Source organism: Cetorhinus maximus, chromosome 18 (assembly GCF_964194155.1).
Source record: "Cetorhinus maximus chromosome 18, sCetMax3.hap1.1, whole genome shotgun sequence".
In the NCBI taxonomy this organism is placed as follows: Eukaryota; Metazoa; Chordata; class Chondrichthyes; order Lamniformes; family Cetorhinidae; genus Cetorhinus; species Cetorhinus maximus.
In genome coordinates, this window is record NC_135896.1 from 3,582,015 (window position 1) to 3,703,910 (window position 121,896).

At 44.5% G+C, this 121,896-nt stretch overlaps 1 protein-coding gene across 1 annotated transcript; it reads left to right on the forward strand.

Moving 5' to 3' along the window:
- The first annotated feature begins 5,977 nt into the window (after window positions 1-5,977).
- Window positions 5,978-120,097, forward strand: jag2b (jagged canonical Notch ligand 2b). The gene is made up of 24 exons (XM_078561985.1): window positions 5,978-6,033; window positions 39,060-39,314; window positions 42,102-42,162; window positions 67,077-67,207; window positions 68,581-68,700; window positions 69,987-70,100; window positions 72,912-73,025; window positions 74,386-74,499; window positions 75,459-75,505; window positions 77,092-77,268; window positions 86,598-86,748; window positions 89,806-89,970; window positions 90,445-90,558; window positions 91,909-92,022; window positions 92,696-92,809; window positions 93,952-94,068; window positions 94,698-94,725; window positions 96,607-96,692; window positions 100,999-101,112; window positions 106,656-106,771; window positions 111,986-112,234; window positions 114,014-114,145; window positions 114,953-115,109; window positions 116,365-120,097. Exons 2-24 carry the CDS (start codon window positions 39,098-39,100, stop codon window positions 116,817-116,819), a joined length of 3,207 nt encoding a protein of 1,068 aa, XP_078418111.1. The 5' UTR covers window positions 5,978-6,033; window positions 39,060-39,097; the 3' UTR covers window positions 116,820-120,097.
- Window positions 120,098-121,896: the final 1,799 nt, after the last annotated feature.

Below are 121,896 nucleotides of genomic sequence, written 5' to 3' on the forward strand. Positions count from 1 at the left end.
GACAGTGCAGCATCCCTCCGGTGTTGCACTGGAACGCTAGCATAAATTACATACTCCCATCCTGGAATGGAAATATAGTAGTAAGCATCCAGAATGATTGAGGTGATGGGAAGATTGGATTAAGAGGAGTTTTTCCTTATTCATTCGTTTGATGTGAATATCATTGATATAGCCAGCGCTTATTGTCCTTGAAGGCGACGGTGAGTTGCTGCCTTGAATACAACAGAGTGGCTTGCTAGGCCATTTCAGAGGCAGTTAAGAATCAGTCACGTTGCTGTGGGTCTGTGCTCACATCTAGGCCAGGACAGCAGATTCTGTTTCCTAAAGGACGACAGTCAACCAGTTATTACAATCTGGTAGCGTCATGATCACCATGACTGATACTGGCTTTTTTATTCTGATTTATTTAATTAAGTGAATTTAAAGCTCTGGCTGCCTTGGTGAACTCATGTCATCAAATCATTAGCTCATGACTGGATTACTAGTCCAGTGACAACCACAATGCCACTGTACCCCCACATTGTGATTCTGTAAATTGAGCATGATCTCACTGGGATAGACACAGAAGGTTGAGAGGTGATATGCTTGCTGCTGTTTTTAGAATTCTAAAATGACCATGACCAGTTGTTTCACCTTTTCCAGAACCAGAGGACACAGCCTCTACTCTAATTGCAGAAAAATCAAATCTGATCTCAATGTTTCAGTGAGTGGCAGATCTAATGGAGCAGTCTCCTAGGGAGGTGGTGAAAGCAGATATTATTGATTCATTTACATGTAAATTAGTTATAATTTTTCTTTAGAAAATAACACTTTGGGGTTTAGTGTGTAAATAATTTGAGACATGAGGCGGAATTTTCCGTGCCCGCCGGCATTGGCCGTGATCGATGGCGTGAGCGGACGGTGTGGTGCGATTGATTTTATAACAGTGGGAAACCAGTTTGCAATTGTGCGCTGAGCCCGCCGATGGATGGCTGCATATCCTGCCATCAGACACCAGGAACCTCATTGTAATACATCAGCATATCATTACCAGGCCAGCCGACTGGAATCGTTCCAAACACCCCACCCAACTCCCGGGCTGGATCTTCCGCTCACATGGATGGGAAAGCACACCGACATGTTTCACAACAGCACATAAGCGATGTGCACTTGGTGGCCTGCACTTTGAGAGGAACTCGGAGGTGAGTACACGGTAATGTTGTGCAGCGCTTACCAGGGCGCCTGTTGGACTTCAAGCTTGAGGGGTGGTGGGGGTTCGGTGTTAAGGGCAGCCCTGACGTTGAGGTGACATGAAAACATTGAGATCAGATTTGAATTTTCTGCAATTAGAGGGGGTGGGGCAGTGGCAAGGTCAGCTCTGCTGTTGAGGCAACTTGTGGGGGGTGGTCCAGGGCCTGCCATTGAATATAGTGCACAAGCATTTGGGGTTGGAGGGTAGGGTGGGCGAGGGAAGTGGCCACACATTAGGGAAACCTGTATAAAGTGACCATTCCTCTGCACCTCAGACAGTTCAGGCGAAGTGGCATTGATGTGGTTGGAGTTGGGCTTTCTAGCTGTTGGGCATCAAAGTGCCACCAAGTGCTCCAAAGCCTTTCACCCCCTCCACAGATTCCCCCCCCGCCCCAACCTCACCGCTCCGGCACAGACTGCAAGTCATGAGCATTTTAGTGGACAGCAGAACAGTTGGACGACTGCACACATTGTGTAATCTCCTTGCTAAAGCTGGCCTTGGGGCAGTCACTGCTGGAGGCACTCACAGACCCCTGCAATGTCAGTATCCCGGTTTGGATCAGTCTCCCCTATGGCTCAAGCTAACAGTGCAGCCTTTGCAGCGTGGGTTAGGAGATTGCCTGAGCTGAGAGCACAGCATGCAATCCAATGGGCAAATCTGCCGCTAATCGGCCAGGTGGACTGGGGTGGAGGTGGGTGGGGTTTCAGGCAGCCATGCTGCGCACTAATCTTTGGCCATCCAAGTGGTGGCCAGCACCCTCCGGGAATCGTTGAGGCACTCAATTTCTATGCCAGTGGCTCCTTTCAAGGCTCCACAGGTGACCTCTGTGGGATCTCACATGCCCCCACCCACAGAGGCATCCATGTGGCCATGGATGCCACCTTTGCGAGGGCACACAACTTTGTGTATTTCACCTGGAACCAGGGCAGCCAGGATGCAAGAGCGATCGGATTTACCCAGATCTCTGGTTTCTCACAGGTTCAGGGTGCAATCGACTGCTCTCACGTGGCATTCAGATCTCTGTCGCAACACGGTGAATTACAGCAACCACAAGAGGTTCCATTCACTGAATGTGCAGCTGGTGCGCGACCAAGAAAAACGCATCCTGCAGGTGTGCGCACAGTTTCCAAGGAGTGTACACGACTCCTACAGCCTCAGTTGGCCACAGATCCCTGAAGCCTTCCAGGGTCCACAGAAGCTGCAGGCTTGGCTCCTTGGGGGCAGGGGCTCTCCGCAGAGGCCGTGGCTGATGACGCCCGTGCGGCTGCCTCAGACTGCAGCAGAGAGAAGGTATAATGAGGCTCATGCCGCAGCTCGCAACTTGGTGGAGCAGACCATCGGCATGCTGAAGGTGAGGTTCCGGTGCCTGGACAGGTCCGGTAGAGCCCTGCAGTATGCAGAGGGTGTCGTACATCGTCATCATCTGCTGTGCCCTTTGCAGTGCCAGGTGTAATGGGGAGACGAGCTGGCTGAGGAGGAGATGGAAGAGCTGGAGTTCGCCTCTGATGAGGATGCTGATGGGGATGAGGGTGAGGAGGCCCTCGGAGGCGATGATGACAGGGGTGAGGCCCTTGCACTGGCTAGACAAGGCAGGCTCGCTCAGGGGGGCCCGCATAGCTGCCAGATTTGTGGAGGGTGATGACGACATGCAGTGAGGTGACCCCATAAATCCTCACATTGTATCTGAATGTTTGACTCCATGGCAGCGTGAATATCCTTTGTGAGAATGCTCCTGTCATGGAGCCGTGTGGAGGCCCTAAAATTTACTCAATTCCAGGAGGATGATGACGACATGCAGTGAGGACACTCCATAGGTCTTCACATAGACTCTGAGAATGTCTGACCCCTGTCTGGCCGAGGGCAGCTCGCTTATGCTCTGTGATCAGGGTCATATCATAGAGACGCAGCCATGAAACTTTAGAAACGTCTGATCCTTTATATGCCTTCAGCACCTGAGCCCTTCGGGAGCACAGCGTCAGCGGTCAAAGATGCTGAAGAGATGGGGGAAGCCCCACCCCACCGAGAGAATGAAGGAACTCTGTGACGCCTGCCTACTACATTCTGGCAGTAATGACCAGCACAGCCAAGGTGCAGGCATCAGTAATGTTTCCAGGGAGTGTGAGGCCGCACTATCACTTTGGTCCAGAGACTGCATGGAGAAGAGACCCTGGACTGAGACACCTGCCTTTACCTTATGTGGAAAGGTTTCACATCTAAGTGACAAGAACATTGCTCATAAGAACAAGGAGCTGTGGACAGGGAGACATTCTTGGGAGTTTATTGACAATAGTAAACAATATCTACAAGTGATTAACACCTGTGCCCAGGCTGTGCAACTAATTCTTCTTAACTTTCCTAGCCCTGCCGCTATGTCTTGGTGCTTCCCAACATCCACAGCGGAGGTGGAGACAGCCTGCTGACCGTGATGACCTTGGTGGGCATCCTCCAGAGGGCCAAAATTTGGAGGGCCCTGGCCTCCTTTCAGGGCCTGCTGTAAGGCAGTGCATCCTCCTCGGCCTGTGGAGCTGGAGCTGCTGAGGTCACAGGGAAAGACGGATGGGCCAGTCACTTCGGAGTCACCTGGATGGATGGCCCCGGAGTGTGCACCTGCTGATCCTCCTCCCTATGGGTGCCCGAGGGCCCCAGGTTGACTGCTTGAGGAGCAGGGGTAGCTGGAGTGAGATCGGGCTGCCCGGCACCCCTCTCGCGTACACACTATTGGAGGCCAACTATGGCATTGGCGATGGAATTAGCCCACGCAGGAGTGACGTCCTAGGTCAAGGTCACCATGGCAGCTGCCATCCTACCAGTGTTGACCTCGGTGCATTAGTGCCGGCATGCTATCATCTCATGTCTGAAGGCGGATGGACTCGCATCACGCCTTGCAATCTGAGGAGTGCAATGGACAGCCCTCCCCGATGTTCCCGAGCTTGCCTTTGCAGCTCCAACAACTGTGACATGACCGAGTCCAGAGGCTCGTCTTGTTACTCTGACTCAGCAAATTTCTGGCCTCCAACAGCCCTCAGCGTGTTGGACACCAGGGAAGTCCCTGCCGCCGCCTGCTGTGGACCAGATAGTGCAATGTGCTCACCAGATTGTGATCCCGAGGCTGTTCTAAAGCTAGGTCCTGCTGAGGTGTGAGAGTCTGCGCTGGTGGAGAGTGTGGGTTAATGCTGTGATGGGACTTCAAGGAGGGTGCCTTCACATTCCTCTTCCGGGGTTTTTTTTGTGGCTTGTTTGGAGGCCGTGGGTCATGGACACTCCTGACCATGTGCCTGTGGAAGTAAAGGGAGATGATTGGTGCAAGGCAGTGGCCTGTGAAACAGGACACATCACTCATAGCATGGTTGTCTGATGGATGTTGCACTGCTGGACCCTCACTTGGTAGAGCACCGCCGACCTCACCATCAGTACAGGACCAGTCCAGATCGTCGCTGGCCAGCTGGATGGCTCTGTTTTCAAAGTCGGTATGAACCTTAATCTCAAGCATTGCTCCACCAGTCTTATGACCTCTCCCTCGTGTTGTGTGCCAGCTTGTCCTACATTAATAGAGATGGAGAAAGTGTAAGCAGGACGCCTGACAGGCCAGATGATAAGTATGCCTGGCATGTGTGGGTGGTGAGTGGTCCCATGGATGGGATGAGGACAATGACAGTGTGTGTGAGAGAGTGAATGGTGATGTCCCTTGATCTGGCAGTGAGTGAGGGCCCTGTGGGTGTGTGATGAGTTTGCGAATGTGAGAGTTGAGAGTGATGAGAAGACTGACTTACCCTGGCAGAATGAAGGAGATCATTCATCATCTGACAGCACTGGGTGACTGTCCTCTTTTGAAGGGCGTTGGTGCTGACCACTGCTGCCACTGCCTCCCAAGCCTGGTTGGTGGCACAGCTGCCCATCCTGCAGCCAGAGCGTGGGTATAGGACATCCCTGCAGGGCTCCACTGCATCTAAAAGGCATTCCAGAGACTCATTGTTGAAGTGGGGGGCTGCAGTCTTTTTTCCTTTCAGGGCCATCCTGTTTTCCATGCAGTAGTCGTGGCCTGGAAGTACTGAGACGTGTGCTTGCGGCTGGACTTTAAATATGGTGCCCAGTGAGGCGATGGCTGGGGGATATGAATGAGAACCCGCCCGCCATCGAAATGGAGTGTTTCCCGGGAGTGCATAAATAATGTGGCGGGTTTGGGACGATAACGGCATAAAAACCTGCCATTGTGGCTAGCAGGTAAAATGTCTTTTTCCCCGCCCGCTACCGCACTTAGTGCAAACCTGGGACAATTCTGCCCACGATGTGTGGTGAGTGGAGCGGGCTCGGGAGGTACAGGTGACTTTGGACCTATAGTTCCCAAAGCTCTTCACCGCTGGGGGTCTTCCTCCCCTCGTTTCGGGGTCTGTTGTCAACTCATCATTTGACTAGATGGGGTGCAAGAAAAAAATGAAGACTTGTATTGATGTAATGCCTTCCACAACCTCCTGCTGTTTACGGCCTTTTAAGTCTCCTTTTGAAGCGTAGTTACTGTTGAAATGTTGTAACTGCCACAACCAATTTGTGCACGGTAAGCTCCCACAAGCAGAAGTGTGATGATGACCAGATCAGTTGTTTGTTTTACAATTAATGTTGATTTGGGGATAAATATTGGACAGGCCATCAGGTAGTGCCAGGAGATCTTGGGACTCCCTGTTTGGACTTGTTGTGAGGTTTCAGCCTCTAGCTAATTTGTAATGGAATATCCTTTTCTTCCTTTCCTTTCCAGAGGTCATACACATTAATCGTGGAAGCGTGGGATCAGGACAATGCAACAGCTGGTGAGTACCCTAACCTATTGCTTCTGAGGTATTTTGCTAACTTGCCTGGGCTCATACCAAATAAAAAGTCTATATATATTCAGTGCTATACTGGCAGTTTTTAGGGAGGTGTGTCGTGCTGCTATGCATTTGCCAGGGGTAAATTGGAACTGGCGAGGGCAGAGGAGAGTCTGAGGAGCCCAGACATGCTATTAATGGGTAAATTTCAATGCATGAAATTTTTTTGATGACTAATTACATACAGATTCTATATGTGCTCATGACAGTTCAGATTTCAAGTGTTTTTATAAAATAAATTAATTAATGTAATTCACCTCACCCACATACTTCACTTTTTTTCTTCATTTGAAACATCTGCCAGTTGTCGGGATTCCATTCATACCTGATACCTTGCTCAAGCCACAATTCTGTCTAATCTAGGAGTGCTGATGGGACAGTGTAAAGCGAGCTGTATCTAATCCTGTGCTGTACCTTCCCTGGGAGTGTTTGATGTTATTGATCATGATAGATGGGGAAGAGCATTCCAATAACCAACCTCTAAATTCTTCACCCCTAAGAATTGTCTAAAGAGGATGGAGGAATGGGGAGGATTTGAACACTTTAAAATGTCAGAAATATGGCATTGAGTTGGGGGGGCGAATGGGATTACTCGATCGCTGTTTGAAGCAGCCAGGGAAGATTTGATGGACTGAATGACCACCACCTGTGCTATGCTTTGATTGTGAACTTTGGACATTTTGAAAGGCTCCATAACCAAGCTGTGAATCCAAATTTTTTGTTTCAGTTCAGAACTCAGTTCTGCTCATTGAGAACTCATACATCTTGTGATCTTAAAGAGCTCTGATGTTAGTTGGTAGATGAATTGATGACTGCTTACACTATGTTCTTGGGTATAGTTTGCTCATTTAGCTTTCAGTCTAACCTTATACAACAGAATGATGTTACCATAGGTACAGACTGGCGCCTGCCATTCCCATCCCTAAACACCTGGACCCAATTGTTTCCACTGAGGGGGGAATGGATGGATGACTAGTTATTGTTTCCTGTGGCACTTCTCCAAAATGCTGAATGGGGTAGCCAGGTCTGCTGGAGTGCTGCAGGGACAGGATTACCCATGTGTTCTGGTAATCGAGAGGGTGGGAAAAGTATTTAAAACAGACTGCTCGAGTTCTCCTGGTGTCTGGCCAAAGTTTACCCTTTGGCCTCGGGTTGAGAGGAGAACGTATGAATTAGGAGCATCCCGAGTCTACTCCGCCATTCAATAAGATCATGGCTGATCTGATTGTGGCCTTGACTCCACTTTCCTTCCTAACCACTATACCCTTTGACTCCCTTGTCAGTCAAGAATCTACCTAACTTAGCCTTAAAAATATTCAATGACCCTTTCTCCACTGCTCTGTGGGGAAGAGTTCCACAGACTCAGGACCTCAGAAAAAATTCCTTCTCAGCTCCATCTTAAATGGGAGACCCCTTATTTTTAAACTTTCCCTTAGTTCTAGTCTGACCCACAAGGGGAAACATCCTCAGCACCTACCCTGCCAGGTTCCCTCAGGATCTCATATGTTTCAATAAGATCACCTCTCATTCTTCCAAACTCCAGTGGATACAGACCCAGCCTGTCCAACCTTACCTCATAGGATAATTCCCTCATCCTACGAATCAGTCCAGTGAACCTTCTAACCTTTTCAGTGCGTAACTAAACTGAGTAAGAAGCTAATATTGAACAACTAAGCTTTTTTCCAACTGAGTTACTTATAATAAGCTACATGTAACCTATCAAAGGACATCTTGGTAATTGCTGTTCTGGATGTAAGGGAGATACTGTCATTGAGGTTAAGAGATCATAGAATGTGATATCTGCCTAAGGTTAGTATGCTTAGAATAATAGAAGCATGTGAGCACATTACAAGGTTGTAATTTTTCAGATGCTTAAGATGACCCTTGACTTGCTGGTGAATAGAATCTTTCTTTTAGTCCCAGGCAGTCACTGCTGCATTTTGAAAGTATTTTAGGTAGTTTTCTAGTAAGGGGTCCTGAATGGGTAGTATTGAGATTAAGGCAGGGTGATCTTTTGCCATGGCTATTAATCATTTGGATATAGGACTTGTAGCTGTAGATTTGCCCTATCCGTCTCCCAGGAGCCTAACCTGCATGAATCCCAGCCTGCAACACCTCAATTTTAAAATTCTCATCTTTGTTTTCAAATCCCTCCATAGCTTGACCCCACCTTTATCGCTGTAAAGTCCTTAGGCCTTACACCTCTCAAATCTCTGCCCTCCTTCAATTTTGACTTCTTGAGTATCCCTGATGGCAATTTCTCCACCAATGCATTCAGCTCCCTAGGCCCTAAGTTGTGTAATTCCTTCCCTAAATCCTTCTACCTCCTTCTCCTTTAAGACATTCCTTAAAACTGAACTCTGACAAGCTTTTGGTCATCTGTCCTAATATCTTATGACTGTATCAAGTTGCTATATAAATGCAAGTTGTTAGGTTTAAAACTTGACCAGAAGAATTGGGTTCCAAGAGGATTGGATAGAACAGTAATTTTAGTTTAAACCCTACTTGCAGCGCTAAGTGTAATGGTGGGTGTGTTTTTTAAAAATGGAACAGGTTCCAAGTTTAAACGAAGTGTGAAAAGCACTCTGTAGTCCAATTATAGATGTTTGTCCTTTCAAACTTGGCTTGTGCCTCGAGTATTTTGAACTATGTAACACCGGTGTGAAGTACTGATTTAGTATTGTGGTGGGAGCCGTTTTGAGGGATGCTTTAAGATCCGATAGGAAGCAGATCACAACATTAAACAGGCTTTGATGTGATTTCCCCCACACCCCCACCCCCCCAATAAAAAAATCTGTGAAGGTGGCAGGACACTGATGGTATTTATATATTTAGAGGAAAAAAACATCCTGGCTTTAAAAATAGAGGCATAATTCTTCAAAACGTGTATAAATCATTGACCGGGCCTCAGCTGGAGTATTATGTCTAGTTCTTGGCGCCACATTATAGGAAGGATGTCAAGGCCTTGGAGAGGGCGTAAAGGAGAGATACCAGGGATGAGGGAGTTGAGTTATGTAGGGGAACTTGAGAAGCTGAGATTATTCTCTTCTGAACAGAGGGTTATGGGGAGATTTAATAGAGGTGTTCAAAGTTGTGAAGGGTTTTGTTAGGGTAGAAGTTATTTCCACTTGTGGGACTGTTCAATAGTCAGAGGGCACAGATTTAAGATAATTGGCAAAAGTGCCAGAGGAGAGTTGGGAAACTTTTTATTTAGCGAGCTATGATCTGGAATGTGCTGCCTGAAAGGGAGGTGGAAGCAGATTCAACAATAACTTTCGAAAGAGAATTGGATCAATACTTGATGAGGAAACATTTGCAGGGTTATAAGAAAAAGGTATTATTCAAGGCATGAGTTGGAAAGATTTTTGATTGACAAGGGAGTCTAGGGTTACGGGGCAGGATGAAAAGCAAAGGACACAGTCAGATCAGCCGTGATCTTAGTGAATAGTGGAACAGGCTCGAAGGGCCAAATGGCCTGCTCTTCCTATTTCTTATGTTCCTATGTTAAGTAAAGGAGTGGAATTAATTGGGTAGCTCTTTTCAATAAGTCATCACTAGCGCAATGGGCTGAATGGCAGCCTCCTGTATGGAGAGATTCTTTGACCCACTATTAAGTGTATTCATGCCATTACATTAGGCTTAGTGACAACATTATTACTCTTCCATCGCTACAAAACCCACCAAGGATGATGGGTTTAATGTTTCCCCTCTGTCCAAAGCCAGTCCCTTGTGATCACCATGAAACTGCTTTCTGCTAATTAGTCTTCTGTATGTTTTTGAATGCCTATGGGTGCTTATGACTAGTCTGAAAACGCCCGATCTTGTTTGATCTCCGAAGCTAAGCAGACTTGGGCCTGTTTTGTACTTGGATGGGAGATCGCCTGGGAGTACCGGGTACAGTAGGCTTTATGACCTAGACTCTGGTGTTCAGGGCATGATTTCAAAATTTGCAGATGATATGAAGATTGGAAATGTCAACTGTGTTGAGGATAGCCTTGAACTTCATTACATAGACATGTTGATGGATTGGGCAGACAAGTGGCAGATGAAGTTCAATGCAGAGAAGTGTGAAATGATTTATTCCTGCAGTCAGACTATAGTGAGACAGTATAAAACGAAGGGAGAAACTCTAAAGGAGGTGCAGGAACAGAGAGACCTCGGTGTATCTGTACATAAGTCATTGAAGATGGCAAGACATGTTGAGAGAGCAGTTAATAAAGCATATAGTATCTTGGGTTTTATTAATAGGGGCATTGAGTACAAGAGTAAGGAGGTCATGTTGAACTTGTATAAGACTCTAGTTAGGCCTCATCTGGAGTACTATGGTGCCACACTTGAAGGATGTGAAGGCATTGGAGAAAGTACAGAGGAGATTCACAAGAATGATTCCAGGGATAAAGAACAGTAGCTATGAGGATAGATTGGAGAGATTGGGTCTGTTTTCCTTGGAGAAAAGAAGGTAGAGAGGAGACTTGATAACGTATTCAAGATCCTGAGAGGTATGGACAGGGTAGATAGTGAGGAACTGTCCCCACTTGAGAGTATCAAGAATGAGAGGGCACAGATTCAAAGTAATAGGCAAAAGGAGTAAAAGTGATGTGAGGCAAAATTCTTTCACCCAGAAGATGATTGGAGTTTGGAACTAACTTACTGAGGGTGACAGAGGCAGGTTCGATCGAGGCATTCAAAAGAGAATTGGATTGCTATGTGAAAAGTAATATCAGCAAGTAATTAAGAAGGCAAATTGAATTTTGGCCTGTATTGCTAGATGTTTGGAGTTTAAAAATAGGGAAGTCTTGTTACAACTATACAAGGTGCTGGTGAGGCTGCATCTGAAATATGTGTCCTGTTTTGGTCCCTGTATTTCAGAGAGGATTATTTTTTTCTTATTCATTCACGGGATGTGGGCTTCACTGGCTAAGCCGGTCTTTGCTGCCCATCCCTAGTTGCCCTTGAGAAGGTGGTGGTGAGCTGCCTTCTTGAACCGCTGCAGTCCATGTGGTGTAGGTACACCCACAGTGCTGTTAGGGAGGGAGTTCCAGGATTTTGACCCAGTGACAGTGAAGGAACGGCGATATATTTCCAAGTCAGGATGATGAGTGGCTTGGAGGGGAACTTCCAGGTGGTGGTGTTCCCATCTATCTGCTGCCCTTGTCCTTCTAGATGGTAGTGGTTATGGGTTTGGAAGGTGCTGTCGAAGGAGCATTGGTGAATTCCTGCAGTGCATCTTGTAGATGGTATACACTGCTGCTATTCTGTGTCGGTGATGGAGGGAGTGAATGTTTGTGGATGTGGTGCCAATCAAGTGGGCTGCTTTGTCCTGGATGGTGTCAAGCTTCTTGAGTATTGTGGGAGCTGGGCTCATGCAGGCAAGTGTGGACTGACTTGTGTCTTGTAGATGGTGGACAGGCTTTGGGGAGTTATGGGTGAGTTACTCATTGCCCGATTCCTAGCCTCTGATCTGCTCTTGTAGCCACAGTACTTATATGGCTAGTCCAGATCAGTTTCTGGTCAATGGTAACCCCCAGGATGTTGATAGTGGGGGATTCAGTGATGCTAATGCCATTGAACATCAAGGGGCGATAGTTGGATTCTCTCTTGTTGGAGATGGTCATTGCCAGGCACTTGTGTAGAGCAAATGTCACTTGTCAGCCCAAGCCTGGATGTTGTCCAGGTCTTGCTGCATTTGGACATAGACTGCTTCAGTATCTGAGGAGTGGTGAATGATGCTGAACATTGTGCAATCATCAGTGAACATCCACACCTCTGACCTTTATGATAGAAGGAAGGTCATTGATGAAGCAGCTGAAGATGGTTGGGCCTAGGACACTACTCTGAGGAACTCCTGCAGTGATGTCCTGGAGCTGAGATGACTGACCCCCAACAACCACAACCATCTTCCTTTGTGCTAGGTATGATTCCAACCACCGGAGAGTTTTCCCCTCCGATTCCCATTGACTCCAGTTTTGCTAAGGCTCTTTGATGCCACACTCTGTCAAATGCTGCCTTGATGTCAAGGGCAGTCACTATCACCTCACCTCAGGAGTTCAGCTCTTTTGTCCATGTTTGAACCAAATCTGTAATGAGGTCAGGAGCTGAGTGGCCCTGGTGGAACCCAAACTGGACATCAGTGAGCAGGTTATTGCTAAGCAAGTGCCGCTTGATAGCACTGTTGATAACCCCTTCCATCACTTTACTGATGATTGAGAGTTAACTGATGGGGCAGTAATTGGCCAGGTTGGGTTTGTCCTGCTTTTTGTGTACAGGGCATACCTGGGCAATTTTCCACATAGCCGGGTAGATGCCAGTGTTGTAGCTGTCCTGGAACAGCTTGGCTAGGGGTGTGGCACGTTCTGGAGCACAAGTTTTGAGCACTATTGCTGGAATATTGTCAGGGCCTGTAGCCTTTGTAGTATCCAGTGCCTTCAGCCCTTGATATCACGTGGAGTAAACCGAATTGACTGAAGACTGGCATCTGTGATGCTGGGGACCTCCAGAGGAGGCTGAGATAGATCATTCACTCAATGCTTCTGGCTGAAGATTGTTGCGAATGCTTCAGCCTTATCTTCTGCACTGCTATGCTGGGCTCCTCCATCATTGAGGATGGGGATATTTGTGGAGCCTCCTCCAGTGATTTGTTTAATTGTCCATCACCATTCATGAGTGGATGTGGCAGGACTGCAGAGCTTGGATCTGATCCATTGGTTGTGGGATTGCTTAGCTCTGTCTATCACTTGCTGCTTATGCTGTTTGGCATGCAAGTAGTCCTGTGTTATAGCTTCATCAGGTTGACACCTCGTTTCTAGGTATGCCTGGTTCTGCTTTTGGCATGCCCTCCTGCACTCCTCATGGAACCAAGGTTGACCCCTGGCTTGATGGTAATGGTAGAGTGGGGGATATGCTAGGCCATGAGGTTACAGATTGTGTTGGAGTACAATATATACTGGCATTGGAGGCAGTTCAAAAGAGATTCACTAGGCTGATTCCTGGGATGAAGGGGTTGACTTATCAAGAACAGCTAAACAGGTTAGGCCTTTATTCGTAGAGTTTAGAAGAATGAGGGGTGATCTTATTGAAATGTACAAGGCCTTGGTGAGACCACACCTGGAGTATTGTGTGCAGTTTTGGTCTCCCTACCTAAGAAAGGATAGACTTGCCGTAGAGAGAGCACAGTGAAGGTTCACTAGGCTGATACCGGGGGTGGCAGGATTGTCGTATGAGGGTTCGACTGGGCCTGTATTCATTAGAGTTTAGACGACTGAGAGGAGGATCGGATTGAAATGTATAAAATTCTAACAGGGCTAGACAGACTGGATGCAGGGAGGATGTTTCCGGTTGGGGAATCTAGAAACGGGTCACAGTCTCAGGATATGGGGCAGGCCATTTAGGACTGAGATGAGGAAACATTTCTTCACTCAGAGGATGGTCAATCTCTGGAATTTTCTACCACAGAAGGCTGTGGAGACTGGGTCACTGAGTATATTCAAGAAAGAAATTGATACATTTTTGGATATTAGGGGCATCAAGGGGATGGTGAGAAAGCGGGAATATGGTGTTGAGATAGAAGATCAGCTGTGATCATATTGAATGGCAGAGCAGGCTTGAAGGGCCGAATAGCCTACTCCTGCTCCTAGTTTCTTTATTTCTGAGGGGGTTTGACAGGGAAGGTGTTTCCACTAGTGGGGAATCTCAAACTAGGAGACATAGTTACAGAATAAGGGGACACTCATTTAAAACTGAGATGTGAAGAAATTTTTCCCGAGGGTAGTGATTGTCTGGAATTCTCTACCTCAGAGTTGTGGAGGCTCGATCACTGAAAGTGTTTAGAGGCAGTAGGTAGAATTTTGAAATATTAAGGAGTTGAGGGCTATGAGGAACTGGCACAAAAGAGGAGTTGAGGCCTGGGGCAGATCAGCCATGATCTTATTGAATGGCGGGGCAGGCTTGAAGAGCTGAATGGCCTACTCCTGTTGTTTCTTATGTTGTGAAAAGAAAGTATGTGCAAGGTTATCCGTATAAGTAGGGGAGCATTTTGGAGATAGTGACCATAGCTCAGTTAGATTTGGATAGTTATGGAAAAGGGCACTGATTAATCAGGGATAGTCAACATGGATTTGTTAGGTGGAGGTTGTGTTTGACAGATTTGATCTTTTTTTGAGGTGGTAACCAGGAGTGTTGATGAGGGTAATGCAATTAACGTGGTCAACCTGGTCTTTAGCAAGGCTTTTGATAAGGTCCCTCATGGCAGACTGGTCAAGAAAGTAAGAGCCCATGGGACCCAAGGCGAAGTGGCATGTTGGATCCAAAATTGGCTGAGAGGCAGGAAGCAGAGGGTGATGGTAGAGGGATGTTTCTGTGACTGGAAGTCTGTTTTCAGTGGGGTTCCACAGGGCTCGGTGCTGGGGCCCTTGCTGTCTGTGGTGTACATAAATGATCTGAACTTAAATGTAGGGGGTATGATCAAGAAGTTTGCAGATGACACGAAAATTGGTGGTGTGGCAAATAGTGAGGGGGATAGCCTAAACTGCAGGAGCATATCAATGGACTGGTCAGGTGGGCAGAGCAGTGGCAAATTCAACCTGGAAAAGTGAGAGGTAATGCAGTTGGGGAGGGCTAACAAGGCAAGGGATTCCACTATGTATCCTGGAAAGCACTGAAGATCAGAGGGACCTTGGTGTGCATATCCACAGACCTCTGAAGGTAACCGGGCAAGTAGATAAGGTGGTTAAGAAGGCATTTGGGATATTTGCCTTTATTAGCTGAGACATAGAATACAAGAGCAGGGAGGTTATGCTGGAACTGTATAAAATGCTGGTTAGGCTGCAACTGGAGTACTGTGTGCATTTCTGGTCACCACATTATAGGAAGGATGTGATTGCACTAGAGAGGGTGCAGAGGAGATTTACCGGGATGCTGTCTGGGCTGGAGGGCCTGAGCTATGAGGAAAGGTTGGATAGGCTGGGGTTGGTTTCCTTGGAGCAGCGAAGGTTGAAATGGAACCTGATAGAGGTGTATAAGATTGAGGGGTATAGATAGGGTGGATAGGAAGGCACTTTTTCCATTAGTAGTGGGGTCAATAAGAGAGGAGTTGAGGAGAAAGTTTTTCACCCAGAGGGTGGTAGGAGTCTGGAACTCACTCCCTGAAATCGTTGTGGAGTCAAACTCTCATAACATTTAAGAAGTATTTAGATGTTCACTCGCGTTGCCATAGCCTCCAGGGCTGTGGGCCAAGTGCTGGAAAATGGGATTAGTGTTGTCAGATCTTTGTTGACTGGCATGGACACTATGGGCTGAATGGCCTCCTTCTGTGCTGTAAAAGTCTGAGTTATGGGGATAAAACAGGGGAGTGGGACTAGGTAGAGAGCTAGTGCAGCCTTGATGGACCGAATGGCCGCCACCTGCACTGTAAAGATTCTGTCAAATGTGAATGCCACATTGTTGCAGTGATGTGTTGGGCAGTGCATGTGCAAGACATTTATGTTGCAGTGTCCTTGACATGGGCTGTGGCCCATGCTGAGAATGAGTGGAGAAAAGGAGGGGATGTTTCCGTTTCTAACATTAACCATCTTTGCGCAAGGAGTGAGTAGCAGTTGTACCACATGCAGAAATAAAGATCTTACATTCCCTGTCGCATCATCTCAACTTTATCCTTTGTAAATTCTTACGTCCACATTTATAAATCCCTATGTCCACATTTATATTGGAAGTTTCTCTGTCATAGTTTAATTGTATTCTGGCCATTAAAGGTGCCTTAATAGTAATAGAAGGGACAAGGGATGGAGTTAAATAATATGGTAAAAGTGTCTTGATTATACCTTTGTGCGTCGTCTCGTTTTCCTTCTAACCCTGCTGCACTTGATTTGACACTTGCTCTTGCCTCCTTCGGGGTGACTTTAACATTGGAGGATGCTGTGGTCCACACAATGTTTTTCCTTCCATTTGCTTTAATGGGAAAGAAAACCATGGGGTGCATGATGTTCGGCCAGTTCACTATCATCTATTGACTCAAAATTAGCTGCTTGTGTGCAACAGTATGAGTGTATGATTAGTTTTACATACCAATTGTGATTCATGCTTTTGAAGTTTAGCTATTTAGCTTTTAATCATCCCCTGATGTGTGTGTGCCAATTCCTCACTGAAATGGAGGAGGAAGATCTTGCCTCTAGGAATTTGACTAGAAGCATGTCATGTGGAGCTGTGTGCAAAACAGCCTGTCCACCATTCCAAGGGGCAATTGTCTACCCTAGCCCTGCCTGTCCTACCTGCCACCTCCTGAGTGGCCACTTGGTCGAGAAGTGAGTGTGAAGGGAATCTTTGTTTTGCTTCCTGCAAGCTAAAGACTGCGTGTTTGTTCACATGGAAAGTTGAATTGCATTACCCAACTTGAGATGACGTTGGCACTGACGTAAAATCCATCTTTAGATTGATTCAAACCTTTTGTTCCAGGCGATGAGGTGTTGTGGTTGAAAGAAGCTTTACGTGCTGAGAATGTTTGGAGATATGTGGGAGAAGTTGGATATCCTATTGACCCCTCTTTCCTGTGGACTTGCAGACAATGAGCAGTTGGATTGGTACAATCCCTTTTTAAACTTAACAGCAAGAGGAAGTTTCTTTTATTATAGTGTGGTGCTTGATGGTGAGGCAGGCTTAGCTAAAACCAGTATTGGTGGAATATAGGACAAGAGTGTGCTGAGAAAGTGAGGGACGTCTAGTGTGTAGGGACGTGTTGGATAACTAGACCTGTGTGCAATCCTGGATGACGTTGGAGTCAGATTCTAAATATCTAAATGGCAGGTGGTCTAAATGTTCAACTAATGAAGTAATCCTTGTAACGGATGACCAATCATTGAGCGAAACTGACTCACCTGAATGAATATCTGACTTTAGTCAGTGACGAAGCTGAATACGCCTTATTTGCTGTTCCTCCCTTTGGTTCATGTGCCATAGGCCTTCAATGGGCCTTCAATGGAACTCATTAAACTGATTCAGCAACATGTCTTTCTGAATGCTATTAGTCTTTCATTGTGTGTGTGTGTGTGTGTGTGTGTGTCATCTCTTTGCCCCCTCTTTTCGAAATGTTGCAACCATTGTATTAGAGAAGAACACAGTGGAATCCAAGGTGTTTATCTACACAACTGTGCAGCCCATGGCAAGTGCCCTGTTCTTCCTCTATCAGCTGCACTTGTGGGTAGAGACTGCAATACAACTTGTTTAGAAATAGATACTAGGGTACAACAGTGGAGTGATTTTGTCACTGGATTAATAATCCAGACAAAAGGAGTCCAAATCCCACCACAGCAGTTTGAGAGAATTTGAAATAAGTAGAAAAATCAGTGGAAAATAAAAGTTGGTGTTAATTGTGATGAAACTGGCAGATTGTAGTTTAAAAACCTGCAACCCTTGGCTCATCTGCGCCTATATGTGACTCCATCCCCACACCAGTGTGGTTGATTCTTAACTGTGGCCTAGTAAACCACTCAGTTGTATCAAAACCACTACCAATGGTTCAGGTGGAAGGCCCAGCCAGCAATGCCACCTCGGTGTCTAGGGAAGGGTAGTAAGTGCCAGGTTTCCTGGCAATGCCCACTTCCTGAGAATTTTTAATTGATTTGAGATCCTATAGCAGAGTGCGTTTACACTCTTTTGGTGTCTGCATTACACAGTGGAGTTCAACCTGACAGCCTGATGAGAGATGTACAGAAATCCCTGTCCCTGGACACAGGCATGAAGCTCATGGTGTAGTTAGTATCAGCTCTTCTGGTTAAGTATAACTTTAAAACCAGCTGACCCAGGAGTTTTATGAATATCTCACTGATTATGACCTTCAAACATAAATGTGTGACTTGCCTGGCTCCCTGGGTACAGAGACCCACCTTGAGGAAAAGCACAGAGGGGAGGTGGGTGCTGTTCGCAGTCATTGCTGTGGCCTCTGGCAGCTGGGGTGAGCAACTGTGACTAGCGTACTGCCCCCCAACAAATTCATTCCTTTATCCACAACTTGGGGAACTTTATAGTTGGTGTGCAGTGGTGCATTCCCTAAGGATAGCCTCATCCAAATCTATTTTTTATATTAAAAACACCACCTTTGTTCATAATGACAGGGATGGATGAGCTAATGAGGGGACAGAGATGATGGGTAACCTGATCAGTTTATATCTCTCCCCAACCCCAGAACAACGCACTCTCAGATTGAGATTTCAGACACTATACCATTCTCTGTACTCGTAGAAAGTAGGTGGACTACTCTGCTACTGGTTACATTCACCACCCTGACTAAATCCACTCCAGATTTGGTCATAATTTGACCACCTCATTGCCAGATGTGGCCTTTCTCTTTGATACCCAATGTTGTCACATGCAGGTGTAGGAATAAGCAGACAGTGGTTTGGAGGAAGTTTGTGGTTTGGCTCAGCCCCATCAGAGCCTGCTGGCTACGTATTTTGAGCCTATGACCAGCTTTAGTCCCATGAATCAGCCACTCTGGTAATCCTGTCTGTGGATGCTGCAATTAAGAGTTTGCCTTTTCACCTGGTTAATCTTTCACCATCGTGTCTTACATAGATTGACACCAGTTATGTTTTTAAACATTGATAAGTTTGAGTGAATAAGGTGGTAACATGACACAAGACCCTACTGGTCATGCGTGGAGAGTCTGCTTCCTGTTGTGACTGGTAGGGCTTTTATAAATTTAAACTCTCTCATTCTGATCCTGGTCCAAGACCAGTTAAAGTGATGGTCGATCCCTGAATCAAATAAAAGTGAGGATTCTGAATTGTATTTGGCACATTGAGTAGGGTTAACCTAGGACATTGTTCCAGAAAGGGGAATTTGCATTTCTGTAGCACCTTTCACAGTGTCACAAACAGCTTTACAGCCATTGAAGCGCTTCTGAAGTATAGCCACTTCTGTAATGTAAGAAACATGACAGGCAATTTGCACACAGCAAGTTCCCACAAATAACGAGGAAATGCCAGATAATCTGATACAGGAATAACAGTTTGCACTTGGGTTTTAAAGCATCCAAAGGTGCTTCAGAGGTGTGTCTTTGTACAAAACTTGACACATATTTAGGCGTTGGTGAGGGAAAAATATTAGCCAGGACAGCAGGGAGGATGCTGCTGCTCTTAGAATAGTGCTGTGAGATATTTTGCACCCACCTGCACAGATGGATGTCTAGTCCTAAAGAAAGCAGCTCTGATAGTCCAGCACTCCCTCAGTACTGCTTAGATTTGGACTTGAAGCCACAATCTCCTGACTGAGTGCTACTCACTGAGGCTGACACCTGGGTAAACAGATAAGCTACAACATTTTTGTTTTTTAAATTTAAAAAATGGGCTTGTGTGTGTTCAGTGAGGGACCTTGTAGGTGAGGAATTTTACTTCTGAGTATTTATTGTTTGAAGCTGGTGCTGCGATTTTAACTATGGTATAGATTGAAGCTCCTGCTGCACTGCTCCAACAATGCCTGAACTCCAGTCTTGGAAGAATGCTGCCCATTGCACCAGTGAAGTGCTCGCCTGAAGATAGGCTTATGTGCATGACAGAACTGAAACATCCTTCATGGTTTTCATTGTTTGTGGCTCCATTGTTTGGGATTTGTAAACAGACTTGCTTCCTGCATGTGCCAGGGCAGTGGGATACAAAGTTCAAATGGGACAAACTTTGTGGGTGTTCAGTGGAGTACTGTGCCTTACAGAGGCTATTCTAGATCTGGTTATGTGCAGTGTGACAGGATTAATTACGGACCTCATAGGAAAGGAACCCCTAGGGAGCAGTGATTGAGTTTGGACCTCATAGTAAAGGAACCCTTAGGGAATAGTGATTGAATTTCGTGTTCATTTTGCAAGAGAGAAGAGTGGGTCTAAGACTAGTGTTTTAAATTTAAATAAGGGCAATTATGAGGGTATGAAGACAGTGCTGGCTAAAGTGAACTGGACAGTTTGGTTAAGGGGTAGGTCAGTAAAGATGCAATGGAAGACATTTAAGGTGATATTTCATAACACTTGGCAAAGATGCATTGCAATGAGAAAGAAAGATTCCAGGAAAAGCTGCATCATTCATGGCTAAGGAAGCTAAAGATAGTATCAAATTGAAAGAAAAAGCGTAAAGCTCCACGGTGATTAGTGGTAGGTCAGAGGATTGGACAGAATATAAAAACCAGTGAAGAATGACAAAAAATTGGGAGAAGTTGGAGTATGAGAGAAAGCTAGTTAGAAATATAAGATAGTAAAAGTTTCTACAAGTATTTGAAAAGGAAAAGAGCAACTAGTGTGAGCTTTGGTCCTCTAAAAGAGTCTGGGGAATTAATATTTGGGGCGGGGGGGGGGGGGGGGGGAAGAAAATGGCAGATGCATTGACTAGATATTTTGCTTCTCTCTTCACTGTGGCAGACAAACAAATCCCAGAAATAATTATAAATCGAGAGGTGAAAGGGAGGGAGGAACTTTAAAACAATTGCAATCACCAGGAAAAGGGTATTGAAAAAATTATTAGAACTAAAAGCTGACAAGTCCCTGGGTCCTCATAGACTTCATCTTAGGGACTTAATAGAAGTGGCTGCTGAGATGGGTGCATTGTAATTTTCCAAAATTTCCTAGATTCTGGGATTTTCCATCAGACTGGAAAATAGTGAATGTAACTCTATTCAAGAAAGGAGGGAGAAAAAGCAGGAAACTAGTTAGCCTTACATCAGTCAAAGGGAAAATGCTAGAATCTAATATTAAGGAGGCTGCAACAGGGCATTTGGAAAGTCTTAATGCAATCAACAGATTCAACACAGTTTTGTGAAAGGGGAATTGTTTTTGACTAATTTATTAGATTTCTTTGAGGAAGGAAAGTGGATAAGGGGGAACCTGTAGATGTGTACTAGGGTTTTCAAAAGGCAGTTGTCAAAGTGCCAGATCAAAGGTTACTAGGCAAAATAAGAGTTTATGGTTTAGGGTTAACCTATTAGCATGGATAGAGGATTGGTTAACTAACAGGAAGTGGAGAGTAGGGATAAATGGGTCATTTTCAGGTTGGCAAGCTGTAGCCAGTGGAGTGCCACAGGGATCAGTGCTGGAGCCTCATCTATTTACAATCTGTATCAATGACTTGGATGAAAGGACCAATGTATGGTAGCTAAATTTGCTGATGAGACAAAAATAGGTAGGAGTAAATTGTGAAGAGGAATAAGGAGTCTGCAAAATTATATAGATAGGTTAAGTGAGTGGGCAAAAATTTGGCGGATGGACTATCTTGTGGGAAAATGTGGACTTGTTCATTTTGACAGGAAGAATAGAAAAGCAACATATTATCTAAATAGAGAGAGATTGAAGAACTTTGGTACAGAGGGATCTGGGTGTCCGACATGCATTGCAAAAAGTTAGTCTGCAGGTACAGCAAATGATTCAGATGCAATGGGATGTTTGTGTTTATTGTAAGGGGAATGAAATATAAAATTGAGATGTTTTTGTACAGCTGTATAGCGTGTCGGAGGGACTACACCTGGAGTACTGTGTACAGTTTTGGTCTCCGCATTTAAGAAAGGATATAATTGCACTATAGAAGAGCTGCAGAGAAGGGTCACTTGACTATTCCTGGGATGAAGGGGTTATCTTATGAGGAAAGGTTGGGCCTGTATCTGTTGTAGTTTAGAAGAATGAAGGGTGATCTTATTGAAAGAGATGAGGTCCTGAGGGAACTTGACAGGGTGGATGCTGAAAGGATGTCTTCCCTTATGGGAGAGACTAGAACTAGTGGGGACAGTTTAAAAAATAAAGGGTGCCTCATTTAAGATGGAGATGAGGAGAGATTTTTTTGAGGGTTGTTTGTCTGTGGAATTCTTTCTCCAAGAGCAGTGGAGGCAGTCTTTGAATATTTTTCAGGCTAAGTTAGATTCTAAGGGAGTCAAAGGGAATAGGGAGTAGGCAGGAAAGTAGTGAACACAATAGGATCAGCCATGATTTTATCAAGTGGTGCAGCAGGTTCAAGGAGCACAAAATGGCCTATTCCTCCTAATTTGTGTGTTCATATGACTGCAGCTGGCACCTTTGACAGTGCAGCACTCCCTCAGTACTGCACTGGGAGTGAATTGGCTCTGGAAAGGGACTTGAGTTTATCTTACATAATGTACTGTGAAGACAGGATGTAGGGAATGATGTAAATACTTAGTGCTTGTAATTTTCACCAGTTTGCATATATATAAAAGATGGAGTAACTTTTGAATAAACCTGTCTTTGGAACACTCCCAAGTGTAATTGTGATTTTCTTCCCCCCCTCTTCAGTTTAGATTTTAGCACTTAGAAGAACATAACGTGTTCTCTCTGAAAGGAAAGACAAATCGCACCCTTTTATTGCAGTTTGTCATGGATCTAGTTTTGACTGATTGTGGAATGCAGAGCTGAGCTCCTGGTGTGGTGCTGGGCTGCTGTGCATATCAGAAGGGCTCCTATGCACTTTTGTCCCTTTAGTGGAATTTTAATGCTGCAAGCAAAGACAGGTGGGGTTCCTTGCTCACCCCACATGTACTGATGCTGAGCGCAGGCTGAAAGGGGCTTGTGATGTCTTGTATGGCAGCTTCATTGCTCTTTCAAGTGATTATAGTGACAAAATTGTTTTTGTGTAACAGCAACTTGAATTTATATGGTGAGCAAGGAACAAGAATTCATTAAGACTTCTGCTCCTGATTACTACCCAATGTAGTTATCTGGTGAGGTCACCTTGTGATGCCCATCATAGTTTAAAACCCTTTGATGCAAGTGTCAATCTTTGCCTCGTAGGTAACACTCTTGCGCCTGAGTCAAAAGATTGAGGTTCAATCCCCACTCCAGAGACTTGAACCCATGATCCAGACTGACTGAGGCAGTTCTGCTGCCAAGTCCTGTTCACCCATCTCCCCTATACTCACTGACCTACAATGGCTTCCTGTTGAGCAATGCCTTGATTTTAAAATTCTCACCCTTTTTTTCAAATCCCTCCATGATCTTCCCCTTTTCTATCTCTGTAATCTCCTCGAGCCCCACAAACCCCGAAAATTGTTGTGCTTGCCTAATTCTGGCCTCTTGTGTATCCTCTAATTGCTTCACTATTGGCAGCCTTGCCTTCAGCTGCCAAAGCCCTAAGCTCTGGAATTTCTGCCCTAAAGTGTGCTCTTCTTGAAGACACTCCTTAAACCTACCTCTTGATTACCTGCCTAATATCTCTGTGGCTTGGTATTGATTTTTGTTTTATAACACTCCTGCGAAGCACTTTGGCATGTTGTATTTATATAGCTCCTTCAACGTAACAAAAGTTGTTGTGGTCAGTCATGCTTTTTTGGATAAGATGTCAAACTGGCCCTGCTGGCTGTCAGGTGGTCATAAAAGGCCCCACTAACCTTTCTAAGAGGAGTAGGGAACAACTTCCTGCTGTATTGGCTAGTATTTGTCCTTCAGTCATTAAAACAATATCTAGTCATTATCTCATTGATGTTTGTGGGACTTTGCTGTCTGTGCAGAACTGGCTGCTACATTTCCTACATTACAATAGTGACTACAGTTCAGGAGCACCCCAATGGTTGTCCAGTGCTTTGGGATGTCCTGAGGTTATGAAAGATGCCATAGAAATGTAAACTTGTTCTCCAAGGTTTGTACATTGCAGAATGGATGCTTGGGAAGGCCTATTAAGTGTGGTGGTGAGCTCGTGGAGAGAGCAAATTTATTTAGAATTAAAAGAATACTTTTGAAATTGTCATTTATTTTAGATTGAGCAGTTGCATTGCAGGGATGAGGTTCAGCTACATTCTCAAACCGGTGGAGAGTGGTTGGTTGGCTTCTGTCATGCTGTCACTGTTCGGAGGATGCAAATGACTTTTTCACCAAATAAAAAGCACTGGCTTTCATTCATTTTCATAATGAGTCATTGTCTGTTCGCAGTAATCCCCTACAGAGAAAGGGAAGCCAGGTGCAAAAAGGATTCGGATAACCTCCGCAGTGAAGTGTGACACGAGCATTGTCCAATAATTGCATAACATGCAAAGGCTGGCTTTGGGATCCATTAACTTCTTAAAACATTTATGCAGCAATGTTTTTTTGCCCTTTGCTTTGTGGGGGTTTTTGTGAGACTGCTGAAAACTGATAGTTTACCCCCCTCCCTTCCCCCACTGCCTGTGTCCTAACCAAGCCAAGGACTCTAGAATTTCTATTAATTAATTTGGACAAGTGAATGCAAGATATTAGCTATTGTCCAATTTGTGTCTTCGTTTAACATTGCTCAATTTGTTAAACTTGCTCCATCCTTCATGATGTAGGATTGATTGTTTGAACATTTAATGTAGTGAAACATTCCATGCAGCTTTATAAGCAAAGGAAACTAAGAGGTACGAACGTAAGGCACCACCACTTCCCAAACTTTTCCAAGTGACCCCATTTTAACACTTGAAAATTAACACGACACCAGATGCCAGTAGATGCAAAACAGCAATAAAGCAGCAGAGTAACATTCAGTATATAATCAAAGTTTGCGCATTATCGATAAACATAAAATGCATCATATAAATATGGAAATCTGCCTTTAAAGAACTTTAAAATATTCTTCCTTCCTTTCATGTTGGTTTCAGCCAAGCTCTTCATATTGACAAAAGTAAAATATGGTGGATGCTGGAAATATAAAATAAAAACAGAGTTGACATTTCAAGTCCATATGACTCTTCACTCGAAAATTTAACTCTGTTTCTCCCTCCACAGATGTTGCCACACCTGTTGAGTTCTATCACCATTTTCTGTTTTTGTTTAAGCTCTTCATGTTCCCTGTTAACAGAAGGCTCAGAGAAGCTCCTCTCCCCTTGCGCCCACACACACTATAATCAGCCCCTCTCCCTCACCACACACACATTCACCCTCTTCCCAACCCCTCCCACTACCCCCCTAACACACACACACACACCTCTTCCCAACCCTCTTCTCTACACAATCACAGAGCAGTCCTCTTGGCAACCCCCTCCGCACGTACTCACCCACTGAGCCACCCTTCTTCCCGAGTCACACTCACTTAGTAACCCCTCTAGCCTTTACACTCACCCCCCACCTAGCAGTCTAGGTGTCAGTACCTGTGGAAGCAGAGTTGCTATCCTAGGGTAAGGAACCTCTACAACAAACAGTTAAGTTTGAAGCCACTACTCACCTTCAGGGCTCAACCACATGACCTTCTGGTTTTTCCCGCACCCTGGACACAGCCAATCTCTGCTGGTGCAAAGTTGACGCACAAACATCCAGGGTCCACTCGGCGCTTGCTGATAATTGTTTTCTAAGACTAAACAGCACTTTGGGGATGCCACCCACCCCTTACTGTTTGGCGGCGCAGGTCCAGTGGGTCTGAGGCTGTCCCATTGTTGCCTCTGGACTGGGTCGTCTCCTCTCCACAGTTGCCATTGCTGCCTTGGAGGAGGGACAGCTCACTACCCCAGAAATGACCTGTGATGCTACCGGGGCTCGAGACCCACAGTTTGGGAACTTATGAGTTAAGGGTTTAGGAAGAGAAACTCAAGAGGTGGCTAATTCCACACCTGTTGGAAGATTTTCAGAGAGAGTTTGGAAGTTGCAAAGCATATCTTTAGAAAAGAGCACGATTGAAGGGTTCAGTGACAGAGTCACAGTATATTCAAGCACTGCTTGAACTGGGGATGGAAGCAAATTCAGTGGTCACTTTCACAATTAACTTGATAAATATTTGGCAGGCTAGAAATTTGTAGGGTTATGGAAAAGAACAGGGGAAATGGATCTAATTTGAATAGCTTTCAAAGAGACATGATGGACAGAATGGACCTGGGTTGTATTATTCTGATCACATCTGGTGATCCATTCTGTAGTAATGCTGAATAAATATCCCAAAATTTAAGAGTTGGAAATACTTTACTCTTTGAGGTCTCTGCTCAATGTCTGTGTTGCTTGGGCAGGTTGTACTGATTGTATGCAGTAAGCAATATCTTTTAAAGCCAGAGTGTTCAATTATTTTGCACAACACGCCTGCAGCAGGCAATGGAAATATGTGCCCAGTGCCTTTGCTGTTTCCTGAGCCTGGTTTCAGTCCTTTACGTTTTACATTACAGCAGTGACTGGAATTTGAAAGTCATTAATTGGCTATGAAATGCTTGAGATGCCTTGAGGGTGGTGAAAGGTGCTATATAAATGCAAGTTCTTTTTCTGGAGAGTGTTTTATAACTTTCCAGTGACCCTTCTCTTCTGAGGGTGCTGATTCCTGATATCACTATGCTCGCAACTTTCTAGTAGCTCATCCGGGAACAATCTTTTTGCCCCTAATTTTGGCCACGAAGTCCCTTGGTGACATTTAAAACTCTAATTGCGTACAAATCCCTCCACAGCCTTTCTCATCTACCCTATCTCTGTAGCTCCCTCCAGCCCTACAGCTGTCTGCATTGCTGCAACTCTAGTCTCTTGTGCATCATCCACGTCCTTTGCCCCATCTTTGGCAGCTGTACTTTCAGGTGTCCAGGCTCTGCAATTTCGCACACTCAATCTCTGACTTTTCCCTCTCTTTAAAATCAATCTACCTCTGTGACCAAGCACTTTGTCGTCATCATCAATCCTAATGTCTCCATCTTTGTCTTGGTGTCCATTTCTGGCTAATTACAATGCTGTGAAGCATCTTAGGACAAATGCTGTCACTCTGTCAGATCATGACAGAGATGAGATTCTTGATGAGGAAAATTGTATAGATTGAGGGTCATCTAGTAGTCTTTAATAATAAAATGCCCCCTCTGTGGAGGCCAGGCTCATTGAATATTTTTAAGGCTGAATTAGATGGATTCTTGACTGACAAGGGGGCGGTCAAAGGGTATGGTGGGTAGACAGAAAAGTAGAGTTGAGGCTACAATTAGATCAGCCATGATAAATGGTGAAACAGGCTCGAGGGGTTGAATGGCCTACTGCTAATTTGTATGTTCGTTCAATATCATCTTGGTGTACATGCCCAGGCCTGATCATGGGGTTTGAACCTATGAACTTCTGTCTCTGAGGATGAACGTGAGTCAAACTGAGCCACTGATTTTCCAGTTTTCCAAAATTGAGAGGAGGTTTTGTAGCGAACACGGTGGTGAAGTTTCTTCATCTTACTGACTCTCTTGCTGGAATTGTAACTGTCAAATTTAAAAATTTCTAATTTAAATTTCTCATCTTTGTGGTTAAACTCTGTCTCTCCAACCATCTGCCCTACAACCCTCTTGAGACCTCTGTGCTCTTCCAATGCTGGCTTCCCGATTCCCTTCACTTCAACATTGGTCGCTGTACTTTACAGTACTTAACAGTTGCCTAGGTTGTAAGGTCTGGAATTTTGATCCCAAACCCCTCCATCCCTCTCCTTTTAAGGGACTCCTCAAAACCTATCTCTTTTCACAGAATCACTGAATTGTTACGGTGTAGAAGGAGGCCATTCGGCCCATCGTGTTTGCACCAGCTCTCTGAGCATTTTAACTTGGTGCCAATCTCCTGTCTTTTTCCTGTAACCCTGCACATTGTTTCTATTTAAATAATCATCCAATGCCCCTCTTGAATGCCTTAATTGAACCTGCTTCCACAACACTTCCAGACCGTACATTCCAAATCCTAACAACTCGCTGTGTGAAATAGTTTTTTCTTATCTTGCATTTGCTTCTTTTGCAAAACACTTTAAAACTGTGCCCTCTGGTTCTCGATCCGTTTACGCGCAGGAACAGTTTCTCCCTACCTACTCTTCCCAGATGCCTCATATTTTGAAAGTCTCCTCTTGGCCTTCTCTCCAAGGAAAACAGTCCCAACTTCTCCAATCTTTCCTCATAACTGAAGTGTCTCATCCCTGGAACCATTCTCGTAAATCTCTTCCGCACTCTCTCCAATGCGCTCATATCCTTCCTATATTGTGGCACCCAGAACTGTGCACAATACTCTAGCTGAGGTCTAACCAGTGTCTCATATAAGTTTATCATAACTTCCCTGCTCTTGTACTCTATGCCCCTATTAATGAAGCCTAGAATACTGTATGATTTAGAAACAGCTCTCTCTACCTGTCCTGCCACCTTTAATGACTTTTGTACATATACACCCAGGTCTCTCTGCTCCTGCACACCCTTCAAAATAGTATCCTTTCTTTTATACTGTCTCCCCATGTTCTTTGTACCAAAGTGTATCACCTCACACTTCTCTGCATTGAACTTCATCTGCCACCTATCTGCCCACTCCACTAATGTGTCCATGTCCTTTTGAAGTTCTACACTGTCTTCCTCACAGTTTACAATTCTCCCAAGTTTTGTGTCGTCCGCAAACTTTGAAATTGTCCCCTGCACACCAAGGTCTAGATCATTTCTACATATCAGGAAAAGCAATGGTCCCAATACTGACCCCTGGGAACTCCAGTACAAACCGCCTTCCAGCCTGAAAAATATTCATTAACCACTACACTTACCTTCCTATCGCTCAGCCAGTTTTGTATCGATTTTGCTACTGTCCCTTTTATTCCATGACTTATAACTTTCCTCAAGTCTGTTGTGTGGCACTGTATCAAATGCCTTTTGGAAGTCCATATACACCACATCAACAGCCTTGCCCTCATCAACCATCTGTTACTTCAAAAAACTCAAGTTAGTTGGACACAATTTCCCTTTAACAAATCCATGTTAACTCTTCTGAATCAATCCACATTTTTCCATGTGACTATTAATTCTATCCCGAATATTTGTTTCTAGAAGTTTCCCCACCACCAAAGTTAAACTGACTGGTCTGTAATTGCAGGGCAGACCTTTACAACCTTTTTTGAACAAGGGCATAATGTTTGCAATTCTCCAACCCTCCAGCACCTCCCCTGAATCCAAGGAACATCGACAGATTATTGCCAGTGCCTCTGCAATTCCCACCCTCACTTCCTTCAATATTCTTGGATGCATCTCATCTGGTCCCGATGCCTTATCTACTTTAAGTACTGACAGCTTACCTAATACCACCTCCTTATCAATTTTAAACCCTTCTAATGAGTGAGTTTCCTCCTTTGTCACCATGGTTTGGGAAGCATCTGCCTTGTAGGTAAAGACAGATGCAAAGTATTCATTTAACACCTCATCCATGCCTTTTGCCTCTGTGTAAATCCCCTTTTTGGTCCCTAATCGGCCCTGCTCTCCTTTTACCACCTTTTTACTATTGATGTGCTTATAGAATACTTTGGGATTTCCTTTTATGTTAGCTGACAGTCTTTTTTCATAATCCCTCTTTGCTTCTCATATTTGCTTTTCCTCACCCTTTCTGAACCTTCTGTATTCAGCTTGGTTCTCAGTTGTATTTACTACCTGACACCTGTCATAAGCACACTTTTTCTTCTTTAACTTAATTTCTATCTCCTTTGTCATCCAGGGAGATCTGGATTTGTTTGTCCTAAACCTTCTCTTTTTAGGGAACATACCTTGTCTGTGCCCAAGCATTCTCCTCTTTGAAGGTAGCCCATTGTTCAACTACTGTTTTTTCTGCCAATCTTTGGTTCCAGTCTATCCGGCCCAGCTCCATTCTTGCCCCATTGAAGTCTGGTCCCTGCCAGTTGATTATGCTTACTCTGGATTGACCAATATCATTTTCCAACATCATCCTAAACCTTATGATACAATGATCACTGCCCCCTAAATGTTCCCCCACTGCCTACTTGGCCACCTCATTCCCAAGAACCAGGTCTAGCAGTGCCTCCTTTCTTGTTGGACTGGACACATACTGCTGTAGGAAATTCTCCTGAACACAATCTGGAGATGCTTGTCCCTCACTGCCCCTTACACTTCCACTATCCCAGTCTATATACAGGCAATTAAAGTCCCCTGTTATAACTACTCTGTGATGTTTACACCTCTCTGTAATTTCCTTGCAGATTTATTCCTCTATATCCTCCCCACTAGCTGGTGGCCTATATGTTACACTAAGCAATCTAATTGCACCCTTCTTATTCCTTAGCTCTAGCCAAATCGATTTTGTCCTTGAATCCTCTGACACATCCTCTTTCTCCAGTACTGCAATACTCTCCTTAACCAAAAATTCCATCCCTCCTTTTTTCCCTTTCCTTTGTAACCAGGAATATTTAACACCCAGATCTGTCTGTCCTTAAGCCAGGTCTCCATTATTGCCATGACATCATAATCCTACAAAGCAAGCTGTGCCTGTAACTCCCCAATTTTATTAACTATACTCAGTGCATTCATATACATAATGTCACCTGACCTAATAGTCAATTCTTGACGACTTCTATGAAGTGCCTTGGGATGTTTTTCTATGTTAAGACACCAGATCAATGCAAGTTGTGATAATTACTTGACAACTAATCTTTGACGCATCTCCTGAATCATGTAGCTCGGTTGATCACTGCTTCGCTGGCGTGCAGTGCTGTTGGCTTTGCGCGTGCCGCTCATTCTCCCAGATACGTGCTTCAGCTTGAAATTGTGTGTTCATGTGCACGCTAAGACAATGACAGGATTGGAGTATTCTGTGGTGCCTTCCAGGTAAAACTGCTTGCTGATACTTGAAGAATGTTTACCTGGAGGTGTGCGTGTGGATGCAGCATGCTAGCAGGGTAGGGAGCACGCTAAGTTAGAGGAGTGTTTTAAACACAATCCCTGAATGTTGATGGTCTTTGATTGAAGGCCATGGTTTTGGCAACCTGCTGTTAATCGGGAAGAAAAACGAGCATTTTTTCCTTTTTCAAAATTAATTTTGGATCCATGCCAGTAATAGTGGTTCAAAGAACTGTGCCCTCACTTCTGAGTCAGGAGGTTGAATTTATTCTCCATTCCAGACATCTGAGCAATTATTCTAGAGAGGGAGTGCTGCGCTGTCTGATTTAACTGTCTTGGTTGAGACATTTAAACCAAGGCCCCGTTTTCCCCCTCAGGTGGATGTAAAGATCCCATAGTGCCATTTAGGAGAATAGGGAAGTTCTCCCCAGTGTCCTGGTCAATATTTATCCCTCAACCAACAACACTAAAACAGATTAGATTATCTGATCATTGTCACATTGATGTTTGCACAATTGCCTGCCACATTTCCTATTTTACAACCGTGACTGCACCTCAAGTACATAATTGGCTGTAGAGAGCTTTAGGAAGTTCTGAGATTGTGTAAGGCGCTATAGAAAAAAAGTCTTTCTTTGTTGCACTCTGCACTGCTCTGTACTTCAGTGAGCTAGTTGTGTGTCAGGACGCCTATGGTCGATTCCTGAATTCTGGTCAGGGGATTGCCTTTTCATGTAACTCTTAAGTGTAGCAGTTAGTCCTACAGAGTAAGTAGATCTGAATTTTGATGCCTAGCTCGTGCGTAGTTATCTGATTATGTTGCCAGGGACTGGGAGTGCTGCAATTAGCTTCTGTGTCTCCAGGCTTGGGAGTGGCAATAATCAGCCATTGATCCTGTCTCTGGTGACTATCCAGGAACAGGTACTTGAAAGTGTGCGTCCTTGCGCAAGTCAACAGCAGGATCAGTGTATTATGTGGTTCCCTTAAGGCAAAGTAGCTCACTCACACTTAAGAATGTTTATCTGGAGGTGTACATGTGATCCAGCATATAGCAGGAGAGGGAGCCGTCAGAATTGGTTAGAGGAGTGTGTTAAGCACACTTCCCAATTGCTGATAGTCTTTGGTGTTTGAAGATCACGGTTTTGGTTACCTGCTGTTAATTGTGAAGAGAAACAGCCATTTATTTTCCTTTTTCAAAAGGAAATTTGGGCCCCTGCCAGTAACAAAGGGAATAGGAGGGAGTTCAAAGCCCAAGGAAGTGACAGTACGTGTACCGTACAAATAAAATTCAGCTAGGGTGGAGTTGACAAATCTGTTAATCATACTTGTCAGGGCAGGACCTTAATAGTTCTCTTGTGACTTAGCAAAACTGTTTTTCGTATTGAATAAATAGGGTGCTGAGTGGGATTAAACTCCGCATTTTCATTGAGGAATGTATCTGTGAGTGGGTCAATTCAGTAGTATGCCATGGGAGCCCTGAACTAATAGGGGTGAGTGATAACCCCATTTACACCGTGGAACTGCTCGAGAACCTCCCGTGATATGAATGAGACATTGAGTATCATCTTGAGGTGAATTTCATTGGTCCTTTCATTACAGAGCAAAGCTATTCGGCCCATCTGCCTGTGCCAAATCCTGGAAAGAGCTATCCAAGTAGTCCCAACTCCCCTGATCTCCTCTCTTTGCCCCCTAGAGCCGCCACCACCCCCCCCCCAATCCTCATAGTCCTGCAGTTTTTCTCTTGTCCAGTATCTGTTCAGTGCTCCTTTGCACCACTCTTTCAGGCAACACCTACCAAATTGTAATAACTTGCTTTGATTCATGAATTTGAAGGTGTGACCCGCTGAATAGAAAGGTAAAATGTTGGTTTAAAACCATCTTGCGATCTCCTATAAAAGAAAGACTTACTTTTCTGTAATGCCCTTCATATCCTCTGGCAGTCCAAAAACCCTTCACACTTAATGAGGTACTCCTGAAGCGTAGGCATTATTGTGATGTAAGGAACAGAATTGTAACATTTTACATTGGCTGCTCCTGGTTTCAGTACTCCACTGGTCCCTCATCCCCTGGCTCGTACCATAAGCACATCAAAGCATTGTTGTTCTGTAAGGGCTCACATGGCCCTAGATGAGTGTGTAAATGGTTGGAATAATTTGCAATTGATCTTGGGTGTTGCACTGACTATAGTGTTTAGAACTAGGCACAACAGATGTTTTCCAGATGCTTTAGGTGGAAGGATTGTGCTATTTGCAGTACAGCAAGAGCTCTGGCTGCCACTTGCTTGTTTGAAAGTGGAGGGCTTTTTGTTCTGATCTCTTTAAATTGAATAAAACGGGGCGATGATGTGCTTTACAAATCTTTCAGAAAATATTTTAGCCTCCATCCCCATTTGTAGCGGAAATCTTCTAATGTATCCTGGTTACAACTTTGGAGAGCCCCCACTGGTGAGAGAATGTGATTACCGCGTGACAAGTTTACATGGCCAGATTCCATTGTGAAGACAGGAATTTATAATAAATTACAGGAAGTACATCAGCATGAAGGGTTTTATCTTAAATATTTATAGTTTTAGAATGGCAATGTTTATTACTATTAAAACCACAGGATACTTTGTAAAAGGTAATTTCGGAAATTAATTCTTAAATGAATTTGGAGTGTGTTTAAAAATAAAACATGAAAGTGCTGAATATTAGATATATTGATGCAGTGAAATGAAGTAGGATGAGAGAAGGCTGATTTGGAGCACTAACGCTGGCAATAGGCCTGTTGGGCTGAATGGCAAATTCTTTTAGGTGATGCTTTATATTGGGCTCCATTGCCATGCTGTCATCTAAGTAACCAAATTACCATTGAATTCTGGACCAGCTAGTGCTATTAGAGAGGAGTGAGATAGTTATTGTCAAAGAAGTGGATTGATGGTTATAGTAATATTAATGATCTATTCACATAAAAACAGTCAAATTAGGAGCAGGAGTAGTCTCTTCAGCCCTTCACTCCTTACTAATAGCACTAGCTGGTCCAGAATTAAATGGTAGTTTGGTTATTTATGTGGCAGCATGGCTGATCTGATTGTAACCTCCACTCCACATTTCCAGCCTATCCCCAATAACCTTTCACCCCCTTATCAAGAATCTATCTAGCTCTGCCTTAAAAATATTCAAAGACTCTGCTTCCAATGCCTTTTGAGGAAGAGTTCCAAAGACTTGCAACCCTCAGGAAAAAAAAATCTCCTCATCTCTGTCTTAAATGAGCGACCCCTTTTTTTCAAACAGTGACCCCTAGTTCTAGATTCTCCTACAAGAGACATCCTCTGCTTCCACTCTGTCAAGACCCTTCAGGATCTTAAAGGTTTCAGTCAAGTCTCCTCTTATTCTTCCAAACTTCAATGGATATAGGTCTAACCAGACCAACCTTTCTCCTCAAAGACAACCCGCCCATTCCTGCTTTTAGTCTAGTAAACCTTCTTTGAACTGTTTCTAATGCATTTACATTAAAGCATTCTTAAATAAGGAGACCAGTGCTGTACAGAATACTCCAGATGTAGTCTCACCAGTGCCCTGTATAACTGAAGCATAGCCTTCTTACTTTTAGTTTCTCAATAAATGATAACATTCCTAATTACTCGCTGCATCTACATACTAGACTTTTGTGATTCAAGCACCAGGACATCCAGATCCCTCAATCTCAGAGCTCTGCAATCTCACTATTAAGATAATGTTTCTTTTTAATCTTCCTGTCAAAATGGACAATTTCACATTTGCCCACATTATACACCATTTGTCAGATTTTTGCCCACTCACTTAACCTATCTATGTCACTTGTAGCCTCCTTATGTCCTCTTCCTAATTTACTTTCTGACCTATCTTTGTGTTATCAGCAAATTTAGCAACTATACCTTCGGTCCCTTCATCCAAGTTATTTATATAATTTGTAAAAAGTTGAGGCCCCGGCACTGATCCCTGTAGCACACCACTCATTATGTCCTGCCAACCAGAAAAAGACCTGTTTATGGCTACTGCTTCCTGTTAGCTAGCCAATCTTCTATCCATGCCAATATGTTACCCCCTGCACCATGAGCTTTTATTTTCTGCAATAACCTTTGATGTGGCACCTTATCAAATGCCTTCTGGCCTACATCCACTGGTTCCTCTTTATCCACCGCATATGTGACTCCTTCAAAGAGCTCCAATAAGTTGGTTAAAAATGATTTCCCTTTCACAAAACCATGTTGACTCTGCCTGATTATCTTGAATTTTTCTAAGTCTTATTTGATTCCTTTATTTATCTTACAGCACGAAGAAAGCCATTCAACCCACCCACCATGCCTGTGCTGGGTCTTTGAAAGCTATCCACTTCATCCTATTCCTCCTTTACTCACTCACTCACTCACTCACACTCTCTCTCACTCACTCACTCTCTCTCCCTCTCTTCCCCCCCCCCCCCCCCCACCCTGCCAGAACCCTGCAAATTTCTTCTTTTCAAGTTTTCAAAATTCCATTTAAAAGTTACTGTTGAACCTGTTACTACATTTATGTTCCTCATCTGTCCACTTTGGTTCTTTACGAATTACCTTTTATTTAGGAAGTGTTTAAAGATCCTTTGGGTGAGGGGAAGCAGGGCCAAGATTGAGCCCATCGCATGAGAAATCACCTTGTTCCAAGCTTTACTATATTGTGTATGACCCTAAAACAATGAATTTTACAGGCCATTCAATTGTTGACATCAGTGCTGAGTCCAATTCAGTCGACATTCAGTATCCACATGTGCTGACCTTCCACTGAATAGCAGTTGGGCACAGGAACAATTTTGGCTTCACCTCTTTCTCCATTTCCCATAGGAGCACAAAGTTGGATTCTAGTAAATTCACTGCCCTGCTTGATGTTGGCTAACTCTTCAACAGGCCAAATATTGAAACTGGGCTTGGTGGTCTGTGTGAAAGAAAGGAAACTTCAATTTCTATATCGCCTTTCATAACCTCGATGTCCCAAAGCACTTCACAACCAATCAAGTCAGTGTTGTAATTTAGGAAACATGGCAGCCAAAACATGCACAGCAAGATCCTTCAAACAGTATCAATTCACCTGAGTGGCGAGAATGTTGTCACGACTCACTGGGGATAGTGTGCTGTAACATCAAGCCTGTTCCTCGAGCCGCGACAAATGTGAAAAGTTTGACCAAACCACCAGGTTACCCCAATTCTACCTTACTGTTTAATTTAGGTTAACAGAATACGAGACCAGGTTTGTATACTTAATAAGTAAATAACTGTTTATTGAATAAATTGTCTTTAACCAGTGGCAAAAGAAAGCAATATGAACTGCTAATTTCTAACGTTATAACTTAAACTCTACCCCCTTCTTAAATCCCTATACACACACAGACAAGATACACAAAAAACATGGAATTTAAGGGTGAGATAAAACAGTTCAATAGCACCGATTCCAGAGTACAAGATTCGATGGGTTGATTTTGATTGATGTCTTCCAAATTCCTTTTGGTTCTTGTTGATGACACATTCCAGCACTTTCAGTGTTTAGTTCACTGGTTGAGCACTTGCCTTTCAATGTTTCTCACAGTGATTTTCCCCTTTGCCTCTTGACAGGGGTTTTCAGAGAGAGAGCAGGTTATAGAGGTATGAGAAGAAAAAGCCAGCTAGCTGTTGTGGAATTACTGGAATCTTCCACACATGAGAAAGAGGTTTTAGGTTTTGTTCCTTTCAGGCTAGGAGCTATTGAGCTACACTACTCTCACACAAAACCTGGTCAGGAGCCAATTAAAATGCTGTTGTCAGGCAGTTCCCTTGGTCTTGGACTCCTTTCTGGCACCATCCTGTCTTTCATGGCACATTCTGTTCCAGGACTGCAACATTGCACATATCTCTCATCTGTTTCAGTGGACATGTCTTTCAACTGCAGCCATTGTAATTTTACTACAGCCCAACAGAAAATAAAAAGATATGTTCTTCACAACAATCTGACAGAAATAAAAAGGTATGTTCCTTACAATGTGAAACTTGCTACCCGTGGAATGGTTAAGATGAATCGCATAAATGCATTAAGGAGAAGCTAGATAAACAAATGGAAGAATATGCTGATTGGGTAGGAGGGGTCTTGTGTGGAGAATGACCACTGCACAGACCAGTTATGTTGATGGCCTGTTTCCGTCTGGTAAATTATATGAATGGCCAGATAATCTGTTTGTGTTCAGGGCACTGGAAGAACACTATATGGGATCTTTTACAGTCACATGAAAGGCAGAGGGAAATTCGATTTAGCATCTCATCCAAAAGCTGGGACCTCCGACAGTGCAGCACTCCATAGGTACTGCATTGCGGGTGTCAGCCTAGATTATTTGCTCACATCTTGGGTGAGGCTTGAACCCATAACCTTCTGACCTAAGCGTGAGTGCTACCTACTCGGCTATGATTGAATGTTGGACATGACATCATTGACCTAGCACTACATGGTAAAGCCTTTTGTCAACATTTTAATGTAAGCAGCCTCACCAGCGTGGGAAGTCGGAGACTAAGGGAAGGAATGCGGAAACTCATTGTGTATTTCAAAGTCTGCCCTGTTATGGCACACAACAGCTGAAGTGTGTGGCTCTCTTAAATCTGTCTCTGTGGCTCTCTTGTACGAGGTGGGTGTGGTGAGTCCAACTGTCTTGAGAAAATAGCAAGACCCGATATTTGCTTTGTTTCGGAATTCCTTAACATTTCCGTTCTGGCTGGAAAAAAAAAACCTTTCAGCAGAACTTCCTGGAAAGTGTGTAGGGAAATTCGGAAACTCAGAAACAATGTGTGGTTATCAAACTGTGCAGCCCCCATCTACTCCCTCTCTGAATCTTTGAAAAGTTGATTCTCTCCATTCTCGATGTTGAAGACTCAGGTGATGAGAAGAAAGGGTGTTTGATTTTCTTTTCCCTGGTTTTTATTTTTAAAAACTATCTTAATTCCTCCTCCCCCAACTTGCAATGCCTGGCATCTTCTAGTCCTTTGCTCAAGTGAATCTGGGCAGGAGTGTTGTTATTCAGTCATGATGCCCCAACCTGATCCTCTCCTCGCTCAATACATATGTGCATGCACACTCACATGAGCGGGATTCATCTGACTGTCATTAGCATTGATGATTCTAGTTCTTGAGGGGAGAAGAGTGTGGATTTCCCCTTCCCTTCTCTCCCTGAGGCTCCTCCACTCAGAATGAGAATAACTAATTCAACACAGGATGGATGTTGAAGGTGGGACTTGCCTCCCTGCTCTGTATTACTCAGCTAATGACTGCCTTTGCCCGCAAACCTACGTGTGGAGCCTCTTTAGCTATACGACTGTACAGGAAAATCTCCTAACATTTGGCTTTCCATATAGACAAGTATAGTTTGATTTATTTCCTTTATATATAAAAGGTGTGCTGCTGCCACAGATTATGTCTGATGTTGCCTAAAGGAAAGAGAAACAAGGAGAGCCTCACATTCATATTATGCCTGATTAGGTTACGAAAGGGTTTGCATTTGTCAGACTGACCAGAAGCAGGAGCCATTGACATAGGAGAGTGACTAATAAATCCCATAAGGAATTCAGGAGAAACCTCTTTACCCAGAGTGGTGAGAACGTGGAGCTCGCTGCCGCAGGGAGTAGTTGAGGTGAATAACGTGGATGCATTTCGGGGGAAGTTTAGAGATGCAAGAATGGCAAAGGAATAGAAAGATATGTTGATTATTAGATGAGAATGAGTGGAACATAAATGCAGCATGGATCTGATGGGCCGAATGGTCTGTTTCTGTGCTGCAAATACTTTGGGATATCCTGTGGTGGCAGAAAATTACAAAGTGCTTTACAGCTAATTAAGTTACGGCTAATTAACCTAACCACTGTTGTAATATAGGAAATTTGACAGCTGATTGTGCATAGCAAGCTCCCGCAATCGGCAATGACCAGCTATGCTGTATTTAGTGATATTGGTTGAGGGTAATTTATTGGCTGGAGAACTTTCCAGCTGCTCTTTAATTAGTGCTATGAGATCTTTTACTTGAGGGGGCAGATGGGCCTCGGTTTAATGTCTCACCTGAAAGACAGTAGTTCAGTGCAGCACTTGCTCAGTACTGCACTAGAGCATCAGCCTAGATCATATGTCCAAGTCTCTGGAGTAGGACTTCAATGCATACCTTCTGACATGGGCAAGAGTGTGATCACTGAGTGAAATTTGAGCCAGGCCATTCAAGAGCAAAAATCAGGAGAAGAATAGTAGAAATTCAGTACACACTTAAAAAGGCTGTGGGTGCTGGAGGTCAAGTAGAAAGTCCACAGCTGAGAATGGTTAAGCTTTGTCATGTAAAGGCGTCAAGGGATATGGGGTTGAGGAAGAGTTCATTAATTACTGCCATGTCCTTTGAACATATTGGTCCCAATATGCTAAATGGGGCCAGTGATAACTTCATTGTCCACTCTAGAAAAAGCACTATACAGTCATTTCTTTCTCCTCCTTGTTTAGGTGAAGGGCAGCTCATTGAGCGAGCTGCTCACACAGGAATGATCAACCCTGGGGCCCAATGGATGACCATGCATCATAATGGACCCGTGGCTCACTTTGACTACAGGATCCGTGTGAAGTGTGAGGAACACTATTATGGCACCGGCTGCAACAAACTCTGCCGCCCACGTGATGACGTCTTTGGCCACTTCATTTGCGACCAGAACGGGAACAAACTCTGTATGGAGGGTTGGATGGGAGGTGACTGCACGAAAGGTAAGGAGATCCCTGCTTAGTGGGTGTGGTTCAAACCAAACTGGAGCAGCAAAATGCAAGCTTGAGTCTTGACCCCACTAGTGGAATCCATCCATTTACAATGTAAGGCCTTGGAGAGGATACAGAGGAGATACTAGGCTGGTACCAGGGGAGGAGGACTTAAATTACAGCGGAAACTAGAGAAGCTGGGATTCTCCTGAAAGCAGAGAAACTAACGGGAGGTTTACCAGAGGCATTCAAAATGAAGATTTTTGTCCAGATTAAATAAGGAGAAACTCTTGAGGAGAAATTGGCAGGAGAGTCAGTCATCAGCGGACATAGAATTGAGGTAATTGTCAAAAGAACCATAGGTGAAATGAGAATTTTTTTCAACAACACTTGCATTTATATAGTACCTATTAATGTAATAAAATATTCCACAGTGCTTCACATGAAGGTTATCAAATAAAGTTTAACACTGAGTCACATAAGGAGATATTAGGGCAGGTGACCAAACTTGGTCAGAGAGGTAGGTTTTAAGGAGCATCTTAAGGAGGAAAGAGAAGTGGGAGGTTAAGGGAGGGAATTCCAGAGTTCAGGGCCTAGGCAGCTGAAGGCCAGTGGTTGAGCAATTAGTGGATGTGCAAAAGGCCAGAATTGGAAAAGGGCAGATATCTGAGGGCTGAAGGGGTTCCTGTGTGGTCTGGACTGCGTTCCCTGGAAGGGTGGTGGAAGCAGGGTCAATTGTAACTTTCAGAAGGGATAAATGCTTGACAGAAAAACATTAGCAGGGCTATGGGGGAAAACAAGGAGAGTGAGACTAATTGGATAGCTCTTTCAAAAAGCTGTTACTGGCATGATGGACCGAATGGCCTGCCTTTGTGCTGTAAGATTTTATAACTTGCTTATGCGATGGATTGCATTAAAGTGAGGGTTATATAGAACCATACAAAAGTTACAGCGCAGCAGGAGGCCATTCGGCCCATCTTGTCCATGCAAGCCCAAGGACACCCATGTGCCCTTTCTAATCCCACCTTCCTTTCAAAGCAGAATGTTGAACTACTTAAGCTTCGTAATGGAGACTTATCATCAATACTGTATCAAAACTATCACCAATGTAGGGCAGAACAAACCTTTTATCATTTCAAATCTGATCCCCGGTCAAACCTGATCCCCGGACTTTCAAATCACTGCTGACGTGAGGGTTGCACTTGGTGTCTGCTGCTAAGGAAGTGATTTTTGGTTGTGACTCGAGCTGTTTTTCATGAAGCAAAGGATTGCTGGACAAACAAACATCAATCTGCCTCCAGTTCTTCTATCTTCTTGGTGGCCTCCTGGTATAATAATAACAACACATTTATGGATTTTAAGAAAGCATTTGAGGAATTATCTCAAAGCTGGTTAACAATGTTAAGGCACATGGAATAGGTGGGTCAGTGTGAGATTGGATATAAGTTTGGTTTCAGACAGAAAACGGTGAGTTGTGGTAAATAGTTTTTTCAGAGTAGATGGTGGTGTTCCCCAAGGGTCATCGATAGGACCACTATTTTTTCAGTATATGTAAATGACTTGGATATTGGAGTACAGAGTAAAATATTTCAATGATTCCAAACTTGGGGGTGTGGCAGGCAGTGAGGATTGATATCAGTTTACTGCAGTAGGCTAGCAGAATAGGTAGACATGTTGCAGTTGGAATTTGAAAAGTGTGAGGTGATGCATTTTGGCTGAATAGCAGGGCTCTAAAGCGTGTGCAGGGACCGAGGGACCTGGGGGTTCATGTTCACAGATCTTTGAAGGTGAGGGGTCATATTGAGAAAGTAGAAAAAGACCGTGGACTTCAAAAATCGGGGCATTGAGTACAAAAGCAGGGAAGTTTTGCTGAACTTTATAAAAAGCTGTGCTTGGACCACAACTAGAGTAATGCACCCAGTTCGGGTCACCGCACATTAGGAAGGATGTGAGGGCCCTTGAGAGGGCGTGGAGGAGATTCGAATGATTCCAGGGATGGCAGGGTGGATTTAGTTACAAGGTTAGGTTGGAGAAGCTGAGGTATTCTCTTTGGAGCAAAGGAGGTTGAAGGGAGATTTTTTTTTAGAGGCGTGCAAGATTTATGACCGGCTTAGTTAAGTAGACAAAGAAAAACTGTTCCCCTTAGTTGATGGTACAGGACTAGAGGACACGGATTTAAGGTTTTGGGCAAGAGATAGAGGGTATATAATGAAGAACTTTTTTTTTACGCAGGAAATGGTAATCGCCTGAAACTGGCTGCCTGTAAGGGTAATGGAAGCAGAGGCAATCATTAATTTCAAGAGGAAATTGGATGGACACTTGAGGGAAATAAACTTGAAGGGATAGAGTGTTGGAATGGAACTGACTGAGTTGCGCTACAGTGAGCTGGAATGAAGTTGATGGGCCAAATGGGCTCCTTTTGTGCTGTTATGACTCTGACTCTTAATGGAGTTGTTCACTAATCGGACAAATCATTCTGTGACCCTACAACAGACCCAGGCATGAGGCCCAGGTCACCTGGTCCTCCCAAGCAGGATACATTCACCACAGATAATGCCTCAAATTATTCATACTCTATCCATCACTGAGGGGTGGACATGTGAATGGTGAGGACAGAATGACACTCTGCTATTGCCAGCTAGCCTGCGAGCTGCTGTACAGAATGATCACTTGGGTTGGTCAGTGGGTGTGATATCCTATGAAAGTAGAGGTTGGTCTCTGGGATGTGAGGGAATATGATTAAATCAATTTGACACTTGAAAGAAATGACCATTTCAGAATTTTTCCTCCTTTTTGCAGCTATTTGTAAGCAGGGTTGCCATTCGATCCACGGAGGATGTAAAGTCCCTGGGGAATGCACGTAAGTGAGCACCACTCTGGGTCATAGTTGTTTTAAACCATCTTTTAATAACTGCTATTTGTTGTTAGGATGCTTCATGGTTGCATTATTTTAGCAGTAGTCAGTTGGTCCAAAAGAGATCATTGGAGAGAGTTTGCATGCATTAAAAACCAACTTATAAAATACTCCTTGTTTGATTTTTATTTGCTCTGGGAAAGAAAGGTGTTGATGCTCTTATGGCTGTTAAGTTGATCTCAGCCTGAAATTGCTTACTGTGGTGCTTGAGGTTTGAGTCTAGTTTTATTTTGCAATACTAAAAAAAAATGGAAGTGAACACAATGGTATTGTCTTTTCCTTTGTCAGTACAGTGTATTATACAATATATTCTACGAAGGTGAATGACTCGCGGTGAACTATAAAACGTATACGGGCTGAGAGCACTCGCAGAGAATTACATAATGTGTATAAGAATACGCAACACTCAGTGAAATATAGAATGTGTACAGGAGTGTGCGAGTGCTCACTGAATTATAGAATGTATACAGGAGTATGTGAACAATCAGGAAGGTTACTATGACCACACATTCCTCCCCTGTAACCTCTACTATTGGAATTCCAAAGCTTTTGTGGCCATGATTCCACCCTTAAGTTAAAATGCAGCTGATGTAAAGTTGTGCTTACTGCCTCCTGGCCTGCCCCACTTCTTGCTGTCCCATCACCCCTGTCCATGAGATTTACATTGGAAAGCTATCCCGTTTAAGAGCAGGCCATTGCTTTAAACTTCCAGAAATATAAGCTGCCGAACGTGACTGCACAGGAACTGTTGCCCATTGAGTAATAATGTTAGAGAAAATGCTCTTCCTTTTTGATAAGGTGGCAGATTTTAGTATCTAAACTTCAAACCCATGTTAAGCTTCGTAGGTTTAAAGCTCTGCTTCAGGGTGTAGGAGGTCACGTGGGGAAAAGCTGAGGCAACATTAATGATGCACTGTTGTCCTGTACTCTAGGTTTGGTACAACGGTTGTAAAATCTTACGCAGACACTCCTGGGCTTTTGGCGTTGATTGCCCATCATTGAGTGCACAGGACTTGGAAGCTCTTGCGAACGTGTGTCCTCAGGATCTCTAAATGCCACATGACCAATGGGTTAAAAATTCTTCTTGATGTATCATAAGGGTAACTGAGTCCTGACGAGCTAGGGCTAATTATATTCTCCTTGCTTATTAAATATAGCCTTCAGTAGACGGATATAGTTGAGGCTGCAAATCACACTGCCAGTAAGCAATTTGAGACCTAAGGAAAAGTCGTTAGCAGACTTGAGTGTAGGGAGGAGGGGCACTAAAAAAATAGTTTGGAGCTGTACAGTGGTGTGGCATGATGCTAATGTGCTTTTTTGTTTGTGGCATTCCTTATCCTCTGCCCCTGGCCTTGTGCCATTCATCCCTCAACTTAAAATTACATTTGCTCCTATGGAAAGTATCTTTCATGGGGTGGATGTATGAGCCTGTACAACCGTGAGTCCTACACAGAGACTTGAGCACAGTCCTTGCTGACACTCCCAGTTCATTACTGAGGAAATGCTACGCTGTCAGTGTCCACCTTGGAATGAAATGTCAAACTGAGACTCTTGTCTGCTCCCTCACGTGAATTAAAAGATCCCATAACTACTATTTTGAAGGAGGGCAGGGGCCTCCCCAGTGCCCTGGTTGATATATATCCCTCAACTAACACCGCTAAAGCAGATGATCTGTTTATTGCTACAGTGCTGTTTGTGGGGAGCTTGCTGTGTGCAAATTGACTGTTGTGTTTCACTTTTAAAAAGTACAATAGATGTTTGCCTATAAGTTGACCTTTGGAGGCCTCAAAAAATCCCTCCAAAAACAGGAGTTGGCATGTACGCTGAGTATAAAAGTGAACCACCGGTGTGGGTGGTCACCATCTTTGTTGCTAACTACGTGGGGTCTGTTCTGTGTGGTCATGTTAAATTACAGTGTGTCTTCGCAACACAGCCCCTATTGCCTGCTTGACCTGTTGCACTGAGTTATAAGGTACCAGTGAGTAAAACATCCATTTGTGGGGTGGAAAATTGAGGCTCATAACTAATGTGAGTATAGCATTAGGGGGTCAAATTAATGCACCAAGTATATGCAAAAACACGATTTAGGAGCCAAAAGAATTGGGCTGCCTTGTTGACCTATACACCACAGTCTATAGTATGTGTTTTTGATTCCAAAACCTAAATTGTGAATGGTGGTTCTAGCACTGATCCTTGTGGGATACCACTTTTCACCTTCAGCCATTCTGAATAACTACACCCTAGACCCTCCTTTCTGTCTTGCTAGGGAGAGGGGCTTGGAGTTACAAGTTCAAACTTCCCAGGAAATTCCCATGGAGGTTAGTGCATCAGGACTTCAGTGGGGTCCCAGTGCCCACCTTGGGTCATACATCCGATCTCCGACAGTCTGCAGACTGGAAGATTTGGGCCGTTGAATATATTCAAGGCTGAGATGGACAGATTCTTGAACTATCTGGGAATCGAGGGTTATGGGGACCAGGCAGAAAAGTGGAGTTGAGGTCAAGTTAAGATGAGCCATTATCTTATTGAATGGCAGAGCAGCCTCTAGGTGCTGCTAATTCTTATGTGCTCATTGGGCTGGGATTGCTTTCCTTAGAGGCAGAGAAGCTTAAGGACAGATTTTAGTAAAGATGTTCAAAAATTATGAATGGTTTTGAAAGGTTAAATAAGAAGCTGCTGGTGGATGGGTTGGTAAGCGTGGGCACAGATTTAAGATAATGGGATCAATAACTAGAGGTGAGATGAAGAGACATTTTTTTTCCAATGGAGCAAGATATGATGATCTGGAATGTGCTGCCTGAAAGATCGTGGAAGCAGCTTCAACAGTAACTTTCAAAAGAAACTGGTGATAAATACTTAAATTGCAGAGTTACAGGGAAAGGGCATGGGAGTGGGACTAATTGCGCAGCACTTTCAACAAGCTGGCACAGGCATGATGGGCCAAATGGCGGCCTCCTGTGATGTAAGATTCTGTGACAAACCATAATCTATGGTTTCTTCCCCTCCTACCATGCCAAGGGTCATGAGTTTCACACGGTGCGATATTGGAGCCTGAAAGCTTACATGAGCTTACATGGCATTGCACCTTTGTGTACCACTTTGAACAAGTGTAACTTTGCAACTGGGTTTCCATAGCAACACAATCCTTTTTTGTGTGAGAGCGCTTTAGAAACATAGGCTTATCCTAAGGCTGCTGAGACCAGGGCCCTGACCATGTTTTTGTTATGACTCTCATGATAACACAAGAGAGTTTGAGCTTTGAACTCTGGGTGACTTTGGTTATGTTTTTGCTGGATCAATCAAATATGCAGTGTTTTATGAAGTCCTGTCTACTTCTGTTTGTGGATTTATATTTTTACAAAAGAAATTGGTTTGCTTTACATCTTTTTTAAGTCTCAAAACATCTCAAGGTGCTTCATGTGCAGTGACTTATGTAGCAGTGTGGCAACTATTTTATGTAAAGCAAGATCCTGCAGACCCTTAATCAACTTTTGCTGGTGTTGGGGGTGTGTGATGGGGTATCTTGACCTGACCATCAAGGGTGCTCCCAAGAGAGAACAAACAATTTGTCTTTCTATAGTGCCTCATCGCAAAGTGCCCAATGAATTAGTTTTGAAATACAAGTACGTTGTCTCAAACCCAGCTATCCAAAAACCAGCGATGTCCAAAAACTGGACATTTTTTAAGCTGCTGTGCATGAACTTTAATTGTTATTAGATGAGTAAAATAACTTGTTTGGCTAGAAACTGCAATGGCGTGGTGGCACACCAACTAGTTAGCAGCTTCCCACACCTGTCTTTTCTCGCGCTCTGAGTGGTCCGTGTGACCCTTGACCCAGCCCAAAGCGCCTGACCCAAAAACCAGCAAGATCTGAAACCTGACACAGACTTGGTCCCGAAGTTGCTGGTTTTCAGAAACTGTACCTGTACCAACAATGCTGTATAGTCCTGTGTCTGAACTGTTGGCACCTTTTTAATTCCTATTCCCCTTCCAGTGACTAATGCCTGACACCCGAGCAGCCATTCAGTACTTTGGTCAAATTTTCATTCTCTATGTGAGAACCTGAATGTTCGGATTGACACTGCCTGACCACAGCGTGTCTGAACCTAAGCCTGTCTGACACCTGCACCTGACACCTGACACCTTCAAAAGTGTTGGACGGAATGGCCGCCTGCTGTTTTGGACTATTCTGATTCTATGTTCCAGCTAGTGGTAAAAAGCAGGAAACTGATCCTTCTTTTCCCCCTTCCTCCTCTCCCACTCCTCCTACCCCAATCCCCCTCTATCCCAGGAATATAGAAGTTCATGGAGTTTATTGGGGCACAGTTAAAGATCTAATTGAATTGTTTGACATAAACATAAACTATAGGCATGGGCTATGGATTCGAGCTGAAGGGGGTGTTTGGGGGAGGAGGGATGATGCTGGAGGTTAATAGATACTTTGATTGATAAAATGTTACAGCATCGGTGTGACTTATTCAGCAAATTATGCCTGTGTTTTTTTTTTCAATAACGCAATGCAATTAATTTGATTTTCCCTTGCTTTCTGCACAGTCCTGCAACCGTTTATCCAGTAGCATCTGGTTCTTTTACCAATTCCCTGAAATCTGTTTTCTCTGGTTATTGATCTTCCTATTGGAAACGAGTTCTCCTCTTTTATTCCATCAAACACTTCACAATTTTGAATACTTTAATTCAGTGTCGTCTTAACCTTCTCTGCTCTAAGGAGAACAGTCCTAGCTTCTCTAATCTCTCCATGTGGACTGAGGTCCCTCATGTATGGTGAATCTCCTGCACCCTCTGAGGCAGTTAACTCTTTTGCATGTGGATGGGATATGTTTGAAACCATGTCTAGACAGTCAGTAGTGGTGGATACCATTGCCTGAGTTCATTAGAGGGGGTTAAGGATATGTTGAGAGGCAAGGATTTAGCTTTAGTGACTGTAGTTTCAGGGGCATGGCAGAATCATTGAAATTTGCAGCACTGAATGAGGCTGTTTGGCCCATCCGGTCTATGCTGGCTGTTCGCTGGACCAATCTGAAGCCAATCACAGTGCTTCCATGTTCTCCCCAGTATCTTCCTCTGTTTCAAGCATTTCTCTAATTTCCCCATAAAACTATTGGTCTCTGCCTCAACTACTTCATGTGGCAAAAGACTTCATGGTCTAACAGGCCTCCATATAAAGAAATTGCCCCTCACCCTGTTATAGTTTTAATTGACCTCCACATCAGCCAGAGCACCACAGCTTATCAATACAATCTGTTATGAACATATGAAAATGATGGTCAGGAAAAGACCAGTTGGGTCCATTTGACTGGAGTATTGTGACTAGATATTGCCTTCTGACTCTTGCCCCACACCCTCCCACAGCCATGTAATCTTAAAAAAAAAACAGAAGAAAAGCATGGTAGTGCCAGAAAGGAGGAATAAATCTCTGGAAAATTCCTTTCTGGCAGTGTCAAGTGATCGAAACCGATCCAGGTGTTTTTCATAATCTTAAAAATCTCTGACTCTCGTCTTGTCCTTTCTCTTAGTACCAGGTTTATTGGAAGTGAATCTAATTGTGTATCTTGACCATGTAAATTGTCACCTGGGGCCATATCATCGATCGTGTGCCTGGCTTGACTGAAATGTTACCCACTGAAAGTATAAAATATCAAAATAGTTAAATAAAAAAAAAAACTATAAATTTGCAGAAAATAATCAAGACACTTCAGCGAACTTTACAAGATGTATAAATTTTTTTTTGAGTCTGTAAAACTTGCTGCGCAGCTCCTACCCTCAATTAGTTGATTTAAATGGTATCCAGCCCATTAACAAACTGCTCTTTTTCGGAGTGTGCAGCTCCTCGTGTTCAAGCCTGCTTGTGAGCATTCAACTCACATGCTTTCCCCAGAGTGTAATGGCTCTTGCTGGAAATACCTTGTGGAATGCTTTCATGTCAACAGCAGATTAAGGTGAGAGTCAGCACTGGAGGAGGAAGTGGATGGAGTAAGCGAGCAGCCTGTCCTGTACCAGCATGTTGTAGCTGCATTCCTGAAGAAAGCCTTCATAAGAACGCAAAAGAAGTCAGCAGAGGGAGCGGTTTAGGGTTAGTAGGTTCCCTAGTTAACTCTTAAACCGACGAACACAGGTTTTAGCCTGTACTACACACAGTAATATCTGCCTCATGTTTGTCCCTCTTCTCCCATCTCTCCCCCCCCCCCCCCTGCCGTGATGATGGCCTTGTTGTCATATCTCAGCTTTCACTTGGTGCTACAGGGAAACCTCTTTACCCAGAATAGTTAATGTGGAACTCGTTACCTGGGATAACTGAGGTGAAGAGCATAGATGTCGTTAAGGGAAATTTAAAGGATTATGCTAGGGTTAGAAGAATGAGAATGGGAAGAGGCTAGTGTTATTGGGCTGAATGGCCTGTTTCTGTGCTGTAAATTCTGTCAAATCCAAAGCAACTTTTAACTTCCACAATGCTTTTTGTATTATTTTGTACCTGAGACTGATCCTGCCCTCACCTGATGCCTATGTATGTGCCCTGCCCAACAGAAGCCACCAGATAGCGATGAGGAGCAGGAACAGAGACAATAATTTGAAACTATGTGGTTTAGTTTGACGCCAGACACTGCTTTTACCCCTAGGGCACTGTAGCTAACCACCTGCATTAAGTTGCAATTCATAATACGATGGAAAAGAATTTGTGCTTCTATAGTGCCTTTCTTGTCTTCAAAGCGCTTTACAGCCAATGAAATACTTTGTGAGCAGCATCGTGATAATGAGCAGCTCAGCTGCTTTGGCATTGTTGGTTTAGGGATTATTATTGGTCAGTACACTGGAACTAATTCTCTTGCTCTTCAAATAGTGTTGAGATCTGTCATGAGCACCTTGGAGAGCGAGTGGACCCTCTATTTAATATCACACCTAAAAGCTGGCTCTTCTGATAATGCAACACGCCCTCAGTGTTACACTGGAGTGTCAGCCTGGATTATAGACTCAAGTCAGAAGATTGTGGGTTCAAGCCCCACTCCAGAGAACTGAGAGGCAAGAATGTTACCCACTGAGCCTCCTACACACTTGAAAGAGTCGCCTTGGGACCACGGTGCTGGATTAAGTGGAGCGCGGTCCTAATTGTCCTAAAGAAAGATGAATTTAGAATTCCCCCCCCCATATTGCACTGTACAATTTCAAACAGCTTTTAGTTTAATCTCCGATAGTGCATTGCTTAACCCGCTCCTTTCGAGTACTGTATTTACTTCAGTCAGTAACCAATTTATTTTAAACAACTTCATGCAGTGGAACTGTCCATCAATGAATTATCAGAAAAAATGGAATCCTTTTGTGTCTCTGATTTTTTTAAAAAATGGGCTGATGCCCTTGGGTGCAGCTTGCAATGAGGCAAGTATGCTATATAACGTTTATGGATTCAGGGTTCATCAAGAAAGCTTCTTTTTTTTTTGCCTTGTTTGATTTCAGAAATAATCCTGACCACAGACAAATTGGCTGCTGGGTTTCCCATATTATAGAAATGACTATACTTAAAAAAAAATAAAAATAATTTTTTGTACCAGGAGTTATACTTGAGATTCTAGGCAGAATTGGATCCATGAGCTGCACTCACTCCAGGTGTTCCTACCATCCTACCTTCACCTGATTGACAGCCTGACATTTCTGTTCAAAATGATAGCCCTTTCCTGTTGCACCTTGTCTCAAAAGGACAGGGGAGTAATGGAGACACAAGAAAAATAGTGATTGTGTTTTAAGATGAACTGATAATTCTTCTTCTAATAGAGTCTCCTTCAGCCCCTGTCACTAATGACACTGTCTGGGTCAAAAGTGTATTTAGCTGTGGCTCACTGTAACACAACTCGCCTGAGTCAGAAGCTTGTAGGTTCAAGTCTCACTCCAGACACTTGAGTACATATTTCAGGCTAATACTCTAGTGCATTACTGAGCGAGTGCTACACTGTATGATCCATTTTTCAGATGAGACATTAAACCCAGGCTGTGTCTGCCCCTCAAATAGATGTGAAATATCTCATGGCACTCTTTCAGAGAAGAACAGGAGAGTTCTCCCTAGTGTCTTGGCCAATATTTATCCCTTTTCTAACAAATTAAACTAAACATGATCTGGTCATGATCTCATGGCCATTTGTGGGACTTTAACTAAATGCAAATTGACTGCTCTATTTGCTGCATTACAGAAGTGGCTACACCCCAAAATATCCATCAGTGACTGTAAAGTACTGTGTGGTTTTCTGGGATCGCACAAGGTGTTCTTAATTATTCTTTTCCATGCCCTTGCGACAAGGCGAAACCTAATAAGTACTCAGGCCTGTTGGACCTTCTGGCATGAAGCACTGTGCCGGGTTATCACCAAGTCTGGGATGTGACCCTTGTTTTCAGTGCACATCATAACTGTACTGAACCATTTGGAAGTCCTCCATGCCCAAGAACAAGGCTAAATAAAGTAATGGCTATATTTGGCTCTGTTAATACAACTTGTGTCTATACTCCCTATTTTCCGCGTGTTTCTTTTTCTCCTGTTGTTGACCCCTTCTCATCTATTTTAAAGAAACTTGTGCCAAGTATTTTTTTGTTTTTATTTTTAAGCATGCTTGAATCTTTTCTGTGTTGAAAGAAGGATGAGATGACGCATTGACTCGGTGAACAGACCTACCCTGGTAGCATGATCTGGCAATAATGGAGTTATTCACTAATCATCGCAATCAATCTCTTCACCAATGAGGAGGCTACAATAGACCCAGACCTGAGGCTGGGAATACCCTTGGGAACCACAAGTCCCAAATTACCTGTTTCTCTGACACGCTCCACTCACCATACGTCATGTCTCAAATTACTCAAATACTGTAACCAAAAGTGTTACTTTCTGAAAGAAATCTACCTGATTTGCATTTGAATAAATCAACCCTATCACTGTCTACTTTATAGAAAGCCTTTTGAAGTTAAGGAAGTTGAGGTATACTATGTCATGCGGCTTTCCACAGTCCATATGGGCTGTCATTTCCTCAAAACAAGTCTGAGTTTCATCAGGCAAGATCATCTTCTTCTGGGTAATGTGAATTAATTACTGAATGTAATATATCCAAGTTTGCTGGTATAAAGCAAGGTTGGTAAGCTGTGAGGGGGGGTGGTACAGTCTGCAAAGGGATATAGACTGATTAATGTGAAGTAGAAAGAATGGAACAGCAGAATATTTTTTTTAAATGGTGAGAAACTATTAAATCCTGGTACTCAGGGATTTGAGTATCCTTGCACATTAAAACACAGGAAGTCAACATGTAGACACAACAGACAATTATATGGTGAATGGTATGTTGACCCTTATTGCAAGGGAGTTGGAACATAAGAGTAAAGAAGTCTTGCTGTAGTTGTATAGGGCTTTGGTGAGGCCACACCTGCAATACTGTGTAAGTTTTGGTCTCCATATCTAAAGAAGGATATACTTCCCTTAAAGGATTGAAGATTCACTAGATTGATTCCTGGGGATGAGAAGGCTGTCCCGTGAGGAGAGAGAGAGAGCAGAATGGGCCTCTACTCTCTGGAGTCCGGAAGATTGCAAGGTGATCGTATTGAAACATATGATTCTGAGAGGGCTTTATAGGATAGAAGCTGGGAGGATCCTTAGAGTCTGGAACTGGAGGTTATTGTCTCAGGATAAGGGGACAGTCATTTAGGACTAAGATGAGAAATGTCTTTATTCAGGATTGTGAATCTTTGAAATTCTCTATCCCAGAGAGCTTTGCATGCTCAGTTGTTGAGTATATTCAAGACTCAGGTGGATAGGCTTTTGGATTCTGAAGGAATCTAGGGATATGGAGATCAGGCAGGAGGTGGAGTTGAGATCCAAGTTCAACCATGACCTCATTGTATGCTGGAGAAAGCTCGAGGGGCTGTGTGGCCTACTCCTACTCAAGTTTCTTATGTTCTGAATCCATGCTGGCTGCTAGGTTATTATATAGATTATGCTTGTTTACTCCTGATTGATTCTATTACTTCACATGGAATACTGGTGAAGTACTGTCGCAATACAGAGCCTCAACTTGGATCATAGGACTGGAATCTGGAATGGCACTTGATCACTAATGGGTTCCTCGACCCTAACCCCAAAACAGCACAAAGGACTACACCAGTGAAAGAATTTCCATTCCCCCACTTGTCTTGAGATCTTGAAGGGAGATTCTTTAATGCGAAGGTATGCTGTGGATCTGTGCTCACTAGGAACTGTTGAATTTACCCAAAACGACAACTTATAAAGCGTTTTTAAGTAATAAAACACCTTGTGGTGCTTCACAGGAGCATTATAAAACATGACGCAGAGCCATATTAGGTCAATCACCAAAAGCTTGGTCAAGGAGGTAGGTTTTAAGGAATGTCTTGAGGAGGAAGGTGAAGTGGAGAGGTTTAAGGAAGGAATTCGAGTTTGGGGCCCGGACAACTGAAGCCACAGTCACCAGTGGGGTGGAGCAATGAAAACCAGGGAAGCTCAAGAAGCCAGGATTGGAGGATCGCAGAGATCTGAGGGTTGTGGAGCTGGAAGAGATTATGGAGATGGAGATGGGAAGGGGAGAGGCCATGGAGGAATTTGAAAACAAGTATGAGAATTTTAAAATTGCTTGACTGGGAGAACCATGTTTGGTCAGTGAGCACAGGGGTGATAGGTAAATGGGACTTGGTACAATTTAGGGCAGCAGAGTTTTGGGTGACTAAGTTTACGAAGCTTGTTGGATGTTGAACTCTTGCTGATTCTGAAGACTGATAGAAATTTTCATGGCATTGTAAGTTAGGGAATTGGTTTTTATAACATTACTTTTGGAAAAAGTGTATTGTTGAATTTACCAGTCATAATTTAAAGAAGTGTTGCTGATACACTAATGAGAAAATATACTTGTGTATACATATTCTGAAAGTCTAAAACTGGAAATACTCAACCAGGGATGTTCATGTCCAAAACCTCCAATGCAAGAAATTAGCCCATCTTTCCTCCAAGTGCCAGTTGGTGTGTTTCCAGCATTTACTGTTTTTTATTTATTTCACAAAATGTCCAAATTTTTTCAGTCTTGAATGCTGTGAATTAATTTGATTTCAAGTGTTTTCTTTAAGAATTCTTATGGCTTTCCTGTTTTGTGTTGAATCCCCTTTCCTTCCTGGTGTGTGGGCACTTTTGATTTTTCTCTCCTCTTTTGCAACACAGTTATTTTTAGGCCATAATGGACCTGGAATTTTATTCTATTGTTCTCTTTTGTACAACCCCATCCTGTTCAATAAAAGGCTAAAAGCTTTTCTTTTCAATGTAGCTGCTGCTTATTTAAAAAAAAATCTTGATTTTGTTTGTCTCTCTTCTCACTCTGGGGCTAGCAGCTGGTGAAATGTTTTTATTTTTTCACATTCCTTTTTAAGACAGGAAGCGACATAAACACGTATGCAGACTGAGGAAGGAACAAGGCATGATTCTGATCTAACTATTTGAACTCTTGTCGCAGGAGACGAGACGGGATGGGGTGAGAGGGAAGGGGTGGCTGGAGTTAGGTGTTTGGGACGTGTTATCTGTTGTGTCATCTGTGGCTCAGTGAGTAGCGCACTCACTCTAAGTCAGAAGGTTGTGGGCTCCATTCCAGAGAATGGAACCCTTAATCCAGGCTAATGTTCCCAGTGCAAGCACTGTGGGAATGTTGCACTGTCTGAAATGTTGCCTTTTGGGTGAGAAGTAAAAACTGAGGCCCTGTCTGCTCTCAGATGAAAACTCTTCAAAGAAAAGCTAGGTCACTTCTCCTTGGTGTCCTGGTCAATATTTATCCCTAAACCAACATCAAAAACAAAGCGGATTATCTGCTCATTGTCCCATTGTTGTCTGTGGGACCTTGCTGTGAGCAAATTGGCTATTGCGTTTACTGCATTACAGCATTGACTACACTTCAAATTTGCTTCATTGACTGTGAAGTGCTTTGATATTCACTGGGATTGTGAAAGCACTATATAAATGCAAGTCAGTCCTTCTCTCAGATGGTCGTTAGTGTTTGGAATTCTCTCCTCTGGTGAGCAAGGGAGGCTGGGTTATTGAATGTATTCAAAGTTGAGTTAGACAGATTTTTGATTTGACAAGGGAGTTGAAGATTGAGGGGGACAGGCAGGAAAGTGGAGTTGAGGCCACATCAGATCAGCCGTGGAGCATGTTTGAGGGGCCGAATGGCCCACTCCTGTTTATGTCCTGATGCGAATATGTTTCGTATTATCTGTTGATGTCCAAATTTATGTGTAAGTAGAGTGTTGGTTGACTAGAATCTGTCCTATGGCCCTCCTGTCTTTAAAGGTTCAGTATAATTCACCTAAATGACCAAGCTCATCGGTGAGCAAAATTTACTTGGTGATTGAGAGCAGACAAACAGCAGGTAATGTTCTGTGACATGACCTATAGCCCAGGACTTCCCTGGTGATAGGGTAAAGTCATTGCACAGTTCAGTCTGTGCTGAATTAACTGATCTCACCTGGAGCAGCAGATGGGACTATGATGAAGAGGTGAAGTGCTTGGTGCTGAGTTATCAGTTCCTTTCCTGCTCTTGTAGTCCCAGTGATGTGGCTAGTTCAGCGAAGCTTCTGGCCAGTGGTGACCCCTGTGCTGGTGATAGCGGCACCGTTGAAGCTCAGAGAGAGATGTCTGGGATTTCTCTTATTTTGAGATTAAATGTTGCCTGCTGCTTGTCAGCTCTAGTCAGGATGTTGTCCATCTCCTGCTTTGAGCTGCTTCATTATTGGAGAAGCTAAATACAAGAATCATCATCGGAGAGCTCTATTTCTGACCAGCTGATGAAGCAGTTGAAGTTGGTTGGGTTGAGAGAGCTTCCCTGAAGGACATCCAGCAGTGATGTCCTGAGACTTTGGCCTTTTGATGGCTGTAATTATCTTCCTCTTACATCTTCCACCACCAGAAGGTTTTCACTTTGACATTCAGTGACTGAAGTTTTGCTGGAGCTCCCTGGTGTTGGCTCAGTCGGATGTTGCCTTGACACGGAGAACACCTTCCCTCACCATTCCTTTGCCATTCAGCTCGCATCCGTATCTGCATCTAGGCTACAATGGAATCTGAGGCCAAGTTGTTCTGGCAGACTTCGAACGGAGTGTCACTTGAGCAGGCTGTTAGTGTGTACATCTCACAATTATCAATTCTGATGACTGATTGATTGAGAGGAGACTGCTAGGACAGTAATTGGCCAGATTAGATTTGTTCTGTCCTTGTAAGTAGGCATTCTTTTAGCGTTAGTTAGATGCCAGTTTCATAGCTTTACTGGACAGTGCAGTTAGAGGAATAGCTAGCTATCCACCCACCTTCACCAAAGGCAAGGACACAGCTTTTGCACTCATTCATTTCCTAATATTAATAGTGAGGGAACCAACGTGACTGGAAACTGATATCTATGATGGTGGGGGATACCTTAGGAGGAAGGTTAGAAGAAGACTCTGAAGAGGCATACGGACTCGAAACATTAACTGTTTCTCTCTCCACAGATGCTACCAGAACTGCTGAGTTTCTCCAGCATTTTCTGTTTTTATTTCTGATTTCCAGCATCTGCAGTATTCTGCTTTTAGATTAGACTGGTATTTGGTAAATGCGGGTCTTGACAGGGTGGATGCTGAGAGGATGTTTTGCCCTTAGTGGAGAAACAAGAACTAGGGGACACAATTTAAAAATAAGGGGTCTCCTATTTAAGACCGAAATGGGGAGAAATTTTTTCTGAGGATTATTAGTCTGTGGAATTTTCTTTAGTGGAGGCTGGATCATTTAATGTTTTCAGGGCTAGATTCTTGATTGTCCATGACTTGGAAGGGAATAGGGGGTACATAGGAAAGTAGAAGTCACAATCGGGTCAGCCTCGATCTCATCAAATAGTGGAGCAGGTTCGAGGGGCTGAATGGCCTGCTCCTACTTCATATGTTCATATGTATGCATGAAGGCAAAGGGGGTTGAAGGGATATGGGAGCAGGGTGGACAAATGTGATTAGAATTGTTTGCTATTGTGGAAGGTAAATGCTCATGGACTGATTTGACCGAATGGCCTCTTTCTGTGTATTAAGATACTTTCACCTGGTCTTTTTTTTACCTGTGCTGGACTGTAATATGGTTGAGGATGGCACTGATGCCTTGTTGGGAGCCCCAGCAAAACTGCAGTCACTATCAAAATGATAACTTCCAGTGGTTGACTGGATGTGGAAGGTTTAGAGATTATTTCTGATCTACTGGTAACTCTGTCTATAGCCTGCTGCTTTTGCTGTTTAGTGTGCAGGTAGCCGTTTCACTAGGTTTGTGCCTCATTGCTAGGTTCTGCTATTGACATACCTTTCTAAATTCCCCAATGAACCAAGCTTTGAACTCCTAGCTTGGTGGTACTTAATGAAGGATGTACAATGCTACAGGGTTGTAGTTTACAATCCTGCTAATGATCCACAGCTGCTGGGTTTTGGGCCACTAGATCTGTTTAGTACAATGGCAGTGCTTCACCACACAACACCATATTGTGGAGTGCAGTCTTGTCTTCGTAACAGCTGTGCAGTGGTCACTTCTGCCAACACTGTCATAGGCAGGGGATGTAAATGGGCAGATAAATTGGAGAGGGCGAGTAAATTACTTCCTTGTCTTGATTCACTCATTGTTCGATACTGTGGTCAGCCTGACAGCTCAGGAACTGATGAGCTTTTCTTTGCAGTGTTGACTGGGCTGGGATTGCCCAAGTCTTATCCTGATAAGCTGTTTGGGATTGTTTACATCCGACAATGCAGGTACAAGGGGGTCTCTGTTTGAGCCTCTGTTTAGCATCACGTGAAGATTCAGATAATTAAGTTTAGTTGGTCAGCATGCTGATTTTGTGTATTTAATTAGCACTCAGCTGTCAGTGTTTCACAGCCAATGGATTGAATTTTTTAAAAATTCATTCACGGGATGTGGGCTTCGCTGGCTGGGCCAGCATTTATTGCCCATCGCTAGTGGACCTTGAGAAGGTGGTGGTGAGCTGCTGTCTTGAACTGCTGCAGTCCAATTGAGACAAACGTAAATAACCAGTTACTAATTTTCGGTGCTACTTGGAAGGTGAATGTTGAAGGCACTAAAATGAACTCCATGCTTTGTTCAAATTGTGTCAGGGAATCTCTCCTACCCATGTGAGCAGGGACCTTAGTTTAACTTCTCCACAGGGAGAAGGCATTACTGACAATGCTGCACCCTCTTGGTGGTACTATGAGGCAAAAGAATTTTAGAAGCATCTTTTGTTTTAAATGGAGTTTGACAGGGCAGCACATTGGAATGTAACTGAACATGTTGACATTGCACTGGAGGTTGCATTGCTACAACTCACGCCCTGGTGGCCCTGGCTGGCCAATATATTAAAAAAGCAACATGAGTTGCTTTTGGTTTACCCAACTGCTTTCTTGGCTGAGGTTAATGTCTAGTATAGGGAGACTGGCAGAGGAGAAAGCCACTTCAGAAAGAGAAAGTCCTTTGTTATCTGGGTAGGGATGGGGGAGGGTGGAAGAGTCGATGTGAAAAGGCTCTGGTAAGTGGTGGTTTTAATGCATAAAGACTTTGATCACCTGATACCACTGCTTCTTGAAATTGAACTGGTTCCAGCTTTATTCTTCCAGAGAGATGTGATGAGTGCAAACAGGAAGGCCTGTAACAATACACCCAATCATTAAATATTGAAGAATGCATGCGAAATGTCACAAGGCTCTACACATCAACTCAATTAGCGAAATGTAGTGCAGCATGACGCTGCAGGAAAATATACCAGTGTTTTAGACACCTACTTAGCTCATCAGGATAAAGGAACTCTCCCATTTTGTTTCATTTCCTTGAATGAGTGACTTTGTAATCACTTTGTCCTCATACCCTCAGACTGATGAATCCTTGTTTTCACCACGTTTTTCAGGGGTGGGGTGGGGTGGGGCGGGCTCTGCTTTCTGACGCAGGTTTGATTGCTGTTTTTAGGACTCCAAAGGGACTAGCTAAAACGGACAGTGATGAGCTGTTTCATCATGTCCAGAAGAGTGCTTGAATGGGGGTAAATTCGCAACTGGTCAGAAACAATATTTGAGAGTGTTTAACCTATGGAACACAAAATGATTAATACTGATACATTCAAAAGCAAATTGGATTTCTTTCAAATAATGTTTTCAGATATGGTATGTAAGTAATTTGAGACATAACGTGCAGTGGCTTGTAACAGACTCAGGAGGAACAGGTGACTTTGGACCTATGCTTCCCAAACATCTCCACAAGTGTTTTGTCACCTCATGCCTAGGTCTATTGTAGACTCGGTGATAGAGATTGATCACTGCGATTAGTCAACAACTCCATTATTGTGTTGTGAAACCAGATGGTGAATTTTGGTCTTTACTCCTCCAGCAGTTTAGTTCCTTCATGTCCAGCTGCTGTAATGCACATGAATGGGGACAATAACTCTTGAGGTCCCCTAGTCACCATTGGGTTTCTCAACCCAATTTTATGCAATTGGAGGAATAATTTCCATTTCTCTCACTCCCTTCACAATCCCAGGATTTTGCTGCCAGTGTAAGTGCTGTTGTAATGGAATATATATTCCACTTCCCATTAGTCAATCCAAAACAGATATAGACGGTTGTCATACATTTTTTTAAACACGCCGTTTCTTTTCAACATGATTTTGAAACAGTCATTTTCAAAAGAGAAAAATCCAGCCTGAATCCACCTGGGGAGTTAAGATGAGATTTGCAGTTATTTTCCAAGTTTCACCACCACCTGTCTCTCTGCTGATTCTGGCTTTGTGGTTGCTGGCAGGCGGCTTTGTGGGTGTCTCTCGTACCTCATCCAGGTGGCCCTCCTTGTGAGGGCCACACCTCTGCAGAGACTTTGATTATGGGAGTCATCAGCAACTGAATCCTGGTCTGTTACTGCGCACCCCTCCTGCCTGATTAGCCTGATATTCAACACAAACCTGGATCTTCTAGTCAATGTGGCTCAGTGCCACATGTACTGGCTTATAATTGTTGCTTTTTGCACAAAGACTAGTAGAAATCTGGAACTTGACTCTCCCAAAAGACTGTCGACAGCTTAAACTTCCAAGACTGAGATCGATAGGTTTTTGTTAGCTACGGTATTATAGAGCAGGGATGATAGCGTAGTGATTCTGTTACCAGACTAGTAACTCAGAGACTTGGACTGATGTTCTGGAGACATGAGTTCAAATCCCACCATGGCAGCTGGGAACTTAAATTCAATTAATTAAATAAACCTGGAATAAAAGTCTAGCCTCTGTAATGATGACCATGAAACTACTGGATTGCCATATAAACCCATCTGGTTCACTGATGTTCTTTTAGAAAAGGAAGTCTGCTGTACTGGACAGCAATGTGGTTGACTTTTAATTGCCCTCTGGAAAACATATAACAAGCCACTCAGTTATATTCAACTACCAAAAACAAATAGGAATAAAGCTGGAGAATCACCCAGCATCAACCTAGGCACGCAATACAGCAAAGACAAACCCTGCCCAGTTTCCCCTACAAAGCCGTCCTCATGAAGGACCAAAAATACAAGGACTGCAAGTGCATGAGAACACCACCACCTCCAAGTCTCTCACCACCCTGATGTAGAAATATAATAACACTATTGCTTCATTGTCTCTGTCGCTGGGTCAAAATCCTGGAACTCCCTAACAGCACTGTGGGTGTACCTACAATACATGGCTGCAGTGGTTCAACAAGGCAGCTCACCACCACCTTCTCAAGGGCAACTAGGGCACTTGCCAGCGATGCTCACATCCAGTGAAGATATTTAAAAAATGCAAAAACAAATGATTACAAATGATGCTAATCTGGAATATAAACAAAATTCTAAATATACTCAATGGGTCAAACAGCATCTGTGGGAGCATAAGAGAGAAGCTGTTAACCTTTCAGGTCATAGACCTTTTGTCAGATTATGCAGCTTAGGCAGATAAATGGAGCTAAGGTACAGAGCAGCCATGATCTAATTGAATGGCAGAGCAATGGCCTCCAGCTCAGTCCCCTCCACACCTGTCTCTCAAACTGCATATCAGTTCATTGCTCCAAGCTGACTCCATGCTACCTACCAGGACCTCTGACTTTAACTCTGAATTCTTTCCTATTATCTCCGTTCCTTCCCTAATTACCAGCCATGTAAGCAGGCCTATGTAACTCATTTCCCTTTATCAACCCGTATCTATGTTTTGGCTGCTGATCTGGACCTGAGCCTATCACTTTTTTTTATTTTCCTTTTTTTCTCATTTATTTCTCCCCTCCTTCTTCCCCCACAACCCTGGCAAACCAAACACTCTCCCCTTTACCCCTCTTACACACATTTCTTCTGTTGTCATGTCTCTCTTTATTTCTGCTATCTCAGATACCCTACTCCCCACAAACCCTAACTCCTCAGTACTCCTTGCCTCTCTATGCCCCTTTTCTCCTTAAAACCTATCACTTTCACCAAGCTTTTGATCACCTGCCCTAATGTGAATTGGTGTTGAATTTTGTTAATGTTCCTGTGAAGTGCCTTGGGATGCTTCACTACATTAAAGGTGTTCTAAGTGCAAGCTGTTGCTGTTCTGTTATATTGATATGCTCTATGAGGCTGATTGCAAAATCACCATCTATCTAATTGTAAATTGTTTAATCACAGCAATAAGTTTAAAAATAAAATGGACTAGTTATTTAATGTTTGTTGAAATCCCGGATGTGCTATCTTTGGGGATGAAATCCTTTACACTTTCCGTTTGTGTGAATTTTTTTTTAAGAGTGCTTATCGAGGAAGGAGAGATGCAGTGGGGAATAGAGATTTTTCTATTTCAAGCCCTCCATAGCAGGAGAAGTTGACCTGTACACAACTGTGGAGTGAAGCTCCCTCCACAGCATCAAAGTGATTGAGCCCCAAGCGGGAGAATTCTCCCCTACACGCAATTAAACATTGTTCCTTTTTTCACCTCAGCACACTTCTTGTGCTCGAGCTCCTTGCTTAGTGGGTTCAAATTGTATGAACTCATTTTGGACCCTTCCAGCCAGCCACATTCATCCATCAGTCTGGGTTTCATTAGAGCCGACTTTCTTTTAAAATCAATGCAAAGGGTTTGGCCATGGCTGGCGAGGCTAGCATTTATTGCCCATCCCTAGTTAGTCTTGAGGGAGGTGAGCCACCATCTTGAATGGCTGCAGTCCATGGTAGGTACATTCACAATGCTGTTAGGTAGGAAGTCCCTGGATTTTGACCCAGTGGAGATGAGGGTATGACAGTGATATATTTCCAAGCCAAGATTGTGACTGAGACGGAATTTGGAGGTGATGGTGATCGCGTGCACCTGCTGCCCTTGTCCTTCTAGGTGATAGAGATCATTTGTTTGGAAGTTGCACCAAAGAAGGCCGGAGTGTAAAGCTAGTGCCCCACCCAGCCTGTGCTAGCTGTGTGAAGTGAATGTTGAAGCCCTCTCCCCAGCTGAGAGCTTGGCATTTTTGCTCTTTGTGATACTCTTGGATATTGCAGCAGTTCCATCTAGATCTCCAAGACAGTTTCCTTTCCCTGCCGCTGGCCTGTTGTACTTTCCTGCCTGCGAGGTGAGTGCCAGAAGTATCGGCATGAATTGGATTTCCACATGGGAAGTTGACTCATTCCGTTGTGTACCTGTTGATGTTGAATGCAGCAAGACATCCTGCTCAGAGAAAACTGGTTCACTCTTCTCTTTAAGTGAAGCGTCTAGTTGTTCCGCAGAAGTAAAACAGCTGTCCCTGTAAAAATGATGTTTCATTTTACCATCTCACTTTCTCGGGATGTAGAGGGAAGCTTTTGAGGGATACTTTTTAAAAAAAAATCATTAATGCTGTGGTACTTTTTTCCCCACTTTCTTTGTTCCTTGATTTAAACACAGGTAAGAACATGCATTTATATACTGCCTTTCACAACCTCTTATCATCTCAGAATGATTTACACCCACTGAAGTACCTGATTGTTAGTGTGGAGGTGGTGGTGTTCCCATGCACTTGCTGCTCTCATCCTTCTAGTTGGTGAGGGTTGTAGTCGTGCAGGAAGCGCTGTTGAGGAAGCCTCGGTGAGTTGCTGCAGTGAATCCTGTGGGTAGTAAACACTGAAGCCACGTGATGCCATTAGTGTGATGTCCTGAATAGCCTGATGACGCTCATTTGGTGGGCTCAGACGTACAAAATAGCCACTGGACAAGGCCCTGGCAGTGGCTTGTTAATTCTGGAACATGACCACATACAAAGTGGGTGGGAAAACACTGTGATTCCATCATAAATCATCTATTTAAGGTGGTGTGTACTCTTGAGTGTACTCACCCTATTGCCAGATGGCTTCTGGAGACAGCAACATGTTTAGAAACCTAATCCCTGTTAACATCCAATGTTTTTGTGTAGTATTTTCTGTTCCTCTGGATTGAATTGCTGGATGAATGATTAAATAAAATGTGGGGCAAGGAATTAGAGTCAGAGGTCTACAGCACAGAAAAAGGCCCTTCGGCCCATCAAGCCTGTGCCGGTCAAATTATGGAACAGTAAATTTTATCTGGGCATTGAGGTTCCCAGTTCAAGTCATTTGTGAGCAGATTACATGTTAGTTGGATTGAGCCGAGCTCAGAAGTATTGATCCCTGAACTACAGAATCATATCGGAGCTTAGAGGATTAAGTCGTAAGGGCATAAATCTTGCATAATCCAGGCTGGGGAACTCCAAGCAAGGGGACTTAATCTTAAAATTGGAGCTAGGCCATTTAGGAGTGAAATCAGGAAGGCCAGTTTCTACGTAAAGGGTGGTGGGAATCTAAAGTTCTCTCCTCCAAAAAGGTTGTGGATGTTGGGGCTGTTTGGGGCTTTCGAGGTTGAGATCAGTCGATGTTTGTTTGGCAAAGGGTACCATCAACATAGAACAAAGGCAGGGGAAATGAAATTGTGGTAATGATTAGCCATGATCTAATTGAATGGTGGAGCAGGCTTGAAGGGTTGAATGGTCTCCTAGTCCTATGTTCTACCTGTACTGAGCTGTCATCTGGCTGAATTAAGGAGCCGTTTTTTGAAATCGAGAGCCATGGGTTTGAGACTGGCCTGGAATGTGATAATACGAGTGCCATCACTGTGGAGGAATGGGAAAGTTTCTAGTTTCCCAGTTTCTCTCCCCTTTGACTTAAAATTAACAACTACTGCTAGGGAACTGCTCCATGGTGACACTAGCTCTCTGCTGTTACTCTTTCATTTGTGAACCTGGACAGTAAGTACCAAGAAACTATTTAACTTTTTGGGGCAACATAGCCTGATTCTTGTCCATTCTGTGCCGTTGCTGGATAGAGTTTGGGAGCTTGGTTTTCCTGATCTCTCTCTGCTGCACTGGGGTGTCAGCCTAGTTTATGTTTTCAGGCCTTAAGAGGATAGGTTGAAGCCACAAAGGAAAAAAGAACTTTCTTTCATGCTTGCATGACCTCTGGCTGTCCTAAAGTGCTTTACAGCCATTGAGGCACTTTTGAAGTGTTGTATTTTAGGAAACCTGACAGCTAATTTGTGCATAGTAAGCTCCCACAGTGACCATGGCCAGATAATTGGTTTTAGATGTTTGGATGAATATTGTCTCCCTTTCAAAATGTCATGGGATCATTTAAGTCCCCCTGAGAGGGCAGACAGGACCTTTGCATAATGGCTCCCTCTGGCTTGGAGACACAAGAACCAGTAAGAGAGTGCCAAAAGATCTAGCAGAGAGTGCTAGTCCAGTCAAGTTAATACAGACTAATAAATACGTTCCAAAATTTACATAATGCAAAAGGATGCTGGAAATCTGAAATAAAAAGAGGAAATACTAGAAATACTCAACAGATCTGGCGGCATCTGTTGACAGCGATGGAGTTAACATTATAGGTCAAGGACTTTTGTTCAGAGCAGTTCCGAAGAAGAGTCATATCGGACTCAAAAGCGTTAACTCTGTTTCTCTCTCCATGGATGCTGCCAGACCTGCTGAGTATTTCCAGCATTCTCTGTTTTTATTTGCATAATATGGATTGCCTTCATTTATAGCAACCTTCCTGTCTAGGCTTGATGCAAGCAGTGTAACTTGCAGCAAATATGCACATTCCTTTTCCACTATGTTCTAGTCATTTCTGTTGTCTACTTGCCTGAATGCTAAGCAGTTCTGAAGCTGAGGAAGCAAAGTAATTGACTCTGAAGAGAAAAGGCAACCTTCATCTCTCTAACAGTCCCAAGGACTCAAATCAGCCATAAACCATCCTTGAAAATTTAGCCCTTTCCCCCTCTCTTAGTCGCTACTCCATCCCACTCTTAATAATACAATTGGTACAGCTGTGTTCTGTAAAACTTTACCGATTTTTGCATGTGGTGTAATTCTTTACTTCAGACTTTGAAGCTTTCTGCCAATGATGTGACAAAACTAGATGCCTTCGCCTTGTAAACTACAGAACCGTACATGGATAATGAATTACTTTCCCTTCCCTCTGACTAGTTGGAACATTGGTTGGTGAGGTGTTTACACACACAACCAGGTCACTTGGCCCAGCTGGTCTATACCAGTGGTTATGCTCTGTACAAACCTTTTCCTACCTTACTTTGTTTCACTCCATCACCTTATCTCTCTCTTCCTTGTTCCTGTGTGTTTATCTAGCTTTCTCTTAAACTTATTCATACTATCTGGTAGATTTGCTGGTACTATTTGAAATTTGAACAGAACTCCTCCTCTCCCTCCAACCCCTCCCCCGCCACCATGGCCCTTGTTGACTGGCGACTCTGGTTTCCAGTAGGAATCCTTCAGCTGGAACCTAAATCTGCAATAACTCTGTCAGGGAGACAATGACTCTGGTCCCTGCGAGGCATCCGAAAATAACTTTGCCCAGAATAACGGTGTGACAGCTGTGATTTTAATCATTGCCAGCAATAAAAATAGCTGCCTGCTGGCCTGCAACAATAGATGAAGTAACCTTTCACCAGATAGCTCCCTGCATCTGCCTCTGACAAGCCAGTAAGTCTTTAAACTGGAGGAGCTATCCGTTGTTTGGATGTTTTTCAGTGCTAGGAACAGGATGATATAGCACAGGAAGGGGCCATTTGGCCCATCGTATCTGTGCTGGCTCTTTGAAAGAGTGACCCAATTAGCCCCACTCGGCTTCTCTTTCCTTTTAAAGTATTTATCCAATTCACTTCTGTACGTTACCTTTGAATATCTTCCAGCTTGTCAGGCAGTGCACTCTTGATCATAACAGACTGTTTATAAAATAAAAATTCTCACCCTCCAACTGGTTCTTTTGCCAAGTATCTTAACTCTGTGTCCCCTGGTTACCAATCCTCCTGTCAATTGACAGGGTAGATAGGGAGAAACTATCAAGATCCTTCATAATTTTGAACAACCTCCCATTAACCAATTCCAGTTTCTCTAATCTTTCTACAAGATGGAATAATTTTATTCTTCATCTGTAGAGCATGAGGCTCCTAGTGCATGGAATGTTGACAGCATGTTTGAAGCAGGCAGGAGCAAATGTGGGTCAATTTTCAGTGAAGCGGAGATGGAAAGGAGTCGTCTGATTGTATCTCAACACGTTTGGGGTGGAATGCTTATAACCTTGTGTTCTTCTCCCTAATGCCCAGACTTGGATCATGAAGGACTTTGAAAAGGCAGATAGATGGAGGCTTCAGTTTACTGTCTCATCTGAAAGACAGCACACTGTGCAGCATTCCCTCTAATTCCCACAATTTATATTAAAACATAAGTTTGGTTTCAGCTTTCCACTGCTGAGTTGCAAATGCCCAACATTATAGTAATCAAAAGTTCTTCACAACCATTGAGGCACTGCTAAAGTTATGTAGGAAATACAGCAGCCAATTTGCTCACTGCAATGTCCCACAAATTGGTTGATGTCATTGCTGTGATGTAGGAAATGATGCACCAATAAAAAAAAAGGAATTCATTGGCTGTAAAGTTCCTTGGGAAGACCTGAGGTGGCTAAAGGTGAAGCAGCAGCTTCCAATTTTGACAGTGTCTCTTTTTTTAAAATTAATTCTTGGGAGATGGGTGTTGCTGGCAAGGCTGACATCTGTTGACCATCTCTATTTGTCATGGGAATTGAAGTGCTGCAGTCCGCATGGCGAATGGTGATACAACAAACTGATTTCCTAGGACACTTCAGAGAAGATTTAGCCATGCTGATATGGGACTGGAGTCTCATTTAGACCCAATCTGGATAAGGAACAGCCGGTTTTCCCCTCTGAAGGACATTGGTGAACCATGTGGGGATTTATGACAGTTATGGTCTCTTTTCTTAATTTCCATATTTATTTGAATTCAAATTCTCAAACTCTTTTTGATGGAGTTTGAACTGATCCTGTGGACTGTGTGAAGGCTCCTCCCAATTAACGTCACTCCAGAACCTTGTGGGCCTTTAACAGGGGACCATCACCCTGTGACAAAAGCAAAATGCTATGGATGCTGGAAATACTCAGGGCAGGCAGGCAGCATCTGTGGAGAATGAAACTGAGTTAATGTTTCAGGCTGGTGACTAACTATCAACCACAACCAGACTGGATCCTGGAAGGACTTTGAAAAGGCAGATAGATGAGGCTTCAGTTTAATGTCTCACCTGAAGGACAGCTCACTGAGTGCAGCATTCTCTCAATACTGTACTGGGAGAGTCAGCCTGGAGTGGGACTTGAGTCATGACCTTTTGTGACTTTATCTCAGTTTGTCAGCACTGTGCCACAGTTGATAACTAATGTTAAATCAATAATGTTACTGCAGTAGTTTGAAGCTGCTTTGAGTCTTGATTTTTCTCCTTATGCAAAGCAATTAATCTTATTTCATCCCTGTTTTTTCAGCTGTCTATATGGATGGCAAGGACACTTCTGTGATGAGTGCATCCCATACCCAGGCTGCGTCCACGGGACTTGCATGGAGCCGTGGCAGTGCAACTGTGAAACCAACTGGGGGGGCCTGCTCTGCAACAAAGGTATGTGTGTCCCAGGCACCTTGGGCAGATGTAGTGTGGAGAGGGAGTTTGTTTTATGCACTGATTACATTGGTAAATGTGCCCATCAGAACATGTTGCAGCACCCTTCTCCTGCACCACCCCCACTCCCACCTCCCCCAAATCTCTGAAGTGCACCTTTGTACATCATGAAAGAATAGCTGGTGTGTGTGTTTAAGCAGACATGTACTGAAAAGTGTGGTGTTTAAAAACATTCTGGGGCACTATCTACAGTGGTGACGCCTGAAACTAGGGTTCATAAATATAAGGTAGTCACTGATAAATTCAATAAGGGATTCAGGAGAAACTTCTTTACCCAGAGTGTGGAACTCACTAACAGAGGAGAGGTTGAAGTAAATGGCATGGATGCATTTACGGAGAAGCTGGATAAAGACATGAGGGGAGAAAGGAATAGAAGGTTATGCTGAATTCGAATGCGAGAAGGCTCATGTGCAGTATAAACAATGCGTGGACCAGTTAGGCTGAATGGCCTGTTTCTGTACATTATTGGCACCAATATTCTATAGAGAACTTGAATTAATCCGGTGCAAGGTATTTTCAGTGTGTCACTTCGTGGTGTTCTTACCTCTAGTGAACAGGAGTTCTTACCGCTCCAGTGTTTCTCTCCAGCGTTCTGCAGGGACATTTCCAGATACAAGTCCAGTTTGATGAGTGGAATCTGTATTTTTGAGTTAGTGAAAGTTTGATCCACCCACCACTACACCTCACTGAAATTCTAATGCTGATCTTTTTCCTGTCTTTAAAAAGATGCTGATGGTGTACACTATGTGGGACTGACCAAGACGCAGTACCATGGGGCCCTTCTTGCTTGCTTCATGCGTCCCTCAAGCCTTTTTTGTCAGAGGTCTATCTGGCTCCTTGGATTTGGCAACATTTAACTCCAGCTACTGTCTCTGGGTAGTCTGCCCCACACACTTCCCATCCCTCTACACAAATGTCACTTTTCTGTGTTCAAACCTGCAGTTTGTGATTTTGTTGAACAGAGGTCATCTGTTTGTACCTAGCAGAATCTTGATAACTTTTGATCATCTACATATTAAGCAACTATTAGTGGGGTTGATCTTCCAGTGTGATATGCTCACTGCTGTAATAATGACTCCAACCTTTTAAGAACGAGGTTTAGCTTGTCAAAGGGCAGTTTAAACTATTTAACATCCATGTGAAGATTGAATTATGTGCCTGACTGGTCAGTGATTGATGAGCCCATGTTGCCCTGGATAAATAGCAAGTCGCCACTTGTTCACAGACTCGGTTGGATATCTGGTATCTCAATGTGTGCATGTGGCTTCTGAGTTCGACCCTTTAATTCAAAACAATTCCTTTTATTCCTGAAGACTTGAATTACTGTGGGACGCACCATCCCTGTATCAATGGTGGGACCTGTATGAACACCGAGCCTGACGAATACCAGTGTGTCTGTCCTGAAGGGTATTCCGGCAAGACCTGTCACATTGGTAAGTATGCCGTAGCTGTGGAGCCATCTCTGCTCCCACGTACAGTGAAGCTCTTAGTTTTGCTAGTGTGATTTATCAAGGGGGGCACTTCTATTGGCTCTGTTGCCCTGCAGCTGTTCTTTGTGTGTGTGAACAAGGTAGTATGATGTTGACAGGCTAATTGACAGCTTTTTGTTGGGGGTGGGGGGGGGTGTGAAATGGGGGGTGGAGGGGGAATGGGGTGGGGGGGGGTGGTGGTGGTGGTGGTGTTGCAGGGGATGAGAGAGAAATACTTTGCAGGCAAGTCTGATCCTGTTGTCTCCACACACGTTATCCAGCAAAGACAATGTGAGTAGGATGTCTGCTTGATTTTAATTTTTCTCCTGCTTCCCTCTTGCCTCACCCTCTCCTCTCTTTCCCTCCCCCCGTCAGATTGGGGGATGCTTGGGGAAACTGAAGCACACCCAGCGCAACCATAATAAGCACAAAAACAAAGCACCTTTAGCATATATAATATATATATATATATGTATGTAGAGAGCAAAATTTGACACTGAGCCACATGAGATATTGGGCAGATGGCCAAAAACTTAGTCAAAGAAAGAGATGTTTTAAGGAGCAACTTAAGGGAGAAGTATAGGGAGGGAATTCCAAAGCTTTAGGGCTTAGGAATCTGAAGGCCAATGGTGAAGCAGTATAAAATTGGGGATGCTCAAGAGGTTGGAATTGGAGGAGTGCAGAGATCTTGATAAGTTAGAGGACTGGAGGAGGTTACAGAGAAGGGGTGGGGCATTTACCCATTGAGCCTATAGGAGAGGATACTCAAATTGAGGATTATTGCTAGAAGAATCAAAGGGAAAATTTAAAGAAAATCTTTTCACGCAAGAGTTAATAGAACATGGAATACGTTAGCACAAAGGGTTGTTGGATTGGCATTGTGACATTTAAAGGGGTAAGTATTTGGAAAGGAAAATCTAGAACAATAAAGACAACGAAATTGGCACTGTGAACCAATGGCCTCCATCTTTACTGTAATTTCCATCTTAAATGTGCAGACTCATATTCAGACCGTGCATTGTCTCGCCCATAATTTAGTCTTGGACCCAGATTTCCAGTGTTGTAACGGTGCCTAAAATAATGTGAGTTCTTGGTTTTAAACCATTTACTGAGTTTGCAGAATCAATCAGAATTTGGGAAAATGACCTCTATTACTCCTGGGTTTGACAAGACTTGGGTGGGGGAGGGTTCTTTATCCATGTTTGAGTTTCATTCTAACTATTTCTCTGGCCTTTCATCTGTTTTTATAGCTGAGCATGCTTGTGTATCCAACCCGTGTGCAAATGGAGGAACCTGCTATGAGGTCACAACCGGATTTGAGTGTCACTGCCCTTCAGGTTGGAATGGGACAACCTGTGCAATTGGTAGGTCACTACTACAAACTTCTACTTAAATAGTGACTTTGTACTAAAATGTTCCACGGAGCTTTGCAGGAGCATTAGAGCAAAATTTGACACTGAGCTACATGTGATCTTCAGGCAGATGACCAGAAAACTTGGTCAAAGAGGTAGATTTTTAGGAACATCTTAAAGGAGGACAGAGGTTTAGGGAGAGAATTCCAGAGCTTAGGGCCTTGACAGCTGAAGTCATGGCTGCTAATGGTGGAACGATTAAGATAAAGGATGTTCAAGGCCAGAATTTGAATCTGGAATAGCTGTAGCTGTAATAAATAAGTAGAGTAAGTATTGGTAAGTCTTTGGAGGTCGGAAAGTTCAAAATGAGCTTATGCAGCCACTAGCATCAATCTGCATTTCCCTATAATTTCTCTGTGGATTTTCCCCAGTACACAGCAATGAGAAGAGTTCAGGCTATCTGTTATCCATCCATTATTCACAAAGTGAAAACAGCGACTCTGTAATCATCCCCTTTGGAGAGAAGCTGCTCATCTGTATCCTTGTCTAAAGCTTGTGTTTGTGAGAGGACTGAGGAGCACAACACTGAAGAGGGGGAAATCATCTGAGAGATTTCTCACAATTGGAGAGTGTCAGTGACCTCATTGGGGAATTTACACATAATGCTGAGCCTGCTAGTGAATGGGCCTTCCTCTTAACATCACCAAATGGTCACCAACTTCAGAGCTCATTGGACAGCACTAACAGGTCAACTGATCACGGATACTGGGGCCGCTAACTCTCGATAACACTCATCGGACAGCAGCAGGAAATTACAACCACCCAGCAGCTGCACTGGATACGGAGGAGGATTAGGAATCTCCAAGCAAGCGAAGTTGAACACAAACTTTCCACTTTTTATAGTCTGCTGCTTTGTGTTGAAGACGTGTAGTTACAGCATAAGTGTGGGTAAATGAGGGTAGAGGTCAGAGGGCCGAGGACGAATTGGTCCCAGGATGACGTGCATTTCTACTTACTTCATTTAAAGAAGTTTAATCAGAGCTTCGAGGCTCACCTTGTCCCTTTGGCTGTTGTTGTGACTTAAAGGTGGTACCTTTGGGCCTGAGATTAATGATTCATCGCAGATAATTAACCTGCCTTAATGTGATTCCCTCAATCAAGCTGTCAGTATTTGTCATCTGTCTGAGAGAAACACAGTTAAAGTTTCAAGTCCATATGACTCTTCAGAACTCTGAAGAAGAGTCATATGGACTCGAAACGTTAACTCTGTTTCTCTCTCCAAAGAAGCTGCCAGACCTGTGTTTTTTCAGCATTTTCTGTTTTCATTTGTTATCTGTCCCTTTACCCTACAGGACAGTGCTTACACTCACAGGAAAATGGTGAATCGAGGGTATGCAGATTCTGGCCAGTGATGGGTGGAGGAAGCACTTGGTGGGGAATGGAGGGGGAAGGAAATCAGAAAATTAGGTTATGCATCTTGTTTTGGAGTTTCTTTTTGGAAGCTTTATATTGTGGCAAGAATGGGTGAATTCTTGCAGTTACACCTCTTGGGAGTTGCACATGTTGGGAGGTTTGTGCTGCCCAGAAGTTTCCTGTCAAAGCATTGGCATCCATCCATCACATGGGCATCAAGTTTTGGGTGATGTCTGTGATGGCTTTAGCCAAAATGCCCAATGGTAAGCTTCCATCTTTTTCATTGAGAAAGAGGGCGTGCACCAATCTGGCCAACCGAGTTTGCCCTCTGAATGACTTTTGGAAGATTCCTTTTTTGCAAGATTCAAGACAACCCAACGTGGTGAGACAAGATAGAGAAAATTGCATTGGAAAGCAGGCAGGTTTAACTGCATCCCTTCTATTGTTAAATGACATACCCATTATAGAACTGCCATTCTGCAAAGAAATAAAAAGAAAATACACCATTGCCTGCAAGTTCCCCACCAAGGCACACCATCCTGACTTGGAAATATATCATGGTTCCTGGGTCAAAAACCCAGAACAACTACTAACAGCACTGCGGGTGGACCTATACCACAAGGGTTTCAGTGGTTCAAGAAGGCGGCTCACCACCACCTTCCCAAAGGCAATAAAGGACGGGCAATAAATGCTGACCCTGCGAGCAATGCTCACGCCCTGTGAATGAACAAATTGTTAGAAAAAAATAACTTGTATAGCTCTTTATTGGATTGCTTAAACGTCCCAAAGCACTTTACATACGGTTCATTAACAGTGGACTGTTAACTAGGCACATATAGCATCCAATTTTCACACCACAAAATCCAAAAAATGGAGATTCAATTTGTTTCCAGTGATGATGGCTAAAGGAGAAATGTTGGCCTGGACACTGGGATGGAGCCCTCGCTGTTTTCTCTTCAAATAATACCATGGAGATGAAGGATGACAAGACCTCAGTTTAGCATCTCAGTTTAGCCAGGAGTTGCTCTGAGCTGTCAGACAGAATGCATTTAGTCCCCTGGAGCTGACTGAAATCTACAGTCTACTGATGGAACTGGAGCTGCAAAACTGGCACCTGTGGGTGACTCGGAGTAATGAACTGAAGGTATCATGAAACACGTTATCCAATCCTTATATACAGGGCTGATGTGTGTCATTTTTCCTGAATGCTCATGCTAAGTCCCTCCAAGTGATCATTTCTGTTCGTTTTAGTGATGGGTTGTATGTAGTGTAGAGGTTGAACAGAATTCAAAGATTTGAGGAAATCTGTACCAAGTTGTATAACCTAATGTTTTTGTAATAGTCTTTGAGCAGTAATTATTTAAGTTTCTACATTACTGATTTGGGCGCTCTCTCTCTGTCTGTCTCTAGATATAAATGAATGTGCGTCCAGCCCTTGTGCACATGGTGGGACTTGTATTGATCGTGTTAATGGATTTGAGTGCATCTGTCCACAACAGTGGATTGGGAAGACTTGCCAGCTGGGTAAGGAGCTGCACATGGGCTTCTGCTCATAAATAAACGGGTTGCAGATAAATCTGCCAGCAAGGCCCTTGTCTACAGATAGTATTCTTCAACAGGCAGATTAAATGGTGTTGCGGTACAAGCCAGCCATAATCTAATTGAATGGGAAGACAAGTTTGAGGGGCTGAATGGCCTGCTGATGCGTAGGATCTTGCTACACAATGATTCCAGCTCTTGGAAGCAGTCTAGGGGTGTGTGTGGGGTTGGGTTCCTGGAGCTGTGGTGGCTTGGCTTGAATAGGGTTGGCGTTGCTTCAGTCTGGTGCCTTGTTTGGTGGTGGTGCTGAATTTCTTTCCTGAAGCCTTAAATTCACTAACTTCTGTTTCCTGTTTTTTAAATTGTGGTGATTGCTGTATTGGGAAACAAAATATATGATCTGCTGTGGTGGCCGGGAAAATGCATTAATATCATGAGAAGGCACCTGACCCTGTAATAAATTTGAAGTGTTTTCCTTGGGTGGGAATCTGACGGATATCATTGCAGGAGAAACCTTTGCTCCTACATTAGCTCATCTAGGCCTAATCACGTCTTCTGGTGATTTTTATTATGAAGACTATTCGGGATTCTTTTTGCAATTGGCAACCATTCTCCTCCCATCACCACCTCACCCCTTTCCCCAGTATCTCCCAGTGGATAAATGCTGAAGGTTGCAGGTTGGATGCTCCTGGCTAGAACTATGTCATTCAGGAGTAATGTCAGGATGCACTTTCTCCACACTGGGTGGCAGAAATCTCTCCCTTTAGAATACGTTGAGGCTGGGAGTTTTTTTTTTGTTGGTAAGGATATTAAGGGCTATGGAACCAGGTAGGTAGATGGGGTTAAGCTACAGACCTCCCCAATCTAACTGAACGGAGTAACAGGCTGAATGGTCTTGTCCTGCTCCTTTGTTCTAAAGATGGCCAGGTCCGAGTAAAGATCTGTGAAACCTTACAATCCTATGCTCAGCGCTACGATCACTGAGGCCTTAAGAGCTCACTGTCATGGGGGCGCAAAGTTGCTGGAGATGCTGAGCTCCTACTCTCTGCTCTGTCCATAGGTGTGAGCTCAATGTGTGGGTCCTACTGCTGAGGAAAAATCTTCACATGGTTCAGCAAACTTGACAGGAACTGAGTCAAAATATATTCAGCCCAGCTCAAGTTCCAGTGATGATCTCTGCTGATCATTTTAAATGATGTGACTAGATGAAGTGGGTTTTTGGTGATTAAATGTTTGGGTCTTTCTGCAGCTAATCTGCTTGCTTGCTTAAGCTGCGGTTGCTGACTGTCCCTTTCTCTCTTTATCTCTCTCTCTCTCCCCCCTTTCTCTCTATGTCCTTTCACAGATGCTAATGAATGTGAGATGGAGCCTTGCGTTAATGCTTATTCTTGCAGAAACTTGATTGGTGGATATTACTGTGACTGCCTCCTGGAATGGTCTGGACAGAACTGTGACATCCGTCAGTATTCACTTTATATTTGTGTATAGTTTTGATGTGTTGCGTTAACAATTGACTAGTGTTTTTCGTTGAGCAAAGATGATACTGAGAGTCAGCACAGGTTCACCTCCACCCCCATCTGCCTCCACTGCTGGGTCACTGAGTAACTGGGAGTGGTACAGATCATCAAGGCCCTTGATTATCCTCATGATATGGTGCCCACTGGCATTTAGCACTTATTCCTAATTTCCCTTGAAGATGACAATGAGCCGTCGCCTTGAATTTCTGCATTCCATGGTACTCCTACAGTGCTTTTAAGTCGGGAGTTCCAAGATTTTGACCCAACGTTATGTGCAAGTCAGGATGGCTGAATGACTTGCACATCTATCCTGGCCATACCAGGTGGTGAAGATAGCAGTTTTAGGTAGTGTCAGTCCTTGTTTGCTGTGTAGCTGTTGGGGAGGCTGCACAGTTTAGGGACCAGGAGAGAAATTGGCTGGAAATTCTGCTCCTGATCACTGCTCCCTGACCAGTTGCTGGAAAGTGAGGGTGCTGAAAGAAAGGATTGGGCTTGGGTGTGACAGCCTCCACTACCAATAACCTGCCGATACACAATGCCTATCCTCGCACATGTAGAGAACCTGTATGGATGTTGAGCACCTGGGAGGCTGCCAGGATTCCTTCATGTACATCGGCGCTCATCAGAGGGGGATTTGTCTCTGGGTTATAGCAGCAGGAAGAGTGTAGTGAAAGCTCCTCGTGCTGTGAAACAAGCCCCTCCCTTCACTGAGGGAATGCAACTGCAGATGAGTTGCAGATAACCCTAGGCCTGCACAACGAATTTGTACTTTTGTCAGTGCTGCTGTTCAATTTTCATATTTAGGCAGATTGGGAAATGAATAGGGCAAGCTCAAACAGTAAATCAGATTACAGGCCCTTAAGATATGCCTTGTGTAATTATGGACTTGTCACCTCTTCAGATATCGTTGGCTGCCACGGACAGTGCCAGAATGGAGCAACATGCAAGGTATGAAAAGGATTTTTAAAATAGAATTACATAGAGCTGTCTTGGTACTGCACCATCTATGTCAGTGTTTATGCTAGATACAAGCCTCCTCCCACCTTAATTCATCTCTGCCATCAGCGGATCCTTCAAGGCAAATAAATTCACTGCTAGCCTTTGAGTTAGACCTCCCCTTTCAGTATCCACATGTTAGTACAGTAACTGTCATGTGAAGAGTAATATGGTGGTGTTGTGGTATTGTCACTACACTAGTAACCCAGAGATCCAGGCTAATGCTCTGGGGACATAGGTTCAAATCCCACCATGCAGCTGGAATTTAAATTCAGTTAATAAATCTGGAATATAAAGCAGTCTCAGTAATGGTCACCATGAAAATATCATTGATTGGCATAAAAACCCATCTGGTTCACTAATGCCCTCTCTCTCTCTCTTTCTCTCTCTCTCTCTCTCTCTCTCTCTCTTTCCCCCCCCCCCCCCTCCCCCCCCCAACCTCCTTCAGGGAAGGAAATCTGCTGGCCTACATGTGACTCCAGACCCACAGCAACGTGGTTAACTCTTTAACTGCCCTCTGAAATGGCCGAGCAAGCCACTCAGCTCAAGGGCACTTAGGGATGGGCAACAAATTTTGGCCCTGCCAGCGATGTCCACATCCCAATAAAGAATAAAGAAAGAAAAATAATTTGAAAATTAAACTCTCGCCTCCTGATAAGTGCCTGCGTCTGTCTTAAGATGTCTTAAATTTTGCTGCAAGTTTAAATGTATCTGACCTTTTCTTCAGGGGTAATTGTGTGTTTTATGTAGTGCCGGGTTCTCCCAATTCCCTACAAAGGTGATGCAATCTTTGGGATCTCCCTCACTGTGTCTGAGAAAAAGCTGGAGGTTCCCAAAGGGGTGCTGTCTGTACACAAAAACATGCAAGGACGTCAACAAATAGCGAATTCTTCAGACGCTACTTTCTCTGTAGTGCCTGGTGACTCTGACGCCAAAGGGAGAAAAAAAAATCCTGGGCCCCAATGGGGTTCTTTCCCAATTTTGGGTTAGTCTTTTTATTCTGATTTTCTCCCCATCTCAGTCGTGCCCCGAGTGTGTCTCTGTTTTGCTGTCCGTGTCTGTCATTTCTCTCGCCTTTTTCCCAGGGTGCTTCTCGCCAACACCTCTCCCACACACCCCGCCCCGCCACCCCCTTCATTGCATCTCGAAGGTGTTAAATAACTGCAAGTAATTAGAAAAGAGAGACCTCTGAAATTTCTCCCACGTGTAGTTGTCCCTTCAACCTCCTGCTTCCCTCGAGACTGACTTGTATTTGTATAGCGCCTTCATCAGGAGTGTTATGAGATTTTTAAAAATGACACGGAACCACATGAGATAAAGACAGGTGATGTAAATTTGGTCAGAGGGGTAGATTTTAACAAGGGCTTTAAAGGAGGAGAGAGAGATGGAGAGAGAATCTCGGAATCACAGAATTCAGAGGGAAGAATTTCCAGAATCACAGCAACCAAAGGCTTTGTGGCAATAGTGGGCCTATGGTGAGCAGAGGCACTGAAGAGTTTTAATGCTGTCTCTGACCTCGTTACATTTTAACATTTCAGCGCAACGGTGTTCAAGGATACCAGTGCATCTGCCCACGTGGAGTTGTTGGCAGAAATTGTGAATACAACATGAATGAATGTGCAAGCAGACCTTGTTTGAACGGAGGGCAGTGTCAGGACCTGCTTGGTGGGTTCCACTGTCGCTGCGTACGGGGATATTCAGGAACCTTCTGCGAGGTGAGCCCCATGTGTTTATGATGCCGGGTGTATACTGTGCGTTTGTGCTTGTCTCTGTTTTCCAATGATTTAACTTAAAATTGCCGCCCAAGTTTTGAACCTGCTCAACCATGTTGTGTCGTCATAACCTGCCCTTGTGCCGTGCTCCCCATTTTGTTCGATCCGAGCTTGGTACAGGGTTAGGTGGTTTCGTTGGGGTGGGGTGAAATGGAAGGGACACTGCAGCTGGCCTCAGTATGATCCATACCTTCAAGAGCTTAAATAAATTGGCCAGGGTTTCCTATGCTTGGAGCTATTCAATAATTACTCTCCTGTCAGATCCAACCTCTAGTTGGAAAGTGCAGGTGTATGGTCATTGGCTGAGGACGTGACCTAGAGTGGAAAGTATGTGTGTCACCGTCTAGAGTGTCACCTTCAGGACTGGAGGGGAGAAAATTGGCAATTTAAAGAATGTCAGTTGATTCCCACCTGCCAGAAACCTGGTCCTGGAGTCAGTTGTAAGCAAGATGTTGGATTCCTGCCTCCAGAGAGTCTTGTCATTTCAGCAATGGGAAATATCATGAAGACAGTATTCTGTGCAGTGCTTGGGCAGTGACCATAGTGAGCACAGTGGAGATTTTACACCCTATGACTTGATTCTTTAAATGGTGCAGCTCAAATATGTGAATATTTGTCTTTTGGTGTTCGTTTTTTTATATATATAAGGCCCCTCCATCCAACCATTCCCTCCCTGATAGTAATACTGGTGCAGCTATATGCAAATCACTTATCTCCAATCTACAGATACAAGAGCACTTCTCTATCTGTGTGATTATCACAGTGAGTTTATCAGACTAATGGTGATTGTAAACAGAAACTGAAATCTCCTGCCATTTGTTCAGCCTTGATAAGTGGGTGTGAGAGGCAGGGTGGTGTCTAAAAGTTGCTCTAAGTGTGCTGGAAGCTTTATTAAATATTGGGGTGTATCAGATCACTAGTGAGAGCTGCTGCCATTATGTCCTATCTGGTGATTACAGGAAATTCATACCACCCTTCCTGGACCCTTAAAAGTGCCAGCCTTTGATTTGCCATTCCAGACAGGGAAAAGAATGTGACACTGATTTGTGAGACCTGAGAGTCAACTCTTAGTTGGTTATTTTCAATTGTTTTAACGCCCAAGTTTTTTTTGCTCATGGTCTGCAACTCCATAAACAAGTAGTCGCTTTGTTTTAGAATCCATGGCCAGAATTTTCCCCTTGGCGTGCGGGGGCGGGTCCTGCACGCCCGTGCGGGGGCGTCGGGCGAGTGTCCCGATGTCACCTCGAGCCATCGGGATATTTGGGAAGGCAGGTGCTATAAGTTCGGATGCGCCATCGATTAACGGGCCGGTTAAGGCCCTTGAGGCAGCAATTGATCTCGATTTTTGCGGGGCCCGTGCGATCTTCAGGATGTCACACGGGCGCAACGGGCAGGCGGGTAGGAGACATTTGTACAAACCTCATCCCCGGGCGGGATAAGAGGGGTGAGCGGGGTCGCGAATGTGATGTTTGAGGTATTTAAGTGTGAAAGTAACTTTTACTTGCCTGAGTAAGCAGGAAGACTTCAAAACTCATACCAGCTGCTGGGGCAGGAGTAAAAGCCTTGGTCAGGACTTTATAGTAGAGATCATTTCTGGAGCCTGCAGCTTTCAGGAAGCCTTCCCTTAGCCTGGAGGCGGCACCTCTGAGGAGGAAGAGGAGGCCAGGAGTCCACATTCAACCTCCAGGGGAGCCACATTTGTGAGGAAAGATGCAGGGCCAACAGGAAGTGCAAGGCAGAAGGGGCTGCAGAAGACACCACTATCCTGCTGCCAAGGTTTACAGGCAGCGAAGCAGCTACCTCAATATGCTTGTGGTCCAGTGCCGAAGGATGCTCCGTGTGTTGAGAGAGACAGTGACCTCCAACTGTCAGATTATAGGTTTTGAGATCTCTGCAAACTGTGGGTGGGCACCCCATGCCAGTGGCTCTAAACGTCACAGTTGCCCTCAACTTCTATGCCTCCGGCTCTTTCCAGGCTTCGGTGGATGATCACTGCGGAGTTTCCCAATCAACTGTCGACACTTGTGTCAAGCAGGTGACAGACGCTCTATTCAGGCGTGCATTGACTCTCATCCACTACCGTTGGGACTAGGCAAGCCAGACATAATGAGCCAGAGGCTTCGCGGCCATTGCTGGCTTCCCCCGCGTCCAGGGTGCTATAGACTGTACACATGTGGCCATCAAGGTGCCAGCAGGTGAGCCCGGTGCCTTCGTCAACAGGAAGGGCTTCCACTCCATGAACGTGCAGATAGTGTGTGATCACAAGCTGCACATTCTGCAAGTCTGTGCAAGGTACCCAGGCAGCTCCCATGACGCTTACATACTCTCACTCCCAGGTGCAGAGGCTCTTCAGTGCTCCAGTCCGGCTGGATGGATGGCTGCTGGGTGACGAGGGCTATCCCCTCAAAAGGTGGCTCATGACACCTCTCCGCCATCCAAGAACAGAAGCTGAGTAGCGGTACAATAGGAGCCATAACTCTGCAAGGGCCATGGTGGAGAGAACCAATTGTCTTCTCAAGATGCGCTTCCGATGCCTGGACCACTCGGGGTGCACTTACGGGGGCTACATCTAGGTGCTATCCCCTTGCTGGCACTGGCATCTGAGACAGCCTGCTCACTCTGTTGTCCTGTTGGCCTCTGACCTTGGCAGACGCCCTCTGGCCCGCAGAGCATTTGATGGCCCCCGCCTGGGAGGGAGCGGCCAGTTCTACAGCTGGCATCTCCCCAGTCACCACAGCCTCGTTGGATCCCATGGTCACTGGCAGAGGGGCGGAGGAGCTGCTGCCTTCATCTGGAGCACCCTGAGAGAAGCCCGCAGAGACGACAGGCAGTGAGGTCGCTTTGGATCTCCATGCTCACCATAGTTGGATGGGTACCGAGCTGGGATACTTGGTACCCAAGCCAACTCCCACCCTGGCACTGACCAGCTGTGGCCAATGCCGCTGTGAGGGCTTGCAGGTCCGAGTGCGACCCCAGGAGGACCTGATTGTTCTCCTAGAGGTGCCTCTCCACGAGAGTCATCACTCTCTCCATGGAGGAAACATGGCGCTCAGCCATGAGGCTCATTGCATCGGTGATGCTCCGTGTGGACTCCTCCTGCGTGGGCACCATGCCACGCATAGCCTCATGTATCTGCCAGATCGTCCCTCATACCCTGCTGCACTTCCAGCATTTGCTGCCTCACGGATGACTCCAGAGGCCCATCATCAGCCACCGATCGAGCATGTGCCTGGACCCTTGCAGTCCTCCGACTGCCGCGCCCTGGGCACTCTGTCTCTGCCCGCACCTCAAGTGAGTGTGAAGTGCCCTCAGCGCCCTGCCCCAGGACACTAGCCGAAGATCTAATTCCCACCGAGGTGCTAGCATCTGCGCTGTTGCCTGCCTGGCTGAGATGATGTGACGCTGGTGAGTGCATTTGCTCGGGGGCTTCAGGGCTAAGAGGTGGGCCCTCTGACCCCTCCTCCCGGACCTGTTCCCGTGATGCTGAAAGGAAGAAAAAGGACATTTGATTAGTTACAGTGCAGACAATGTCAATGTGCATGCTGCTCCCCCAGATCATTATGTGCTCATCCTTCCAAAATCAAGAGTAAACCCATGTTGCTAACTTCAATCACTGAGCATTCAGCAGTGCCCTGGCTTCTGTGACACACATGGTGACCTGAGTGCTCACCAAACATACCTCCCCGTGGCACCTCAGCCTCACCACCAGCGGTGGACCTGGGGGCATGGCGCCGCTCAAGGTTCATGGCCTGCTGCTCAAAAGCCATTAGGATGGCCAACTGGGCCTGCCCTCTGCCAGTCCGCATTCATCCCGACGCATTGTGCGCAGTCTTTTCCTGAAAAGGAGAGAGGAGCATTGATCAGTCCAGCCTGCACCTGAATTCCCATCGCATCCCTGCCACCCCAGCCAGAGTGGGACATTGCAGGAGTCCAGTTCTTCTTCACCCCACAACTGCCGCATACACACCCAAACAAGCCAGGGCTGACCACACCGCCCTCCCCTTCACATTGCCCAAATGCTGCCTCTTTCACATGTGGCACCATTTTGCTAAGCAAGAGCCACAAAGCACGTGGAACGCAAACACCAGAAGATGCATTTGTGCCCTGCCAACTGGAAGCTCCCCTCCCAGCATGTTAGCACCCTGGCTTTGACATGCTTTGCAGTTCCAGCAGTTCTGCCTAAGTTCAGACCCTTGACTTTCACCCCCATTCTATACTCTGGGCATCAGTGTCACACATGCTGCGGGTGCAGAACACATCCTAGCTCAACCCTCTCAGGGTGAACTGGGCATGGGCAATCTCTGCTGTCACACCCAGCGAGGGGTACATGCCGTGAGGGAGTCAATGACGTTACTGTGCTTGGCGGGGGTGTGGGGGGCTGGGGGTGCGGTTTGGGGAAAGGGTGACGGCTGCATTGTGACTTGAGGCAACTTGATGCTCACCCTTCCTGAGCGCAGGAGATCATTGAACCTTTTGTAGTACGGGAGCCATGTGCACTGCACCACATCGTGTGAGCTCTCACTCTCAGCCATCTCCTCCCACGCGTGTTTGGTCAGGTGGGGGGAGCCTCCGCCTCCCATCCCTCGGAAGAAGGACCTCCCACCGCGTTGCCACCTCCTCCAGGAGAGCAGCTAGGCACTCGTCTGAAAAACGAGGAGCACACCACCCCGATGGCCTACCCTCCAGCCTGGCCTGCCCCGCCCCGCCCCGATGGCCTACCCTCCGGCCTGGCCCGCCCCGCTGGCCTACTCTCCGGCCTGGCCTGCCCCGCCCCACCCCGATGGCCTACCCTCCGGCCTGGCCTGCCCCGCCCCGCCCCGCTGGCCTACCCTCCGGCCTGGCCTGCCCCGCCCCGCCCCGCTGGCCCACCCCGCCCCGCCCCGATGGCCTACCCTCCGGCCTGGCCTGCCCCGCCCCGCCCCGCTGGCCCGCCCCGCTGGCCCACCCTCCGGCCTGGCCTGCCCCGCCCCGCTGGCCCACCCCGCCCCGCCCCAATGGCCTACCCTCCGGCCTGGCCTGCCCCGCCCCGCCCCGCTGGCCTACCCTCCGGCCTGGCCTGCCCCGCCCCACCCCGCTGGCCCACCCCGCCCCGCCCCGCTGGCCCACCCTCCGGCCTGGCCTGCCCCGCCCCGATGGCCTACCCTCCGGCCTGCCCCCCCCCGCCCCGCCCCGATGGCCTACCCACCGGATTTGCATCACCAACATTGCCCCTCTGCTGAGCCCTTCTCCCAGCCATTGTGAGCAGCCTTTCCAAGGCTGCCAGGCCTTCATTTATACAGACCGCCGGGGGTCGCCATTGGACCCAGCAGTCTGAGCACACCCGCCCACTCCTGCTATGCACAGGAGTCGTGAACTACGCTGGGTGGACCTTAATTGGCCCACCTACGTAAAATGGCGGCATGGACCTGATCGCGGGCGGTGATTGGGCCCACGCCCGCTCCCGCACGACATGGGGATAATTCTCCCCCATCTTTCCTTGGGCTATTTTTGTGAGTTTCAGCGAGTTTAATAGTTTTACAGTTCTTAGTGAAATGGCTTTGGTTTTTGAGAGTAACAATGTGACTAAAGATGTTTCTGAGCTTTTGACCTGATGAGTGGGTCTACCGCACTTGTCAATTTTAACCCATTTAGTCCCACCTTTTAGGGACGATGCCGATTTCAATGTCAAGAAAAGGGTGTAAAGTGTTAATCCCTGAATGAGAAGCTTTGGTTATGAGGAGAAATGGGAGGCACTTTTCATTTGACTAAAGGTGAAAGGAGAAATGGAACTCAAAATGAAGAGGGCTTTTGAGGTAAATCTAGAGAGAAAAGCTGTTTTCCTGGTTGGTGAGTCTGTAACTAGAGAGGATAAATTTAAGATAATCAGCAAGAGAAGTGAGGGTGCGGTTGGGAGTAAATTTATCCTGCACTTGATTATTCAGAGATGGAGTGCCTGACAGAAACAGTGGATGCAGCAGAATTACAATGGCTTTTCAAAGGGAAGCAGATATATATCTGGAAAAGAAAAATGTATAAGAATACAGGGAAAGGGGGTGGAAGTAAATGGGAAAACTCCGATGACACAAGCACGATGAGCCAAATGATAGATTTTGTATTTAAAATTCTATGGCCCTATGACCAACCACAGCACATTATATAGAATTTATAGCATAGAAACAGAACATTCAGCCTATGAACTTATGCTCCAAGGTGCCTCCTCCCATCTTATTTTATCCAACCCGATCAGTATATCTTTCCATTCCTTTCTCCCTTATGCACTACTTAATTTCCCCTTAAGTGCATCTATGCTATTCATCTTGACCACTCCCTGTGCTAGTGAGTTCTACATTCGCACCATTCTCTGGTTAAGGAAGTATTTCCTGAATTGTATTTAATTGTGACTATTTTATATTTATGACCCCTAGTTTTAGCTTCTCCTACAAGTGGAAACATCCCTACGTCTACCTTATCAAATATTTACTTTATTGGATGTTGTGGCTATGTCAGCAGAGCTGCAGCCTTTGACATTGACTGAAAAGCTCCAAGTGACCTCCGTGTAATATCTTGCTCCCGTGATGGTTACAGTGTGAGTGATTGAGCAGGACAGCAGGTGTCTGATTCGGGAGCTCAGTTCACTTGTAGAAAGGTGGTTTAAATATGATGTAGTGCTGCTGCATGTAGATCGGTTTGAGGCATCTCTCAGTGGGCCTGAGCATAATTTAAAAAGCTCATTTGGCTTGACTCCATCAGCATTGTACGTAAATGGCCTGTCTGAAGATGCTTAAAGGCAGATCAATGTCAGTTCTTTCTGTGTATGTCTGTAAGGCAGGTCCTGGCTGCCTCCTTGCAGCATAATGGGAATTAGGAGTTGGAGCAAGGCAGGGGTGATTGACCTCCACTTTCTCCTTTATACCTCTGAATTATGTCCTTTTGAATTGATTGCAGCTGTGCAAGACTGCCACTTCCTACCCCCATGCCACTCTCCCCCACTCCCCCAAAGCTCAGTTACCCCATGCATTGGGGATTGGGCAGGGAGCCTGATGGCAATGCCACTTGTGCTATTTTTACCAGCAGGAGGTTTGGCAACCGGAACACATCGACTTTAAGATAATTGCCCAAAGAACCAAGGTGGAGATGAGGAGGAATGTCTCCATGTGGCAACTTGATGCAAACTGGAATGCAGTGCCTGAAAAGGTGGTTGAAGGAGATTCGACCTTAACTTTCAGAAGAGAAAGGGGATAAATAATTGGCTGAGTGACAGGAAACAGAGTAGAGGTTAATGGGTGTTTTTTGGGCTGGAGGAAGGTTTGTGGTGAAATTCCCCAGGGGTCAGTGATGAGACCCTTGCTTTCCCTGATTATAGATAAATGACCTAGACCTTGGTGTACAGGGCACAATTTCAAAGTTTGCAGATGATACGAAACTTGGAAGTGTTGTGAGCTGTGTGAAGGATAGTGTAGAACTTCAAAGGTGGTGGCATGGGTGGACAGGTGGCAGGTGAGTTTCCATGCAGAGAAATGTGAAGTGATTCATTTTAGCAGGAAGAGCATGGAGAAACAATATAAAATAAAGGATATAATTCTAAAGGGGTTGCAGGAGCAGAGGAACCTGGGCGTATATATGCATAAGTCACTGAAGGTGGCAGGACAGGTTGAGCATGCAGTTAATGAAACATACAGTATCCTAGGCTTTATTAATAGGGGCATAGAGTACAAGAGAAGGAGGTTATGTTAAACTTGTATAAGACACTAGTTCAGCCTCAGCTGGAGTATTGCATCTGGTTCAGGGCACCGCACTTTAGGAAGGATATGAAGGCATGAGAGACAGTGCAGAAAAGATTCACAAGAATGGTCCCAGGGATGAGGAACTTCAGTTATGAAGATAGATTGGAGAAATAGGACTGTTTTCCTTGAGGCTGAGAGGAGATTTGATAGAGGTGTTCAAAATCATGAGGGGCCTGGACAGAGTAGATAGGGAGAAACTGTTCCCACTCGTGAAAGGATTGAGAACTAGAGGACACAAATTTCAAGTAATTGGTGAAAGATAACGAGATAAATCTTTTTCATGCAGTGAGTGGTTAAGGTCTGGAATACACTGCCTGAGAGTGTGGTGGACACAGGGTCAATTGAATCACTCAAAAGGGAATTAGACTGTTATCTGAAAAGGAAGAATGTGCAGGGTTACGGGGAGAAGTCGGGGGAGTGGCACTAAAGGAATAGCTCATTTGGAGAGCTGGTACAGACATGATAGGCCAGATTGCTGCCTCCTGCACTGAAACAATTCTGTGATTCTGCAAAATACTAAAATGGTGGGGGGGATAATTACACGGCTATGGTGCAAAAACAGGGGCTAATTGAATAGTTCTTTGAAAGAGCCAGAACAGGGAATGAAAGGCTGAATGGTTGTCTCCTGTGCTATATTATCCTATGCCTGCTGCCAACAGGATGATGCCACCCCAGATATTTTTCCTATCTACATTGTTTTGTGATGTGAAGATGGGCCAATTTGTTTAATCAAAAACGGTTTATTGATATGACCAGTTTTGAGTGCCTTAAGTATGCCAATTAGTCTTGCTGTGGTGAATCATCTTATGTGATTATTCCACTTATCAGTAAGGCTTTCAAGGGTTTTGCTTTCTTTATATAAACTCATCTCCAACAGCTGGTGGGAATTAATCTACTCAATCAGTACTCCGGTGGGATTAGAATGCAAATTTCTTGCATCCAACTCGTGGCTCACCACCTTGCCCACTGTGCCTCCAAACTATTTAATGAATTCTGTTTTTAACAGTTCTTGCTGTTTTTTTTAAGGGGTGGGGTCTGATTGAATGCTGTAATCATGTGCTTTCTGTTCTTTGTATATTCCATATCTAATGTCCGATTCTTGTTTTGAGAGTTGAGGTAGGCGGGGCGGAGTTAGGCTATTGGTGCTGGACTGAAGGAAAGTTGGGGGGAAATCAGGAAACAGTTTTTACAACATGTAGATTGTAGGAGGGACTGAGGAAATGAGGTCCGTAGTTTGTATTGGGAATAAGCTACAGAATGGTGCGACAAGTCTTGATTTCAGGGCTGTGAGGAGTTGTGCTTTGTAGGACAGTCTGTTTTGATTTTAAGGTAAGAGGATTTCAGAAGGACATCGACTATAGTCTCAACAAAGTTAATGGATTGAAAACAGGTTTGGATCAATTCATGGGATGGAGGGGATGTTGAAATGAAGATATGTTAGTGCGTTCTTCTGCATCATGCCATAGCTCTGCTGAATCTTAATGATGCACTCTGCTTCCTCCATCACAGAGAAAAGTCAATTACTGCGATCCCAATCCATGTCAGAATAAAGCCAAATGCTATGTTCTTGGTGAAGATTACTACTGTGCATGCCCCGAGGACTATGAAGGGAAGAACTGCTCACTTCTGAAGGACCACTGTAAATCTGCTCCTTGCCGAGGTAGCTATCACCCGCTGTGTTAATCCTGTGTAGATACATTTGTCAGCTGTGGCTCATTTGGTAAAATTCTTGCTTCAGTCATAAGGTCTTGGGTTTGAGCCCCACTCCAGAGACTTGAATACAAGATCCAGCTGATATTCCAGTGCAGTACTGAGGAAGAGCCACACTGTCATAATTACTTTCTTTCAAGTGAGGCTCCATCTGCCCCCTCAGGTGGACGTAAAAGATCCCATAGCACGAGTTTGAAGAGCAAGGGAGTTCTCCATGCTTTCCTAGGCTAGTAATTATCCCTTAATCAGCATCACAAGAACAAGTCATTTTCATATTATTGTTGTGGGAACTTGCTGTGTGCAAATTGGCTGCTGAGTTTCCTGCATTACAAGTGATGACACTTTAGAAGTATTTTACTGGTTGTGAAGTACTTTGGGATGTCCAGAGATTGTGAAAAATGCTATAGAAATGGTTTGTCTCCATTTTGACATCTGATGAGAGAGAATTGAATGCAGGGGCACTGAGAAAGTGAAGACCTGCAAACTCCACGTGGCTCTCCCTCTATTGTCCCCACTCACCTGACCATTGGGACCCCAGTATCTCAATGCTTCTGACTTTGCTCTTGAGGCCTCAAAAAAAAGACTTGGTTGAGTTACAGAGGTATTGACTGTCACCTCCTTTTATTAAATAGCATGCTAGTGCAGTGGGGTGACCCTCTCATACTCCACAGTGCTTCATCAATGATAAAGGGCCTCTAGTTGCTAATACATCCGCTCATGACAGACCCGGATGCTTTAAAATGCTTTCTGTGCCAAAGTGACTTTGGAAATGCTGCTGGCAAGGGAAGATGAGCAATTAAATAGCCTGCCGACCATTCCACAATGACATATTTTGTTTATCATGAGGCATCAAATGAGGGTTGCTACATTTGTTGGCAGGTTTGGAAGTGAGCTAATCCTAGCCTTGGTGTGAGCTTTCAATCCCATATGAAACGCCATACTAGCCAGGTTCTGAAGAAGCTTTTCTGCCAAGTGTGAGCACCTGCCTCCATCAACTGAGCTCTTCAATGTGAAGGAGAACCCATCCTCATGCTTCATGTAGGATGGTAGATTTGAGTGTTTGGCTGCCTACAGCACAGAAGCCTGACTCCACACTTGCCCTCGATAGAGAACAGGTCTCCATGTTGCATGGAGGCTAGGAACTGGCAAATGACTGCAAAAGAGCAAAACTGTGAATAATTGAGATAACTCTGTTAAGGAAGCAACATGTACAGGGAGATGATTAGTGCCTGCAATATTCAGGAGCACAATCTTTGGTCCTGAAAAGTGTCATTACAACAACAACAACCTTCATGTTTATATCGCACTATTAGTGTAGTCCCAAGGCCCTTCAAAAGAGTGTAATCGGACAAAAAATAGCCTTGACCCTGAACCTGTCAAGACGTTGGTCAGTGGTGGGTTTTAAGGAGGGACTTACAAGGAGAGGGAAGTAAAAAAGCAGAGAGGTTTGGAGTGAGAATTCCAGAGCTTGGTAGTTGAATGTGCACCCACCAGTGGTGTAACGAGTCAAGCCTGGGATTCACAAGAGTCCAGAGTTGGAAGAGCGCAGATATCTTTGAGGATTGTCAGGCTGGTGAAGATTGCAGAGAAAGGGAGGGGTGAGGCCATGGAGGGATTTGAAAATCGAGGTGCTGCAAGACTGGTAGCCAATGTAGGTTATTGAGCACAAGGGTGATGGGTGAAAGGGACTCGGTGTGAGTTGGGATGCATGCATGGCGAAGAAATAGCGGATGTCCAGAGAAACTTTTATTATCTATTCGTACATGGGATGTGGGCGTCGCTGGCTAGCCCAGCATTTATTGCTTTTCCCTAATTGTCCTTGAGAAGATTATGATGAGCTGCCGCCTTAACCGGTGCAGTCCAGATTGTGTAGATACACCCACAGTGCTTTTAGGGAGAGTTCCAGGATTTTGACCAAGCAACAGTGAAGGAATGGCAATATATTTCCAAGTCAGGGTGGGGTGTGACTTGGAGGGGAACTTGCATGTGGTGATGTTCCCATCCGTCTGCTGCCCTTGTCCTTCTAGGTAGTAGAGCCCACAGGTTTGGAAGGTGCTGTTGGAGGAGCCTTGGTGAGTTGGCGCAGTGCAGCTTGTAGATGGTACACACACTGCTGTCTGTGTGGCAGTGGTGGAGGGAGTGAATGGGGAGTTACTCACCGTAGAATTCCCAGCCTCTCTCCTCCTGTAGCCACCAGCCATCACGTGCCATGAACAAAATGTGCAAGTACAGACTCGAATCCTCATGTGTCCCAGCATTTAATCTGCAGGGTCAGCATGCACACTGCCATGCGGTAAATAATCTGGTGTTGGTGTTGACTGACGTTTGTCCCTCCATTATTCACTTGCCCTCTCTTTGAAATGTGGTATTGAGTGACCTTCTATATGTCAGGACTTTGTGTAAATCAGGCACTTGTACCCTGGAAGCCTGCTAGTTTATCACCTGTTAACTAATGCCATCTGAAGATGCTCAGCCCTAGTCAATTAATCAAAACAAGGATGTTATTACCCCAAGGGGGTACAGGGGAAACCAACGGGCAGGAGTCTGAGTATTAGCACTCTAAATTGAGGAAATTAGCTTGTGTTTGGAAAAGGGATTTCCATTTGACCTAGTTGAAGTTGCAGAGAAAATTGACTAAATTGATTCAAGGAAATTGTCGGCTGCAGTTAATGCTTCAATGTACAAGGGAGCATTAGGCAAATTTTAGGGAGTTAGGAGTAAGAAGGGAAGTCGGAAAGAACTTGTACACCTAAAGGGAAATAGATTTAGGGAGTAAGTTACCAGGGGAGGGTATTGAAATAGTGTAAATCTGACAAAGGGCAATTGCATGCGATTGAGGGATGTGGGGGAAAGGTGGGTGAAGCGGCATGTTTAAGAGATGTGGCATGTTTGAGAGATGCAGCAAGAATTGGGGAGGACTTGGATGGAGATAGAGGCCTTTAAAAATGAATGTGTTGGCCCGGGTGGAATTTGTCTGATGGTAAAATTCCTTGTGTCCTCTTTGCAGTGATTGACAGCTGTACTGTGGCAATCTCCAGCAACACCAGTCAGGGTGGTGTCCGCTTTATATCATCCAATGTCTGTGGCCCTCGTGGCAAGTGCATCAGCCAGCCTGCTGGGAATTTCACCTGTGCCTGTGATCGAGGGTTCACTGGCATGTACTGCCATGAAAGTAAGTGAAGACCCTGCTAGTTTTGCTAGATATTATTTGTTTGTATTTTGTATTGTGGCGGGGTTTGGAAGCTTCATGGCACTGTTGTCCCATGTTGTCAACTTGGTCTCCAGGCTGCTCACCAGCTGCAAGGACCCTCTTGTCTACCTTGTGAAAGTTCTGAAGTAGATCAGCATGGTGGTATGTCTGTGCTTACCTCTGAGTCAGAAGGTCATGGGTTCAAGTCCCACTCCAGAGACTTGAGCCCATAATCCAGGCTGACATTCCCTGTAGTGCGGGGTGAATGCAGCATTATTGGAGGTGCTGTTTTTCAGCTGAGACGTTAAACCAAGTATCTTGTCCCTCCTCAGAGCTGGATGTAAAAGATTCCACACCCCCTATTTTGAGGAAGAGCAGGGCAATTCTAGCTGTTACGAGTTAGTTGACGTTTCCCAGTTTGGTTTCTGCTGTAACTTCCGATATTTTTTTCTCTAGATATCAATGACTGCACATTGAATCGATGTAAAAACGGAGGCACTTGTATCGATGGGATAGATTCCTTCCGCTGTATTTGCCCTGATGGATGGGAAGGAGAGCTGTGTGAAATTGGTGAGTAATGGATGCTCGAGTTCGTGTGCACGATTCCCTTGTGTATGCAGCTCATTGTTATCTCTATGCATGTGTGCATTTCCCTAGTATGTATGTCTCTCTATTAAATAAAGATGCTGTACTTCTGTTACTGTCTCACCCTCCATGCATGTCAGGTATACACCAAATGCATCAGTGAACTTAGCTATTCCCTAGTTGTCTGGGCTCTGGATCAGAGCGGGGAGAGTGTGTCTGGGCCCTGGACCGGTTTGCGGAGTGCGAGCCGTGAGTTAAAAACGCATGAGGGTCTTACTTGCATCTACTGGGAACATGGCTATTGAACCAATAGACTTAAATTCTCACAGTACACAGAGGGGGAGTTGGGATCTCCTTATTCCCCTCCAATTCCCATTCCCATGTGGTGTGAGGGAACATTGAGGATAACATAAATTCGAAAAAGTAAAAAGAAAAAGTGAGAATCTAATGTGGAAATGTTGGAACTTGTTACATAAGTCTTAGTCCTTGAAATAGAATGAGCAATTGATATCTCAGCTGAAACACCCCAACCAATAATTGAGTTGAAATTGTATGGAGGTAGAATGGTTTCTGCATTCCTTCATGTGCCCTTGTAACTGAAGCATGTTTCACTGACCTTCTGCATTTACAGTACATGGTAATTGTGCGCTCCTGTCTGGACTCTTGAGAAATACTGGAAGATCATTTACATATCAGATGCACTGCATTTCAATCCTTCGATTGAGATGTTAAACTGATGCCGCCTGCCATCATTCCACTATTCAAAGAGTTAGTTCTCCTGGGCATCCTGGTCAATATTTACTCCTCAACTCAATACCACTGAAACAGATAGTCTGGTCATTTGTTTCTGGGCTCTTGCAACCAGTTTATGTACAGCTATGTTTCCTACATTACAACAGTGATCACATTTCAGAAAAAAAAACATTATCTGTGCGAATGGTGATTTTAAAAAAAGAAAATCTTTGTCTATTTATAGTTTTATGTTATTTGCATTTTTAAATTTGCACGTTGTACTGCTGCTTGAATGTTGCTGTTTCAGTCCTGTTTCCAACCCATAAGTTCACATTGTTAAATGTAAACTGATGATGTAAAATGTTTTTTGATGCCCTCGGGCTATGAAAGGCGCTGTAGAAATTAGTTCTTTCTTTCAAATTCTTGTGCTGAATTGCATTTGCCCCCATCTTCCCTCTCTTTTCGTCTGCCAGTAGAAGGATGGAGAAAATGTGGATTTTTCACTTTATTCTTGGTGTATTTAGCCTTCATGTTTGAAAACACATCTTTGTGTTAAATAGAACTCATTGTCTGTCTTGAACTCTGTGGTTTTCTATTTTGTAGACTTCAATGACTGCAGCCCCAATCCCTGTCTAAATGGAGGCCGATGTGTGGATGGACTGAACGATTTCCACTGTGAATGCAGGAATAACTGGAAAGGAAAAACCTGTCATTCCAGTAAGTGGTCAGCGACTCGCACCACATGCTGCATCTAGACTAATCCAACCGTCCCTTTTACCCATCTCCTTTGTGCTTCCTTGTTGAAGTACCTGTCAACTGGCCCCATTTTGCGTACTGCTCCACAAGCAAATTTAAAATTCTCATCCTTGTTTTCAAATCTCTCCATGGTTTCGATTCTCCCTATCTCTAACTTTTTCCAACCTTCCAGCTCTCAGATCCCTGTGCTGCTCAAATTCTATCCCTCGTGATCACCTCCAATCTTAATCACTGTGCCATTGGTGACTGTACCATTAGATGCCTGGGCCATAAGCTCTAGAATTCCCTCCGTAAACCTATCCATTTCCCCACCCCCTTTCCTCCTTTAAGATGCTCCTTGAAACTGACCTCTTTGACCAAACTTGGTCATCTGTCCTCGTATCACCTTACGTGGCTCAGTGTCATATTTTGTTTTTAACACTCTTGAAGTGTCTTGAGACTTTAATACATTGAAGGTGCTATACAACTACAACTTGTCGGACCGTCATAAAAAATTGCATGGGTAGGTCATTTGGCCCTTTGAGACTTCTCTGCCATTTAAAAAGATCATGCCCGATTCTCAACCTCAACTCCACTTTCTTGTCCGATTACCTCCTTCCCTGATGTGTTTAACCAATCGATCTTTCCTCCATAGGAGAGAATCAGTGTGATGAAAACACCTGTAGTAATGGTGGCACATGTCATGATGTGGGAGATGCCTTTCGATGTGCATGTGCTCCAGAGTGGGGCGGGAGCACTTGTAACCTTGGTGAGTTTGTCTTTCTCTGTGTCCCCCTCCTCCCCTCTTTTTATAGAGAAGCTTTCTAAAGTACCCTCTTGACTCCCTATCCCTCTTTCAAATAATGGCATAGTATCTTCTAACATCCTTTAGTCAAGGTGAAGTTCTTGACTCACTGTCCACCTGGAGGCAGGTTCATGGAGCAATCCTTCATTCAGTGTAGACTACACGATGGAGGTCTTGAACCTGCAGCCCTTCTGATCTGTAGAGTGCGGCTGACAGAGCCAAGCTGAGACGGAGATTGGTGTATTTGGTGGGGGGAGTGGAGGGTGGGGTATCCTCTTGAATATTGCTGGCTGGAATTTGCGCACAGAGAAAACCTGGCCTGATAACTGATTTGGAAGCAATGAGATTAAAACTTCCAACTGCTTTCCAATGAGAGGGTGAATCAATCTGTAACCACAAGGTGTTTTTAATGCATTTACGGGTTGTGGGCACACTGGGTAGGCCAGTATTTATTGCCCATCCCTAATTGCTCTCGAAAGTGGCGGTGAGCTGCCTTCTTGGAAGGAAGTTCCAGGATTTTGTCCGTGATATTTGGGATACAATAGAAGTTTCAGAGGGGAGGGGGCACGGGGGAAGAGCATGAGTGGTCTTTATTAAAGTAGACTGGACCTCCCTGGGATTGTTTAAATTCCCACTGAAGCCTTGAGTTTCTCAGAAAAACATGACCTTTTGGGAAATTCCTTTGGCCAAACTGTTTAGATTCTTCATGTTGGTTAAAGTAATTTAGTACATGGGCCAGGATTTTATGGCCCTACCTGCCCGGTGGGATATCACGGTCCTCCGGAACTGAATGGAGATTTAAATGACCTGCCACCTCAGCTGGGGGAGACACGCTGCGGCGGGACCATAAACCCCTGGCCATGGAGTAGGAAGGGGCAGGGAGGGGTAAATATCAGCAAGCTCACAAATCCTTTCCTTTTGAATGCTGTTGCGATTTTGCAGGAATTCTAATCACAGGATATCTTCCTGGTACAGTCATGTGGCCACTAACACAGTCACTAATCTTGCCCAGGTGTAGGCTGGGAGTTCACCTGTCCTCGCATCTTAAATGTTTGAATTGTTTCCTGTTAAAAATGATTTGACATGTAAAGTGTTTTGTGTTTCAGCTAAGAACAGCAGTTGCATCCCCAGCCCTTGCCAGAACGGAGGGACATGTGTGGGTAGTGGTGACACCTTCACTTGCGTGTGCAAGGAGGGATGGGAAGGTCCAAGCTGCACACAAAGTAAGTTCTAGTCACCCTTGTGCCTGCTGGGTGCTCTGTTCTTGCGCGTGCCTTCCAGAAGCCAGTTTATTCAGAGCAAGGTGTCGCAAACACTAAAAGGCCAGTTGCTTTGGAGGTACTGATTGAGGAATAAATATTTCTCAGATTATTGTGGAGGTTTCCCAGCCCTGTTTTGAAATGGCGCCTAATCCAAGGGGGGTGTCAGTTTAACACCTTTCCAAAAAGGCAGTATCTCTGACGGTGCAGGACTTCCTCAGTACTGCAATTGGAGCATTGGCCTGGCTTATAGGGCTTGAATGCCCGACATGGCACACAAACACACTGTATGACCAAGCAAGTTCCTTGGCCCTAACCTCAAGGGAGCACTGAGGATTGATGAATAGCTCTGACCCTTGGGGGGGTCTTTTACAGCCCCCTGAAGATACTGAAGTCTATCCAATTTATTGTGTTGGAAAAATCCATCAACAAAGGCCACCACTTGTCTTGTTTCAGTGGTACCAGGGACTGGGGTGGGGCAGGGAGGGTGAGGGGCTTGCCTCCCCCCTTGTGAGCTGCTGATCACCAGAGCCCGCTTGGGTAAAGCAGGTTTATTTAAAGTTGTTTAATGTTCCTTTTGTTTTCTTCCACAGATAAGAATGACTGCAATCCTCACCCATGGTAAGTGACACTCGTAGCAAGTGTTACCTTTATTGCCAAAGTGCTGCAGCCAATCTTAAATAAGCACTTGGCTAGATCCACTTCTGGGAGACCAGCAAGTGAACTGCCTCTTAGCATGCCTGCTGTTTCAATCCAGCTCCATTATCCTGGCAGAAAAATTGCATCAAGTAACCTTACAGCACAGAAGGAGGCCATTCGGCCCGTTGTGCCTGTCCTGGCCATTTGAAAGATTTAATTAGTCGCCCCTGTTGCTCTTTCCCCATGAGCTCTGTAAATGTTAGCTTTGAGTATTTATCCATTTCCCTTTGAAGGTTACTATTGAATCCGCTTCCACCATCCTTTTAGGCAGTGAATTGCAGATCATCATAATTTGCTACGCTAAACACTCTTCATTTCTTTTTCTGGTTCCTTTGCCAGCTGTGTCCTCTGGTTGCTGACCCTCAGTGAAAACAGTTTGATTATATACTCTTTGAAAAGTCTTTTTAATTTTGAACACCTCTATTAAATCCCACCTTAACCTTTTCTGTAATCCCAGATTCTCCAGTGTCTCCACAAAACTGAAGCCCCTCATCCCTGGAATCATTCTGTTAATCTCCTTTACGTGCCTCTCTCTCAAATCAGTTTATCAATGATTCAGCCACTGGATTGAAAGCCCCGCATTCAGTAGTATGAACAGTGATTTTTCCAGTGTATGATATCAGAGTGCCGATCTAAAGATGTTAGTGTTAGCTTCCACCTGCCTGAGGGACTGACTAATACAGCAGCGGCTTTTTAAAAAGAACTGCTTTAATGTGGGAAATATGACAGGCAGGTTACGCATAGGAAGATCCTACAAACAATAATCAGATAATCTGTTAAATGCATGTTGACTGAGGGATAAGTATCTGCTAGGACATTGCCCAGAGCTCCCCTGCACTTCAGATAATGCCACGGGATTTTTCACGTCCACTTGAAAAGGCAGATGGGGCCTAGGTTAAATGCCTCATCCAAAAGATGGCACCTCCAGTGGTAGAGCAATCCCTGAGTGTTGGGGGCTAAAGTCTCTAGGGTGGGGCTTGAACCCATAACCTTTGGACTTGGGCGAAAGTTCTACTAACCAAACCACTGCTGACAGCATAACACAAAACTGTCTGCCCTTGAAAGAGAAAAAAAGGGAGGTATGGTTTTGAATCTGACCTTTTTTTTTTATCAAAAGCTTCCCTCTTCCCCCTCCCATCCAACACAACACGCACTGCATGCTTTTTAGGCCAGTCTTCCCATCAGTGACAGTCAGAAGAATGGGAGGTCAGTTTAATCCAGCTGGTGCTGCAATGGATAAAAAAGAGGAGGGCTTTATTGTAATCTAATTTAAAAATAAATGTGCAGCGTTTAATCGGCTTTGTAGCAGATTTGTTGCAAATCCCCCCCATCTCACTTGTACTGAGCCAAAGGACAAACCTGCTCCCAACCGAGTCCCATGAAGCGATCGTGGATAGCCGGGCTCTTGATGGGAGGGGGGCGGGGGTTGCGTTATCTATGGCACAAGTCATAACCAAGCTTTAATAGGTGCAGGTTGGGGGATGGGGTGGGGCGGGGGGTGGGGGGTGGTTACGGGGAGAAAGAGAGGTACTAATATTGGAAATTCTTTGTGGATGGTAGGCTGAAAATGTAATAGCAGGGGTTCTGGAACCTTCCATTCTCCCATTGTCAGCCCAATGCTAGAAATGCCTTCTGTTAATGACAATTGAAATTTACATTCGAATAGATGGTGATGTTGAGGCAGAAGTTGTATTTTTCTCTTGTGTGTCCTCACTTCTCAGCTGTGGTTGTGTTGACAGTAGCTAGAGATCACTTTCTAACATGCAAGTGGTTGGGGGGTATGGGTGTGCTTTGTCTTTACAGCTACAATGGAGGCATCTGTGTCGACGGTGTGAATTGGTTTCGATGTGAATGCGCTCCGGGTTTTGCCGGGCCGGACTGCCGAATCAGTAAGTATTTAACGAGCAGAGCAGAGTGTTCAGGGGTTGTGCCATTATGACCCAGCACCCTTTTTGTTCCAGTCAGTCTTTGACCTCTCGGTACATTCAGCTGAGTGAAGGCCAGTTGTACCTCGTATAACACAACACCAGCGGATTGAATTATTCATTCAGAATGAAAAGCCCCCTTGCCAACCTCTGGAAGAATTAGAGCTTTTGTCCCCTTCGCTGATGACTCTTTCCCCAGTCACAAGGTCCATTCATTGTCTTCAAGAAACTTTAAGAAATATTTTTCTTCAAAATAGAAATTTGCTTTTAGTCCACTTCAATACTGGCTAAAATATCTTTATAACACTTCAACTATCTCCTCATAACTTGGTGTCAAATTCTATTTGATAATGCCTCTGAAGTGCCTTGGGATGTTTTATTATATTAAAGTTGCTATGTAAATATTGTCCAGCTAATGCAACAAAAACTTTATTGGTTTAAATGATTACTTTTGTTGCTGTGAGTCTTTGAGCTGTTATGACCATCTTATTTTAGCTCCCCTTCTGTACCTGACTCCTGATCATATTCCAATTTTAATGAAAATAAATAATTTGCATTTGTATAGCACCTTTCATGACCATGGGACATCCCAAAGCATCCAAACCAACTAAGTGATTTCTGAAGTGCAGTCACTGTTGTAATGTAGGAAATATGGCAGCCAATTCGTGCACAGCAAGCTCTCACAAACAGCAATATGATGATCAGGGAATCTGTTTTAGTGGTGGCTGAGTTGCATATATTGGCCAGGACACTGAGTAGAACTCCACTCCTCATCTCCAAATAATGCTGCAGGATCTTTTACATCGACCTGAGGGGGAAGACAGGGTCTCAATTAACATCTCATCCAAAAAGTAGCACCTCTGACAGTTCAGTACCCTCTGCGTAGGGAGCAAGAGTGCTACGCACCGAACCAAGGCTGGTAGATACTGGGAATATTCTGGAACCTTGCCAAATTGGCTGTTCTTTAAATTGAGAGTATATTGGCAGGCAGCAATACACATGAGTAAAACCTGAGTGTGCTGAAGCCAGTTGTGCCCCCATCCCCACGCCGCTAATCCACTCTCAGCTGAGATCAGCTAACATCGTACAGGCCAAGAGTTATTGAGGCCAGAGTTTGTGGGAAGCAAGTATTGCAGAGAGGAATGTGCAGTAGATGTACCATGCAGGCAATACGATACAATTCTAAACACACCCATGCTGGTGATACTACGGAGATTTACAATACCAAGTGAGGGAGGCAAGCCAAGGAAAACAAGATGAGATCTTCAACAACAACAGTTTGCATTTATATAGCACCTTCAATGTAGTAAAATATCCTAGAGTGCTTCACAGGAACATAACCAGGCAAACTTTGACACTGAACCACCTAAGGAGATATTAGGACAGGTGTCCGAAAACTTGGCCAAAGAGGTCGGTTTTAAGGCGTATGAGGAGAGAGAGAGGAGTTTAGGTTTCTCTTCTTGACATTCAGTGCCATTACCCTCACTGAATCCCCTGCTATCAACATCCTAGGGGTTACCATTGACCAGAAACTGAACAGGACCAGCCATATAACTACTGTGGCGACAAAAGCAGGTTCGATGCTGGGAATTCTGTGGAGAGTAACTGAACTCCTGACTCCCCAGAGCTTATCCACAAGGCACAAGTCAGGAGTGTGATGGAATACTTTCCACTTGCCTGGATGAGTGCTGCTCCAACAACACTCAAAAAGCTCAACACCATCCAGGACACAGCAGCCCGCTTGATTGGCACCCCATCCACAAACATTCACTCCCTCCACAACTGACGCACAGTGGCAGCAGTACGTAGCATCTACAAAATGCATTGCAGGAACTCACCAAGGCTCCTTCGACAACACCTTCCAAACCCTCAACCATCTAGAAGAACAAGGGCAGCAGATGCATGGGAACACCACCACCTGGAAGTTCCCCTCCAAGTCACTCACCATCCTGACTTGGAACTGTATCACCGTCCCTTCACTCTCGCTGGGTCAAAACCCTGAATCTCCTTCTCTAACAGCACTATGGGTGTGCCAACAACACATCGACTGCAGCAGTTCAAGAAAGCAGCTCACCACAATCTTCTCGAGCAATTAGGGGTGGGCAGTAAATGCTGGCCCAGCCAGCAACACCCACCTCCAATGAACAAACAAAAAAAGAGAGGGAAAACCAGAGATTAGAGCCCAGGCAGCTGAAGGCACAGCCACCAATGGGAGAATGTTTGATACTTGGGATGTGCAAGATGCCAGAGTTGGGGGAGATCCATGATGGGGAAGAAAGAGACCGTGGAGTGTTTTGGAAAAGCAGATGAGTGTTTAAAAATTGTGTTGCGACACACAGAATTCAATATATGTCAACGGTGGGACTAACTGGATGGCTGTTTGAAAGAGCTGGCACAGGAACGATGCGCTGAATGGCGGCCTCCTGTTCTCTATATCGTTCTATGGTTGATGGATGAACAGGGCAATTTTTTATGCATCCATGGATGTGAGAGCCTCGCTGGCTAGGCTGGCATTTGTTACTCATCCCGAATTGCCCTCTAAGGTGGCGGTGAGCTGCACTCTTGAACCACTGCAGTCCACGTGGTGTAGGTACACCCACAGTGCTGTTCGGGAGGGAGTTCCAGGATTTTGACCCAACAGCAGTGAATGAATGGTGGTATGGTTCCAAGTCAGGATTGAGAGAGATTTGGAGGGAAGTGCAGATTGTGTTTTCATGCGCCTGTTGCCTATGTCCCCCTGGGTGACAGAGGCCATGGGTTTGGAAGGTGCTGTCGAAGGAGCCTTGAGTTGCTGCAGTGCATCTTGCAGATGGCAAGCACTGCTGCCACGATGCATCAGTTGTGGAGGGAGTGAATGTTTAAAGTAGTGGATGTGGTGCCAATCAAGTGGACTCCTTTGCCCTGGATGGTGTTGAGCTTCTTGAGTATTGTGAGAGCTGCATTCATCCAGGCAAGTGGGGAGTATTCCATCACACTCCTGACTTGTGCCTTCTGGGTAATAAAGACTTTGGGGAGTTGGGAGGTGAGTTACTCACTGCAGAATTCCTAGCATCTGACCTGCTTGTAGCCACAATATGTGGCTAACCCAGTTAAGTTCCCAGTTAGTGGTACTCTGGCACTTTTCCTCCCACCCCATCCAGCCCAGGGATGTTGATCGCAGGGGACTCAGGTGATGATAATCCTGCTAAATGATGAATAGGTGGTTGGACTTTTGTTGGAGAGCGTCATTGTCTGGTACTTGTGGCGTGTATCTTTCTGGTCACTTAGCAGTCCAAGCCTGAATGTTGTCAAGTTCTTACTGAATGTGGGAATTAACTACTTCAGTACCTGAGGATTTGCAAATGACATTGAACTTTGTGCAATCATCAGCAAAACATTCCCAATTCTGACCTGATGGGCAGACTTTTGATAACCAGCTGAAGGTGTTTGGGCCTCGGGCACTGTATGGAGGAACTCCAGTAATAATCAAGTCTGGTGACAACAGGAATGGGTGAAGGTTTTGGCAGCAGATCAGGTTAGGTGGGCAGAGCTGGGTGATGTTAAGAGGTGGATATAGGCAGTTTTAATAGTCATGTCTAGAGGTAATCAAGAGGAAAGAAAAATCAAGAGTGAAGTACATGTTACTTGAGATCACTAGAAGGGCAGTTCAGGAAACAGCACTAAACTGAGAAGAGGGAAAAGTACAATTAAGCTTTAAATTTGATGATGAACATTTTGAGTTACATGCCAGGTAGAGTTGGATATTAGTGGAGCTGAAGAAGGAATTAGATATTGCTTTTGAGTAAAGTTAGTGTTGGGAAGGTCCCTTTGCATTTATTTCTATATGTACTCATGTGTTTTAGAAACTGTTTTCCACACTTTTCTCTCAGGCTCTCTCAAGCGCTCTTGCTTTCTCTCTCTCTCGCTTTCTCTGGCTTGGTGGCAGTGAACCCATTCCCTTTAGGTAATGGGTATCTATTCGAGATGAGGGGAGGGAGTGAGAACTTGCATCCTGTGTGTTTTTAAGCTACTGACAGTGGCTGGAAGCGCAGCTGCAAGTGCAGTGAACACGGCTCTGAATGAAGCATTGGAAATAAAAAGCCTCTTACAGAGCTGGCTCTCAATGGCTGCTTTAACTCGATTGTTTACTGTGAAACTAATGATGAGACTGAAGAGGCCAGGGCTGGCTTTTTGCAATTAGGCAGAGCAGGAAACACGTGGCCTCATCAGCATTTTTAGTGTCCCTCATTTCTTTGTTAATGTGTACTTTTATTCTCTTTCTCTCTCAAAGACATCGATGAATGCCAGTCATCCCCTTGTGCTTATGGAGCCACTTGTGTGGATGAGATTAATGGATACAGGTGCATCTGCCCCCCTGGAAGAGCAGGCTACAGATGCCAAGAAGGTTCGTGTTTTCAGAAAATGATAATTCCCTGTCTGACTTAAGAGTATTCTTGGCCTGCAGGATTCGTAATGGGCTTCCATTTTATGACCCCTCTTTTTATTTTCTAATAAGTGGCTGCTTGCTTGAAGGTAGTAAGGCGGCTGCTCCTTGCCCTGTAGGGCTGTATCCCAGCAACAGTCAGTCAAGGGAGGAATACAGGGACTTGTGAGATGTGGGGGTGGGTGAGGAGATGGTGGGAAGCCCTACGCTAACTGAAGACACGATGATCAGGCACTCCTGGCTTGTTTGTATTGATTCGGCCGTGAGCTGTTCAAATTGCCCTGTGGCATCTTGATGTCTGGGAAGGACACGAGTTTCCAGCTTTGTGATGAATCATAGAATTGCGGAATTGAGCAGCACAGAAGGATGCCTTTCGGCCCATTGTTGTTGTGCTGGCTCTTTGAAGGAGCTATCCAATTAGTCCCACTCACAGAATCACAGAATCACTCTGCCTGCTCTTTCCCAAAGCCCAGTAATTTTTAGCTCCTTCGACTACTTATTCAATTCCCTATTGAAAGTTACTATTGAATTTGCTTCAACCAGCCTTTTAAGCAGTGCAGTCCAGATAATAACTTGGTGTGCAGATTTTTTCCCCTCCATGTTGCCTCTGGTCACTGTCCCCTGCTGTGCTGCCAGTGGGCATCATTGCCAACTGCTGTGCTCCCCCGATGTGCATAGCCACCCCCTGCTGTGCTCCCAGTGGGCATCACTGCCGTGCTCCCCTGATGTGCATAACCACCCCCTGCTGTGCTCTCCTGATGGATGCCACTGTCCAGCCTTTCCAGGTTGTTACTAAGGCTGAGCAACATAAATATTTGATCTCTGGAATCAAGGTATATTGGAATCTGGCAGGAAAATGGAGCTGAGGCAGATTCAGCCCTGATTGTGTTGAAGTGTGGAACAAGCATGAGGGGCCAGATGGTCTATTCCTATTTCTTATGCTCTTGTGCCACATTGGCTCTCTAGCTCGCTCACTCTACCTCACTACAAGGAAAATTGAATAATCCAGCTTGATTCATTTCAATGAGTTCACAATCTGTCACTGTTTTTCTCAAACAAAATAGGCTTCTCTGAGGCTTGACTTTGGTAAGAATGTGTAGAAAAGTACATCCTACACAAATACCCTTGTTCCATATGTAAAGAGGGAGCAGAAGGAAAATTGTTGATTTGCATAACTCAAATTTAATATGAATGTTGTGGAAGACTAGACAATGGTGTCAGCTCAGACACAATCTGTACACCTTTGAGCTCTGAGTTTGTGCCCACCACAGTTTTGTCTGCCTTCCCTAGCTAAATATGGCCATAACTGATAAGTCAACTTGAATTATCATCAGTACCTGCCCTGTGAGCGTTTGATGGGGACGGTGTAGAGGGAGCTTTACTCTGTATCCAAACCCCGTGCTGTACCTGGCTCCCAAAAAATGGTTGCAACAGAAGAGTTGTCCACAAAAGATCAATGTTGAAGCTCTGAAAAGACCAATCAAGGGACCAATTCCAACAATGCCTTGGTGGGGGGGAAACTTTCAAACTTCAATCAAGAACAAAAGAAGAGTGTCCACTGTCCTTGGGATGTCCTTAAGTCCAATATCATCAATGTAAAGAGACTCCTGAACTTTCTGTCAGAAAGCATCAAGGTTGGTTTGATGAAAAGGATCAGGATATCAACGAACTAATCGTAAGCGCAAGACTTTCTGCACCTAGCGGAATGATCCAAACTCAAAGCAAAAGAAACTGGCTTTCCAACAGGCCAAAGTACAAAGGTACACCCGTGACATGAAGAACATGTGGGCAGAAAAGACAAAAGAAATTCAACATCTCGTTGACGTGAATGATACCCATGGTTTTTTCACTGCCATACAGACCATTTATGGTCCAAGTACTCAAGAACCAGCTCCTCTGATGCTTAAGGACCGGGCAGATCTGACCAAGGAAAGGGAAGCTGTTGCCGCCTGTTGAAGGGAGCAGTTTGAAGACCTTTTCAGTAAAGAATCAATTGACGAGAGTGTTTTCATCTCCCATCTCGTAACACTCAGTTAGAAACGAGCGCAGAACTCTGCCAACGCCTATCAAGGTAATGAAAGCCATCACTCAAATGAATAGCAACAAAGCAGCAAGAGGTGATGGAATCTCTGCTGAAATCTTTAAGCATGAAGGAGAACAAGTAACATTACCCTTATCCTACAGATCTGGAATGAAGAGGAAGTCCTGAATGATCTTAAGGATGCCATGATTGCTACAGTCTTCAAGAAAAGGGACAAATCCAGCTATGGAAATTACAGAAGCATCTCCATCCCATAACAACCTGTTAGATCAGCTCAGAACTATGCCAACACTATGGAGGTGATGTATAACGAAGATCATTACAAGAATCCTTCTGAATAGACTTATTACACTTCCTGAAGAGCTACTCCTCGAATCTCAATGAGGCCATAAGAGGCACGGCCGACATGATTTTTACAGTTCTCCAACAAGAAAAATGTCCCACCTCTCTACACAGCATTCTTTGACTTGACAAAGGCCTTTAACTCTCTAAATTGTGAAGCACCCTAGAAGATTCTGCAGAAGTATGGATGTCCTCCAAAATTTGTTACCATCCTTCACCTGCTTCATGATATGTGGGCAGTAATCCTTAACAACAGATCCATTACAGACTCTTTGGAGGTTAAGAACGGAATCAAACAAGGTTGTGTCATTATTCCAACTCTTTTTTTTTTGGTCAATTTTCCTTGCTGCCATGCTCTGCCTGACTAGAGACAAGCTCCCTGCTGGAGTGCAGCTTATTTATCAAATGGGCGGCGAACTATTTAATCTCATGACTCCAATCAAAAACTAAGACCACCCCGACCTCAGTCATTGAGTTCCAATACACTGATGATGTTGCAGGAAGTGCTGTGTTGGAAATGGATACCCAGAAATCGTTGACGTATTTACTGAGGCGTACGAGAAGATAGGACTCAACATTCAAAAAACCAAAATCCTCCATCAGCAAGCTCCAAATGCACGTGTCTCAGCCCCATTGAATAGGATTCATGATGAGTTGGGTTGGTCATATAGTTTGGATGTCAAATATCAGGCTCCTGAAGCAGGTCATCTTCTCCCAGCTCAGTCAGGGCAGATGCACCAGAGGAGGACAGAAGAAGCACTTCAAGAATGTGTCGAAAGCCAACATGAAGAAATGCAACATTGGCATCAACTCCTGGGAGACTGTCACCTTGGACTGAACCATATGACAGGAGAAGGAACCCAGCGTTTTGAGACCCAAGGGTGATAAAATGAAGAGGAAAAGCGATAGAGGCGAAAAGAACATGCCAGGACCCGAACTGATAATACACGACCAGACGACAAATGTCCGATGTGTCATGAAGTCTGCCGATCCCGAATCGGCCATCTTCAGACCCAAATCATCCTCGCTAGCGAGGAATAGCTGATATAGTACCTGTCCTGGGAGTGTTTGATGGGGACAGTGTAGAGGGAGCTTTACTCTGTATCTAACCCCGTGCTGTACCTGTCCTGGGAGTGTTTGATGGGGACAGTGTAGAGGGAGCTTTACTCTGTATCTAACCCCGTGCTGTACCTGTCCTGGGAGTGTTTGATTGGGACGGTGTAGAGGGAGCTTTACTCTGTATCTAACCCCGTGCTGTACCTGTCCTGGGAGTGTTTGATGGGACAGTGTAGAGGGAGCTTTACTCTGTATCTAACCCTGTGCTGTACCTGTCCTGGGAGTGTTTGATGGGGACAGTGTAGAGGGAGCTTTACTCTGTAACTAACCCTGTGCTGTACCTGTCCTGGGAGTGTTTGATGGGGACAGTGTAGAGGGAGCTTTACTCTGTATCTAACCCCGTGCCGTACCTGTCCTGGGAGTGTTTGATGGGGATGGTGTAGAGGGAGCTTTACTCTGTATCTAACCCCGTGCGGTACCTGTCCTGGGAGTGTTTGATGGGGACGGTGTAGAGGGAGCTTTACTCTGTATCTAACCCCGTGTTGTACCTGTCCTGGGAGTGTTTGATGGGACACTGTAGAGGGAGCTTTACTCTGTATCTAACCCTGTGCTGTACCTGTCCTGGGAGCGTTTGATGGGGACAGTATAGAGGGAGCTTTACTCTGTATCTAACCCTGTGCTGTACCTGTCCTGGGAGTGTTTGATGGGGACAGTATAGAGGGAGCTTTACTCTGTATCTAACCCTGTGCTGTACCTGTCCTGGGAGTGTTTGATGGGGACAGTATAGAGGGAGCTTTACTCTGTATCTAACCCCGTGCTGTACCTGTCCTGGGAGTGTTTGATGGGGACAGTGTAGAGGGAGCTTTACTCTGTATCTAACCCCGTGCTGTACCTGTCCTGGGAGTATTTGATGGGGACGGTGTAGAGGGAGCTTTACTCTGTATCTAACCCCGTGTTGTACCTGTCCTGGGAGTGTTTGATGGGACAGTGTAGAGGGAGCTTTACTCTGTATCTAACCCTGTGCTGTACCTGTCCTGGGAGTGTTTGATGGGGACAGTATAGAGGGAGCTTTACTCTGTATCTAACCCCGTGCTGAACCTGTCCTGGGAGTGTTTGATGGGGACAGTGTAGAGGGAGCTTTACTCTGTATCTAACCCTGTGCTGTACCTGTCCTGGGAGTGTTTGATGGGGACAATGTAGAGGGAGTTTTGCTCTGTATCTAACCCCGTGCTGTACCTGTCCTGGGAGTGTTTGATGGGGACAGTGCAGAGGGAGCTTTACTCTGTATCTAACCCTGTGCTGTACCTGTCCTGGGAGTGTTTGATGGGGACAGTGTAGAGGGAGCTTTACTCTGTATCTAACCCCGTGCTGAGCCTGTCCTGGGAGTGTTTGATGGGGACAGTGTAGAGGGAGCTTTACTCTGTATCTAACCCCGTGCTGTACCTGTCCTGGGAGTGTTTGATGGGGAGAGTGTAGAGGGAGCTTTACTCTGTATCTAACCCCGTGCTGTACCTGTCCTGGGAGTGTTTGATGGGGACAGTGTAGAGGGAGCTTTACTCTGTATCTAACCCTGTGCTGTACCTGTCCTGGGAGTGTTTGATGGGGACAATGTAGAGGGAGTTTTGCTCTGTATCTAACCCCGTGCTGTACCTGTCCTGGGAGTGTTTGATGGGGACAGTGCAGAGGGAGCTTTACTCTGTATCTAACCCTGTGCTGTACCTGTCATGGGAGTGTTTGATGGGGACAGTGTAGAGGGAGCTTTACTCTGTATCTAACCCCGTGCTGTACCTGTCCTGGGAGTGTTTGATGGGGATGGTGCAGAGGGAGCTTTACTCTTTATCTAACCCTGAGCAGTAGCTGCCCTGAGAGTGTTTGATGTTTAATTTAGTTGAATTGTAAATGTGACCTTTACATTTGTATTATGATGTATCTACCAATATCACAAAGAGGAAATCTTCTGCTGTCTGTGAAGAAAACATTCTCCTGATATCAACTAGCAGAAAAATCTGCAATCTTAGTAGTTAATCTCTAGCAATGACCTAATCCTTTGACTTTTTCCTTGCAGTCATTGGCTTTGGGAAGTCATGCTTCATGTCAGGACAGTACCATCCACATGGTATTCGGTGGGAGCAGGAGTGCAACACCTGCCAGTGCCTGAACGGCAATGTGAACTGCACTAAGGTATGACAAATTCCAAAACCCTTAAGTGAGGGGTGTTTCTTTTTAAATTCATTTTCATATAATTGCTAGCTGGCTTTCATTCATTGCCCCCACCCTGTCTCATGCTATTCACAATATCGCCATCCTGTATGACCCTGAGCTGACCTTCTGACTCCCTTACCATCTTCATCATATAGACCTTCCAGATCTGTAACATCGCCTGTCTTCGACCACAGCTGATCTGCTGCTGGAAACCATCATATCTTGATTTTGTCACCTACAGACTTGACTATTGCAGTGCTCTCCTAGTCAATCTTCCATCCTCCATAAACCTCACCACATTCAAAACTCTGCAGAACATATCACACCCAACATCAAGTCATATGCACCATCACCTTTGACCCACTTTGATTCTGTTCTCAATGTTTCCAATTGAAATTCTCATTCTCTCATCTATGTCTTAACCTTTTCTAATCCTATAACAACCCTCTTCTCCCCACCACCCACCCCACCCCCTATCCAGCTCCGCCACTGCCTCTTGTACGTCCCTCCTGCTATTGGTCTGCACTCTGCTGGATAAACCCCATTCTCTGGCGCTCCAACCTAAAGCACTTAATCTTCCTCTTTCTTTTAAAGAAAAAATACCTCCTTAAACTGACTTAAGATTTTGGTTTCACTTGCTAATTTCGCTCAGCATCTATTTTTCTTGCACCTCTCGAGCATCTTGTGACTTTTTGTGTTAATGGTGCTATGTAAAAGCAATGTGCAGTCTTGCCAGCAAGTGGACATTAAGTTGAAATAGATGAAGTGAAGCGTTGGGAATCGCAGATCAGATGTTGCTGATGCCTTTTGTAATTCTCATTCTTTTTTGTAATTTATCATTCTCTTGTGAAATTCTGTCCCTCTTGCCAATATATTTTAACAGTGGTAATGTTGAGAAGGGTAGCATGGTGTCATTTTTTTCTTTGAATGAGGTCTAGATGACTTTAGTGAAATTGCTCAATAGGCAGGTAAGATATAAAACCCGCTCACTCCTTTATTTATACCTCAACATCCAATTGTGGGTATGCTGGAAGGTCCCAGTTTCACCTGATCTGACCTCTCAGTAGTCACAGCCAGAGAGGCGAGGAAAAAGAGCCTGCATTTCTGTAGCGCCTTTCGCAGCCTCAGGATGTTCCAAATCACTTCAAAACTAACAAAGCACTTTTGAATTGCGGATACCAGGAAGAGCTCCCCTGCTTTTCAAAATGGTGTCCTAGGATCTTTTAAGTTCACGTCAGATGGGGCCTTGTTTTAATGTGTCGTCTTAAAGGTGTTCCTTCCGACACTGCAGCACTCCCTCTACTGCACTGGCGGTGTCGGCCTGGATTTTGTGCTCCGTCTCTGGAGTCCAACATGAAGCCATGACCATCTGACTCAGGTGGGTGGGAGCGTACTGCCCTCTGAGCCATGACTGACACCGGGCAGCACTGGTGAAACCATTGGCCGTTGTGGCTTGTGGGCTAAGGATTACTCCTGGTTAATCAGTGAGATTTGCTATCGTGTGCATGCACGTGGACTTCTAATGACAAGACTGGGGTGAACTGTAGTCAATTTCATTGTCAAATATCACTCTACAGCAAGTGTTGGTGCCTTCAGGAGTGGAGGGGATTTTGAAGGAACAAGTGGAAGTGTATTCTTAAAAATCATTATATATAAATTGGTAACCTGGAGCATTTATTTTTGGGACGTGGAGTGGACCAGAGAGAGCAATACCTAAGACTACTCCCATTTGGTAGAAAGAACGGAGAACTCTGTTGCTTGTCTTCTGTTGCAGGAGTTTGCAAAGGTGGGTTTCCACTTAGCACAGCGGCTGTTAGAGCAGGTGGGTTCCTTTACAACCATGGCTCTTGAGTAGCTCTCTCACCCTTGGAGTCAGGAACTTCTGGTTTCAAGTCCCGCAACAGAGACTTGAGCACAACCCAGGCTGACGTTCCCAGTGGAGTAAGTACTGAAGCCCCATCTGCCCCCTCAGGTAGATGGAAAAGATCCCATGGGACCTTTTGAAGTATTGTAGTGGAGTTCTCACTTGTCTCCTGATCAATATCTACCCCTCAACTAACACACAGGACAGATTCTCTGATCATGATCACAGTCCTGTTTGTGGGATCTTGCTTACCATAAGTTGGCTTGCTGTGTGTCCTACATTACAACAGCAACTACAATGCAGATGTATTTAAACAGCTGTGAGGTGCATTGGGCCATCCTGAAGTCATGAAAGAAAAGTTACGTTTCCTTATCAGAGTGCACTTTATTCACTGCACTCATCACCCAATGTGCCTGGGTGTGGAATATGTCCCTTTTCTATCCAAGTACCCAATATAGATAAGTTTGGAATAAATTCTTCCCTGAGCCCATTGGTCAGCACTGAGATTCTTTACTCCCCTTTCACCATATTGCTGTCTTATTTCGATCTAATTTTGTTTGATTATACCTTGGGATGTTTTACTGTGTCAAAGGTGCTATTCTATAAATGCAAGCTCTATACTTTCCTAGACAACTGTTGGGACCCTGCACTCCAGTGCTCCTAATGTTTCCACATGACCTGGTGGGAGAGATTACTGTTGAACAGGCTCCTTTCAGGCTTTGTCCTATTGTTTTTTATTTTCTCTTTGCCTTTCCCACCAGCTGGTAAACAAACCTTTGAAAGTAAAGGCTTGTTTCTACAAGACTAGATCAAGTTTGATTTCTTGTCTGTGTTGAGGCTAGCTGATTTTTAAAAACACTACAATTTTATGTTTTTAAATAATTACTGTTCTGTGTGCCATTGATCACACCATATCTGCCTCTGAACCAACATTTCAAACCTCTCAATACTATTCCTGTTTCCTTTTATAACTGCAGTTAGTTATTCACCAAGCATTAAATGTGTAAGCATAAAGTGTGGAGAAAAACTGAAGGAAGTGCAAGAAATAAAGTTACAAGGATATGCTGTGACTAAGAGGTTATAACTTCTCCAAGTAGTTGTAGAGACATTTCCACTTGGCATCAAGTTAAGGGCCATAAATATAAGATAGTCGGCAATAAATTCAGGGGAAACTTCTTTACTCAGAGTGCTTGGAGACAACATTGTAGATGCACTTAAGGCGAAGCTAGATAAATACATGGGGTAGAAAGAAACAGAAAGATTTACAAGGATAATACCATAACTAAGAGGTCATAATATTCAGGAAAGGCTGATCAGGCTGAGACCCTATTCTCTAGATAAGCGAATGCTAAGAGGTGACCTGATCGAGGTCTTTAAAATGATGTAGAGTTTGATCAGTTGGATGTAGAGATGATGTTTCCACTTGTTGGGGAGCTCAAAACTGGGTGCCATATTTATAAGATGGTCATTAATAAATCCTGTAAGGAATTCAGGAGAAACTTCTTTACCCAGAGAGTGGTGAGGATGTGGAACTCATCACCACAGGGATTCGATGAGGCGAATAGCAGGGGAGCCAATGGCATAGCGGTATTGTCGCTGGACTAGTAATCCAGAGACCCAGATTAATGCTCTGGGGACCCGGGTTCAAATCCCATGGTAGATGGCGGAATTTGAATTCAACAAGATTCTGGAATTAAATGTCTAATGATGGCCGTGAAACCATTGTCGATTGTTGTAAAAACCCATCTGGTTCACTAGTAAACAATCTGGTCTGGCCTACATGTGACTCCAGACCCACAGCAATGTGGTTGACTCTTAAATGCCCTCTGAACAAGGGCAATTAGGGATGGGCAATAAATGCTGGCCTATCCAGCGACACTCACATCCAATGAATAAAAAAGAGAGGCTGGATATGGGAGGAATGGAACAGAGGATTCTGCTGGTAAGGTAGGGGGCGGCTTGTGAAGCATATCCTTTGGACCAGGTGAGCTGAGGGGCCTGCTTCTGTGATGTAATGTAACTCGGACTGTGCCATCACAGCTAGACGGTCCTGGGTTTCATTATTGGACTGAGATGATCTTTGCTATGGGGTGGCCTCTGGGTCTTCTGTGAAGAACGGACCAAGCCAGAGAGTGTGCCTTTGCAGTGTCTCCAAATGGAAAGGATGTATCAGTAAGTTGGATTTGACTGTGATACAATCAGAAACCAAGTGGCCTACCAGTACTTCCTGTCTAGGTTTGCATGGGAAGGATGTATGCTTGGAAAGTAACTAGTGTCTCTCGTGCCCATAGTTCAGTGCTACTACCGGGATGGGTGGATAGAAAGGTGTTTGATAACAAGACGCAAGGCACTCATTGGATTTGAGGTTTTGATTGTTTTGCGCTTAACTTGGACTCTCATAGAATATGAGCCCCGAGGTTGAGTCTTTGCGTCAGTCATTTTCACTTGTGCAAATGGTAAACGCGTTACAACTGGTCTGTGTCTGAGGTATGTACTGGTGCTGTCATCAGGTTCTTGTGGGGAAAATAAAACTCCTGTCGAGTTTTAAACACTGGGAAAGATTGCTTGTGATCTTCTCTCCTGCCTACCACCATATCCTTTGGTTCATCTTTTTCTTGCACCTTCTCAAAAAGCATCCAATTTTCTCTTGAACCTACTTAAACTGTCTGTTTCTTTGGTAACGCTGGGTGATAAAATTCCACTTGATCATTCCTTACTCCTAGCAGTCCAATTTTTAATGGAGGACTCCTGGTGCATATCCATTCACCTTAGTGAGTGCTTAGCTTGAATCAGTTTGTTAATGCGGGTGAAATGGTAACAGAGGCTAATCCTGGCTCAATATCTGGCTTCTTAAAGTTTGAAAGTCATGGATTCAAGTTCCATTCCAATGGCTTGAGCACAAAATCTCAGTCGAATACAGAAGGAGTGCAGTTATACTGTCAGAAGTGCCATCCTTGGATGAGAAATTAAACTGGGGCCCTTGGGTGGGTGTCAAAGATCCTAAGAGATTATTTGAAGAAGAGCAAGTAAGTTCTTCCCAGTTTCTAACCATCATCCAACAAAACCACAACAGACTATCTGGTTATTATTTCATTGTTGTTTGTGGGAACTTGCTGTGCATAAATTGACTGCTGCATTTTTCTACATGACAGCAGTGACTTCTGTACTATACTTCATTGGCTGTAAAGCCACTTGTGACATCCTGAGGTCAACAGCTCGACAGTGTTGATGTGCTCACACATGAAGAATAGGAAGTTTAATAATGACTAGCCGTTGGCTTACTTTAATCTTTTATTAAACTGGCGTGGCGTTTCTGTTTGTTTCAATAGGTATGGTGCGGCCAGAAGTCTTGCTTGTTGCGTGAACGACCTGGCCACGAAAACTTCATGTGTCCAGAGACCCAGCAGTGCCAGGTCAGCCCATGGCTCAAGTGTTTCTCCCCTCCTTGTACTGACTGGGGGGAGTGTGACCCCTTAAACGCTCTGCCTGTTAACTCCAAATGCCAGCCTAACACGGGACAACTGGACAATAACTGTGCAAAGATCACACTCATCTTCAACAAGGAAAAGATTCCAAAGGTAAGGCAGACGTGCAAGGAATTTCAGAGCAGTCATCGGTTGAGTTGAATATATTTGTTGGGAACTGGCCTTTCACCCTTGGGTTCTGTATTCACCCCACCCTGAGGAGATGTGATGGAAGTCACCTCTACATCTGGGTACAAGGTGTTTAGGAGAGACAGGAAAAGAAGAAAGGGGAAGTGGGGGGTGGGGGTGTGGAGTGGCAGTATTGATTAAAGATGGTATTACCGTACTGGAGAAAGAGGATGTTCCAGAGGGGTCAAGGACAGAATAAAAAAAGCTGCAGTAACATTGATCTGTGTAGTATATAGACCACCAACTAGTGGAAGGGATGTAGAGAAACAAATCTACAAAGAAATTAGAGAGGTGTAAGACTTAGAGTAATTATAATGGGGAACTTCAATATCCAAATATGGACTGGAATAGGAATAGTGCATAACTAGAGGGGTCCGAATTATTGGAATGTGTTCAAGGTAATTTTCTACAGTATGTTTCTGGTTCAACGAGAGGGCGGGTGCTGTTGGACCTGGTTCTGGGGAATGAGTTGGCCCAAGTGGATCAAATAACAGTGGGAGAGCATTTAGGGGACAGTGACCATTGCATCATAAGGATTAGGTTGGTAATGGAAAAGGACGAAGAACAATCCAGAGCAGGGATAATTAATTGGGGGAAAGCCAATTTCGATGGGATGAAAATGCACCTGAGTTGAGTGAGTTGGAATCAAATTTTGGCAGAAAAGACTGTGGCTGAGCAATGGGCCACCTTCAAATAGAAAGTAATACAGGTAATGTCAAGATACATTCCCTTAAAGGGGGAAAGGTAGGACAGTACAGCTACAACACTGGCATCCACCTGGCAATGTGGAAAATTGCCCAGGTGTGTCCTGTGTACACACAGCAGGACAATCCAACCCAGCCAGTTACTGACCCATCAATCTACACTCAATCATCAGTAAAGTGATGGAAGGGGTTGGCAACAGTGCTATCAAGTGGCACTTGCTTAGCAATAACCTGCTCACTGACGCTCAGTTTGGGTTCTGCCAGAATCACTCAGCTTCTGAGTTCATTACAGCCTTGGTTCAGACATGGACAAAAGAGCTGAACTCCAGAGGTGAGGGGAGAGTGACATCAAGACAGCAGTTGACCAAGTGTGGCAGCAAGGACACCTAGTAAAACTGGAGCCAGTGGGAATCTGGGAAAACTCTCCGCTGGTGGAGTCATACCTAGCACAAAGGAGGATGGTTGTGGTTGTTGGAGATCAGTCATCTCAGTTGCAGGCCATCACTGCAGGAGTTCCTCAGGGTAGTGTCCTAGGCCCAACCATCCTCAGCTGCTTCATCATTGACCTTCCTTCCATCATAAGGTCAGAAGTGGGCTGATGTTGAGCGCCAATCGTGACGACTCATACTGAAGCAGTCCATGTCCAAATGCAGCAAGACCTGGACAATATTCAGGCTTAGGCTGACAAGTGGCAAGTAACATTCGCGAAAAAGCAGCCCGCTTGATTGGCACCCCTTCCATAAACATTCACTCCCCCCACCACCAATGGACAGTGGCAGTGTTGTGTACCATCTGCAAGATGCACTGCAGGAGCTCATTAAGGCTTGTTAGGCAGCATTTTCCAGCGTGACAAAGCACCAGCACAGTGAGCCACCTGGTCTACCGGGATTAAACGTGTAGAATAATTGCTAGTGGATTAAAGACATAATTTGTTCTGAATGTGAGTTTGCAGAGTTTCACATAGGTGTTCCCAGGGTTATCTTCCAATTCTTCTCCCCAGGGCATTACTGTGGAATACATTTGCTCAGAACTGCGGTATCTACCAGTGCTGCGGAGCCTCTCTAAGGAACGGACTCTGTTCGTGTTGTGTGACCTGGCCAACGCCACCGACAGCGCGGTGGAAGTAGCCATCGTAAGTAACAGCCTTGCTTGGGTTTTTGGAAGCGTCATTGCCATGTCATAATCAGCCTTGCATTTGATCAAATGGCATTGTAAGCTTTGCTTGACCACAGTGAGTTCATGCCCATTAGTGCTTGTTATGTTTGGATTCTTTATGGGTATGTGCTAGTTTTGTGAATAAAATGGAAGGAACACGTAACACTTAATTTTTTCCAGCCTACAGATACACTATTTTATTTATATTTTGCATAAATCCATTACAGATCAGCCATAATTCAATTAAATGATAGAACAGGCTGGAGGGGCCAAATGACCAATGCTCCTATTGAGGCAATGGGTCATTCTAACTCCCTTAGACTTGGATCTCTGCTGGGGACCTGAGGTGGATTGTCCAATTGGCAATTCCCAGTCTTGATTGTCCAGTTGGCTGACCTCAGCAAGGCGCCTCTGAATTAGACTAGGAATAATCAATTCCTGCTCCTGGTAGCTAGCTGGAGACTACTCTGGAAAATGGATGTTGGGAAGTCAGATTTGACTGTGTGGCCCTCGTGATTAAATAGCCCATTGATGTCTGCTGTTGAGGCTCATGAGGAAAGCCATTTGTTTGATGGCTGATTTTCTCTATCTGCAAAACCTTCCAAGTATTAGTTTCACCAGTTCCAAAGATGAGTCATATTGGACTCGAAATGTTAACTCTATATTTCTCTCTACAGAAACTGCCAGACCTGCTGAGGCTTTCTAGTACTTTGTTTTTATTTGTGTTTTACCTCTTCTCTGTTCTGCTTCTCTCCTCCCTCCACGCAACCCCCACCTCCCCCAGTCGTTTACCCAACATAGCGAGGACCGGGATGGGATCCTGATAAGGGAGGCGGTTACGAAGATTGTCGACAATGTGACCAAACGACAAAATAGTACCATGATGCTCGCAGTAATCGAGGTGAAAATAGAGACAGCATATGTCCCCCCTTCCCAGCCAGGTAATACTGACTGTTCCTTTATTAATGTTCCTTTTGTATATCATTCGGTTTGGCTGCATGTTATTTGACTGAAATCATGTGTTACCTGTGGCTCAGAGTCTCCTTGAGTCATAAAGTTCTTGGTTTTCCAAAGCACCTAATGCAGCTGATGCCGCCAGTGACGTACTGAAGGGAGTGCAACACTGTCAAAGTTGTCAGTTTTTGAATGAGACGTTAAATTGAAGCCCTGTCTGCCCCCTCAGGTAGAAGTAAAGATTGGGGTCCTGGCCAATATTTATCCCTCCATCAACATCACTTTTTAAGTAAATTGATTGACGTGCAGTCAAACATGGCAGCCAATCTACAGAAGCAAGTGAAGTCACTATTGTAGAGTAGGAAACAATGAAATCGGTGACCCGTTTGTTTGTTTGGGGGGTTGGAGGGGAGGTGGTTTTAGTGTTGGATGAAGAAGAATGTTGACCCAGGGTACTGTGCGAACTCCACAATAAAAACAGAAAATGCTGAAAATACTTTACTGAGCAGGTGGCATTTGTGGGGAGAGAAACCGTTTCATTTTGGGTCAGTGATCTTTCGTCAAAACTGCAAACGTTAAACATTCTCCTTTGTTCTCCAGATAGTACTGTAGCAATTTTAACGTGCACCAAAATTGGCAGAAACTTGATTAGCACCCTATCTGAAGGCTAGCCCCTCTGATAATGGGTCAAAGTTTAGGAGGAGGGCTGTTTATTCAGCCTGTATCCTGTGCTGTACTTAATCTAGGATTGATTAATACTGTTACAATTGCTCCCACTGAATCCACTGTTAAATGCAAAATCCAGGCTGGCACTCCCAGTGCAGTACTGAAGAGGTGCTACATTGTCGGAGGTGCCACCTTTCTGATGAGACATTAAACTGAGGTCCTGTTTGCCCCTCAGCTGGTTCTAGAAGACCTCATTGCCAATATTTTGGAGAGCAAGGGAATTCTCCCAAATATCCTGGCCAATCTTTATGCTTCAGCCTGCATCACTTAAACAAAGATGATCTGGTCATTCATCTTATTGCTGTTTATGGGAGCTTGCTGTGCCAAAAGAAGATTACTGTGTTTTCTATATTACAACACTTCAAAAGTGCTAGCAGGCTGTAAGACACTGGGACAGCCTGCGATTGTGAAAGGTGCTATAAAAATACAAGCTATTTCTTTTTATGAAAAGATTCAGTGCCAATTTATTTTTACATCACTATTCCATCTCCCCACCCTTTATTCTGATTTACGCAGCGTACCTAGTCCCAGTGCTCAGCGTGGCGTTTGGTGTGGTCTGGCTGATCTGCATCATCATCTGCGTGTGGTGGACACGGAAAAGGAGAAAAGAGCGGGAGAGAAGCCGGCCGCCCATGGAGGATACAGTGAACAATCAATGGGAGCCCCTGAAACCTATCAGGAACCCCATTGATAAACCCTGCAGCAACAAAGACATTCAGTATGAATGCAAAAATTTAATGGCCCCTTGCAGCCGGACTCTAATGGCAGGCGAGGAGGTGGAAGAGGAGTTGGGTGTGGACAAGTACCCCTCCCAAAGATGTACAATTACATTCTTGCCAGCGAAAGGCGACGTTAAATCTTCGCAGTTGACTCCAGTCAAACAGCCACATCGGACAGGCAAAAGGGACAACCGCTGCCTGAAAAATGTGAATGCGTCAAACCATGAAGGAGGTAAGGATCTTTCTGTATGAACATACGGAGTTTGTTTTGTGCCTACAGCTTTTTTTTAAAAAAGAGAGAGAAAGGGAGGGGGGAAATTAAGATAAATTCCTCATTGCCTCCTTGTCCGTTAAGACGGACACCATCTATTGAAGTCTTCATGGTCAAATAAGTGTCTCTTTCTTTTGGTGTGTGTATAAAGCATTATTTACCAATTGTCTCTTTAAATCTTGTATAAATTATTTGTGACTTGTTCAGTGTCAAGATCTCTTTGCCAGTTGCTATATTGTGTTTCTTCACCTCTTACATGTTAATTGGAGGGGGCAGCGCCTTTTGCGTCCCTTAGCAACAGAGAAGGAGGAACCAAGATAACTTTATCAAGCACCCTCCTCCCATTTTACACAAAACAAATTGTTTACATAGGTTTTGTTGTGGTTTTTTTTGTGTAGTACCTTAGCATAATTCCCTTTGCCAGGGTAGGAGGTTCCAATGTACAATTGAACCTGGACCTGTTGTTTTTGGTGACCCTTCATCTGAGTTCCCCCCCCTCCAGTTTCCTACTGTTGGGTTAGTTTTAGTTTTGTGGGGGTGGGGTGAAGTTGGGAATTTGTAGAGTATATCAGAGTTGTTCTTGTGGCTTATGCCGTTGCCCTCTCCGTCTCGATTGAGCCTGTGGACTGTGGTGAGCGTGCTGCACTTCAGGCCCTCACCTGCAGTTTTCTGTTTCTAGGAAATTGCTAGCTCATCCAACTTTGGGAAGCGGAAAGAAACAAGTGTTTTACATGTTGATGGGAGGGACGTGATGGGGAGCCAAAGAGAAGCTGCTGTAAATAGGTCCAGGAGCTGGTCACCACTTGGCGATTTGTCATCCTGAAGGGATAGTTGGCATGGGGAAATGATCACCTGGACAGAGGTGGAGAGGGAAGAGAAGGGGAGGAGGATAGACAGCCTCAATAAAATTATGTTAAATCAAAGACGACAATGGGGAGGAGGTTGGGGGGGTGGGGGGGAAAGAAAAGCAATTTCTTTTCAGAAAAAATGCCACGGAACTGAAGTGCCTTGTTGCCGTCTGACCTTTGAAAGGACGTGCATTTATACAGCGCTTTAACACATCTCGAACACACCTCGAGGAAAGCTTCATGTGGCGAGTTACCTTGAAGTACAGTGAATGTTAGGTGGGCGTAGTGGCGCCTATTTTTTTTTCTACCCAGTGAGATTCCACAAAGGGCAGCCAGCTTTATTACCCAAAGTAACCTTGCTCTTATTTCACTGGAACCTGGGTGTGAGTGCAGTATTGGAGTGGCAAGTGCCTGGAGCTTGAATTGCTGTAGCAACTGTCAAAGACTATCCTGCTGATTTTGATTTTATATATATATATATATACTTCCTTACTGTCCTATAATAAAATAAACGATTGTAAGTGTATGATCAAAGCTTTTGTATATATGTATATACTTATGGAATCGATGTGTATATTTGATTGAATAACTTAAAACAATATTAATTCAAGTTTTTTTTTGTTTGGATGCCATTCCTTAATTTATATTAAAAAGGAATTTTGATGGCATTTCTGTCACATGCGGGCACACAGATACATCTCTTACTCTAGTATTCCGTTAGAAATCTTTAACTTCACATCTGGCTAAAGATTAGAATATGTTGGCCTCTTTTACATGTTAAGCTCATATGGAAAAACAAACCCAAACTGTAAATAGATTCGGCATGCTTTCGATTATGCTTCTTCAACTCAACCCATTGCCTGCACATCTCCATCTCCGCGCGCTGGGATTGCCCAGCCTGGTTTCCAGAGATGGGGATGGGGAGGAAAGGGGCAGCAGGCAGAGGGTGAGGAATGAGCGGCAGCTTGAATTTGGACCTTTGGAAACTGATAATCACTTTCAAAAGCTGAAAGTTCCTTTTTTATTTAAAAAAAAAAGAGTGCAGCTGTCCAGGTAGTGTGAAACATGGGGTGATAGGCAAGAGAATTAGGTTCATGTGCCCATGTGAATGCCCCCTACTAAACAATTAAAGAAAATGTCCAAGTCTGCTTTCCAACAGTCTGTTTTAATCCTTAGAGGTGGGTGCAGATATTTGTGGCCAGTGCTTGGACAAACCTTTTATTAAAAAATGTCCAGTTATGTCTTAGACAGGGCAAAAATAGGTGGACCTACACTTCAGTTTTCCGTAGCCACCCCTATTATCTCAGCTCCCACCTCCCATTGTTAGTGTTTAATTCTGGCCTTAGAATGTTATTGAGCTGATTGTATGCAAGCATAGAGAAAAAAATCTTCTCTCCTCATCCTCCCTCTCTCTCTCTCTCTCTCCTCCTCTCTCTCTCTCCCCCTCTCTCCCTCTCCCTCTCTCTCCCTCTCCCTCTCTCTCCCTCTCCCTCTCCCCCTTTCTCTCTCCCCCTTTCTCTCTCCCCCTCTCCCTCTTTCTCTCTTTCTGTGCCTCTTTCTCTTCCCTCCCTGCCCCTGCTTATACTCTCTGTACGTTAACCAGCTCTCTCCTGGAAAAGCCTATTATGCATAAAGAGAATATATTTCTGCTCTGAGCAGACAAAAGAATGAAGGGAACAATTTGTTTTATGTATTTTTCTTTAAAAAAAAAAGTTTGCTTTTGTTCCAACACAGAAAGTAGATGATATATTCTACCTTGCGACAAATTACCCTGACTGAAGCAAAATGGTTTTAATTCAAAATGAGGAAATAAAAATGTCTTATTTTCTTTTGGCTTTTGCCGAACTTCATTGTAAATTCATTTGGGTTAAATCCAGACCACCACTCACCCAGCAAAAATGCCCATAATCTTATTCAGATTAATCTGCTGCAGGGTGTGTGTGTATATATTTATATACATTTATATGTGCGTGTGTGTATATTACATATGTATATAAATATATATACATATATATAAATTCTATTTGGCTGTTGATTCAATTTGATATTAAATACTTAGTGGGCAAACTGTGACAATTTCTTTCTGAATTATGGATGAGAGCTTTTGTTTTTGGAATCACGTTGCATGTTTATTGATGTCGACCGCACAGCGAGAGGCTGGAAAAATAATCCTGTTTGAAGAAACGGGGTTGAAAAATTTAAAAAAAAAATACAGGCTGGCTGATTTAAAAAGAAAATGACATGAACAATTTATGTATGGACTCGAAATAAAGTTGTAATTTTTTTTTTGTATCAGGACGCTCGCGTTGCCTTGCAAAAGTCCTCTGTTCATTTAGTGCATTTTGTTTGACATGTTCTTAGAGATAACTTTCAAAAAAAAACTATTTATTAAAGCGTTTTATATTAACGTCTCCCAATGTGTCTAAGTGCCTTTTATTCGTGGGAGAAATATGGCTTAATGCTGGGATGCAAGTATATTTATTTCTTTGCTTGTTCAGACCAACAGGTCCAGTGCAAGGACTGTTAGCTAGAGCAGCTTGCCTGCTGCTATTAGGCTCAGGGATCCTGTGCTCTGACAGCCTTGTTTGCAGCATTGGATTGTCATCCATCATCTAGAAGGGCAAGAGAAACAGATGCATGGGAACACTGCCACCTGCAAGTTCCCCTCCAAGCCTCTCGCCATCCTGACCTTGAAATATGTAAACGTTCCTTAGTTGTCACTCAGTCAAAATCCTGGAACTCCCTTCCCAACAGCATCACATACCTACACCACATGGACTGCAGCTCACCACCAACTTCTTGAGGGCAATTAATGATGGGCAATAAAAGCCCACATCCCAAGAATAAACTTTGAAATATCTGTGGACTGCAGTTTGTTGCTCTCATTCTCTTGCTTTCGGTTAAATACTGTTGTGGATCAGAAGAAAAAGCAATAATGCGTTTTGTAAAAAAGAATTTCTTGTGGTTTTTCCCTGGAGGGATGACACAAGCAAGTTCACTAAATTCTTTGTCATTCTATGTCTTGTTATGAAAATCTCTCCTGGATTGGTGCAAGTTGCCCAGCATCCAATATATGACATCACACTAGTAAGGGAAAGGACTTGTGTTTATATAGCACCTCTTGGACCATCCCAAAGCACTTTAAACAATGAGGTAATTTTTGTAATGTAGGAAACGTGGCAACGCGTTGGTGCACAGCAAGCTCCCATAACAGACATGTGATAATGACCAAGTAATCTGTTCTAGTGATATTGGTTACAAGATCAAAATTGACCCAGGACACGGGGGAGGAATCCTTTATTGCTCTTTGGATAGTACCACGGATCTTTTATAGCTACCTGAGAGGGCAGGCAGCCCTCGTGTTATGTTCCACTTGAAAAATGGCTCCTCTGACGGTGCAGCAATCCCACTGCATTGGGAGTGTCAGCCTGGGTTTTGTGCTCGAGTGGGGTGAGATTTGAACCCACAACCTTAAGAGCACAAATCAGAGCAGGAGTAGACCAACTGGCCCTCCAGTCTGCTGCCATTCAATACGATCATGGCTGATTTTCAGTCTCAATTCCACTTTCCCACCCGTTCCTTATATTTCTCGCTTCCCTGAGAGACCGAAAGCCTGTGCATCTCGGCCTTAAAAGTAAAAGTACTCTACTGTGGAGTACCCACAACCTTCCGATATAGAGACTTCCAAAAGCACTCAAACCTCCTGTTCCTCTCCGTCCTTATACTGTATCTGATTCTTCAGCCAGGAGAAACAACCTCTTTGTGTCCATTAGTCAAGCCCCTTCAGAATCTTGTATGTTTCAATAAGACCACCTTCCATTCTTCAAAACTCGAGAGTATAGGCCTGGTTTACTCAGCCTCTCGTGATCGGATAACCGTCTTAACTCAGGAACCAAAATAGCGAACTGTCACTGTACTGCCCCGATGCAAGCATATCCTTCCTTGGTCATGGAGACCAAAACTGCGCACGGTAATCTAGGTATGGTGACACCAAACAATTGTAGCAAGACTTCTTTATTCTTGTACTCCAGTTCCCTTGCAGTTAAAGCCAACATGCCATTTGTCTTCCTAATTGCTTGCAGTACCTGCATGTTAACTTTCTAAGTTTCATTTGAGTACACCCAAGTGTCTCTGGACACATTTAAAAGTTTTTGGTGTCTTTTTAAAAGTATTCTGCTTTTCTTTCCTTACTACCAGAGTGCATAATTTC

Bases quoted from the DNA above. Each gene is read 5' to 3' on its own strand.
- jag2b (XM_078561985.1), top strand. From the start codon at position 39,098: ATGATCAACCCTGGGGCCCAATGGATGACCATGCATCATAATGGACCC. The intron at 92,810-93,951 runs GTGAGTTTGTCT...TTTGTGTTTCAG, and splicing joins CGGGAGCACTTGTAACCTTG to CTAAGAACAGCAGTTGCATC. The intron at 96,693-100,998 runs GTAAGTATTTAA...TCTCTCTCAAAG, and splicing joins CGGGCCGGACTGCCGAATCA to ACATCGATGAATGCCAGTCA.